The following is a 144179-nucleotide window of genomic DNA, read 5'->3' on the forward strand; positions in this document are numbered from 1 at the left end:
CCACAGTGCCAGCACTGGCTCCAGGCCCCTCTGCCAACTGTTCATGTAATGTAACCTAAATGTATGATTTTACAATGTTAGCATTTGGGGCACCACTTTAAACTTTTGCCTAGGGCCCCACTTTGTCTAAAACTGGCCCTGAGTACAGGTGCAATTTCTGCATGGCCATTCTGAATTATTTTCTCCATGAAGGCAAAGAAGTGGTCTCTCATTTCAGGTGCCTTCTGAAATTTGTATTTGAGGGAGACAAATCGACCGTAGACAGGTTCTCTGTTGTTGGGTAAGCGTTGGCTCTGGGGTTTAAATGGTAGAGGGGCCATCCAACTCTTTGACTCATCTCTTACCATCTCTCGATCTATGATGTCCAAAAACAGTCTGTTGTCCATGGACATTGCTACCTTGTTGTCCTCTCTTGTTCTGTGGAAAACTGTGCACTCTATGTGATCTTTGTCGCCGTCACATTTGTGGTCTTCACAGGAAGGATCAGCTAACAGACAAGGTAGAGGAGCATTGCGTGGCAACTCTTTTACCAGGAAGCTACTCTTACATGGCTGGAAGAGAGACGGATGTCTATTTTCAAGAGTATTGATAAGCATGCTGTCGACTAAGGCCGGCTTGTGTGCTCCTCCTAGGCAAACGTCTCCTATGATGACCCATCCAAGGTCGTGCCTCTGTGCGTACGGAGCATTGCTGGAGCTGTTTATACATTCTCTAGCCTTGTGGACTTGTAGTATATCTCTTCCCAGAAGTAGAGCAATTGGGGTTCCTTGATCCATCTCAGGTATCAGGTGAGCTATATGCTTCAGCTGGGGGTGATGTGTCGCCACTTCCCGTGAAGGTATTTCTTACCTGTTGTCAGGAATCTGGTTGCACTCCAGGATGGTCGGCAGTGATAGGCAGGTTTGGCCATCTATGGACTCCACCTTGTATCTGGTTGCTTTTCTCCCCGTCATCTCAACGGTACCTGAACACGTCCTCAGGGTGTAGGGAGAACCAGGGCCTACAATGCTGAAGTTGTCAAAGAAGATGGACCTGGCTAGGGACCTGTTGCTTTGGTCATCCAGGATTGCGTATATCTTGAGGGCTTTGTCCTTGCGGCCTGTAGGATAGACTTGGACAAGGCAGATTTTTGAACAGGACGTTCCTCCTGTGAGTCCCTTACAGATCTCTGTTCATTTAGAGCTGACCCCAGGGGTGTCTTTGTCGGTGTCTTTCTGCTTCTCATCGTGCTCCTCTGCTTGTGACAACACTCATGGAGTTTATCCAGGGTGCATGGCTGTATTGTGATCCGTGCTGCTGCATTCTGCACATTTCACGCTAGCTTCACAGTTCCTGGCGAAGTAAGAGGTTGTGGCACAACATTTGAAGCAGATGTTGTTCTCCTTGAGGAAACCTTTGCGATCCCCTAAAGACTTCTCCATGAAGACTCTGCATTTTAGTAGTGGTTTCTTGTGTAGAGGACAATGTTTACTGACATCCTGAGGCTTGCTCTCGTCTGGAGGAGGTTTATTCACATTGTGAGGAGGGCCTGTGGAAACAATGTTAGTTTTGTGGACTGCCACGGGTGTCCTACTGGATTTGACACCAAGGGCAGTGGAACACGACAGAGTAAAGTCAAAACTTGGGTCATTTCTAATCCTAGATTGCCGGGTGACAAAATCAACAAATGCAATGAAAGGAGGGAATGATACATTATGATTTTGTTTATATCGAGAACCACATGTAATCCACCTTTCTTGTAGGTTATAAAGAAGTTTCTGTACCATCGGATTGACGCCCTTAGCAGTGTCTAAGAATGCCAATCCGGGCAAATCTCCTTCCTCCTGGGCAACCTGTAACTCAATCAATAAATCACTCAATTCTCTAAGCCTTTGATAACCTTTAGGTCCTAGCTTAGGAAAAGCATCAATTCTTTTAGATAAAGCATTCTCTATGACTTCTACTGTCCCATAGCATTCATCAAGTCTTTCCCACACTTTGCGTAGACCTGTGTGGGGATGCTTTACATTAATGTCTCTCAGTCTTTTGGCATGTTCGACCGACTCACTTCCGAGCCACTTTACTAGGAGATCTAACTCCTCAATGCAAGAAAGGTCCAGACCATGAATGGCGTTCAGCAACGAGGCTCTCCATGACCTATAGTTCTCGGGTTTGTCAGTGAACTTTACAAGTCCTTTTGTAACCAGTTCTTGGCGGGCAAAGAACTTTGCAAAGTCCATGGTGGCTCCATCAGTGCTGGTACGAGCCGGTGTTTATAGTCATGTCTAGTGTGCGGTGTATCATCGTACCTGTAAGACGCTTCTGACTCAGGATAGTCTGTGCAGTACCTTCTTGGTGAAGAAGGTGGCTCTTTAAGGTGGGATGGGAGCTGTACCTTCTCAGTGAAACGGTAGCTGCGGTCGACTTCTCCGTGCTGGACGTCCCCTCGTCTATGGTAGTGAAGTTCGGGGCTGGATCGCTAGTAATCGGCATAGGCTGATTGATATGATGCGTCAGGGCTGTCATTCACGCCGGAATGTTGACGGATGTACTCTGCGACGCGCTGCACTGGATCTTGCTGCTCTAGATCTGTTCCGAGAATGCTGCTGCACCTCTCAGAATCAGGATTCTTCATAGCTTCCAAATACTCTGCCTTAGCTATTGCAGCTGCTGTCTCGTCTGCCGCAAGTTTTTCTAGCTCTGCTTGCAAACATGCAGATTCCGCTTCTTTCTCTGCCTGCAAATGTGCGGTTTTGGTTTGCAGATGTGCGGTTTTGGCCTCTCTCTCTGCTTGCAGACGTGCGGCTTTCGGCTCTCTCACTGCCTGCAAACGTGCAGTTTCTGCATTTTGCTCTGCCTGTCTCAGCTTTAAATGCATCTCTCGCACGGCAAAGGAGGATCTTGCTTTGGCTGCTTTGGCCTCGGCACAAGCGACAGCAGCGAGCTTTCCTATTGACGACCTGCCAGAACTTACTCGTGACCTCGTTTTGAGTAAGAATGTGTTGTTTCAAGACATTGTGCGCCTAGCAGTGTACTGCTGAGTATACTAGCGGGAAACAGTTTATGCATGGCGGGTTTCCACGTGGTGGGAATGATGAAGCACTTGATGGCGGGTTGCACTCTCGGTACTTGTGACTGTATGGCGACCGCTGCAGTATCTGCAGGCAGTGCGGTGTGGGTACAAGTGGCTCCTTAAGTCGTATTCGCTATAGCAGGTATCTAGCATCTGTTTTACTGTTCTGCCTTCATATACGTTGACATGGTGTGCAATCTATCATACAGCATAAACCACCTTCTATCTTCCAAAATAAGCAGACCGTTCTCTGTAGTCTAACTTGTTTATTGGTGAAGAGTATAGAACATGCAGTAAAACTATAAAGAATACAAACAACATGGGTAAGTATTGGGCAGATGATCATACAGCTAGCACAAATACAGGAAGTATACAGCGTGATGCAAACTTTACATGGAATACACAGGTGTCTAATTACATCTACTGAGCACTAGCTGCTATACAGTTAAAAACATTTCTGTACAACACTGCATTGCAAGAAAGATATTAATCTCCTTAAGCCGGTCATCTTTGGACGCCACTTCCGGAATCCTGGTACCCTTCCTTCTCCTGTCTCTGCAGGCGATGTCTTTGAGGTCAAGGCCATACTTGACATGAAACGGAGAGGGAACAAGATGCTGTTTTTGGTAGACTGAAAGGGTTTTGGTCCAGAGGAGAGGTCCTGGGAACCGAGAGAGAATATTCATGCTCCCCCATCTCATGCATAGGTTTTTGGCTGGTTGAAAAAGAGGGGGCATAAGGGGTACTGTTACGCTTCAGCTGGCAGGTACCATCTCTAAGGTGCAGGGAGGGGGCGGGGCCTAGCTCATGATGTGAGAAGTCGGGTGTCTGTGCTTCTCTGCCACCATTAGCCTCAATTATCCTGCACAGAGCCCGAACCAGCTAATTCCTTTACCAGGATCAGATGTCTGAAGGTCCCAGGAGTCAGGGGTGAGCTTCTGCCAGACTCAGAGAGACAGACATGGGCCGCAAAAGGCAGAAAGATGTCAGAGCCTGCAGCAGTGCCTCAGTCCAAGATGGTGCTGAGAGAGAGGAGGAGGCGGGAAGAAGAAACACAGCCTTTGCACAGAGGCTGGAAGTCTCAGCCCGGCTGAACAGGTATGTGAGGGGCATAGAGACAGATGAAGAAGGAAATGGAGGGAGTGAGAAGCACCAAGATGAGGAGGAAGATGATGAGGAGATGCCTGTGCTGAATGCAGAGCTGGAGCAGGAGGAAGAGGGGGATGGTGACACTGTGCAGTTAGCTGAAAGTGTAGATGTAGCAGAGCCCACCCTGCGGGATGTATTCCAAGCTGTCTTATACTGCAAGACTGCCTTAACTGCTCTAACAAAGCAAGTGAATTGCTTGAAAGAAGAAATGGGAGGCATAAAAACATCTATGCAGAAAGTTACAGCCAGATTAACTGAGGTGGAGGACAGAGTTGGTGTAACAGATCACTTAACCTCAGTGCAAAAGACACAACAACAGCACACTCAGAGGTTCATGGTAGTAGCCAATAAAAATGATGACCTGGAAAACCGGTCACGTAGGAACAATTTGCGCATTGTGGGCATCCCTGAGAGAGCTGAGGGTGCTGACCCCACAGCCTTTATTGAAACCTGGCTGCTGGACAAGTTTGGTGCTGATAACTTGTCGAGAGTGTTTGCGGTGGAGCATGCCCGTCGCGTACCCATGAGACCCCCAGTGCCGGGAGATGGACCTCGCACGATGCTAGCCAGAATCCTGAATTGCAGAGACAGGGACACTATCTTACGAAAGGCTGCAAAGTTGACAGATCTTAACTTGGAGGGCAAACGAATCGAAATATACCCGATTACTCAGCAGAGGTGCAAAAGTTGCGACTGCGGTATGGCGAAGTGAAGAAACAGCTCCGCTCTTTGCATTTGAAATACTCTACAATTTATCCTGCTAAATTAAGAGTGGAAGCTTTTGGAAAGGTCATTTTTTTCCCGTCACCGGTTGAGGCTGCTTCGTGGTTGGAGCGCAACCGGAGCAAATTGAGAGAAGATAATGGCAATATGACCACATGACCCTGCTAGACTGATCACTGGACAGGGTTGTGGCGCTGCTTTACTCTGCGAAATAGGAGCGCAGAGGAGGGGGAGAACTCCCCACTGGGATCTACGTATTATGGTTAATTGTTTGACTAATGGTTCGGGACTATGCGTACTGTTGACAATATGGCGGAGAGGCTGCCAATGATGGAGGAGGACACGACGCATGTTGAAGTGCGGAATACTGAGAAGTTGCTCAGGTTCTTTGAGCTCCCACTCTCACGTTGGGGAGAGAGTGACAACTGCAAAAGGGGAAGGGTGGGGGGAGGTGGGTGGGGCGGATTTGTAGGGAGATGGGGGTTTTCATGCTGTTTGACAGGGTATGATTGGGACCACAATGTAATGATGTTACTTGATGATGATGGATTGTTCTTTCTAATGCACAATGAGTAACCGTACTGTTCGGATGTTAAGTTGGAATGTACGTGGTATATCTGATAAGGTTAAGAGGGCGGCTGTTCTGAATCATATCAAATCCTGTGAACCTGTGATCGCGTGCTTGCAGGAGACACATCTCACTAGAGAAACTATGCACTGGTTGTCAAGAGCCTGGATGCTAAAGACATATCATTCTACTTATTCCTCGTACTCCAGGGGGTGTCAGTCCTAATACACAAAAACACACATTATGAAGAGCTGGAAGTGCATGTAGACAGTGAAGGGCAGTATGTATGGATTGCTTGCAGATTGTTCGGACACAAAATGATTTTAGTGGCTTTATATATCCCTCCACCTTACTCTAAAAAGAAACTACAAGCAGTACTGGAACTGACGGGCAGATGGGGGGAGACTCCGTTGTTGATTATGGGAGATGTTAACAACACTATGAATGATTATGGGGATAAAGTAAGACCGGCAGGTACGGAAGCTGGACAGGACAGGATGACTGCCTTTGGCAAGTATGTAGGGGAACTTGGGCTGGTAGATCTGTGGAGAGTACGAAATGAGGGTAAGAGGACTTTTTCATGTCATTCGGCAACACATGGAACACTGTCGAGGATAGACCTGGCTTTGGGGGATACCGCTATGGACAGGATGGTGGGGGAGGTGGAATACCTACAGAGGACTCTCTCGGATCATGGTCCTATGGTGGTCATGGTCATGCTTCTGGTGAGATCTGCTCAGGGTCAGAGGGGAGGTTGGCGTCTTCACCCGACGTGGCTTAAAGTGGTGGACATGGGTGGCATAACCAAAGAGCTAGAGCACTTCTTCCAAATGAACGAAGGGAGTACTGAGGCCACAACGGTATGGGATGCCATGAAGGCGTTTACGAGGGGACTTTTTATAAGTGAGATTGCGAGGTGTAAGACCAAAACTAAATTGGCAGATCAACAAATAAAGGATGACCTGACAAGAGCGGAGGCAGACATGATTTTGGCGCCAACGAGTGAAGCTCACAATAGACTAAAATTGGCTCAGGAGGCAGTTGATAAACTGCACATGATGCAAGCTGAGAGGAAAAGGGCATTTCAGCAAGCTCAATTCTTTGAAGAAGGAGAGAGAGTAGGTCACTTGTTGGCGGTGATATCTGCGGCACAAAGGGAGTCTTCTAGGGTGTATAAACTGAGAGATCAAACAGGGGCGACTCTGACAGACACAAAGGACATACTGGAGGTCTTCAAGGCATATTACATGGCACTGTACACTTCGAGAGCACAGGACACAGAGGGGGATGTGGAGAAATTTTTGGAAGGCATTTCACTACCTAAATTGTCTGAGGAAGATAGGTTGAGGTTGGAAGAACCTGTGAGTGTGGAGGAGGTGGAATGTGCAATACTGTCTATGCCCAATAACAAATCACCGGGAGCTGATGGTCTACCTGGGGAGGTGTACAGGGAGTTAGTGGAACTGCTGGCTCCGAAATTGAAATCTGTGCTTGATGAGGCTTTAGTGACGGGGGCACTGCCGAGATCAATGGAGGAAGCGGTGATAGTAGTTCTGCCGAAGGAGGGAAAAGATCTCATGGATGCGGAGTCGTACAGGCCCATTTCATTGTTGACAACGGATGTCAAAATACTCGCTAAGATCCTGGCCACCCGGCTCACCGGGGTTGCGCATACCATTATACACGAGGACCAGTCGGGCTTTATGCCTAACCGCTCCACGGCTATTAACTTAAGAAGATTATTTCTTAATATGCAACTGCCTGCTGATAATGGTGGCAGGAGAATAGTGATGTCATTGGACGCTAGGAAAGCATTTGATAGCGTGGAATGGCAATACTTATGGAAAATCATGGAACTGATGGGATTCGGCCCCGCGTTCATGGCCTGGGTGAAGTTATTGTACTCATCCCCAAAGGCGGTAGTTAAGGTGAATGGAGAACAGTCCGGGATGTTTGACTTGCATAGGGGCACAAGGCAGGAATGTCCGCTGTCCCCGCTATTGTTCGCGGTGGCAGTGAAGCCCCTGGCGGCCAAGATCAGAGCTGAGAGGGGAGTGGTCGGATTTAAATTTGGGAAGCTGGAAGAAAAAATATCATTGTATGCCGACGACATCCTGTTGTTTTTGGAAAGTGCAGGAGACACTGGGGTGCGCGATGGATGTAATTAAACAATTTGGGAGCATTTCGGGACTGGAGATAAATTGGCACAAGTCTTATGTCATGGCTGTGGATAGAGCAATAGAAGCGGAGGAGATAGATGAGAGGGGGAAACAACTCCAGCTAGTTTCACAGTTTAAATACCTAGGGATATGGGTAGCTCTTCCACTGTCCCGAGTCACGGGTCTGAATTTGGTTCCTCTGCTAGAGAAATTTAAAGGGAAAATAGGTGCATGGTGCAAATTGGCTTTAACGGTAACGGGTAGAACTAACCTGATTAAGATGGTCCTTATGCCACAACTAATGTACGTTTTGCACAATTCGCCGATATGGCTACCAAAAAACCGGTTTCGGGGCATTGATTCTATCTTCAGATCCTTGATATGGGGCAAGAAGCAGGCACGGATTAAATTTGGAACTCTGCAAAAAGGAAAGGAAGAGGGAGGACTGGCCGCACCAAATCCATGGGTCTATTTCTTGGCAGTACAGGGCCAGCATGTCAGGGGATGGAGAGAGCTCGATTGTGGAGGAGCAGCTCACCGGGTGCTGGTACATGTGACGGGGAGACGCCCACTTATCCAGGGTCTAGAGGATGGTACCTTTAAGAAACTGAGAGCACCATATCCTACCATAGGCATGATTCAGAAGGTATGGGACACCATTAAAAGGATCAGAGGGGTGGATGAGCTGACTAGGTACTCACCGGTGTGGGACAATGAGCATCTGCCGGAACTTAATAAGCTGCGTCAAATGGGCAATTGGAAGGCGAAAGGAGTAAGATATGTGTGCCAGCTGCAGAGTGAAACGGACCTGAAGACCTTTGAGACATTGAGAGAGGAATTTGATTTGCCTTCGGTATGGGGGTTTCAATACTATATGCTTCGACATGCTTGGAGGGCACAGTGTAGATTGGCAGCCATGACGGTTCAGGGCGACATTGTACTAGACTTTGTGTGTATGAAGCTGCCCTAGATGTGGCACAGACCAGGCCGGACTGTTACACATGCTATGGTCGTGTCCGCGGCTGGTGGCATACTGGCTGGTCGTTATCAACAAAATTGAGAGAGCTTATGCATGTACGCTCGACAGGAATCCAGTGCTGTGTGTTTTGGGGGAGGTGGATGGGATACCTGTCTCAGAACATTACAAGGTGGCAATAGCGAGGTTGCTGTATGTGGCACGCAAACTAATAGCACGAAAATGGAAGGATTCGGAACCCCCCACTAGGAGGGAATTTATTGCTCAGACACGTACGGTAATGCATTTAGAGGAAAGCATTTACAGGCGAAGGCATGGTGAAAGAACTTTCGAAAAAATATGGTCCGCCTGGATGGCGGTGATATGATTGCTAAGACTCTCAATTATACCCTGCATAAGGAGTATTGGGGGAGGGGGGAGGGGGGGATGGCTTTGATTGTATTACTACAAGATATGTTAATTGTTACATGTATATTGATATCCACTGTTTATTGTTTAAAATCTTTTGAAACCTAAATAAAAATAACTGGTTTAAAAAAAAAAAAGGTGCAGGGAGATCGGGTCCCACTGGTTCGTGGGCATTCCCTGGGTCCCCGCAGTCTGTCTCATCCTGTCCACGTTCCCGCTGCGCTCCCTCCGGCTGTTGCGTCTGCCCGGCATGTCTCCTCTGCTTCCTCGCTTCCTAGTTGCAAGGAAGCAACCATAGGGCACTCACGCGCCGCTGTTAGATGATTTAAAAGGCCAGTGCACCCTTCTTACTGAGCTCCTCACTTCCTTTAGGAGGTGCCTGGGCAATTTTGAGTCTTGTTTTCTAAATTGCCATCCCCAGGTCCCAGTCCTGCGCTTGCTCTTTTTCGTGCTGTTTGTGGTTTTTCGAGCATTTACACTCTGTGCTTTTCTCCTAGCACTGAGTACTTGCTCGTCCACCTTCTGGCAGTATATCCTCCAGTTTCCTGGACCTCTCGCTCCCTACCACCATGTGTCTCCATCCCGCCTGGGTCTGATCCTCTGTGGTTTTGGAACCGTTGCACTCGAGCCTCCTTGGCTGTCTTGGGACAATCCATGTATAGGGGTTCGCTCACCAGTGCTCCCTCAGAGTTATTCGGTGTCTCGGTCTGAGGGGTTCTCCCTGTGTGTTCTCGTGGCTGTCATCCCTAATAAAATCCTGCATTCACCTTACGTCTGTGTCCGGCTGGTTCCTAGGGTTCAGTTTCCACAAAGTCCTCTGTGGTTCAGTGGGTTCACTAACCTCCTTCCGCCTGTCTCAGTGTGACACGAACATTGAAATAATCGCTCATCTGTAATTACTACATCAGAGGCAGGACCAATCTGGAGAAAACAATCTTCTATATTTAACACTGGTAGGTGTGGACCCACTGCACCATGGGCCTGCCTTACCCTGGAGGAGCGTAACTAAGTGGCTTCTTAGTCTTTGCTTAGAGCCTCTCATGGTGAGGATAGGCTGGGCTGCTGGTAGACACCAGGTATCACTCCAGTTCAGTCTCCAGGACTACAGCAGCTGACCAGAGGTGCGGGTGTAAGGCAGCCAGGGTGGTAGTCGTGGCAACTGGCTGTTCTGTTTCCACACCCTGGCACCCCACAGATGAAATATAATGTCTTTCCCACTGCATATGCAGCGTGTGCAGCAGAACACTCACATTCATTATCAGAGTCCCCTCGGCTGCTGTCACTCCGGTTCCACATCCATGAACTCCACAGACCACTTCAGAGTCAATGTCCTTTTCCAACGGTTTAACTTTACTGAGCAGAAGGCTATCCGTTGCACGTTTAGCACAATCTACACAGATGTGGTATTTCTTCAGCTTTCCCTGTTTCTCTTGCAATCTCTTTCTCCTTCCAGCAATCACTGCCTTACTTCAGGACAATCTCTGTCCCACTCCTCGACAATCCCTGTCCCGCCCTGGACAATCCCTGTCCAATTTGTGCTCCAGGCCCACCAGCTTCCTACCATTCCCTAGTCTGGCTTCAATAGAAAAAAGTGCCAGGTTAGCCATCTCAGCTTCACCTGCCCCGGTCGTAGACCCCAGATCCTCTTCCGATTGGTTTCTATTCAAGCTGGTGCCTGCCAGCACGCCGCTCAACCTGGGGCCCCTTCCTGCCATAGCAGCCTTATCCTCATGGCCAGCAGACGATCACTTTTCACTGCTGCATCCTGACTGCACTGAGCCCTAACCAGGAAGTGCCCTCCTATATCCCACTGCTCTGTGCTGCACTGCTCTGTAGCCCCTCCCAACAGGAAAACCCCTATGCTAACTAAACCTCAGCTAGTAATCCCATTCTCTATCTATAATGTGCCCCACTATTATCCTATACTAACATCTATACTATCCCTACTTCCACCCATATTAAATACATCACAATACAGTACATAAACAATACAGCACATTACACTAACTTTAGCAAATGACAGGGTGCCGCACGTAAGACAGGTGTACAGTATCCACAGGGGGAAGACACCTGATGGACTCTGTCACCTCCTTACATGGAAAAACACAAAAATTGAGCTTGGTTTGAGTTGAAACACATGCAGCATATATGCATGTTGACATTGGCCATAAAACATAAAACCTGCAAAAGACAAAGTGAGCAAAAACCCTGCTGTAACTAAATAAGTAAAAGCAAAAGTGAATCTAAATAATACAGAGTTTTTAGTAATACTGTTTTTTATCAAAAGTAGCATGAAAGCCATTCCACCACGACACGGTAACTCTGTTCGGGATAGTCCTACACTGTTGAATATTAAAAACCTTGCTTTGTGTCAAAGTTGACGTCAATGTGTGAACAAGGGCACACAAAAGGACTGGGTCCCAAACAGTAGACACCAGTCTGGGGAAGCCTTATATACAATTTCCAGCTCAGGAGAGGGAGGCCACACCCCAGCTTGCACAGAATGCAAAAAATACAAAGAAAAAACACAAAAATTGAGCTTGGTTTGAGTTGATACACATGCAGCATACTTTATATGCATGTTGACATTGGCCATAAAACATAAAACCTGCAAAAGACAAAGTGAGCAAAAACCCTGCTGTAACTAAATAAGTAAAAGCAAAAGTGCATCTAAATAATACAGAGTTTTTAGAAATACTGTTTTTTTATATTCGACAGTGTAGGACTATCCCGAACAGAGTTACCGTGTCGTGGTGGGATGGCTTTCATGCTACTTTTGATCAAAAACAGTATTACTAAAAACGCTGTATTATTTAGATGCACTTTTGCTTTTACTTATTTAGTTACAGCAGGGTTTTTGCTCACTTTGTCTTTTGCAGGTTTTATGTTTTATGGCCAATGTCAACATGCATATATGCTGCATGTGTATCAACTCAAATCAAGCTCAATTTTTGTGTTTTTTCTTTGTATTTTTTGCATTCTGTGCAAGCTGGGGTGTGGCCTCCCTCTCCTGAGCTGGAAATGGTATATAAGGCTTCCCCAGACTGGTGTCTACTGTTTGGGACCCAGTCCTTTTGTCTGCCCTTGTTCACACATTGAGGTCAACTTTGACACAAAGCAAGGTTTTTAATATTTGACGGTGTAGGACTATCTCGAACAGAGTTACCGTGTCGTGGTGGGATGGCTTTCATGCTACTTTTGATCGAAAATAGTACTACTAAAAACTCTGTATTATTTAGATGCACGTTTGCTTTTACTTATTTAGTTACAGCAGGGTTTTTGCTCACTTTGTCTTTTGCAGGTTTTATGTTTTATGGCCAATGTCAACATGCATATATGCTGCATGTGTATCAACTCAAATCAAGCTCAATTTTTGTGTTTTTTCTTTGTATTTTTTGCATTCTGTGCAAGCTGGGGTGTGGCCTCCCTCTCCTGAGCTGGAAATGGTATATAAGGCTTCCCCAGACTGGTGTCTACTGTTTGGGACCCAGTCCTTTTGTCAGCCCTTGTTCACACATTGAGGTCAACTTTGACACAAAGCAAGGTTTTTAATATTTGACGGTGTAGGACTATCTCGAACAGAGTTACCGTGTCGTGGTGGGATGGCTTTCATGCTACTTTTGATCGAAAATAGTACTACTAAAAACTCTGTATTATTTAGATGCACGTTTGCTTTTACTTATTTAGTTACAGCAGGGTTTTTGCTCACTTTGTCTTTTGCAGGTTTTACACCTCCTTACGTGGGTACGAGGTAGAGGAGAACGAAGATGTGGCCAGACAATCCAAAGTCAGGGTAGGTAGCACAGGTTCGATACACATAGTTGAGTTCAGGAACAAAGAAATCAGAAAGGCCAGGTTGCAAGCTGGGTCAATAATGGGAGCCAAAATATAGCAGAATGAAAAAACAAAATGCTAGGAACCAACAATAAAGCAAGGAATGAAGGGTGGAGTCCCTTGATATATTACTTGCCTGCAGGTGATAGGTTAGGGAAGCAAATCTCTGCAGGACAGTGTGGATACAAATTCCTGCAGAGCTCAGCAGCGCCCCCCAATGACTCACAACTAGCACAATGCAACTCAGAGCGATATTCAGGTACTGGGTAGAGCAGAGCGAAACACACAGTGGGTAGGGCGGTACTTAGAAGGCATGCAAGTCGCTGGCGTAACACTATAAAGTAGTGGACAAATTCTTTAAAAGAGTTGTCTCAACAGGATGAACCTTTATGTGGATCAAGGGTCCCCACTGTATCAACCATTGAGGTATTAACAAATAATGGCTTTTCCTCAGATGGACCTAAACCATCCATTTACCACAGTTTTGCTAATTCTTTTAATATGTGCTGCCAGCCTTAATTTCAGAAACTGGATCTACGGTTAAAGGAGTATTCTGATCTCATCCTTATGAGAAATCCACAGAATATGTAATAAATGTCATACACACATATGGTCAAAATTGTTGGTAGCCCTCGTTTAATGACAGAAAAACCCACAATGGTCACAGAAATAACTTGAATCTGACAAAAGTAGTAATGAATCAAAAATCTATGAAAATGAACAAATGAAAGTCAGATATTGCTTTTCAACCATGCTTCCTCAGAATTTAAAAAAAAAAAATAAAACTCATGAAATAGACCTGGACAGAAATGATAGTGTCCCTGAAAATAATGTGACAAAGGGGACATGTTGAATCAAGGTGTGTCCACTAGTTAGCATCACAGGTGTCTACAAATCTTGGAATCAGTGCGTGAGCATGTATAGAGGGCTACAGATACTCACTATGCTGTTTGGTGACATGGTATGTATCACACTCAACATGGACCAGAGGAAGTGAAGGAAAGAGTTATCTCAGGAGATTAGAGAGAAAATTATAGACAAACATGTTAAAGGTAAAAGTTATAAGACCATCTACAAGCAGTTTGATGTTCCTATGACCACAGTTGCACATATTATTCAGAAATGTAAGCTCCATGGGACTGTACCCGACCTCCCTGGACGTGGCCGCAGGAGGAAAATGATGACAAATCAAAGAGACGAATAATACGAACGGTAACAAAAGAGCCCAGAAAGACTTCCAAACAGACTAAAGGTGAACTTCAAGCTCAAGGAATATCAGTGTCAGATTGCACCATCTGTCATTGTATGAGTCAAAGTGGACTTCATGGGAGACGACCAAGGAGGTTGGAAAAAATCATAAAAAGCCAGACTGGAATTTGCCAAACTACATGTTGACAAACCACAAAGCTTCTGGGAGAATGTCCTATGGACAGATGAAGCAAAAATTGAACTTTTGGCAAGGCACATCAGCTCTATGTTCACAGATGGAAAAATGAAACATATCAAGAAAAGAACACTGTCCCTACTGTGAAACATGGAGAAGGCTCTGTTATGTTCTGGGGCAGCTTTGCGCCTCTGGCACAGGGTGTCTAGAATCTGTGCAGGGTACAATGAAATCTCAAAACTATCAATGAATTCTAGAGAGAAATGTGCTGCCCAATACCAGAAAGTTTTGTTTCAGTCGCAGGTCATGAGTCTTGCAACAGGATAATGACCCAAAAGACACAGCTAAAAAGACCCAAGAATGGCTAAGAGGAAAACATTGGACTATTCTGAAGTGGCCTTCTATGAGCCCTGACCTAAATCCTATTGAGCATCTTTGGAAAGAGCTGAAACATGCCGTCTGGAAATGCAACCTTCAAACACGAGACAACTGGCGCAGTTTGCTCTTGATCAGTGGGCCAAAGTACCTGTCGAGAGGTGCAGAAGTCTCATTGACAGTCACACGAATCGTTTGATTCCCGTGATTGCCTCAAAAGGTTGTGCAACAAAATATTAAGTTAAGGGTACCATCATTTCTGTCCAGGACTATTTCATGAGTTTTATTTATTTTTTTAAATTCTGTAGAAGCATGGTTGAAAAGCAATACATCTTTCATTTGTTCATTTTCATAGATTTTTGATTTATTATTACTTTTGTCAGATTCAAGTTATTTCTGTCACCGTTGTGGGTTTTTCTGTCATTAAACGAGGGGTACCAACAATTCTGACCACGTGTGTAGATGCCAGGGCTGTGGAGTCGGTAAGCCAAACCTGCGACTCCGACTCCTCAATTTCCCTTACACCGACTCTGACTCCACGACTCCGACTCCCACATATATTGCTTATATTTAAGTGAAAAATTTATTGTAGTACAATGTGAACATCAGACATTTAATCATTTCTATGATCCAATAATCAAGATATTTAGATAGAACATAATATCTATTTATTGGAATACAACTTTAGAACAAAAACTGTAATAAATTGTAAATATGTAATACACTGTATACATGTACATGTATACAGTACAGACCAAAGTTTGGACACATCTTCTCATTCAAAGAGTTTTCTTTATTTTCATGACTATGAAAATTGTAGATTCATTCTGAAGGCATCAAAACAGCGCGGCAGCGCGGACGAAATCCATATATTCCTTTGCAAAACTCGATACACTGTCATGGAAATCATCAAGATCTGCTGCTGGCAGCTCCCTTTGCATTTGCAGCCCAACGACTTCCCAAAAGTGCTTGATCGAGTATGGAGACAAGTCCAGAGGCGCTGCAGACAATTGTAGCATGTGTAGGCCACATAGGCTGCCTGGAATGGAATCACCAAGGGAACATGGTGGTGGGAACACTGCTGCAATGGAGCATTATATAATAGGGATTTGGAATAATGTATTTTTTTTACTTATTTTATTACTATGTCCCTTGTAGGATTGGGCAGAGGGTAAGTCAGGAAATATCATCTTTCCATGTCGATAAGTCTTTTAGCTGAAAAAGTGAAATCTAATTGTGCACTAGAAACAATGTTTTTTGTGTACTCCTTTTCTCCGCTTTTTGGGTACTTTTTCCAAATAAACACAGTGTTGCATTTTTTCTGGTATATTCCCATAGCTAAAATGGTAAACCACGTTATCCACACCCCGACTCAGATGCTGTATGGATGAGCTGTATGGGATCCGATCTCTATGTGCACTAGTAGACTTGACAAGGTGAGTCTCATTCAAAATACGGAAGGAGCAAGCACAAGCTGCCATGCACTTCACGGAAACATTCGGTCTGTGAAAAAAACTACCACACATCTGAACATCCCTATTGAATATCATTGGTCTGAGTGATCTCTGTTTTTCTCTATGGACATCACTCAGATCGAAAATACGGTCGTCTGAAGGCAGCATTGGACTGGCCCACCAGAGGAGCGGAGGATCCTAGGGTGGGCCCTGGCAGGCACTACATTGCAGCAGTTCACTTCCTTTTTACACAAAATGATATGCTGCCGAGAATGATGATTTTAAAGCAATGTTAAAAAACATTGCACCCTACAAATGAGCTTTGTGATGATTTGTCAGGTGATTACTGAATTTTTTGGACTGTCAATACTTGGGAACGATTATTAGTTAGACAAGACTGGAGATAAACATAAGGACCTACTACACTGTTAGAATCACTTATTCAAGAATGTTGTCTCTGGTGGGCCCAAACTACTCCGGTCCGATGTCGTGTGAAGGTAGGCTTTGGGCAGGGGCTGTAGATTGTAGACTGTCAGCATAGTGTGATCATAATGTGATGAGAAGATGGGGGAAAAAAACTCTCCATTTCTCCATTCTGTCAGTGTTCAGAAATTGAACTGCACTTCGATATCATCCGAGTGCAGCCTGATGGTTTCCACGGTCTGATTTACTTGCATGACCGACTGTGATCCGACTATCAAATCAAACTCTGGTATGGAGCGGCTTTCCCTGGACAGTCTCCGACAGAATAAGGCTATGTGCACACGCTGCAGATTTTTTTCCGTGCGGATCCGCAGGTAAAACCGCAGGTAAAGTGACCTGCGGATTTGCCTGCGGTTTTCCACTTCGGTTTGACACCTGGACAATGGAACAGGTGCCAAACCGCTGCGGAATCCACAGAAAGAATTGACATGCTGCGGATTTAAAAGCGCAGCGTGGGCACTGCAGTTTTTAAATCACATTGGATAACAAGGTACTGTACCATGTCTGCGGATCTGCTGAGGATCCGCAGGGCCAAAAACGCAGCAGAATCCGCAGCGTGTGCACACCCCCTAACATTGGTCTGAATTAGTGATGAGCGACTATACTCGCTGCTCAGGTTTTCCTGCGCATGCTCGGGTGACCTCCGAGTATTTTGGCGTGCTCGGAGATTTAGTTTTTGTCAAAGTAGCTGCATCATTTACGAATACGATCTTACGTTTTGTCGGATCACACTGGTACCGAAAATATGATCATCTGCACCTGCCCTTACTGCAACAAATATGCCAGTCCCACTGCTAGGGCTGCATTCACATGTTGCACATTTTACACTAATCTGGCGTTCTGATTCTCATCCACAGCATGCATGTGTAAGCTCCCTTTTTCCATTGCTGAAACTTCCCATAGAGGCGCAGTAAGGCATCAGCCCCATGCAATCCTCCGAGCACCCGCAGAGTAGTGCGGCGCTGTGCAGCAGAGGAGGAGGACGGAGCAGAGCACACGGCAGGAGCAGCAGAGCACACGGCAGGAGCAGCCTCCCCATTCCCTCCCCTGGAGGAGGAGGAGCGGCCGGCAGAGCAGGAGGAGGAGGCGCCGACCTGGATGCGCACTCACACGGATACTTGCTGTAGGATTGGCCCGGCGGCTCTGGAGCACTTCCCCGCTGGGTGCTCGGGTGTTTCTCGGAGAATTCTTCCATCCGGATCTGGGATCTATCGCGGGTCACCATGCGGCTCCTCCGGGACTCTCCCTGCGCCCCGGCCGTGTCCAGGCAGCTTCTGATCGGTGCCCGGTGAGAGGAGGACAATGAGCAGCGAGCAGGAGACAGAGTGAGTGTGCCCCCTGTGTAGGCAGCGTGCCCCCTGTGTAGGCAGCGTGCCCCCTGTGCAGGCAGCGTGCCCCCTGTGCAGGCAGTGTGCCCCGATATAGATGCACCTTCTGTGCCCCCTGTGTAGGCAGCGTGCCCCCTGTGCAGGCAGTGTGCCCCCTGTGCAGGCAGCGTGCCCCCTGTGTAGGCAGCGTGCCCCCTGTGTAGGCAGCGTGCCCCCTGTGCAGGCAGTGTGCCCCGATATAGATGCACCTTCTGTGCCCCCTGTGTAGGCAGCGTGCCCCCTGTGCAGGCAGTGTGCCCCCTGTGCAGGCAGCGTGCCCCCTGTGCAGGCAGCGTGCCCCCTGTGCAGGCAGTGTGCCCCCTGTGTAGGCAGCGTGCCTCCTGTGCAGGCAGTGTGCCCCGATATAGATGCACCTTCTGTGCCCCCTGTGTAGGCAGCGTGCCCCCTGTGCAGGCAGTGTGCCCCCTGTGCAGGCAGTGTGCCCCCTGTGCAGGCAGCGTGCCCCCTGTGCAGGCAGTGTGCCCCCTGTGTAGGCAGCGTGCCCCCTGTGCAGGCAGTGTGCCCCGATATAGATGCACCTTCTGTGCCCTTGCTGTGCCACCCACCCAACCAACACTCCTGGGGATGTCTTTTCCAGCCTCATGTCTATCCATATGTGTACCTTTCCATATAGGGCTGCCTCTAGCATTGGGGCAGTTTCCCACCTGTCATGACATCACACGACACCGCCACGCCAATCTGAGCGCAAACGTTCCAGTATTGGGGGGAAAAATGCCAAAAACACATTATCGATGGCGTCACGCCAAATTCCCCCTTTACTTTGCCCTAAATGGGAAATATGATCCAGAATTCAAGCCCCAAAATCTTCCAAACCATGAAAGTTTTTTTCATAGGAGATCAAGTATTTTTTTTTTAAATCATGGCTCTGTGTTTATCATCTTAATTTTGACCTGGAACCGTGCACTGCCCCATGCTTGGTTTCCAGTCCTAGGTTTTATGTTTTTTGTTTTGATTTTTTTTTTTCTTGTAATTTTGATTGCTTTGAGATTGCAGAAACATTTTCACCCTAGACAAGGATTGGGAATGTGTGCTCCGTACAAGAACATTTTACACCATAATCGGCCCACGTACAAGGAATGGAAACAGCTCCCAAAAACTCAGATTTTCCAGGAGGCCATATGGGGATTAAGTGTCAGTGTTTGGAAAAAATCTAGTCCTGTATATATACTTAGATATGAAAATAGAGATGGAGGATTTCCTTATGTGGTGTGACCCGGGTTGTTTTCTTTGACTGTGACATTGGTTTTGTATGTGGTAGAGTTCTCTGATTTTTGGCCAAAAAAATTAAATTCCAGTCAGAAAATTAAAAAACTGCAGTTAAAGGGAATTGAAGTGAATCGGTTATGGCTTTGTGTATTAAATATGGTTTTATATGAATGTGTGTATAATATATATATATCCATATTACACGTGTATACGTGTGTCATATATATTTACGTGTGTGTGTGTGTATATATATATATATATATATACACACACGTACAAGTATATATTTTTTCATGTGTACATATACGTAAATGTGAGTACCGTATGCATTTTTACGTGTGTGTGTGTATATATATATATAAATATATATGTGTGTTTGTATGTATGTATATATATATATATATGTATTTTTTATCCATTTTTTATTTATACTTTTTTTTTTTTTTTTTATACTTATTCTCTGGTCCTTTATATCCTGCACAGTCAGGGTTTATTTTTCATAACTTGTTGAATTGTACCAGTCGATTGCTTTGACACCATCCCTGCACCCTGTCGTCCATATTTGTAAAAAATGTGTGAAAATGCCCAAAAATGCATATCTAAATCTGAATGGCAGCCCTGTTGCCAGTCACAGCTCTTCTTCTGGAGCATGGCCAGTCGTGTGTAATATATATATATTTTCCGTGTATTGTTCTGCAGCCCTCCAGCTTGTGATCACATTGTATCTCGGTGCCCTGTGACACATTTGTATCCTCCTCTGCCCTGTGAGGTTCTCCATGCGGCCATACTCCCTATGACTGTGGTGATCATGTCTGCAGTCTTCATACATGTTGCTGGGTGACTCATCCACTCCTGCTCCATTGCTTTCTCAGCCAGTCACATGCGGAGTGGTGGTGGCCCCTGGCTAACGCCAGGGGCCCATCTGGTGAATACTCTGTTGCCATTGAAGTGTATAGTGATTTTTCTAACCCATACAATGCAGGGAGACATGGCTGCCTGTGACCCCTCCAAGTGCCAGCTTGTGAGGAGATGTGTCACGTTATATAATGTGTATGATGTGAGTCATGTGTAATAATGCGTTACATGTGCTTCGAGGAGCGCGTACATTACGTTGCACAGCTATTTCTGTGTGTGTCCTCCTGTAATAATGGAGTCAGGATGTAAACACGAGTGGGGACTTTCCTGTTGCACCTCAGATTTCGAGGCGTACACTATGGCGGCGCCCTGTGTGGGTATTTCTGACTATCGTCCCACACGGCGCTGCTCCTCTGTTTGGTGCCTGTTCCCTGTGGATTCAGTCCTGTCGTCCGCCATGTTGTGCTACTGTTTTGTGAATTGCCCTCATTTGCATAGTAGGTTCCCATTCATAAAATTTTGGGTGGCAGGACTACCTATATGCTCTCCATCAGGGTGAAAGGGGCACACTGACGGATCATAGAAAGCAAATTTTAGGCCTCCTTTTAAAGTGTGTGGGGGGAAACAGGGAAGCCTACAAGGAGGGAGGAGGACATGTTCCTTCTGAACAGATGTGGGAAGGAAGGACTTCTGTGGTGGACTGCTTCTCCATGACACAACCTCTCTGCGCTGTCGTCAATGGCGACTTCGCCGTTAGGATTGGCGGAAAATAGCCTCATTTATTCATTATTTTTTATCAATCGCTCCTTCCCTCTCCCTGTTTCTTTCTTTTCACTTTTCTCCCCCTCCTCCTTCCTCTTGTCTTCTCCTCCTCCCTGGCCTCTCCCTTTGCACTCCCCTCCCTTTCTTGTTGACACAGCTATGTGGGAAATATCAGAACAGGGAGGCTCAGTCACATGCTCTCCTCCTCCTCCTCCATTCATAAATACCTGTGTCCATTCACACTGCAGTACCAGTGTCATACAGGTTGTGCTATGAAACACCAGCATGTGTTACATTTGCGCTTTCCTGGGTGTGTACAGTGCCCAATGTATTTATATTCGCTTGTGCTTGGAGGGGGTGGAGGCGGCCATGACAAACACGGCTTGTTCTCCATTTTCTTAATGAGGGCAGATGCATGTAAACACAGGCTGTGCAGCTGCCATTTTTGTGAAGATCTGACTTTTTCCTGTGTACGACTGCACAGAAAACATGCGGCCGCTCTTCTGTGGTCGCAATCAAATTTCTCCGATTGCCTCAAGAAAAAGAAAAATACCAAAAACTCAAAGGCCAGAGCAGTGCCTCACTCGCGCCATATATTCTAAGATCGTTCAGCCCTCAGTTTTTCATGTGCGACTTCTATCTGTGTTTTCACAGACTATAATAGATTTGCGTTCTGTGGGGTTATGCACATATTTTTGCGGACCAAGGGGTTCGTAGGGGGAAAAAAAAATGCAGAGCTGTGTCCAAGTTTTACAGGTCTGTGAAAAAGTCGGACTCCATTGGTGTAGTACTGTTTTTCACTGACTAATAGAAGTTTGAGAAATCTCTATCACACAGAGTCTTAAGGGCCTGTCACACTAAGCGATATCGCTAGCAATATCGCTATAACTTGTGACGTTTATAGCGATATTGCTAGCGATATCGCTGTGTGTGATACTTACCTCCGACCGGCTCCCCCCGCTGGTTATCACTGATCGCGCGAGAACGTCCCGGACCGTTTCTCGTCGTCAGCTTCCTGCGGCGCTTCCTGCTGTGACGACGAGAGACGCGTGGAGCCGGGCGGGAGGACGCAGGATCGCCTGGTGTGACAGGTAAGTAGCGACCCCCGTCCCCAGCGATGTCGCTAGTGAGATCTGCCTGTGTGGCAGCTCACTAGCGACCACTTAGCGATGCACCAGCGATCCTGACCGCGTCATATCGCTGGTCGGGATCGCTGGTACATCGCTAAGTGTGACAGTACCTTTAGGCGGGTCTGTACCAAAACTTGCCTTAAGGTACTGTCACACTAAGCGATATCGCTAGCACTTGTGACGTTATAGCGATATTGCTAGCGACATCGCTGTGTCTGATACTTACCTACGACACGCTCCCCCGCTGGTTATCGCTGATCGCGCGAGAACGTCCAGAACTGTTTCTCGTCGTCAGCTTCCTGTGGAGAGACGAGCGTGGAGCCGGGTGGGAGGACGTCAGGATCGCCTAGTGTGACAGGTAAGTAGCGACCCCCGTCCCCAGCGATGTCGCTGGTAAGATCTGCCTGTGTGGCAGCTCACTAGCGACCACTTAGCGATGTACCAGCGATCCTGACCTCGTCATATCGCTGGTCGGGATCGCTGGCACATCGCTAAGTGTGACAGTACCTTTAGAAAACGCTCAAAAGAATGGACATATGCATTTTTATGTAGAAAAAAAAAAAACATTGGTTGTCGCGTGATCGGGCTTTATGGTGTGTTTTGACTGCTTTAGATTTCAGAAAGACACAAAGAGATTAAAGGGAATCTGTCACTGGAAGTTGCAGGCCTATATAAATGGCCTGGGTCCGGTCCGATGGGCGATGTTTCTTCTTTTTTCTCCACCCCATCCATGGCCCCCGTCCGCGCTCTTCTCTGGTATTCTTCTCCATCGTTCTCAAAGCAATCTTACTTCACGCACGCGCCGTATGCTTTGCCCAATTGCAGACAAAGCCGAAAATCATTACTGCGCATGCGCCGGTACATTATATGCGCAGTAATGATTTTCGGCTTTGCCCGCAGTTGGGCAAAACATACTGCGCGTGCGCGAAGCAAGATTGCTTTGCGCACGCGCGAACGATGGAGAAGAGTACCGGAGAACAGCGTGGACAGGGACCACGGATGGGGTGGAGAAAAAAGAAACACCGCCCATCGGACCGGACCCAGGCCATTTACATAGGCCTGCATCTTCCGGTGACAGATTCCCTTTAAAAGTGTTGTCTATTACTAGGACAACCCCTTCTCATACCCCACACTTGGCCCAGATAAAAAAAAAAAAAAGCCTTTACTCCCCTCCCGTGCAGGCACTGTTCCTGCGGTGTCGGCACTTGCTCTCGTGCGGTTGTTTTGACACGCTGATTGGGCACCGGGGTCATTTATCGCACCAAGTTCAGCTCAGCTTTGATCTGGTCTCTGACTTTAAATTAGCACAGATGAGTTCTGAAAAATAAAGATAACCGTTGCAAAAATCTGATGTGAACTATTTGTTCACCTCTACATTGAGCTATGGCCAGGACCAAGCAGACCGCCCGCAAATCCACCGGAGGGAAAGCTCCTCGGAAGCAGCTGGCTACGAAGGCTGCCAGGAAGAGCGCTCCTGCCACTGGTGGAGTGAAGAAGCCGCATCGTTACCGCCCAGGAACAGTCGCTCTCCGTGAGATCCGCCGCTACCAGAAATCCACTGAGCTGCTGATCCGTAAGCTTCCCTTCCAGCGCTTGGTGAGGGAGATCGCCCAGGACTTCAAGACCGATCTGCGCTTCCAGAGCTCGGCGGTGATGGCCCTGCAGGAGGCCAGCGAGGCTTATCTGGTGGGACTGTTCGAGGACACCAACCTGTGCGCCATCCACGCCAAGAGGGTAACAATCATGCCCAAAGACATCCAGTTGGCCCGCAGGATCTGTGGGGAGAGAGCTTAGATCTTCCCGGGCTCCAACCACAACACAATGTGAACAAAATCTGATGTGAACAATTAAATCGTCATGTGTAGACTATATACTGTATCTGTCTTGTTAGATGTCACTTGTTGTATTTGTTGTTATATATTATGTTGCCTCTTTGCCACAAAGAATTCCTTGTATATATGTAATATGTACTTGGCGATAATAAATTTGATTGATTGATTGGTATGACGAAAATCACTGTCTGATTCTCAGTTATCTCATTCTGCAGCCAGCAATGTGGAGGGAAGCAGCCTATAAGAGCCAAACTTTGCGAAATTTTCAATTCAATTGCGTAAATTATTTTTTGCCTAAAATATATGCATTTAATTAGAAAAATATATTGTCCTCAAAGGTATCCATATCCTTTAAGACTGGGACGCCATTGTGATCTACATTGTGGTAAAATCACAGAATAAGCAGACTTGAGCAGGTGCAATAAAAAAAGAAATGGGTGGAAAGAGTTATATTTTTTTAATTTGAGCTGTTCTGCAGTACCTGGCAGCTGCTACTACACATAGAATGGTACTGCCGTTTTGCAGTTTTGTTTCATGCGTTTACATCTAAGGACTGCTGGAGTAAATTGCAAAGTGTAGCAAAACTTTTGTTACTGATTTTTATTTGTTGTTCTCTTAATTACCAGTAGATTGGTGGGGGTCTGAGTCCTGAGACCCTCACCGATTGCTCAAAAACTAAGAGGTGCACAACTCCTGCCTCAGCGCGCACTGCAGAAAGTCTATTCTTTATACTGCTTCCGTACTCTGATCAGTGTGCGTGCGCTCATCTAGGAGCTGTGCACTTCTGTTTCCTAAGCTGCGCATCTTTGTGGCGAGTTTTGTTTGAGCAATTGGAGAGGATCTCAGACCCACCCCCAACAATGTACTCGTATAAAAAAAATATTGCAAAAGTTTACTCCTTTTAAAGCCCCATGATGGATTTGGTTCCTATTAGCTCTTTTTCCGACGGGCCCTCTGAGCGTAAAGTGACTCTACTCCTCTACTTTCCAAGGGAACTTCATCTTTTTTCCCACCTCAATTAACTTGACTGTTAAGGAAGAGTCTAAGGCCTCTTTCACACATCAGGTTTTCGCCGTCAGGCGTGATCCGGCGCTTTTGACAGAAACCGGATCCGGCGAAATGCAATGCCGGATCCGGTTTCCCCCCCATTGACTTGCATTTGCGCCGGATCGCGCCGGATGGCCATGCGTTTCATCCGGTTTTCGCCGGATCCGGCAATGTGTCGCGATCCGGCGTCTGGAAAAAACGGCTACTGTAACGTTTTTTGTCTCCGGCGAAAAAGCCGGACACGTCGGATCCGGCGCGTCCGGCTTTTTCACACAATGAAAGCCTATGAGCGCCGCAATGCGCCTGATCCGGCGAAAGCCGGATCCGGTGGCCGGATCCGGTTTTTTTGGTCTGAGCATGCTCAGTAGCTCTGCCCACAAGACATATATAAAAGCAAGACAGTGGGACCCACAGCCACACCCAACATGCCACCCAAGAAAGCAACCAAGCGCAGCAGGAGAAGGCAGGAGACCACTGCAGCACCATCAGCACCACCACCACCACCACCCCAAATGGAGCAGCAAATGGAACATGCTGAGGAGGGGAGGCCAGCAGCAGATGAGAGACGGTAATTATCAAATCCCCCATTCCTCCAAACTAGGGCTATTGAATATCAAGATATTCATTGGCCCTTTGTTTCTCTTTATTCAACAGCCGCCCAATAGATGCAGCAGCAGCAATGGCAGCAGCTGGAACACCACCCACAGGCATGGAGTGTGGCCACCAGGAAGACAGCACATCATCTTCTGGGAGCCCTCCCTCGCATCGTCAGCGTTTGACGGTAAGTTTTTATTTCCAAAATCCATCATCTCTGTAATATATGTCTATTCATTGCCTTTTATTTCAAAACAGGATTCACAAGATGAAGAGGAGCTCCCAGAAGAAGAAGGAAGGGGTGGACAGACACTTGGAGTGGGCTCACAATTGGTAAGTTTTTTGCATCAAACGCAGAAACACAACATCACACTACACACAACACATAGAAAACAATGTTCTGCAGACCACACACAGCAAACAAATGCCTACATCCAAAGACATAACATTTTTTGTTTTCTTCTCTAGTCTTCCCAATCTGGTGCTCGGCCAAGAGGTCCTCGCAGTGCCTCCCAGGGTCATCGGCGACAGCAACACGGCGGTCACCAGTGTGTAAGTATAAATATTTTTGCTTTGTTTTTTTGCACTTTTTATTTCATTTCTTTTGTGGAGGCTAATTATGTTATTTTTGTCTTTTTCTTTAACAGCCTTCACAGCGTGCTCCCGACTCTGACGGTGAGGATGGAGGACTCGATGTGGACCACCTCATCGATCTCGTCAGAGAAAGGGAGCCGCTCTGGAATATGGATGACCGCCGCCACGCTGACCTTATCGTTACCCGACGACTCTGGGAGGAAATCTGTTCGCTCCTTGTGGGCCGCTGGGAGGACCTCGATGTTCGGGCCCAGATTAAAGAGCGTAAGTATATACAGTACCGGTTGCTTGATGTAAACCAGTGTTTCCCGAACTCCAGTCCTCGTGGTCCCCACGGATCATGTGTTCAGGATTTCTATTTACTATGGAAATCCTGAAAACATGACCCCTGGGGACCATGAGGACTGGAGTTTGTGAAACACTGATGTTGTATACTAACCACTCCTTTCTCGTTTCAGGGAACAGAATTGTGAATCGGTGGCGGTCTGTGAGGGATCGTTTCAAGAAGGAGTTCAATAAAGAGATGCGGGCCCCGAGTGGATCTGGAGGACGCAGGAGCAAGTACAAGTACGCACAAGCCCTGTCGTTCCTCCGGGAAACAATGGTCACTAGAAGGTAAATATTACACACCACATGTGAAAAAAAAGTTAGATGTAACTTTTTTTTTTCAGCCAGGGCCATACCATGTCAGTATTTTAATTGTTTTTTTTTCTCTTTATTCCACAGCACGGTGAGCAGCACTCGGGAGCCTGCACGATTGGACCCTTCTGAGGCGATCCCTGAGGAGACCGGCACCGAGGGACACTTCGACCGCCCCGGTACATCTGCACCTTCCCAGCCTTCCCACACATTCGACCCATCTGTCCCATCCACCAGCACAGGAGCATCGTGGCCGCCTACATTACATGAAGCTGCTGGTGAGGAGATCGCTTTCCCTTTACCCCACCCTTCTGCCCCTGCCACCTCTAGTACACCTGCGGGTACTGAGCGGCAGCGGCAGAGGGGTCAGGAAAAGAGTTATGCGCCAGAGTTCTTGCATCTGAATGCATCTTTCCAGAACTGTCTAAAAGTCTTGTCAGAGCAAATCTCCGCAGGCTTTCAGCAGATCAACTCCAGCATTCTGGAGGTGAAGACACTTCTGCAAACCATGCATTCAGAAGCAAGATCTTCGCCAAAGCACACCTTTTTCAGGTCTGTTGTGGAGCGCATGGCAACACTATCTCCTACCCAGCAGATGCATGTAATGCATTCGTGCCACGGTGCTCTACAGCAGGTTACCTCCCGACCTCCACCTCCCACCACTGTAGTTCCTCCACCTGCACCCCCTCCAGCCACTTTCCATCCTCCCCCTCCTATTACATCTGCACCCCCTCCAGCCACTTTCCATCCTCCCCCTCCTATTACATCTGCACCCCCTCCAGCCACTTTCCATCCTCCACCTCCTATTACATACCAGCAACCTCACCAGTACCAGCAACCTTCCCAGTACCAGCAACCTCCCCAGTACCAGACATCTCCCCACTTCCAGCAACCTTCCCCGTACCAAACTCCTTCCCCGTACCAAACTCCTTCCCCGTACCAAACTCCTTCCCCGTACCAAACTCCTTCCCCGTACCAAACTCCTTCCCCGTACCAAACTCCTTCCCCGTACCAAACTCCTTCCCCGTACCAAACTCCTTCCCCGTACCAAACTCCTTCCCCGTACCAAACTCCTTCCCCGTACCAAACTCCTTCCCCGTACCAAACTCCTTCCCCGTACCAAACTCCTTCCCCGTACCAAACTCCTTCCCCGTACCAAACTCCTTCCCCGTACCAAACTCCTTCCCCGTACCAAACTCCTTCCCCGTACCAAACTCCTTCCCCGTACCAAACTCCTTCCCCGTACCAAACTCCTTCCCCGTACCAAACTCCTTCCCCGTACCAAACTCCTTCCCCGTACCAAACTCCTTCCCCGTACCAAACTCCTTCCCCGTACCAAACTCCTTCCCCGTACCAAACTCCTTCCCCGTACCAAACTCCTTCCCCGTACCAAACTCCTTCCCCGTACCAAACTCCTTCCCCGTACCAAACTCCTTCCCCGTACCAAACTCCTTCCCCGTACCAAACTCCTTCCCCGTACCAAACTCCTTCCCCGTACCAAACTCCTTCCCCGTACCAAACTCCTTCCCCGTACCAAACTCCTTCCCCGTACCAAACTCCTTCCCCGTACCAAACTCCTTCCCCGTACCAAACTCCTTCCCCGTACCAAACTCCTTCCCCGTACCAAACTCCTTCCCCGTACCAAACTCCTTCCCCGTACCAAACTCCTTCCCCGTACCAAACTCCTTCCCCGTACCAAACTCCTTCCCCGTACCAAACTCCTTCCCCGTACCAAACTCCTTCCCCGTACCAAACTCCTTCCCCATACAACTTTCCATCAACATCATCTGCTCCTACAGTCCCTGCCCAACCCTCCACTCCACCGCCCACCACCTCTTCTGCCTCCCACATGTCCACCCATTCTGTAGCTTTTTCCACACCATCACCTCTAACTGTTCCTTCCCCACCACGATCCCAGTCCTCTCTCCACACTCCCATTGTCGAAGTGTCCCGCAGCCCCTCCAGCAGTATTTCCACCCCACACTACACCGAGTTATAATGTTTTTTTTGTAATAAAAATGCCCATTTGGTTGGTTTCAAACCTTTATTAAAAAAGTTTTTTTAACTTTAAAAACAGTTTACACAAAAAAAAATATTTTAAATAAAAGTTAAATTATTGTTTACACTGGTTGTCTGTCATTTCTTTCTGCGGCGAAATATGTTTAAAAAAAAGGTTAAATACAGGGTATTTAAAAGGTAAAAAGGTATTCAAAACCAGGTATATAACTGTGGGTAAATTTTAGCTTTTTGCCACAGTTGTGTTCCTGGTTGTGTTTGAAGCAAAGTATTTCACCTGAAAAGTTGTGTTTATTGTTGGTGATTTCCTACCAATGTACACAACTTTTGTTAAAAGGTGAAATACTTTGCATAAAACACAACCAGGTACACACCTGTGGCCTAAAGCTAAAAATAGTAAGACCATGACAAGATAGCCAACTTTGGTTGGCAAAGGTATATACTGTTGGTCCAGAAGGTACACAAGTTTGGTTAGGGCACAAATCTTTCACACTCTGTCATCCTGCCAGTGTACTCTGCCTTGAGGTGACATAAAGTATAGTGCAAAATTGTCCCTCATTACTGAAACCGTCACAGAACTTCTAGTGGTAATATTTCCAATGACAACATCCATCTTCGCCAGTAACTTTCTCTTCTCTCCAACCTGCACTTTCTTCTCTACAACCTGTCAAAGAAGGGCTGTAGGAACATGCTATATATAGTTTTCCAGTAGCCAATCCCGTTCGGAAGGCCACAAGGGTCAATTTTAAAAACCAGATCGGCGTAATCCGTCGAAAAACGGATAGAAAAACGGATGAACCGGATGAGACGGATCCGGTTTTGTCTGTCAAGAACAAGACGGATCCGGCACATCAGGTTTTACAAAACATTTGCCGGATCCGGCATTCCGGCACGACGCCGGATCGCGCCTGACGCCGAAAACCTGATGTGTGAAAGTAGCCTTAAGAAGATTTTAGGCCCGAAAGAAGAAGACGTTATTTTGGATTATTTATGGTCAAGTTGATTAGTTAGGGTTGGACTTCTCCAGTCTTTAACTTTGGAGGCTTCCAGATGCCTGGGTTTTGTAGGCCAACTGGTAGTCCACATGTATTGTCTTGTCTTCCTAGATGTTACATACTTTTGTTTGACTTGCTTTAATACTACTCAACCATACAACTACATGATGATGACACCTTTTATGAGGAAGAGTAGCTCAACTTTAAAGAGCAATGAAAGTCTAGCAATGATAAAAGTGGTGGCTGGAGGCGCTGGTTCTGCCACCACTATCGGGTCATTGTAACTTAATCTTCCCGTGTCCCAAGCATAAAACAAAAAATGAAATGGTTTTGAACACATGGGAAATGGAGCTTGATGAATTCCAGGAACTGAGTAGAGGGGCTGCCTAAATCCTAACCTTTAAAATTACAAAGTGGCTTTTGAATTTGTTTGACTGACTCCTAACTCCAAGCGTAATTGTTTCCACCCTGTTGTAAAAATGTCTGCCTGCAATCACGGGTGACCCTATAATGAGGAAAGGTGAGGCATCTGTCTTAAGCAGTGTGATCTGGAGGCTAAGAAAAATATTTGTCATTTACTTAGAGAACATTTCCCCATGAAAAGTATAATATGTGGATGTAGTAAAACCCATGTATCGGCATTGAAGATGACGCCAATAGAGCAAAAGATCTGGTTTGTTCCTCCAAAAAGCAATTACCGGTACTAGGAATCTGCAGTTTGTGTAATATCTCATTTAATATACACCCAACAGGAATTATTACTTTGTTCAATTCCTGCGTGGGGTCACCCCACTCTGATCTGAAGATTTGACCCAACCTCCGAGTCTCCCTACTTGAGTAGGGAGCCAGTGGTCTGGCTGGGTGTTTCGATCAGAGTACGGTCCATGTTTTCCGGACATGTGAAACCGACCCGTTAGGAAATAGTGGGTTTCCTTAAGAAAAACTTTAATTGTTTTTTTCAGATATTTATTATTGGAAAAAATATGTTCCCGTGTCCGTCCCACATGGATCTAGAATACGTTGTGTGCATGAGCTCCTGATTGTATCAGTTCCATGTCTAGTTACTCTGGCACGTAGCTTATTGTTTTATCCTCCACAATCCTTTTAAAAAAAAAAAAGGTACAGTAACCCTCATTTCTGTAGCTCTTGTTTGCGGTCAAACTGGTGCACAAAACCCAAGGGAAATGGGAGTTTGCTTTCTATCATTGTTTTGCAGGAAATTAGTTTTTCTCCATATTTGGTGATTCTTTCAGCTTTGGATGGAATATCATAGCACGTAGAAGACATTGACGTGAATCCATCCTAAGTGGAGCTGGACATTCCTTGCACCTTGTCTCATGTTCCATGACCAGTTCTACTATAGACTGAACGTCTGAAATTTCAGGTCTGGTGATAATTTACACCATGAGTCAATGGTTCCCCCCCAGATTTCCCAGAATTGTCATTTGGCCTTCAATCTCTGTGTAGACTTGCCATCAAAATGATGGCTAAATAGTATGTGAATGTCCTCATTTGTCATAAAACCGTTACATTTTTGTTAAAGGGAATCTGTCACCCCATTTTAGCCCTATTAGCTGCCAGCACCGTCATCAGGGGCTTATCTACAGCATTCTGTAATGCTGTAGGTAAGCCCCCGATGTAACCTGAAAGATAAAAAAAAACAAGTCAGATTATACTTACTGGGGGGGGGGGGGGGTGCGGTGGGTGTCGCGGTCTGGTCCGGCGCCTCCCATCTTCTTATGATCCTGTGCTCCTTCTTGCTTCTGCCGCGACTCCTGCGCCGGCGTACTTTATCTGCCCTGTTAAGTGCAGAGTAAAGCAGTGCGCAGACGCCGGGAAAGGTCAGAGAGGTCCAGCGCCTGCTCACTGCAGTACTTTACTCTGTACTCAACAGGGCAGAGCAGTGCGCCTGCGCAGGAGCGGCGACAGAAGTAAGAAGGAGGTCGGCATCGTATGAAGATGGGAGGCGCCGGACCAGACCGCGACACCTATCGGACCGGACGCCAGGGTGAGTATAATCTAATTTGTTTTTCTTATCTTTCAGGTTACATCGGGGGCTTATCTACAGCATTACCGAATGCTGTAGATAAGCCCCTGATGGCGGTGCCGGCAGCTGATAGGGCTAAAATTGGGTGACAGATTCTGAAGTTTCTTGCTGTCTAACTATAGGACATCTGTTTTTATATCTGCCCCATTATTTTCTTATTCGGGAAAATGAACCTGTTAGCTAAAACCTAAGTGGGACACCTTGCTGAACCAACTATGGGACCCCACAAAGAGTTTTTACGTGTCTCTAGGGGTAGAAGGGGACAAGTCGGTGACTTGTATGTACTGGTGATTGTTCGGCTCGGTGGAAAAGCTCTTTTTAGTGCGGGAGTTTAAACCATTTTAAGAATCTAGGCCTAAGATGAAGTCTGAAGAGATTTCATTTCCTGTTTTCTTTCCCGTGGGTTTGCTGGTTGCATGACTTCTAGCGTTGGGAAGTGCAGAGGGCTGAATGATGGAGCCTTGATGATGGCAGAAGGAGGAGGCAGCGAGCTTGGTGACTCAATACTCAGCCTATGATACATACAGTTCCTGAAAACATAGCAGCTGCTGTGAGAGCTATGAGCGGCCTGGCTACACGTGTGGGTGGATGTTCCCCCATCTCATTACTGCTTCATATGTTTCTGCTTGTGGGTCAGTCTTCAGGATTTGCTCAGTTAACTCTACCGATTCCAGATTGTGAGTCTCAAAAGCAAAATGCTTGTGATTGCTGGAGATGATTGTTTTCCCAAAGGTAATCCCTGGTTGGTAGTCTACCATACCCGATAAAGGTTGTGTTGCTAAGAGAGTGTGCACACGACGTTTTTTTCAGAGGGGGAACGCTCTTAAACTCGACTGAAAAAATAGAGAATAAGGGTGTGTGCACACGCTGCGGATTCTGCTGCCGATTTTTTTTGTGTGGATTTTACAAAATCTGCCGGTAATTCCGCAGGTCAAAAGACCTGCGGTTTATCTCCGGATTAGCCTGCGGTTTTCCCCTGCAGTTTGACACCTGTACAATGGAGCAGGTGTGAAACCGCTGCGGATTCCGCACAAAGAAGTGACATGCTGCGGATTGAAAATAAAGGTGCTGTACACCGCAGCAAAACCTGCTGCGGAAGGGCCAAATCAGCTGCGGATCCGCAGCAGAATCCGCAGCGTGTCAACGAGTGTTCAATTATTCCATTTTCCATAGTTTTGTTGTCCATTTTTACCATTGTGTCTGCCGTGAGAACCCTAGGATACTTGATGTGACTATTTTATCCTTGGTGGCAGAGATTATATTCCAGCCGAGTTGAGTAAGGATTTGCGGTTTTTATTGTTTTGCTGACTTTGGTCTACACAGGATTTCAGGCTCTGGTTAGTCCTCACAGCTTCCCCCACACAGATCTGCTCATTCTGCTTCCTAACTTGGCAGGGCATTTGCAAATGTTATCTGCTTGATAAATTTCTGCAAGAAAGGATGAATGATTAACCATTGGACGGAGGGAGCGGCCTGGACAGGAAATGTCTGATAAGCGGTTCATTGAGTGCTGCTGCAAATTAACTCGCTCTTTGCCATAAATAGAGTTCACTTTCCAGAGCTTCGATAATTTTTTTTTTTATTTTTTTTTTACTGTCAACTGGCAATAAATGTGTGTACTCACCATCTGCCCATCTTTGGTGACCAAGGCTGGAATTGTTAGGGGTAAGAATCAAAACCTACTGAGCGGTTGCAATTTCCTAGTATTGCTTTTAAGCAGGGGATAAGCAATTGCTATCGAGGCACATCAGCAAGTGTTCTAGAGGGAAAATGTAGAGCGACCTTGCCCAAATAAGTGACGTACACATGAATCGGACATATTAGATTCACTGACAAGTCAAGTGCATTTTTGATCCTAAATAGCAGGCATTTACTGTAAGAATCGAATTTTAAATTATTACCTTACTGCAAAGCGCTCGTTTGTCGGGTAATCAGATTGTTTGGTAGAAAAAAACATCTTAGCAATTGTTCTGGGACTGTGCACTTGTATATGGTCCATCATCGCTCGTTAATGTGTATTGATTAGCCAAAATAGACATGATTAAGGGTTCCGTTACATTTAGCGATGCATCAGCGATCCCGACAACGATGCGACCCGGTCAGGATCGCTGGTGCATCGCTAAATTGTCGCTAGTGAGCTGTCACACAGGCAGATCTCACCAGCGACGTAGCAGCGAAAAGCGATCCGTCGAGGGTCGCACTTACCTGTCACACCTCAGTGATTCTGACGACTTCCGCTTGCGTCCATGCGTCGCTAGTCAGCGCCAGCGGGATGCCAGTGAGCAAAAAATGGCCCAGGACATTCCAGCACAATCAGCGATATCCAGTTGGGGGGCCGGTCGCAGGTACGTGTCACACAAAGCGAGATCGCTAGCAATATCACTGTTGCGTCACAAAATCAATGACGCTTTAGCGATATCTCTAGCGATCTTGCTATGTGTGAACATTGATTACCTTGTTGTAACCAATCAAGCACAGGACTATGGAGTTGTTATAAAATTGACCGACTCCCAATTCCTGAAATATATAATAAATTGGGAGCAGTAGTTCAGTGCACGATGTACTGTCAATGTTCTCATAATTTGGGAGAGTTATAAAATGTCCTATAAATGTCTGTTCTGTTCCTGATCTAAGGATCTTAGCTTTTAGTTGAGATGAATCTGTGCTCCCTTTATGTACATGCTCAGTAGTGACCAGTGCTATGGAGTCATAGATGAGATGAATCTGTGCTGCCCTTTATGTACATGCTCAGTAGTGACCAGTGATGTGGAGTCCTAGATGAGATGAATCTGTGCTGCCCTTTATGTACATGCTCAGTAGTGACCAGTGCTGAGGAGATGTAGATGAGATGAATCTGTGCTGCACTTTATGTACATGCTCAGTAGTGACCAGTGCTGTGTAGATGAGATGAATCTGTGCTGCCCTTTATGTACATGCTCTGTAGTGACCAGTGCTGTGGAGATATAGATGAGATGAATCTGTGCTGCACTTTATGTACATGCTCAGTAGTGACCAGTGCTGTGGAGATGTAGATGAGATGAATCTGTGCTGCCCTTTATGTACATGCTCAGTAGTGACCAGTGCTGTGGAGATGTAGATGAGATGAATCTGTGCTGCCCTTTATGTACATGCTCAGTAGTGACCAGTGCTGTGGAGATGTAGATGAGATGAATCTGTGCTGCACTTTATGTACATGCTCAGTAGTGACCAGTGCTGTGGAGATATAGATGAGATGAATCTGTGCTGCACTTTATGTACATGCTCAGTAGTGACCAGTGCTGTGGAGATGTAGATGAGATGAATCTGTGCTGCACTTTATGTACATGCTCAGTAGTGACCAGTGCTGTGGAGATGTAGATGAGATGAATCTGTGCTGCACTTTATGTACATGCTCAGTAGTGACCAGTGCTGTGGAGATGTAGATGAGATGGATCTGTGCTGCCCTTTATGTACATGCTCAGTAGTGACCAGTGCTGTGGAGATGTAGATGAGATGAATCTGTGCTGCCCTTTATGTACATGCTCAGTAGTGACCAGTGCTGTGGAGATGTAGATGAGATGAATCTGTGCTGCCCTTTATGTACATGCTCAGTAGTGACCAGTGCTGTGGAGATGTAGATGAGATGAATCTGTGCTGCACTTTATGTACATGCTCAGTAGTGACCAGTGCTGTGGAGATGTAGATGAGATGAATCTGTGCTGCACTTTATGTACATGCTCAGTAGTGACTAGTGGTGTGGAGATGTAGATGAGATGAATCTGTGCTGCACTTTATGTACATGCTCAGTAGTGACCAGTGCTGTGGAGTTGTAGTTGAGATGAATCTGTGCTGCCCTTTATGTACATGCTCAGTAGTGACCAGTGCTGTGGAGATGTAGATGAGATGAATCTGTGCTGCACTTTATGTACATGCTCAGTAGTGACCAGTGCTGTGGAGATGTAGATGAGATGAATCTGTGCTGCACTTTATGTTCATGCTCAGTAGGGACCAGTGCTGTGGAGATGTAGATGAGATGAATCTGTGCTGCCCGTTATGTACATGCTCAGTAGTGACCAGTGCTGTGGAGATGTAGATGAGATGATTCTGTGATGCACTTTATGTACATGCTCAGTAGTGACCAGTGCTGTGGAGATGTAGATGAGATGAATCTGTGCTGCACTTTATGCACATGCTCAGTAGTGACCAGTGCTGTGGAGATGTAGATGAGATGAATCTGTGCTGCACTTTATGTACATGCTCAGTAGTGATCAGTGCTGTGGAGCCATAGATGACATGAATCTGTGCTGCACTTTATGTACATGCTCAGTGGTGACCAGTGCTGTGGAGTTGTAGATGAGATGAATCTGTGCTGCCCTTTATGTACATGCTCAGTAGTGACCAGTGCTGTGGAGATGTAGATGAGATGAATCTGTGCTGCCCTTTATGTACATGCTCAGTAGTGACCAGTGTTGTGGAGATGTAGATGAGATGAATCTGTGCTGCACTTTATGTACATGCTCAGTAGTGACCAATGCTGTGGAGTCCTAGATGAGATGAATCTGTGCTGCCCTTTATGTACATGCTCAGTAGTGACTAGTGGTGTGGAGATGTAGATGAGATGAATCTGTGCTGCCCTTTATGTACATGCTCAGTAGTGACCAGTGCTGTAGAGATATAGATGAGATGAATCTGTGCTGCACTTTATGTACATGCTCAGTAGTGACCAGTGCTGTGGGGTCACAGATGAGATGAATCTGTGCTGCCCTTTATGTACATGCTCAGTAGTGACCAGTGCTGTGGAGATGTAGATGAGATGAATCTGTGCTGCCCTTTATGTACATGCTCAGTAGTGACCAGTGCTGTGGAGATGTAGATGAGATGAATCTGTGCTGCCCTTTATGCACATGCTCAGTAGTGACCAGTGCTGTGGAGTTGTAGATGAGATGAATCTGTGCTGCACTTTATGTACATGCTCAGTAGTGATCAGTGCTGTGGACATGTAGATGAGATGAGTCTGTGCTGTCCTTTATGTACATGCTCAGTAGTGACCAGTGCTGTGGAGTCGTAAATGAGATGAATCTGTGCTGTACTTTATGTACATGCTCAGTAGTGATCATTGCTGTGGAGCCATAGATGACATGAATCTGTGCTGCACTTTATGTACATGCTCAGTAGTGATCAGTGCTGTGGAGCCATAGATGACATGAATCTGTGCTGCACTTTATGTACATGCTCAGTAGTGACCAGTGCTGTGGAGATGTAGATGAGATGAATCTGTGCTGCACTTTATGCACATGCTCAGTAGTGACCAGTGCTGTGGAGATGTAGATGAGATGAATCTGTGCTGCACTTTATGTACATGCTCAGTGGTGACCAGTGCTGTGGAGTTGTAGATGAGATGAATCTGTGCTGCCCTTTATGTACATGCTCAGTAGTGACTAGTGGTGTGGAGATGTAGATGAGATGAATCTGTGCTACCCTTTATGTACATGCTCAGTAGTGACCAGTGCTGTGGAGATGTAGATGAGATGAATCTGTGCTGCACTTTATGTACATGCTCAGTAGTGACCAGTGCTGTGGAGTTGTAGATGAGATGAATCTGTGCTGCCCTTTATGTACATGCTCAGTAGTGACTAGTGGTGTGGAGTTGTAGATGAGATGAATCTGTGCTGCACTTTATGTACATGCTCAGTAGTGACCAGTGCTGTGGAGTTGTAGATGAGATGAATCTGTGCTGCACTTTATGTACATACTCAGTAGTGACCAGTGCTGTGGAGATGTAGATGAGATGAATCTGTGCTGCCCTTTATGTACATGCTCAGTAGTGACCAGTGCTGTGGAGTTGTAGATGAGATGAATCTGTGCTGCCCTTTATGTACATGCTCAGTAGTGACCAGTGCTGTGGAGATGTAGATGAGATGAATCTGTACTGCAGTTTATGTACATGCTCAGTAGTGACCAGTGCTGTGGAGATGTAGATGAGATGAATCTGTGCTGCACTTTATGTACATGCTCAGTAGTGACCAGTGCTCTGGAGTCAGTCGGAGGTTTAGCTTACTAATTCCTCAGCCTTGCAATCAAGGAGTGAGATATATTGGGCAGCAGTCATTCAAGTTATTCCCGCAGGGTCAGTGTTGTGACACGCCCAATTAGCGCTGGTGTCAATTCCCTGCCTTCGGACAAATCGATCATGACGAGGAAGTCCAGGCTGCAGCTCATCTCCATCTTCTTCTTCATGTTCAATTTGTCTGAAGGTGGGGACAGTGCTGACACCACGGGAACATTGCAGGCACGGGAAGGGAGTATAGGTTTTATTATTTTATTGGGGCCAAGCGAGGGGTGTGATTATAAGTTGCCCAATTATTGGACAACTTCTTTAGGCTGTGTGTGGGTCGCCCTCCCAGGGCTGTGGGGTACTCGGTACCGGGCCGGTATCAGAGGGATGTGTCACAGCAGCAGTGACCCGGTCCTTGGCCCTGGGCTCCCAAGTAATAGGGGAAATTGAATGGTGGAAAGGCAATGGTTTAGATGAATAGTTTGTGACGCCACCTGTGGTGTTAGGCCGATGCTGCATGCAGATCCTCTGGGACCGGTGGTGTGGTGCAGCAAAGATGTTAAAGCTCCCCACAGGTGGAGCTGTAGTCCCAGGGCAGTGTGGTTGTGGTTGGCACGGGGATGTAGCGGTGCCGGAAGGATAGGAAGCAGACAACACTCAGCAGGGTGCAATTTCTTTTCCTTTACTTGATAAATGCAGTCCAGGATCCTAGTTACAGATGGTACCGGAGCAGGCTAGCCTGGAAGAAACTCAGGGGTTCTCTCTCAGCAGATGGACTGTGCAGTCTCCTTCCTAGTGCTTACTTGAGGGATCTCCAGTACCGAGTTACACTGGAGTTCCTCCTGACGTATGTTCCCAAGAACTTTACTTGTACCACAGACAAAAACCTACAAAAGACAAAGTAAAAAAAAAACCCCTGCTATAATTAAAAAAAAGTCAAAGTTGACGTCTGTGTGAATAAGGGCAGGCAAGGACCGGGTCCCAACCACTAGGACACCAGTCAGGGGAAGCCTTTCAATACAATTTCCAGCTCAGGAGAGGGAGGCCACACCCCAGCTTGCACAGAATGCAAAAATACAAAGCAAAAAAACAAAAATTGAGCTTGGTTTGAGTTGGTACACATGCAGCATATAAATGCATGTTCACATGGCCAAAAAGCATACAAAAACCTACAAAAGACAAAATAAAAAAAACTGCTATAATTAAATAAGTAAAAAGCAAAAGTGCATTTAAATCATACAGAGTTCTTAGTAATACTGCATTTGATCAAACATAGCATAAAAGCCGTCCCACCATCGACAAGGTGACTCTGTGGTCGGGGAGGTCCTACACTGTCTAGTATTTGTAACCTTATCATGTGTCAAAGTTGACATCTGTGTGAATAAGGGCAGACAAGGACCGGGTCCCAACCACTAGGACACCAGTCAGGGGAAGCCTTTAAATACAATTTCCAGCTCAGGAGAGGGAGGCCACACCCCAGCTTGCGCAGAATGCAAAAATACAAAGAAAAAACTCTACTTGTACGGCAGTCAGCTGTAGCCTGCTTCGGGGACTCCTTGCTCCTAAGTCCCGGCTCGCTATCACTGTTGCTGTTGTGCCCGCAAGTCTTAGATGGGAGTAGTACTTTTACAGCCTCCTACTTCTCTGGTGTCTGTTGCAGGACCATTAGTATCCATACAACCATGGAGACCAGGCTCCAGATTATGCGCTCTTGATGGAGATGAGCCTTCCCTGTTTGCTCGAACTCCCTGCTTCATCCTCATACTAACTACCCACTCCTTCCTCTTGGCCCTCAGAGAGCACTCCTCCCCTGAATCCCGGTTCAGAGTCCCCCCTGCTGGCCTGGAGTGGAACTGTGTTGCATGTATAGGTTAACTGCGAGAGAGACCCTTTACTGCTTCCAAGCCTGGCATTACCCTCCCTTGAGGAAGGCAGAGCCACTGTGGCGGCCATACTCCTGGGGGCGCCACATTCCCCCCAGTGCAAGTCAGCACTCCTGGGCTGATGAAAAACATATAAAACAAGTAAACAATATGAACAATTATAAGGCTGTGTGCCCACGTTGCGTTTTTTTAAGCGTTTCCGCAGCTTTTGTGCCGGCTCAGACGCTGCTGAAACGCTTAAAAGATGCTTCAAATTAATTTGCATGCTTTTTTGGCTTTTTGTGCCAATGCATGCGTTTTTAACCACTCAGGAATCGTTTAGCGGCTAAAAACGCAGCATGCTCATTAATTTCCGCATAGCTCTGCATTTTTAGCCTTCCCCAGAAAGTGCGTGTCAAAAAGTGTCAAAAACGCGCGGCTTTTTTGCACAAAACGCGCAAGAATCGCGCGGAAAAAAGATGCACGTTTTCTGGGAAGGGGATCAGTTTCCTGAGCGTTTAAAAACGCTAGCGTGGGCACATAGCCTTAAGGTTACAAGATTTGAAAGGGAAAAATTTACAAAAACCAAAAGCTCCAAAAATAGGCCTGTGATAAGTTCATGCATCAGCGTCCATGGTCCATTCCTGGGCAAATGGTGAACTATTTACAAGGAAAGTTTTTGACCACATACAGTCCTGTGGTTCAGTGTCCATGAAACAAGGTAAAATACTGGAAAATTCAAAGGAAACTCTTACAGATTACCTGTAGGCACAAAACTTAAACAGTTACTTTTATTTACATACATTTTAACAGTTATATTACTTTATATGCGGAATTTACTTGGTGGTATACCTTGGGTGGTACGGGTGGATCTGCGTAATACTGGTGTTGTGATAGCCTGAACTGGTTGTCCGCGTCTAACTACTGATGTTGCGTGTAAACTGGGTAGTAAGCATCTGCTAGTTTTTAGAGTCACTGTGGGCATGACAGATTCACTACTGGCAGGGCGAGGGTTCTCTGACTCCACTGCTGGTGTATCATCTGCTGCTTGAACTCCCTGATTTTCAGAGTTCTCTGGACTCACTTCTTGTACTACCAGTTGGGGCAATGTTAACACTGGCACCACTATGGCATCATTTACTTTAGTCCAATTTGCAAGGAATTCTCCAAGTATAGTGCTGACCCTTTCTTCTTCCTCTAAGGGTTGGATGTTGCCTTGTTCTTCCATTCCTTCCTTCAACAGGTCGGGGCATAATTTCAGGTAATCTCTTGATATTGCTGCTGAGGTCTCTCCTCCATCTTTACTATTAAGGCATACTTTGATGTTGTCAAAGTTTGAGGGCAGAATGGTGTAAGATTCAGCTTCCCATTGGTCATCCAATTTATGCAACCTTCTTTTCCTTTTTAAGACTTGTTCTCCTGGGGACAAGGGAACTGCAGGGGCATGTTGGTTGTAAAGCGTCTCCTGCTTTTGTCTTGCCTGAGCTAGACTCTTCTCCACACATTCTTGTACTCTACGGTACTGTTGTTGTCTTTCTGTATCCCAGTCAGCATCTGGTGACGTTACTTCAGGTGTCAGGACTCCCATGTCCAAATCAATAGGCAACTTGCCAGGTCTTGCTCTCATTAGATAGGCTGGGGTACAGTTGGTGGAATTCACCGGAATATGGTTGTAGAGGTCTACCAGGTCTGGCAACTTTTCTGGCCACAGATTTCTCTCCTCTAACGGCAAAGTCTTCAGTAGATCAATCACTACCTGGTTCATCTTTTCACACATGCCATTGGTCTGTGGATGGTAGGGGGTTGTCCGGATTTTCTTGGAACCATACAAGTTACAGAATTCTTGGAACACTTCTGCCTCAAAAGCAGGACCTTGATCTGTAAGTACTCTTTTGGGATATCCATGTGGTCTACAGAAGTGCTGTTGTAATGCTCTGGCTGCTGTCCTGGCTGTTTGATCTTTAACAGGCACAACTACCAGGAACCTTGAGTAGTGGTCCACGATGGTGAGAGGATAGAGGTAGCCTGACCGGCTTGGGACCAGCTTAACATGGTCCAGGGCGACCAACTCGAGTGGCTGTCTGGTTATTATTGGCTGCAGAGGAGCTCTCTGGCTGTTTCGATCCTTTCTGCGCAGGTTACATTGTCCACACTCCCGGCACCACTTTTCAATGGCTTTCCTCATACCAGCCCAATAGAATCTCTCCCGGAGCAATGCTTCCAACTTCTTCCATCCGAAGTATCCAGCTCCATTGTGGTATGCTTCCAAGACCATTGATGCCTCTCTCTTTGGGACTACCACCTGCCAGACCAGCTCATGAGTGCGGGCGTTGATACTTCGACACAGGTTTCCTTCATAGATGAACAGCCGGCCTCTTTCCTTTCACAACTGCTGGGTTTCCTCAGGAGCATCCGACTCTGGGCGTGAGTCAGCTTGTGACAGTAGCTCCTTCACCAGACGGACTGCGGGGTCACTATCTTGCGTTTCTGCCTAGTCATGATGGGGCAATGGATTCAGGGTGACCTCCTTCAAGCCAGACCGTCTGTTTCTCACTCCTTGAGCACGTTGGGCTGCAGTTGGCCGGTGGAAGGGAGGTAGCCCTATTTCTTCAACAGCCTCAGGGCCTTCTCCCCCATCTGGCAGATTAGGCATCCTGGACAGCGCATCAGCATTGGCATTCTTGTGCCCTGCTTGGTACTTGATGGTGAATTCATAGTTAGATAGCCGAGCCATCCATCGCTGCTCCAGTGCACCTAGCTTGGCAGTTTCCAAGTGAGTCAACGGGTTGTTGTCCGTGAAGATGGTAAACTTGGCTGAAGCTAGCTAATGCTTGAATCTTTCAGTCACAGCCCAGACTATGGCAAGGAACTGTAGTTGTCAGGGTTCCTTTCGGTAGGACGAAGCTTCCTGCTGGCGTAAGAGATTACTCTTTCTTTGCCATTCTGTACCTGAGACAGTACTGCCCCAAGTCCCACGTTGCTGGCATCAGTGTACAACACAAAGGGTTTGTCATAATCTGGGTAGGCCAGAACTTCATCACCTGTGAGAGCCATCTTTAGTCGAGTGGGGGATGTCTCCAACTCCTCAGTCCATTCAAAGGTGGAACTTTTCTGGTTGGTCTTCTTGGACTGCCCCACCAGAAGATTTTGCATAGGGGTGGCTATTTCAGTAAAGCCTTTGATGAATCTTCGGTAGTAACCTACCAGTCCAAGGAATTGGCGTACTTCATGGAGGTTGCTGGGCTTCGGCCAGTCCCGGATGACTGTGACCTTGTCAGGATCTGGTGCCACACCTTCTGCACTCACCACATGACCGAGGTACTGTACCTTGGGTTTCAGGAGGTGGCATTTGGAAGGTTTCACCTTCAGGCCAAATTTGGACAAGGCTTCAAACACTTCAGCCAGGTGTTCCAGATGATCTTCATAGGTTTTGGAGAAAACAATGACATCATCAAGGTACAACAGGACTGTCTCAAAGTTCATGTGTCCCAGGCAGCACTCCATCAGCCGTTGAAATGTTCCTGGGGCGGTGCAGAGCCCGAATGGCATATACCATATATACTCGACCATTTTTTTGGGCTGAAAGTCCCCCTCTCGGCTTATATTCGAGTCATATACACCGGGGGGTCGGAGGGGGGGCGGGTGTGTCAGGTCATACTTACCCGTCCTGACGCTGTCTCTTGAGCCCCCAGCTTCTCCGCGCTCTCTCTTCCTGCCTTCAGCGGTCACATGGTACCGCTCATTAAAACTAATGAATATGCGCATATTCATGCGTTTTAATGAGCGGTATCACATGACCGCTGAACGCAGGAAGAGAGCGCGGAGAAGCTGGGGGCTCAAGAGACAGCGTCAGGAAGGGTAAGTATAGCGATACTCACCTGTCCTGCGTCCATGGCTGCTTGCTGCTGTCTGTCATCGGTCAGTGACTTCAGACAGCAGAGGGCGCGGTGAAGTGATTAGTGTGCGCCGCGCCCCCTGCAGTCTGAACGTCACTGACCAAAGACGTGGCAGATAGCGGTGGGCAGCCATGGACGCAGGACAGGTGAGTATCTGGCACCCAGCGACTGAGAGGTGAGTATGTCATTCTTTTTATTTTTACATGCAGCAGCAGCCGCAGCACATGGGGGAATAATCTAAGGAGCTTCTTATGGGGTCAGCATAAGGGGGAATAATCTAAGGAGCTTCTTATGGGGTCAGCATATGGGGGAATAATCTAAGGAGCTTCTTATGGGGTCAGCATATGGGGTAATAATCTAAGGAGCTTCTTATAGGGCAGCATATGGGGGAATAATCTAAGGAGCTTCTTATGGGGTCAGCATATGGGGGAGTAATCTATGGAGCTTCTTCTGGGGACACTATCTGGGGGAATAATCTATGGAGCATTTCCCACCCTAGGCTTATACTCGAGTCAATAAGTTTTCCCACAGGAAAGATGTATATCTTTGTACCGTGTTAGCCAGTAGATAGAAAAATATTCAGGATTGAGAGTCCTCAGTAGTTGATACCTTTTAATGGCTAACTGAAAAGATGGTAACACATTGCAAGCTTCCGAGACTACTCAGGTCTCTTCATCAGGCTAGACTAATACAAAATCTGAAGTCACATGAAGTGCATAAATATGTGACATCAGATTTTGTATTAGTCTAGCCTGATGAAGAGACCTGAGTAGTCTCGAAAGCTTGCAATGTGTTACCGTCTTTTCAGTTAGCCATTAAAAGGTATCAACTACTGAGGACTCTCAATCCTAAATATATTTTTCTAAGTTTTCCCAGTTTTTTGTGGCAAAATTAGGGGGGTCGGCTTATACTCGAGTATATACGGAAGTTGAACTCACAGACCCATTGTCTGCCTCTGCCACGGGAACCTGCCAATACCCACTAATGAGATCCAAGGTGGAAAAGTAGTTAGCAGTTTTAAGTGCAGCTAATGATTCCTTAATTCTAGGTAATGGGTAGGCATCTTTATGTGTAATGCTGTTAATTTTCCTGTAATCAACACACATTCTCATGGTACCATCCTTTTTCTGTACAAAAACTATGGGAGCTGCCCATGGGCTACAACTGTCTCTGATAACCCCAGCTTCCTTCATCTCTCTCAACATACCTATAGTATATTGGTATTGTGTTGGGGGTATAGGCTGGTACCTTTCTTTTATGGTTGGATGATCTCCAGTGGGGATATGGTGTTGAACCCCTTTTGCCTTGCCAAAATCTAGTGGGTGTTTGCTGATTACCCGCTCATATTCCTGTGTTACTCTGTAAACTCCATTCTTTTGGTAGGTAGGGGTGGAATCGGTTCCTACCTGCAGTTGCTGACACCACTCCTCCAGCTGCTTTACAGAGCCATTGTTCTCCGCCTGGTTAGATGAGACCAAGGGCTCTGCTGCCTGCAAGGAATTGTTATTAACAGTGAGCAGCTTAGCAAATGTGGCATACCGAGGTATGGTGGCCTCCTCCTCCCCACAGTTCAAAAGGCGTACAGGCACTCTCCCTTTACGTACATCAACTACCCCCCCGGGCTGTCAGGACGGTGGGCCGGCTGTCAGAGTACACTGGTTCTACCAATGCCTGGTAATATTTACCTCTGAGGCCCATGGCTGCCCGACACCAAATCAACATTTCACATCTGGGAGGTATTGCAATGGGGAAAGGATCACTCCCTCTGACACTGCCAATTTCTCCACCAGAGAGTTCTACCTGTTGTCTTTGCATCAGGGCCTTGATCTCCTTCTGCAGGACTCATTGTTCACCGGAACCAGCAGTCTCAGCCACCTGTTGCAACAAGACAATAACCTCGGAAAGACAGTTTTCAATTACATTTGTACCAAGAGTCATCATTGGGTTACATTCACGTCGATCATTATCCACAACTATCAGACATTGAGCTTTTAATTCCACTCTACCCACTTTAACAGTAATTTCTTTACATCCCACTTGGGGTAAAGACTGACCATTACTGGCAACTACTGTCAGTTCATCAGTTGGGCCATGGGTAAGTTCAGAGTCGGCCCAGTACCTCTTGTAAAGAATGTACAACATAGTGGTCACCTGGGATCCAGTGTCCAGCAAAGCGTTCAGGGGGATGCCATCAATCACCACTGGAAGGATCGGTCTCCCTCCAACATACTTGGCTCTCCAGTTCTTTGGGCCTGGGGATCCTATTCCTGGGGGTTGGCCCTCTGCCCCAGGGGTTGCTCGTTTAAATGACAGAACCTGGCAATGTGGCCTGTCCTGCGACAGTTACGACAGATGGGACGTCCGTCCTGGTCATAGTGATCGTTGGTTCTCCCTTGGAGTGGCGGAATCCTCTTCTACCGGAGCCACAGGACATCCTCTGGACTGGAGGCAAGCTGGATTCTCTCCTTGGAGGACACTTGCAGAGACTGCACAGTTTTAGTAAGTGCAGCCATTCCTTTGTCAACTCTTGGACCTGAAGACGTAGATCTGCAGCTGGGTCTTTGTCCAGAGTCTGAGCATCAGCCTCCACAGGGATGGAAGGGAAAGGTGTTGCTTCCTGGTGGTAGGTGATCGCTGGGCACCTGGGAAGTGCTGGACGACTGACAGTGGGCTCCTGCAGTACCCGAATAGCCCTGTCCTTGAAATCAGCAAAGTCCAGATCAGGGTTTTGCAGGGTTATAATGCGAAGCTGTCCCCGGTGGGTACTGGATAGGAGTACTTCAATGAACTGCTCCTTTAACAGCTTGTCTTCCTCTTTCTCACTGTCAGGATCAATTTGCTTAACAGCTCGCAGCGCCTCCTGCAGGTTAAGAGCATAGTCCCTTATACTGTCCTGCACTTTCTGTTTACATCCAAAGAATCGCATCTTGATTTCAGCTGCAGGGCGTGTGTCGAAGGTGCTTCTTAGTTTGGCCAGAATCTTTGCAACAGTCTCTTTATCAGTGTCCTGCCAGGCTTTCACTTCTCTGTGCTGCACCTGTTAGCTGCCCAATAAGATTGTTCACTTTCTGACTTTCAGACAGAGGGTATACTTCAAACAAACTAGACAGTCTCTCTTTGAATTCACGCAGGGTATGTGACTCCCCTGAATACTGCGGTAGCCATGCTACTCCCGGAAGGTAGAGCATAGACAGCGGCATTATGGGGACCGCTGCGGCGGGTACTATTTGAGCTGCAGCCACATTGGATCCATCATCTTGCGGCGCTGAGCGGTTGGCAGAGGCGTCCGCCGCTGCATTGCTGCGTGGCGCAGACATTCTCTTCCCCACCTAGTTAACGTTACCAGGGTCGGGGGTTGAGTGAGCTTACCGGCGGCCGCTTCGTAGGCCCGATGCTCTGGGCTGTAGGCCTCAGCTCCTCCCACTTCTCGCGCGCTTTTCCTTTTCCCGCGCGGGACTTCACTGTTTCGAGCTTCTCGGCAAGTTCTGCCCACGAAGGCCCGCCTCTTTTGTTTTCCCACGTGCGCCAAGCAGCGGGACAGTGGCGGCAATGGCGCCAACAGTTCACAGTACACAATAGTCTCTGGCACACAGGACCCGGGGGTCCCGGGCTCCGTAATCCTGTTTGTGACGCCATGTTGGGTCGCCCTCCCAGGGCTGTGGGGTACTCGGTACCGGGCCGGTATCAGCGGGATGTGTCACAGCAGCAGTGACCCGGTCCGTGGCCCTGGGCGCCCAAGTAATAGGGGAAATTGAATGGTGGAAAGGCAATGGTTTAGATGAATAGTTTGTGACGCCACCTGTGGTGTTCAGCAATTGAGGTGTTAGGCCGACGCTGCATGCAGATCCTTTTGGGACCGGTGGTGTGGTGCAGCAAAGATGTTAAAGCTCCCCACAGGTGGAGCTGTAGTCCCAGGGCAGTGTGGTTGTGGTTGGCACGGGGATGTAGCGGTGCCGGAAGGATAGGAAGCAGACAAGACACAGCGGGGTGCAATTTCTTTACCTTTACTTGATAAATGCAGTCCAGGATCCTAGTTACAGATGGTACCGGAGCAGGCTAGCCTGGAAGCAACTCAGGGGTTCTCTCTCAGCAGATGGACTGTGCAGTCTCCTTCCTAGCGCTTACTTGAGGGATCTCCAGTACAGAGTTACACTGGAGTTCCTCCTGATGTATGTTCCCAAGAACTCTACTTGTACGGCAGACAGCTGTAGCCTGCTTTGGGGACTCCTTGCTCCTAAGTCCCGGCTCGCTATCACTGTTGCTGTTGTGCCCGCAAGTCTTAGATGGGAGTAGTGCATTTACAGCCTCATACTCTGGTGTCTGTTGCAGGACCATTAGTATCCACACAACCATGGAGACCAGGCTTCCGATCATGCGCTCTCGATGGAGATGAGCCTTCCCTCTTTGCTCGATCTCCCCGCTTCTTCCTCATGTCTGCACACTTCACCCTCCTCAGACTAACTACCCACTCCTTCCTCTTGGCCCTCAGAGAGCACTCCTCCACAGAATCCCAGTTCAGAGCCCCCCCCTGCTGGCCTGGAGTGGAACTGTGTTGCATGTATAGGATAACTGCGAGAGAGACCCTTTACTGCTTCCAAGCCTGGCATTACCCTCCCTGGAGGAAGTCAAAGCCACTGTGGCGGCCATACTCCTGGGGGCGCCACGTTCGCCCACGTAGCGTTTTTTAAGCGTTTCTGCAGCGCTTTCAGACAAGCGATTCTGCTGCAGAAATGCTTAAGAAAAGCATCCAATTGATTTTTAATGAAAAACGCACATGTTGTGCCAATGGTGCGTTTTTAACCGTTGCGGAAACGCTTAGCGATTAAAAATGCATGTTCATTAATTTTGCGGAATCTCCCGCGATTCCGCATACCATCAATTATATTGGCGAAAACGCTTAGAAAAACGTATGCAAAAATGCTTGACACGTCAGAAAAAGCATTTCGTTTTCCCGGGAGCAGGGTGTGCGATTCTGCTCAGGTTTATTCTGCTTCAGCATCGCTACGTGGGCACATAGCCTGAAGGCTCAGAGTGGCTGAAAATGGACAATTTGTGTTGTCCAGATGGACTGAGCTTCTATAAAATGACAGGTCTTCTTGGGTGTTCCTAGTCTGCCACGGACACATCTCTACACTGTCTGTCGCTGGTCAATCACCATTGATATGTCTTTTAAAGGGAAGCCATCAGCAGAAAACGATTGTGAAGAATATGAGGGCTTTAATTTCTTGCCAATCAACTACCATATCCAGTTCAAGATTATAGTCCTCTTACAAAGTTTGAAGCTGAGACAGTCATCCGTTCTCAGTTGGTTACCAAGCTAAATTCACGCCTCCAGCAGATAGCTGGGACCAAACTGTTCTAGGCAGGATAGATTCCTTTTGAGAGCGTAAAGGCCCCGTTACACATAACGATGTCCCAGCGATCCCACCAACGATCCGACATGGATGGGATCGCTGGGACATCGTTAGGCTGATCGCTGGTGAGCTGTCACATAGACAGCCCCTCCAGCAATCAGGACCAGCGAGCAAGCTGGTTTCTAATGTAACCATCGGGTATCCAGGAGCCGCGGCTCTTGGATACCCAATGTTTACCTTGGAAACCGGCGTACACGCTGGTTTCCAAGGTGAACATCGGGTATCTAAGAGCTGCGCGTCTCCTGGATACCCGCTGTTTACCTTGGAAACCAGCGTGTACGCCGATTTCCAAGGTAAACAGTGGGTATCCAAGAGCCGCGACTCCTGGCTACCCGATGTTTACATTAGAAACCAGCGTCGCTGATTGCTGGTCTCTCGCTGCCACATGCAGCGATGCGTGCTGGCCAGCGGGAGACCAACGATGAAAAAATGGCCCTGGCCCATCGAACATGATCAGCGATACCCGGCAGGGGGGGCGGTCGGTGATCGCCGTCATACACAGCGATCTCGCTGGCGAGATCGATGTGGCATCACAAAATCAGCGATCTCGCTAGCGAGATTGCTGTGTGTGACAGGGCCTTAAAGGGAATTTAACTGATAAACTAATTCCCCCCCAGCCAGACAGGAGCCGTAATTTCATGAGTTATGCACTTATTGTACGTCCTAGCTGTATACCGGTTACATTTTCGAGATCTGGAGAATGGGTCAAAAGCTTGCCGGGGGTAGCACCCTGTTCTAGAACCAAGGGGTTGGCAGATACGTAGAACAGCTAGTAGAAGCTGTATGTGGTCTCCAAGTCTAACGGGCGCTCATTCGGATCTGATGGCGCCAAAACTGCTGCCTTTTGACCTTCAATAGAGAAGTTATGATCCATCATAGGTTTTGGAGTTTCAGGTGCCACAGCAAATGGGAGGGGAGCCTAGGACTATCCCGGGGGAAGGAGAAAGGAGTGACTGACCAAGGGGTTAAGCCGCACGTGTGATGTGGGTCTTCATTCTCTGCCAAGGGAGGTCACGCCTGTGCATGTGTTGGAAGAAACCGGAAATAGCTGGCTCCCACACCTCCCATGTGGTTGCCAACATCCAAGGCCAAATATCAGGCCAGTAACTGACTTTGTATCATCTGCTTATGCTTTTGTACTACCACCTGTATTTGCATGTCTGACCATTCTATATCTATAAACATTGTCTATTGTGTATTGTCTAGTGTACCCTTAGGTGATTAAATATATGATTTAACATTGGGCTGCGCTTTTATCTTGATCCACAGATGCACATGTCCATGTTCTCAGTTTTAACTTTCCATGCTACCTGGGTGGGTATCTGCCCTGATATGATCCTGTTAACAGACTGGGCTTATAGCTAATGAGAAACTAGTGGCAATCCTACCGGGTTGGAAACGTTCTTTTACTGGTGCTAGTGAAAGGGTCCTCTTAGCCTGTCAGGGTTGTGGGTGAGTGTGCTGCCTTATTAGCGGTACATCTTCTCTCACTCCTGGTGCCTCCCTGAGCCCATGTGGACATGGGGTGCCTCTGTAAAACTGTGTCGAGCTGACCTAGCCAGTCCCCAGGGGGTGTGGAATGTCACCTTAGTGCAAGTGAGGAGACCGTACCGTGTTAGCCCTCTGACGTAATAGTGACGCCAGGCTGTGTGGCAAGGTGCTGGTTCATCACAACAACTTATTGTTTAAAGCAAGTTTTTGTGTACAATGTTTTTTTTTTTTTTTTTTTTTTAAATGTCGCCTTTGTTTTGTTTTTTTACCATATTACAATCTTTATTAAAAATAAAATGTATAATTTTCTCCCTGGCAACTGGGGCGTTTTTATACTTTAGCTTGCTACTTTGGGAAATCTACATTATCCACAATAAGCAGGATCTGACCCTATTGAAGCATCTAATGAGCATGTGCAGAAGTCATTGTGAACTGAGCGGGACCCTATTGTAAATGTTGAATTCTGTGTTACCAGTTGTGCATATAGGTATTACCGGTCATTGTAATCCTGCCTCTCACCAGATAAATTGCTTATGGTTATATAACAAGTCTCACATTTGGTGTGACCACATTTATACGTACCTTCGACTTTGCACTCAATTCTTCCTATAACTGTCCCTTATTCTATCTTTTTATAGACCAATAGTGGTTACCCAATCTACTACCCAAATAATAGTCAGTACATAATATACCCCACTGTCTCCATGTCAGTGCCCCTTATGCTAACGTTATCAATTTAGTCATACATTTCTTGGAGAATTAACAGTGGAATGAAACCATGTGAAGTTATAAGAAAATAGGGCATACATGTCAAACTCTGGCCCTTGGGCCAAATCTGGCCCGCAGGGTGGTTATATTTTGCCCATGACACTAGAACTGCAACCCCTATGTGGGCCAATTATTCTGTATGGAGGACTGTGTGGGGCCCCCTATACTGTGTGGAGGACTATGTGGCCATTATTCAGTATGGAGGACTATGTAGGGCCCATTATACTGTATACTGGTTGGCCTGCGACTTTGTCCAAGTTTTTCATTTTGGCCCTGTAGGTGTTTCAGTTTGACATACCTAATCTAAAGTAACACATCAGGGAGCAAATTTTCTTTTAAATTGATAAAAGTGGACAAAGATGTCTCATTAGTAACCACTAATGTGCAGGTATGGCTATTTGCTAGAAAATTTTTAAATGTTTTAATAAATTTGCAAAAATTTCTACAGTTCTGTGTTTTTCAGTCAAGATGGGGTGCAGAGTGTACATTAATGAATTAAAAATGAACTTTTTTGAATTTATCAAATGGCTGCAATGAAACATAGAGTGAAATTTTTTTAAAGCGGTCTGAATACTTTCCGCACCCCCTGTATTTACCACTTACACAGATTGTGATATAGACATTTTTTACCGTTGACGTTTATACATGCTGACTGCACATGGTGCAGGACTGTTGCTCATCCGCAAACATTAAGTGGCTGTTTGGACATTCTCCAGCTGTACAACCGGGGAATGCAGCCAAACCAAGTTTGGTGAGTCGGGGGCCTGCTGGATTGTTTGCGTGATGACTTCACAAACTGACTAAAGGCCACCAGATTTCCTCTCCCCCACCCCCTACCTTACCCACATGTACCATTATATTAGTATATATACTTCTTGTCAGTCTGGATTCCTACTATCTGCATGTAATATACAGTATGTAGCTATTGGCCGGGTCTTTAATTTAGGAAACAGTTTCTCTATCACTGGTTAAAACCTATATTTTTTTTTTTAGCTTTTTTTTTTTTTTTTTTTTTAAATCCCTAAGGATTACTTTCACACTTAGTTTGCACATTCTATTTAGAGCAGGGATGTCAAACTAAAATACACAGAGGGTCAAAAATTAAAAGCTCGGAAAAAGTCACCGACCAACCTTGATATTCATTAAAAAAGATGTATACAATTGAAGTTGTTTTTCCTTATCATCAAATATAATGATAAGCCTTTTCGTATGGAAACTAACTAAAAGGGGTTGTCCCATGTCAACCCTCTCCATGCACAGTATGATGACCCTACTGTACCTCTCCCCTCAACCACCATGGCAAAGTATGGTGACACCGACTGTAATCACCACAAAAGTGCTCCATACAGTACAATGGGCCCCCTACAAAAGTGCTCCATACTGTACAATGGCCCCCCCACAAAAGTGCTCCATACAGTGTAATGGCCCCCACGTAGTGCTCCATACAGTGTAATGGCCCCCACGTAGTGCTCCATACAGTGTAATGGCCCTCATGTAAAATAAATACTCACCTCTCCTTGTTCCCTGCTGCTCCAGTCTCTGCAGCGCATCCTCTGTACTGCTCGGCACAGCGGGCTCATTGTAATGACATAATCTTGCCCACAGCGATGAGACGTCAGACGTTGAGGGAGTGGGCCAAATTTGGCTTGTGTGGATTAGAGGAACAGACAAACGGAATTTCAGTGCAAAACAAATCTGTTGTATAATTGATGCAAACAGAAGCTAAGATATGACATTACGAGGAGTCTCTCACCCCAAAATGCCAATTAAACGGCAGAAATATTTTAATAAGGGAACATAGCCCCTATAAATATCATACCGGGCATATACCGTTTAATTGGCTCTATTATGTATGGAAGGGGCATAACCGTGCACCAAGGCATAGGTCACATGGATGGTGCAATGAAGCGCCCTCATTTGCATAGTAAATAAAAGTAGATATTTCAGAAAATATTAAGTTAAACTGTGTATGCCTGCTATAACTTTTATAGTGGCTACATCCTTTATATAAATGTTTTTGAAGTTTAGTTGGCATTTTGGGGTTGTAGACTCCCTTTAACTACTGTGTGGCCCATTAGGGTTCTGTTATCATGGGTCAGTGTTTAGAACTGAAGAAAAAGATCGGCATAGTGCGTTTTGTTTGTTTTAAAGCAGAGGTCTCCAACAAGTGGCTCGCGGGCCGCGTGCGGCCCGTGGTACACCACATGTCTCACTCCCTGAGGCAGGTGGAAGGCACACATTCAGGTGATGGCTGTTCTGTGTGCACAGGACCTGGGATAAGGTCAGAGGAGGGGAGGAGTCAGGGGTCACATGATCAGGAGCCTCCGTGTAGTATGCAGGACGCTGCTGTCTGTGCTGGTTGTCATGGTGCTGGATGAAGGTAAGTTTCTGTGTGGGGTCAGGAGGGGTTTACAGGGTGGATGTAGCAGAGCCGTGTGTGTACGAGGTGTATGGAGTGGAGCCGTGTGTGTATGAAGTGTGCGGAGCTGTGTGTGTATAAAGTGTACGGAGCGGAGCTGTGTGTGTATGAAGTGTACGGAGAGGAGACGTGTGTGTACGGAGCGGAGCCGCGTGTGTACGAGGCGTGCGGAGAGGAGCCGCGTGTGTACAATGCGTGCGGAGAGGAGCCGCATGTGTACGAGGCGGATGGAGCTGAGCCGCGTGTGTACGAGGCGGACGAGGTGTATTAAGTTTGAAAGGAACGTGGCCCGACAGCTCAAATTTTTTGTTATGTGCGGCCCATTTTCTCTGCCAAGTTTGAGACCCCTGTTTTAAAGACTGTCACAACACAACCCATAATATCAGTGGGGTTTCTCTGCTTTTGTTTGTATCAGTTATGTAACAGATCATATTTGTGTGTTCCTCTGTTGTGAACTCATTTTGTGGTTTACCTCTGGCTTTTTGTGAGGATGGTGGAGCTAGCTGTGTTGACAGAGGAGTCGTGAGTTCTCCATCCGGGCTCCCTCTGGTGGTGACAGCAGGTAATGAAGCTGATCTAAATGGCAGAGACCTGCCACCTGAGGAGGAGGACTGTGATTGGAAATCAGGAGTCTCTGACTGGATTTAAGACAGCCGACTCCCTAATTTTGTGCTGGTGATTTTTTCCTGCCCTGAGGTTCTGATTTCCAGTTCTGTTCCTGCCTTCTCAAGCTAAGTGTGCTCTGCTATTTTTTCACATGAGATTTGGTCTGGTTTACTAAGTTTTTGTGGTCAGCCAGCCCCTGCTGGGGTTGAGCTGAATTTCCATTCTTATGTCTCTGTTTGTGCCAGTTTGCTTTTTGTCCCTGATCAGATTGGTCTCTTTTTGCTCTGTCTTCAGAATATACCAGAGTGCTGATATAGGGAATTGAAGTCTAGCGACTTCAGGGTTTTTGTTATCAGAAAGTGTTGGACATTTTTTGGCAGGGTTTTGTGCGTGATTACAGACAGCATCTTTCCTTTCCTGTCCTTTCTAGTTAGTGTGGGCCCCATCGTTTGCTCAGCCTATCTTTCTATCTGTGTTTGTGTTTTCATCTTGTCTCACAGACATTACATGTTTGGGGGCTGTCTATTGCTTTGGGGTCTGCTCTGGGGCAGTTTAGATTTCCCCTTTTCTTGCTTTAGGCTTATTTAGTTCTCCGTCTGTGACGAGGCGTCTAGGATCATCGTAGGTACGCTCCACGGCTACTGCTAGTTGTGTGGATAGGATCAGGGGTCTGCAATCCGGTTAGTTACCAACCTCTGGTTTTCTGGGGCTTAGCTTGTTTTTGTTTTTCCTCCTCGGTGACTCATTCATAACATTCCTCTAAATCGAACAAACGGAAGTGTGAACTTTACCTTAAAGAACTGATATGCACCACTGATGAATCCTTTTCGGAAGTAAATTGGACCCTTTGTGTTACTGAAGCCTAGTGTTCTGCTGAATCTATATAGTGTGCAATAGATTATTATACAGTTTTATATACTATACCAAGATGGCTTACACATTGCCGGCCATACAGACATGCCATTTAAGTCCAGACTCACTGTTGCACTTGCCATTCAATGACTCTGTGCCAAAGACAAATTATCTTTTTGGGAACATTATTTTAAAGTTAGATGATTTGTGGATGAAAGTTGTTTGATACATGTAAAACTTTTCGTCCAACAATCAGCTGAAAATGTCAAGCATGGCGGACTTAATGTCACGGGGATACCGCGACAGGGGTCAGAAGATTGCAGCTTCTGGTCACACTAAATCCTGCACTGATTAGAATTGCTTCACCATCCTGTAAAACAGTGCAAGTTGTCCTTGCTCTGTCATTGCAAGGGTTAATCAGTTCAGTGGATCTCCTGGAGCTCTCCATCCTGTATTACCTCATCTGTTCAGTGATGGCCACACCCCTCTAGCATATATATACTCACCACTGGCACTTGGAAATTGCCAGTGATAGTTCCACTTCCTGGTTTGGTGTTGGAGAAATTCAGTGTTTTGGGATAGGCGGTTGGAGAGTTACTCAGGAAGTTTCTGCTTGCAGTTGGTTTGCATGATTATCCTCATCCTCCCCTATTTGGTTTCTCCTACCTATCCCGCCACTATGTTCCACTCTGTTGTTTTGTGAGTATATTTGTAGGATTGTAGATTTATTTCATCCCTGTCTGTCTAACCTTGCCTGTCTGGTTAGTGTAATCCTAGTTTGAGGGATCGGGTAGGTGCCCACCGTCCCTAGCCACTAGCGTGACACTTAAACTCAGAATATAGTGGTGTGTCGTTGGTTGGCAAAAATAATCACTTGTTAAATTTGTACCTACATATTTGCATGTTTGAAGTAGTCTATTTTCATCAACTTTGGTCTAATATGTATGGCCATATTAACCATAATTAAAAACTAAACCTCTCAGATGTCATAGACATGTTATAAGTGGCGATTTGGCTGCTGGGTAGCATTCTGGTTTGTATATCACTGGTGCTGAGTACTGTGTGACTTTGAAAGCAAAGTACGGGCCATACACAACATATTGTTTGTACTCCAAGGAAATTCATTGACCTGTGAAAATGCATAGTTTTCTTTTTGTTTGTGATTGGTTGGGTCTCGGAGGCCGAAACACCTATGATGACAACATCATTTGTCAGATGGTTTCTTCATTTGTGCCAATTATTTTTAAGCAATGCTTCAAGGGAACAAGCATCTTCCTGTCTCCAGATTACAGTTTGACCTTTGTTTTTCTGAACTTTTCTCTTAACTACCTGGCTTTTTCTCCTGGTTATCATTTCTGGTACCCTGGCTGATCCTCTTTGAGTCTGACTTTGAATCCTGACTATGGTTGCAGATGGATATTGACTTGTCCTTTGCTATGGTATTACAACTACTGTTTTTATCTTTCAGTTATGTCCTGGCTGGAACTACCAATAGAATGATTAATCAACTTGAGAGTTAACTTTTTATAGGGTTGTCTTGTAAAGACATATAAATGACAGATGACGACTAGTGATGAATGAAGGTGCCTAACAGGCAATCCCCGCATGTGTTGAGGCTGTCTTAACAGTCTCGAATCATGCAGCCGTGGGGACTTGAACATAGTATTCGAGCACACCCAAGCATGCTCGGATAACATGTCGCTGATCACTAATGATGCCCCCAAAATTTGCCAGCCTAAATGCTTGTCTGTTTAGTGACCTGGACATAGGTAATTCATCATTTCAACTCAATTCAGACTGGTATAAGTGTTAGTGGGTCATCGGTCTCTTCTTTCTTGAACCTTTTGATCTATGGTGGAGTTTTGAAGGATTTTTTCTCCAAGCTATGATCTACTCCACAAATACTTTTACTATTTGGAATTTTGCTCATAAATATTTTAAGCAGGATATTTAAACAGTTTTTATTTTATTTTTTGTTTGGGTTTCTGTTTTGGTGCTTTTGTAAGTAGGTTTTCTCCAATGTATATTTTTAAAACCCCTTTCATACGCCTTATAATTGCATGTGGACACGTACTTGGCAACAGTCCTGCAAAACTGACCTAAGGGTATGTTTCCACTGAGTTTAAGGACTTTTTGGAGCAGAAAGTCCATGGAAACTCTCCAAATCCTCCTCAAAATGCTTCAAAACCTTGAGAGTTTCTGCTCAGTTTTTGCTTTGAAAACTCAGTGTGAACAGGCGCTTAGAGGGTCTGGGGCTAATCGAAGTCACACCTAAAAGTGGGGGTTTTGAAAGAATTCTCGGAGGCATTGCTTAAATGTTCCAGACTTTTCCTTGTAAACTTTGGTTAGTATGTGATTATCGTAGAGCGCAACACATTGCCCACACTGCCTAGCTATATATTTAATGTGGTGACAAATACATGGAAAATGAATAGCTGGACCTTGATTTTATCAGTAAATTACTAGGAGAGAGGCCAACTTCTGTTTAGGGGCTGGCTGGACTGGCTAGCGCTCATTTTTATAGATAGCGTAATTTCTATGTATTGGCTCTTGGAGACAGGGGCTGGCTTAGCATTTGAGTTGAGTCAGCCAGCCCCATTGATAGTATCCTCCCCCCCGTATGTGACAACCCTTTTAATGGAGAAACTTGGGGCCAAACTACAGAAAATAGGTATAATGTACTATTAAGAAAAACCCTGAAAAACGTGTGGGTTTCACAGGAACAATGTGAATGGTCTCCTAGATGATATATGTGAATGTTGTGTCGTATCATATGTGATCTTGGAAAGGAGAATCAGGATTTCGTTCCTCATTTGCTCACTGATGGCGTAAGTTAACCTTGGGGTTCTCCACCATTTCTGAGACACACTGTTGGTATTTTTCTATAGTAATTCCATCCGGTGTAAAATGGAAATGCTCATTCTGCAGTTCAGCAGCAGATATGATTTAGGTGACACAGTGTCTCCTATAAAGTCATTACAGGAATATTTTGGAAGAAGATAGTTTAGTGTTTGTTCTTCCCGGATGTGTCTCCCGCACGTTACACGTCGCTTAGAGCTCATAGTTAACATATTTTTGACGTGTTATGGCTCCCAGTGGATTTTCTTTATCATTTCTCTTTCTTCTTCTACTGCTCTAGCCCTCTCTCTTTTTCTCCACCATCCGGTTTGTACCCTCCACCCCAGCTTTTTTTTTTACGCTCCTTTGCCATAAGAGAAATCTCTGGTGTTGATAGAAGGCTGGTGGTAGGCGGGAGCTGGTTATGAAGAAATAGGTTAACCATTTGCCTGAGGGGTTTGAAAACAGACTGAGGAAAGTAAATGGGAGAAAAAACTTCCTGTTTGTTTTTATGTAATAGAAGAGAGACAAGCAATTTTTCTTAAAAGGCGGGAACACTGTTTTAACCTCTTGGTTGCTACATGTCTCAACATTACTGCGTTTTCTACTTATCCGTATATTTTTTTTTTGTCTTGTTTTAATCATAACTAGCAAATCAGTTGCTTTCTATAATTTTTAGAGTTTTTCAATCAATCAATCAATCAAATTTATTATCGCCAAGTACATATTACATATATACAAGGAATTCTTTGTGGCAAAGAGGCAACATAATATATAACAACAGATACAACAAGTAACATCTAACAAGACAGATACAGTATATAGTCTACACATGACGATTTAATTGTTGAACAGAGAGTAGATAGAAGCTGTTCATATGGCGGTTGGTACTGCATTTGGGGACTCTGAAGCGACGTCCTGAAGGGAGTAGTTGGAATGAGGAGTGTCCCGGGTGAGAGGGATCGGATGAAATTTTCAATGCGTGGGATCGAATACTCTTATCATAAAGATCCTGGATTTTAGGCAGGGGGGAGCCTATAATTCTCTCTGCTGTTCTGAAAGTCCTTTGTAAGCGGAGTTTGTCATGCGCAGTGGCTCCCCCATACCAGACTATCAGAGAGGAACAAGTCACAGATCTGATGACAGCATTAAAGAATAAGATCAGCAGATTCTTAGACAAACCATATCTTTTCAGCTGGCGCAGGAAGAACATCCTCTGTTGTTGCTTTTCTTATAACAGCATCCACGTTTTTCCCCCATTTAAGATCATGAGAGATGATAACACCAAGGAATTTGGTCTCTGTGACCCTAAGAACCACTTCGTCATGGATGTAGATTGGAAGTATCTCATGTTGATCTTTCCTAAAATGCACAACCATCTCAGCAGTTTTTTTAGTGTTGAGTACAAGATTATTGGCTTTACACCAGTCACATATTCTTTCCACCTCACTCCGATACAAGTCTTCAGCATTTCCCCTGATGAGACCAATCAGTGTCATATGATCGGCAAATTTCAAGATTTTTACTGAGTCTGCTGAAGAGATGCAATCATTCGTATAGAGAGAAAACAGTAACGGGGACAAAACACACCCCTGAGGTGCCCCGATGTTTGTGACCAAGGTGTCCGAAGTGAATGGTCCAACTTTTACACTCTGTATCCTGGCTGTCAGGAAGTTATAAATCCACAAGCATAAGTTGAGAGGGACTCCAAGAGCTACCATTTTCTTATGAAGTAAATTCAGATCAATGGTATTGAACGCTGAGCTAAAGTCCATGAAAAGAATCCGGACATATGAGTGCCGTTCATCTGTATGATCCAAAATGTACTTCAGTGCCAGATTGACAGTGTCGTTTGCCGAACGATTCTCCTTATAGGCAAACTGAAGCGGGTCCCATAGCTTGTGCGTGAATTTTATCAGGTGGGACATCATAATTCTTTCGAAGACTTTCATAGCTACAGATGTGAGTGCTACTGGTCTATAGTCGTTCAACTCAAAGGATCCCACTTTCTTGGGGACAGGGATAATTGTGGAATTTTTCCAACACTGAGGTACAACGCACTCTTTCAGTGACACATTGTATATATTTGTCAGTATAGGGGCAAGCTGGGTAGCACATACTTTCAGACACATTGGAGATACACCATCAGGGCCAGGTGCCTTTTTGACCTTAAGTCCCTTCAGGATGCGTATCACCTCTGCCTCGGAGATCACTACTTGGGTGTTGCACAATGAATGATCTTTATATGAACAGACTGAGGAGCTTAGAGATGAATAGCCACTGTGTGTAGAGCTTGCCTCAAATCTGCAGTAGAATTCATTTAACTCTGCTGCCAGACTTCTGCTGGGGTTCACTATAGTGGGGTGGCTTTTATAATTGGTGACCTCTCTTAATCCTCTCCATGCAGATCTAGTATCTTTTGATGAGAACCTTTCCTCCAGAATCTTTGCATACTCGTGTTTGGCTAACTTGATCTCTTTAGATAGCGAGTTCCTAAGTTTCTTGAATTCAGTAATATCGCCTGCTTTATAAGCCTCCTCTTTTCTCTTACGGATCAACCTGACTTTATTTGTAAACCACGGCTTGTTGTTTCCCCGAAAGTGGACAGATTTGGATGGAATAAACGTGTCTTCACAAAAATGGATATATGAGGACACTGCATCAACCCATTCATCCAGACCCGAGCATGTTTCCTGGAATACCTCCCAGTCCGTGCATTCAAAGCATGCTTGCAGTTGCAATTTTGCCTCCTCAGACCATGTCTTCTTTGTATAAACTGTAGGTTTGGATGTTTTCAACCTTTGCCTGTAGGCTGGAATTAAATGAATTAGACAATGATCTGAAAAGCCCACTGCTGTTATTGTTCACGCAATATAAGCCATCAAGGGTTAAAGACTAGTGATGAGCGCGTATACTCGTTGCTCGGGTTTTCCGGGCATGCTCGGGTGGCCTCCGAGTATTTTAGTGTGCTCAGAGATTTAGTTTTCGTCATCTCAGCTGCATGATTTGCGACTTGCAGACAGGCTGAATACATGTGGGGATTCCCTAACAAACAGGCATTCCTCGCATGTATTCAGCCTGTCTGCAAGTCGCAGATCATGCAGCTGAGATGACGAAAACTAAATCTCCGAGCACAACAAACTACTCGGGAGGAAACCTGAGCATGCTGGGGAAAACCCGAGCAACGAGTATACTCGCTCATCAGTAGTAAAGACATAAGCCAATTCTAAAAGTTAGGAGCCAGTAAAGACACAATATTGAGCCAGGTTTACAGTGCAAATTGGGTTGTGTGAATCTAGCCTTATATGTAATTGTAACCAATGCTGTATCTTCCTGTATAAATCTCTGGTAATATTAGCTCTTGGGCTGAGGTGTATATTTCTGACCACTCCAGGCAGGAGAGGAAGCGGCTCGCCCCATGCCGGAGGGGAAGCGGCTCGCCCCAGGCGGGAGGGGAAGCGGCTCGCCCCAGGCGGGAGGGGAAGCGGCTCGCCCCAGGCGGGAGGGGAAGCGGCTCGCCCCAGGCGGGAGGGGAAGCGGCTCGCCCCAGGCGGGAGGGGAAGCGGCTCGCCCCAGGCGGGAGGGGAAGCGGCTCGCCCCAGGCGGGAGGGGAAGCGGCTCGCCCCAGGCGGGAGGGGAAGCGGCTCGCCCCAGGCGGGAGGGGAAGCGGCTCGCCCCAGGCGGGAGGGGAAGCGGCTCGCCCCAGGCGGGAGGGGAAGCGGCTCGCCCCAGGCGGGAGGGGAAGCGGCTCGCCCCAGGCGGGAGGGGCAGCGGCGCGCCCCAGGCGGGAAGGGAAGCGGCGCGCCCCAGGCGGGAAAGGAAGCGGCTCGCCCCAGGCGGGAGGGGAAGCGGCTCGCCCCAGGCGGGAGAGTCAGCAACACGCTACACCAAGACTGCTACCAAAAGTACAGATATCATTCTGAGATTGTATGAAGACTTTCCAGTAAAATCCTGCTATAGATCCTCATTTGTAGTCTGATTATAGACCTGATGGTAAGATCAGCTACATTAAAGCACCAAAAATCTAAGAAAAAATGTGTTTCTGTATGACCTACAGAGAAATGTAGTATTTTCGTAGCTTATTGATTGTATCATGTCCTATGTTGTTCCTTGTTATTTATGCCATACATTCTGTAATTTTACTCTCCACTAGAAAGTGGGGTTAGTGACCTGAATTAGGATTAGTCAGGATTGGCCTAGACGACACTGGCCATGGTATAACTTTCCCAGCGTTAGGCTAAGGCTATGTGCACACGCTGCGGTTTTGGCCGCTGCGGATCTGCAGCAGTTCTGCAGACACTGTACAGTAGCATGTTATCCTATGTGATTTGCAATCTGCTGTGCACATGCTGCAGATTTTTAATTGCGGAAAAGCTGCGGTTTTCAATCCGCAGAAAGAAATGACATGTCACTTCTTTTCTGCGGATTCTGCTGCGGTTTCCCATCTCCTCCATTGTAGAGGTGATAAACCGCAGGCCAATCCGCAGTGTGTGCATTTGAGGTCCGGCTGCACTTTGAGCAGTAGTGGAGATTACACAACGGTTGGAAGGTGGCGACTTCATGGATTCATGTGGAAAAAAAATCTGTTTGTCTTGTACTTATTTACTTACGTGTAATTTTATGGGCCAACGCATCCAGCAGAGCTGTGTACATGGAGTAGTTGCAGGTCCTTTTAGCACTCTGTAATAGTTATTTATTTTTCCTTGAAGCATGACATGTTCTATTAGATGTGATATTTTTCTGGATTGTGTATGAAATCAGAAAGGTACGGATGTACCGTATGGTCCCATAAACTTACTCGTACTGTGTTTGGCGCTATACTTATTTTCTTGTATGGAAACGTGATATAACTGTGTGTAGGCCCAAATTGCATTTATATTGAAAGATTATTGTGAAGAAATGTTCCTTTCATTTCACCATGATCTTTCAGTGTAAATAGGCAGCCAATCAAAGAATGAGCAAAATGCTAGTTCGTTGGGCGAAATGATTTCTAAGCAGGCTTAAAGGGCATCTGTCTGTAAACTCTACCCTCCTAAGCCATCTATATGAGCATGTAGGTCATAGAAAGATGAATAAAATGATACCTTCATATCTGCAATCTGACTTCTTATTCCAGAGAAATTCACATTTTTCTTAATATGTAAATGAGCTATTAAGATCTATGGGTGGGACGCAGATCTCTGTGAGACGCCGCCTCCAGAGATTATTTTAAATGAAAAGTGGCCTTACCAGTGTGAGTCATGTAGATCAGAAGAGCAGATTGTCACTCATTACATGTCTCACACTAGTAACTCCTTTCATTTACAATAATCTCTGGAGGCAGATTCTTGGAGATTTGTGTCCGGACTATAGATCTTAACAGCTCTTTTAGATGCTAAAAAAATATGTGGATTTATCTGGCATAAGACATCTAGAGGAAGTCAGGGCTGCAGCTGATCTTGGATTTCCTCTTCATACTCAATTCGACAGAAGGTGGGGACAGCAACGTCGGTGCTGATTGGGGGCCGGCGAAACAACAACAGCACGGGAGCCCTGGGAAAGCGAGTGCCAACACCGCGGGAACGGCTCCAACACAGGAGGTGAGTAAAAGCTTTATTTAATGAGGGGCATGACAAGAAGTTGTCCACGTAATGGCCAATTGGTGGTGGCTTAGTGCCACGGTGGGGGCGGTACATGTACATGCACTTTTAGGGTACATTCCCACTGGCTGGATACACAGTGGAAATGTCATTGAAACTGGAGAGAAGATCCACAGTGGAAATTAATCGAATCTCGTGGTTTGAAATTTGCAGCAATCTCCATTTATGCGCTCTCAGTTTCAAAGACTGTTGCATTTTCTCAACAAAATCCACAGCTATTTGTGCCACTGAGAATTTTCCATTATTGGGAGTTTATAGTTCCTGGGTCTTGTGGGATCATATCCTGATTTTCCCTTTTGTACTTTTTGTCACCAGAAATGTAACCGGATCTCCTTTTTTAGGCATATTTCCCTGTAACTCCACTACAGCATCTGTTCCTGTTCTTGATGGAGGAAAGAACAGAACGGAGAATTAACCATGCTTCCTGAGCCTTATTTAGAGACTGAATAAATCATTTGCCTCTATGGGGGTTGTTGACTGTCTCTCTTCCAGGCGGGTCCATTCCAAAAAAAGTGAACATATGCAATTTCATCTAATAAAGACTTGCTGTTCATATGGCTTTTCACCGTCTTTCCGGTTTCCGTAGACCCCGAGCAGCTAAAAGAAGTGAGCTGACCATTCTTTAGGCATTTTTTGCTCTGAAGACGCTCGATACTTCGAAATACAAGTCAATGAAAAGGCTCAAAAGATGCTCCGAAGAGCAGGAAAATGCCAGTACAAAAGATAATCCAAAAGGCATAGAGAAACGGTAAAAAAAAAAACTGTCTAAGCTATGAACAATTGCAGAAAAATACAAAAAAAAAGATGCTTCAGGACCACAAAATCACCAATGTGTCCAAAATCTTTGTAAAGAAATGCTTAAAACAATCTCCATACGAAGATGCCCTAAATACTAAGAATCTGGAAAAAATCAAGCCCATAAAAAAACTGCTTTGATAACGCCAATGTATACATTAGTAATGTTCATACTCGGATTGTTCTTGTTCTGTTGAGGTATCGGTGGCCCTTTGCGTGTGCATCTGACACGGTTATGTAACTATTTCCTAGCTCCCGGCTGTAAGTGAATGAGACGAGGATGCACAGAGCTTGCCATTCAGCCTTCCTGTGAGAAAAGTGCACGCAGCATAATTGAAGGAAATAGACTGTCAAACACTGGCACCTTTCAAAATATTACTGCAAAGCCACGGGCATAAACAAGAGTATGGGATAACCCTTCTGTCGGATGCCAGCAGACAGCCACCACAATCGACGCTACATGTTTTACACGCATGTCGCTGAGGTTCACTTTCTGTGCGATCGTCCATTCAGAAAACATTATGTTGCCATTTTAATTTTTTTTCTTCTTTGGTGAATTGACTGGTTTTTTTTTCTATCACTTGGATTAAACTTGTTGAGTGCATAGATGGAAGAGCTTTTAAAGGAATATGTCACAATATCCTCATTAGACAAGGTCCAGGAGCAAAGACCATTATTGTTTAAACCATTGATTTATATTCCCTCTGAGAGTAGTCAGCTCTTCAAACTCCATCTTTATATTTTAAGCTGCCCATACACCTTAGATGGCCTGTTCGGCTGATAACTACAGTATGTCTCTTGACCGTCTCTGACACTATATGTACATGGACGCCTGGTTGGAGGAGGGTGGAGAAAGTCTTTGCTGGACACCAGTTTACTCCAGACACCTTTGCCATTGTTTATCTTAAACGGATTCAAAAGAAGCAGGCGTTTTGAATTTGAACTGCCAATTGAACGTTGACAATCTGTAAGGTTCTGGATGGAAGGTATGTGCCACAGAGGTGGCTGGGGTCAGTGATGTACAGTACAGACCAAAAGTTTGGACACACCTCATTCAAAGAGTTTTCTTTATTTTCATGACTATGAAAATTGTAGATTCACTCTGAAGGCATCAAAACTATGAATTAACACATGTGGAATTATATTATTAACAAAAAAGTGTGAAACAACTGAAAATATGTCTTATATTCTAGGTTCTTCAAAGTAGCCACCTTTTGCTTTGATTACTGCTTTGCACACTCTTGGCATTCTCTTGATGAGCTTCAAGAGGTAGGCACCGGAAATGGTTTTCACTTCACAGGTGTGCCTTGTCAGGTTTAATAAGTGGGATTTCTTGCCTTATAAATGGGGTTGGGACCATCACTTGTGTTGTACAGAAGTCTGGTGGATAGACAGCTGATAGTCCTACTGAATAGACTGTTAGAATTTGTATTATGGCAAGAAAAAAGCAGCTAAGTAAAGAAAAACGAGTGGCCATCATTACTTTAAGAAATGAAGGTCAGTCCGAGAAATTGGGAAAACTTTGAAAGTGTCCCCAAGTGCAGTGGCAGAAACCATCAAGCGCTACAAAAAAACTGGCTCACATGAGGACCACGCCAGGAAAGGAAGACCAAGAGTCACCTTTGCTGCGGAGGATAAGTTCATCCGAGTCACCAGCCTCAGAAATCGCAGGTTAGCAGCAGCTCAGATTAGAGACCAGGTCAATGCCACACAGAGTTCAACTGTTAAGAGGAGACTTTGAACAGCAGGCCTTCATAGTATAATAGCTGCTAGGAAACCACTGCTAAGGACAGGCAACAAGCAGAAGAGACTTGTTTGGGCTAAAGAACACAAGGAATGGACATTAGACCAGTGGAAATCTGTGCTTTGGTCTGATGAGTCCTAATTTGAGATCTTTGATTCCAATCACCGTGTCTTTGTGCGACGCAGAAAAGGTGAGCGGATGGAGTCTACATGCCTGGTTCCCACCGTGAAGCATGGAGGAGGAGGTGTGATGGTGTGGGGGTGCTTTGCTGGTGACACTGTTGTGAATTTATTAAAAATTGAAGGCATACTGAACCAGCATGGCTACCACAGCATCTTGTAGCGGCATGCTATTCCATCCGGTTTGCATTTAGTTGGACCACATTTATTTTTCAACAGGACAATGACCCCAAACACACCTCCAGACTGTGTAAGGGCTATTTGACCAAGAACGAGAGTGATGGGGTGCTACGCCAGATGACCTGGCCTCCACAGTCACCAGACCTGAACCCAATCGAGATGGTTTGGGGTGAGCTGGACCGCAGAGTGAAGGCAAAAAGGCCAACAAGTGCTAAGCATTTCTGGGAACTCCTTCAAGACTGTTGGAAGACCATTTCCGGTGACTACCTCTTAAAGCTCATCAAGAGAATGCCAGAGTGTGCAAAGCAGTAATCAAAGCAAAAGGTGGCTACTTTGAAGATGTTTTAATTCATAGTTTTGATGCCTTCAGAGTGAATCTACAATTTTCATAGTCATGAAAATAAAGAAAACTCTTTGAATGAGAAGGTGTGTCCAAACTTTTGGTCTGTACTGTAAGTCCCAGGAGCGGTGCACCAGTAACAGTAAGTTACTCAGATGGTTTTAGTTTGACTTGATTTTGGGTCCAGGATATAGTAGCGACCAAAAGAGCTTGGGTGGGAAAGGTTACTCCCATTCTCCAGTCTTGTTCTTACAGTCATAATTAAAGGCAGCTGGACTTGCTTGGGGGGGGGGGGGGTAGTTGTGCTGAGGTTGGAGACAGACTGAGCAGTTTGTTAGCCTTTGTTATAGTCTAAAAGGTTCCTGTGATACCGAGTTGGTGACACTGATTTATTTTTGCCTTACGTGAAAAGGGACTGTTTTCCTATTCATTTGTGTTGAAGAAGCCTGTTTTCATTTTGGAGTTTGGAGATGAAGAAGCACCATAAACTTTATATAAGTGGTCTGTTTTTGCTCTTATTTTATTCCCTCTGCTCCCCTTAATAATATTAAGGGGAGGTGTTTACATAATAACAATGCAGAGCAGCGTAAAGACATGCCCCAGAGGATCTTGGGAGACGCGCCTTATTGGTACAGACCATAAAAATTAGCACTTTAAAGGGGTTCACTACTAGGACAACCCCTTCTTGATCTAAATGTTTGGCCCGATAAAATAAAATGGCCTATACTTTCCTCCTGTGCTGGCGCTGTTCTCTTGATGTCAGCACTGACGTTCCCAAAGCTCTTGTGACACGTGAGTCCGGCGCCCAATCAGCTCTGGCATCACTGTCCCCCGCCTTTTGTCGAATTGAACATGAACAACATGTCCAGCCTGCAGCTGATCTGTGACTTTCTCTTCATGTTCAATTTGACAGGAGGGTGGGGACAGTGATGACAGCGCTGATCGAACTCCTCCCAGGGAATAGAGGAGGAGACAATAGGTCAGGGTGTAGATGCCACTGATATGGCAGCTTAGTGGCAGCAGGCTTATTGTACATTGTACCTTTATGAAGAGATGGGTTTTCAGGTTTGGCTTGAAGCTTTCAAAGGTGTCTGATCTTTTTGGGGTAATGAAATCTTAAGTATTGGGGGATTGCACAGGAGAAATCTTGGACATGATTGAGGAGCAGATAAAGGTCTAGGGAGGACCGGAGATTGTTTGGAGAGGCAGCCGGAGATTCAGCCAGAGATGAATTGATGGGACAGTTACAGGCCTAATATCAAGTCAGTTCCCACCAAATTTAGTATAATTTGTATGGCCAGCTTAAACTTAAACGTTATCAACCACTTATTACTGGGAGATATCACACTACATGCTCACGTATGTATTTTTGGATTCTCATAGCCATGAACTTGAATGGTATCATAGAGGTCTTGGCCCCAAAGTGCTTTATTGTTCATATAAATAGTATTCTTCGTAGAAGCGTATCTGTTTCATCGGAGGTGGCATATTTATTTTAGATGAGTTCTTGTATTTCTGGGAAATGTTGGGAGTGACTAGAACTTGATTTCCTTTGTTTCGGAAGCCTGATTGTGGAATAAAATATTTATCTGAAATGTCTTCATGGTAAAATGTTCCAACGCCAATGTCCAGTTTTGGCAAGGTTTTTCACCTTTTTGTAAATGGGGATTACTAGGTTTTCACCAATGCATTTTAAAAAAAAGTTTTTTATTTCTTTTGTGGGACATTTTGGCCAGTCGTACAATATCAAAATGGAAAGACTGTTTTATGGTTTTTTTTTTTGTTTTTTTTTGTTTAGTGGCATTATATTGGAAAGGACAAAAAAAATTCAGACTTGCAACATTTTCTCCGTCTCATTGGGGGACACAGAGACTGTGGGTGTGTGCTTCTGCCGTCTGGAGGCTGACACTAAGTATACAAAAAAAGAGTTAGCTCCTCCTCCGCATACACCCTCGCCCCCAGACCGGGCGTAACTCAGTTTTTGCTTAGTGTCTGATGGAGGCACACGCAGTCTGGAGCTCCAGACTAGATTTTTTTTTTTTTTTTTTGGTCTCTTTCTATGAAGATAAGATAGGGGCGACGGATCCTATAGAGAGGGTCCGATCTCCCCAAATCATCAACGGGCGACCAGGTGTGAGTAGCCCTCCACGTGTTTTCTCTCCCGCACCGAGGGACACATCTGGGACTTTTCCCCAGACAACCATTTTTCTTTGTTATTTTTCTAAAGAGGTGGCAACGCATCCTGATAAAAGGATTCGGTTCCCCATGAACCCCAGCGGGCGAGCACGTGTGAGTGATCCTCCACGTTGTTACTCTCCTGCAACGTGGGAATGCATTAATGCCCCGACCACCCCTAGGTAGGACACCAGGGGTGGTCCTGGAGGCGCAGGTGAGCCAAGGGAGTGAAGCGTCGAAGACTGGTGCAGTAGCCTCCCCCTCCCGGCCCAGGGATGGGGTTGAGAGCACCACAAGCCCACGGCGCAGAAGCCACAGGGGGGAGGCCCGGCTCACCTCTCTTGTTGATGGGCGTGGAGTGTAGCCAGAGCCCCGTCGGCGGCCGCGCTGTATGGTGAGGCCCGAGCCGCCCGCCGGCCGACTTCCGGGGGTAGCCGGAAGCCCCGCCCACTAACTTCCGGGGGCGGAGAGCGGCAGGCGCGCTCAGTTACCGGGGAGCTCCCGCCCTCCTCCCTCGAACGCCGCACGTGTAGTGCGGCCAGCGGCGGCCGCGGTCCCCGCTGTATGGGGAGGTCCGGAGTTCCGCGCGCCCGCCCGCCGACTTCCGGGGGTAGCCGGAAGTCCCGCCCACTAACTTCCGGGGGCGGAGAACGGCGGGCGCACACAGACACCGGGGAGCTCCGCCCCCTCCCTCTCCTCATTTCCTCGCAAAGTGCGGCCGGAAGCCGCCGCCTATCTCCCGGAGTGCGCCGCAAGTGCCCCGGCGAGTAACGCCGCACGCCCCGTGGAAGAGACGCAAGGTGGACATTACCGGTGGGTGAGTGCAACCCCGTTTCGAGTGCCGCACTAGTGGTCAAGGAAGGGGTTATCCTCCTCCTCCTACCCTACCCTGCAATATGTCTGGCAAAGGGAAAGCTCATTCTTTCCTATATGCTGTTTGCGTTTCCTGTGGGGTCAGGCTGCCTAAGGCGCAGCCAGATAAATTTTGTGAAGCCTGCGAGTCGGAGCGAGCCCAGGAGCCCCCCATTGTTGCAGAGCCCAGAAGTCAGGACCCCCCAGAATGGGTGGTGTCTTTATCACACTCTATGATGTCCCTTACAAGGGCAATTGAGTCTCTTCGAGGCCCGGGCAGGGACAAGGATGGTGGTCTGCCAGCGGAAGACAGCTCGTCCACGTCTCAGGACCCTCCGACCGTTAGAGGCCGCTCCAGCACCAGACAAGCTCTTAGCAAAAGAGCTCGTTCCCCGTCGGCCGGACCCTCTGGGGTTGCGGCGGCGGGTATTAGGGCATCTCGTTCCCCGTCGCCGAGCTCGGGAAGCGAGCAGGATGAGGGCGAGGAGGAGGGAGAGGAGGCCTGAAATCCAGAAAGCCTGGGATACCAAGACTCGGTGGACAGCCTCATTGAGGCAGTCAACCAGACTTTAGAGATCGAGGACGATGTGTCCACGGCCTCAGGTCACAAGGTCTCCTTCAAGAAGACCAGGCGACCGCATAGAAGGTTTGCCACACATCCGGAGTTCGAGGAGCTAGTCCAGAAACATAGGGAACACCCGGATAAGCGTTTTGCAATGCAAAAAGCGCTGCAAGCGAAGTATCCGTTTCCTCCTGAACTCCATAAAGGATGGGTGGAGTCGCCAGTAGTGGACCCACCGGTATCACGTTTGGCGTCAAGATCACTATTGTCGATACCCAGCGGTTCTTCTATCAAGGACCCAACTGATCGCCTTATAGAGGGGCTTGCCCGCTCAGTGTATGAGGCAGCGGGGTCGGCCCTGGCCCCCTCCTTTGCGGCTACTTGGGTGGCTAAGGCCATGGTTTCATGGGCAGACGCTCTGCATAATGCCCTCCAGGACAGAGATCTGCCTGCGGAGGTCTTGGAGGTTACAAATCAGATATCAGGGGCAAGTGATTTTCTCGTCAGCGCCTCTCTGGACGCGGCCGAGTGTTCTGCTGTGGCAGCAGCAAATGCAATCGCCGTTAGGCGAGCATTATGGCTGAGATTATGGAAAGCGGATTCTATCTCCAAAAAATCCTTGACCTCATTGCCTTTTCAGGGCAATCGGTTGTTCGGTGAGAAGCTTGATAAGCTTATCTCAGAAGCCACGGGGGGGAGGAGTAGTTTCCTCCCGCAGCAGAGGACTTGGCCAGCATTCAGGCAGACACAGAGGCGTTTTCGGCCCTTTCGTAACCCCTGGAGGGGGACTTCGGCCAGAGCATCCACCTCCGCAAATGATGGTCAGATTAGGGAAAGGCAAATCTCTTACAGAGCCAATCCGCTGGGCAGAGGCCGAGGCCGTTTGCCCAGAACGAGGGGGGCCAGATCCCAAAAGCCTCCAGCAAAATGACTCGAGGCGCTTCGTACCTACGGACGACAGGGTGGGCGGACGCCTACTAAAGTTCAGCCACGTTTGGGTCGCAGTGACACGCGACGCCTGGGTGGCAGAACTGATATCGTCCGGGTACAAGATAGAGTTTGTCGGACTCCCGCCACGGCGATTCTTTCATTCCCGGTTTTCCGGAACAGGGTCGCAGGCAGAGGGTTTGTTACAGGCCATAATGACGCTACAGCGCAACGGGGTCATTGTCCCAGTGCCGAAAAGCGAAGAGGCACAAGGTTTTTACTCCAACCTGTTTTCGGTCCCCAAAAGAGACGGGCCAGTAAGGCCAGTACTAGATCTAAAAATCCTGAACAAATTCATCAGAGTCAGGCGGTTCCGGATGGAATCCCTCCGTTCGGTCATTGCAGCCATGGATCCAGGGGAGTTCCTGGCCTCGATCGATGTGCAGGATGCATATCTGCACATTCCGATTTTTCCTCCACACCAGAGGTTCCTGCGTTTTGCGATCGGAGGGCGACATTTTCAATTTGTTGCTCTGCCTTTCGGTCTGGCCACTGCTCCCAGAGTCTTTACGAAGATAATGGCGGTGGTTATGGCCATCCTGCATGCTCGGGGCATAACGGTACTACCTTACCTGGACGACCTGTTGGTAAAGGGGCCGTCGTTTCAGGCGTGCCAGGAGAATGTCCGTATCACGCTGGATACTCTGGCCCGTCTAGGCTGGTTAATCAATCAGAGCAAGTCGTCCTTGGTTCCAGCCCAAAGAATTGTGTTCCTAGGCATGATTTTCGATACCTCCCGGGGGCTGGTGATCCTCCCTCAGGACAAGGCGCAAAAAATCAAGCAAGGAGTACGCAACCTTCTGCAGCCGGGCACCAGACCCATCCGGTACGGCATGAGTGTGTTGGGCAGAATGGTGGCGGCGATGGAGGCAATCCCGTTTGCCCAGTTCCATCTCCGTCCGCTTCAGCATGCGCTCTTGTCTGCATGGGACCGGAGGCTGCTTTCTCTCAGTCATCGGTGCAAGTTGTCTCCGCTGGTCCGACATTCACTCCGGTGGTGGACTCGCGACTCGTCCCTGGTCCAGGGGAAACCTTTTCCCCCGGAGCAGTGGTTGGTGGTGACGACCGATGCAAGCCTGCATGGTTGGGGAGCAGTTTTCCAGAGTCACACAGCCCAGGGGCGGTGGTCCATTCAGGAGATAATTCTCCCGATCAACATTCTGGAGATACGGGCAATACGATTGGCCCTGCAACATTTCCAGTGTTTTCTGAGACACCGGCCGGTGCGCATTCAGTCGGACAATGCTACAGCAGTAGCATATGTCAACCATCAAGGGGGCACGCGCAGCCAGGCAGCCATGCGCGAGGTCGGGCTGGTACTGCGTTGGGCAGAGAAGAACCGCGTGGTAATTTCAGCGGTGCACATTCCGGGAGTCGAAAACTGGGCGGCAGATTTTCTCAGCCGACAGAGGGTCGCGGCAGGGGAATGGTCCCTGCACCCCGAGGTTTTTCAACAGATCTGCCAACGGTGGGGGACACCGGACGTGGACCTTATGGCATCCAGAGAGAACGCCAAAGTACAAAGGTTCGTCGCTCGATCCCTCGACCCGCAGGCAATCGCAGCAGACGCTCTGGTGCTTCCGTGGAGCCAGTTTCGTCTCCCGTACTTGTTCCCCCCGCTACCTCTCCTTCCAAGAGTCATCAGGAAGTTAAGGAGAGAGAAGGTTCCAGCAATTCTGCTGGCCCCAGACTGGCCTCGGCGGGCCTGGTATGCAGATCTGGTTCAGCTAGTGGTGGACGTACCCTGGCGTCTCCCAGATCGGCCGGACTTGCTGTCCCAGGGGCCGATCTACCATCCGAACTTAGGGGCCCTGTGTTTGACGGCGTGGCCATTGAATCTTGGCTGTTAACACAGGCAGGATTCAGGCGCGATGTGGTAGCCACGATGGTGAGTGCCCGAAAGCCTTCCTCGGCGAGAGTATATCATCGGACTTGGGAAGTTTTTCCGTTGGTGTAGGGATCGCGGAGTGGCTCCTCTGGTTTTTTCGATCCCCAACGTACTGGCTTTTCTGCAGGCAGGGCTGGACGCAGGATTGGCTCCGAGTTCGCTCAGAACGCAGATCTCGGCTCTGTCGGTGCTTTTCCAACGAAAGGTCGCTTCGGTCTGGCAGGTTAGGACGTTTATGCAGGGGGTCGCACATGTAGTACCCCCCTATAAGGCGCCGACGGAATCATGGGACCTGAACTTGGTGCTCAGGGCCCTTCAAGAGGCTCCTTTCGAACCGTTACAAGAGGTTTCCTTACCTTACCTGTCCAGGAAGGTCGTTTTTCTGGTAGCTATTACGTCTATTAGGCGGGTTTCGGAATTGGCGGCTTTATCTTGTAAACCGCCGTTCCTGACCTTTTATAAGGATAAGGTAGTTTTAAGGCCAGCTCCTCCCTTCTTGCCGAAGGTTGTCTCTGCATTCCATATCAACGAAGACATTGTCTTACCCTCGTTTTGCCCGGCACCGGTGCACAGGGTAGAAAAGGCATTGCACACCTTGGATCTGGTAAGAGCTCTTAGGAGGTATGTGACAAGGACAGCTCCTTTCCGCCGGACAGACTCTCTATTCGTGATCCCAGAAGGGCGGCGGAAGGGGCTCGCTGCGTCCAAAGCGACTTTGGCCAGATGGGTTCGCCTGACGATCCAAGAATCTTATGAAATTAGTGGCACGCCGGTTCCGGCAGGGATCAAGGCACACTCGGCTCGAGCAGTGGGTGCCTCATGGGCACTGCGACACCAAGCTTCAGCGGAACAGGTGTGCAAAGCAGCTACCTGGTCCAGCTTGCATACGTTTGTCAAACATTATAACGTACATACCCAGGCATCCTCGGATGCATGCCTGGGAAGAAAGATTCTCCAGGCAGCAGTTGCGCACCTCTAATCAGGGGCGCAAAATAGCATGGATTGGGTGAGCTAAGATCCCGCCCAGGGACTGCTTTAGAACGTCCCACAGTCTCTGTGTCCCCCAATGAGACGAAGGAGAAACATGGATTTTTGTGAGTACTCACCGTAAAATCCTTTTCTCCGAGACGCTCATTGGGGGACACAGCACCCACCCTACTAGCCAGTTGGCTTTTTGCTTATTTTGAGTTATACAAATCCTTATGTAAGGATCAGGGTGGTCCCTTTTCCAGACGTATAATTTCTTGCCTGAATTTAAGGCGCGTTCTCCTACTGCTTATGCACTAAACTGAGTTACGCCCGGTCTGGGGGCGAGGGTGTATGCGGCGGAGGAGGAGCTAACTCTTTTTTTGTATACTTAGTGTCAGCCTCCAGACGGCAGAAGCACACACCCACAGTCTCTGTGTCCCCCAATGAGCGTCTCGGAGAAAAGGATTTTACGGTGAGTACTCACAAAAATCCATGTTTTTCTTTTCTCTAATGTAGCAATATAGCCACCTGAATGTATCACTTTAATGAAGTCTCTAATTCTGAGTTTAATTATATTAAACATGTACAGATTTATAATGACCTAATGTAATTATTATTATTGCCCAAACTTGACTCCTTTAGACTGTCCAACCTCACACTTGGCATTTATTAGGTATCTGTACATGTGTAATGGTAATGTAGGAATATTTTCTGGTCAAGTGAAAGAGGAAATGAGAACAAAGCAGGAAGAGCAAAAATGGGGGACAGTTTTTTTTCTTTTCTGTGGGTTCGGGAAACTTCTCTTGTGTCTCACTATCCATGTGCCAATCATGCTATCGTCACTGCAGAGGTTACTAATTACCTACTCTGCTCTTGCGCCAATACGGCGTGTTGTTGCTTCAGGAAAATAATCACAGACCAACTCGGCCAACTGAAGTCGTGCGGCATTGAAGACGTGAATAATTTGGCACAGTATGTGTCTTCCTTCTAGATAACTTGTCTTCTTCCTGTTGGCAAGTTTTATCAATTTCCCAACAGCATACACAATGAGATGGACTACAGTAAATGGAGGTATTTTCCTCTCTGCTCCTGCTCTCCTGTCTGCTCTCCTGTCTGCTCTCCTGTCTGCTCTCCTGTCTGCTCTCCTGTCTGCTCGCTTGTCTGCTCGCCTGTCTGCTCGCCTGTCTGCTCGCCTGTCTGCTCCTGTCTGCTCTCCTATCCGTCAAACTGCGTAAGGCATTATTCAATTTATAGTAGCCAACTGTTAGACAATGGCAGGTGCTGTGTATGCTAGGAAGGGAGTATTAGGAAATTTCAGCACTTATCATCCTGTCAGTATACTTTTGAAAAGGAACTGTTGACTTAAAAATAAAGGAAGGCAAGTTGTAACACAGGAGAATAGAGACTGTTTCTGGACTTATTAGTTTTAACTTGTTAGAGGGGATGAGGGCAGGAAGACCATGTCTCTACTCCGGGATTGGGTAAAAATGACAGATACATTTTAAACTCTCACATAACTCCATTGTGCTATATTGGGGGTATAATTGGGTTCATGTAACGTGGAAGTACAATCGTCTGATTACCCTACATTTTCCATACATTGATGTCATAATATAATGGGACTCGTATTCCATGATCAGTTTAGCTTAGCAAATCTAAGGTGGAGTTGATGATTAGATCACTTTGTTCTTTAGGGCAAGTTCTTGAGTACAGCTTTTCGTGTGTCCACACACTTTCCGCCACAAATTAATGAATTGCCAAGAGTAAGACTCACAACCCCAATTCCAGGTATAGTGGAAATATGTCAAAGGGGTTTTGCAATCTCCATTCACATGTATTGTACTGTAAAGTGGCATATTGATATCTGATGACGACACCGCACCTATTCCACAACATGTCAATCTACCGTGAAGTATACATCAGAAATTTGGGACGTTCTATCGTGTGATGGTGCATAATATTCATCAGTTTTTTCCAGTCCAGGTTGCCCTTTTTACCAGCCTCCAGCTCTAATCTTCTCTTTTCTGTTTCTGTCTCTTGCAGTGACAGTTATGCACGCGTGCGAGCTGTGGTGATGACACGAGATGACTCAAGTGGCGGGTGGTTGCCGCTTGCAGGAGGGGGACTCAGCTGTGTCACCGTGTACAAAACTTCCCACCCCGAGGATAACGGTAGTGCAGACTTTCTTGTCCATGGAGAGAGACTCCGAGATAAAACGGTGAGAGAAATTGCACAAGGTGCTGCACCTATTGCATGAGTGGATGTCTTCTAATATAACATTTTGTTTGGTAACTGGGTGTAATCCTTTGAGTAGGAATGACCAAACGTGCTCGGATAAGGTGTTATCATGCTCGGGAGCTAACAGAGTGACTTCGGCGTGCTTGAATAATATGTTTGAGTCATTACGGCTGCATGTCTCGCCGCTGTTCGTCAGCCGCAACACAAGCAGGGATGGCATAACAAACAGGTAATCCCTGCATGTGCGAGACATACAGCCGCGGGGCTAGAACATAGTATTCGAGCATGACGAAGACACTCGGTTAGCACTCTAGTATGCTCAGATAACACCTTATTCAAGCATGTTCGCTCACCACTAATTAGAAGTAGAATTTCGAGTCCCATGCACTGCCCTTCAGACCTCTTGGCCGAAACCAGACTGCTGTCTGTCAGCCCCGATCCCCAACATTGACTGTAGAGTATAGACTGTACACATTGATGGGTTTACTGAATTTAAAATTGTCAGCAGTCCAGTATAAAGGGATTGTCCACAATTTTAAAAAAGGGTCAGCTTTTGTACCAAAACACGATCATTCTTGTCCATCTTCATCGACTGTGTTTGGTATTGCCTATCGGCACCATCCAGCCAATGGCAATGAGTTGCAAATACCAGACCAAACCATTGGTAAATGTGGCGATCCCTCAGGGAAACCAAGCAGATCTTTTTTTTTTTTTTTTTTTTTTTTTTTTTTATAAATCCTGGAAGAATTCATATAATATAAAGAGAATTTAAAGACTGGAGATTTGTTTTGAGATACAGATCATAGTGCTCTGGCACTCATGCGCCATACATCTACGTGACTACTGCAGCCAATCACTGGCCTTAGACATTATGCCTGTATGTACAGCATAAGACCGTTGATGCCAGTGAGTGGCTGTGCGGTTTGAGGGTTTTTTTTGTTTGGTTTTAGAGCGAGTTTCTTGTTTAATTCCTTTTTTTTTTTTGTGCCTTTTTTCGTGATCAATTGCTTAGCCAATTGCAGGGATTTCACCTAATTCATCATTTGTGACTTTTATTTATTTTTTTGCTCAAATGTACTCCATTACCCCATTTAACCATGGATATTTATCTTAATGCAATGCCCTTCACAAAGGGTAAGCAACATAGCAAATCAGAAGAAGTATACTACATTTCTAATTGGAGGTATTTGCTAATATTATTATTATTACACCTACAACATATTGGGATGGGATCTTGGATATGGGAACACCCCTTTAATGTCTGAGATTAGAATACTCTTTTAAGGCATATGTTCCCCCTCCATGAGCCAAAGGCTACAGCAGACTTGGCCTTCATTTTACTACCTAAAAGGCCATTCATCTGAAAAACCACCATGTTATGCTTATTTCTCTTGCAGTTGACACTATAGAGGAAATGACTGGCCATTGCAACCTTTCCTGGCAAAATCATCTGTTTGCCAGAGGTTTCAGGAGCCAGATTTTCTGATAAATTTGGTAGAAGTTGGTGTGAATCAATTTGTAAACCCCCAATCCATTGGCCATGACAGTGTTCAGTGGCTATGGGACGGGAGCAGGAAAACCGCCTCTTACCTAACTGCGACAAGCCTATAACCTGCAGTAACCACCGATCGACCAAACCGCTGCACGACCAGCTCTACCCTCGCCTACTGTATTATCACCCATCCCTTGAAGATTGTGAGCCCTCGCGGGCAGGGTCCTCTCTCCTCCTGTACCAGTTATGACTTGTATTGTTTAAGATTATTGTACTTGTTTTTATGTATACCCCCCTCACATGTAAAGCGCCATGGAATAAATGGCGCTATAACAATAAATAATAATAATAATAATAACTGCATTTTAAGTTCATCCACAGCTTTTCCTTTGATTAGTCAGCCTGAGTCATTGAGCCATGACAATCCAGGCCAGCTAATCAAAAGAAGAGCTGTGGCTGGCTTCAGGTGAGGGCCAGTTCTCCTCTCATGTCCAGCGGCCACTGACCATTGTCATGGTTGATGGATTGGGATCTTCAAATCGATTTGCACAAATTTTAGCAATTGGGCATAGTTATTGCTGCTAATGATGCAACCATGTCTGGCATCATGGGGGCAGCTACTTTTTCACATGGATGATCTTCATGCTGGATAACCTTCTTTAGCTGTTGGAGTAGTCATTTTTAATTTTAGCACGGTACATGGCTTCTGGTGTCATGGATCTCACTTCAAGAAAATGTGCTTGTAGTCCTTGGTCACCATGCCTGTTGCGGAGTACTTAGTCTCCATGGCAACAGTGCACTGTCTCCGACAGAGGATAATGAGTCTGTAGGAGACGGGCTGGTAGTGGATGAATGCTACAAGTTCCTGCATGTCTGATCCCGTGTGCTCTGACATCTAAAGGGCTTTGTTGGTCACATTTAGGATATGGGGTTAGTTCAGCAGGAATATCCTAAACTGCAGGGGTGAAAAGCCCTTAAACTTGGTCTGTATGGGTCCATGACAGAGCGCTTTCCACCTTGTGCATAATGTGTACTGGCAGAAGACCACAAAAAATAATGACATTCTGATAGGTTGTAGATACATATGAGAAGATCATTGGTCAAGACTGTGACCTCGTACCACCATTAATTTCCTGGATGAATTGCTGTAGACGACATGTAACCCCCTTTAGCTCAACTTGGAAGATTTTAGTGTCTTTTAATACCCATGTGAGTAAGGCAGATTGATAATTTATCATATAAAAATCAATGTCTGACTGATATTTGCAAAACCAGATACTTTGTAAAAAAAAAAGTCAATACCCATCTACCAACAGCTTTTTTGGGGGGGTTGTTGCCCCTTGTCAGTGCAAAGTAGAGCACTGGGCTGGCCAGGTGAGACCTTTGACTGAGGTCTAGGTGCTGCTTTATCTCCTTGTGGAGCTGTATAGGAAAAGCAATGCCCCATGAAGGTATGCAAATAAGCTCTCCTCCAAAAGGTAAAAGCTGTCTTTTAAGTGCCACCCTGTACAGCTGTTGCAGGGGTTATCTCCCCGGCATCATGAAAGGGGTTAAACATTGAATTATAGGCTAGCTACAATAGTTGCTGCTAATTTATTCTGATGTCTCGTTCCATCCGTCAAGGCTTTGTGACCGCTGCAGAGAGCGGATGTACCTTCTTTTACCTGCCGGCATCCTTGACTCTTCTTTTGATTAGCCCTTTTGATTAGCCATTTTGACGCAATGTCAGCGTCACAGAGTGACGCTCACTAGGTTGGTCAATCATAAGACGAGCCACGAATATTGGCAGGTATGAGGCGGCATTCCCGTTTCCATGCAGCGGCCACAGACCAATGTGTAAATCGATTGGTACCAGCTCTAGTAGTACCTCCTTTGAGCATTATAGAGCCAAGTGTCCTCCTCTAGAAGGAGAGCTAGTTCTCCCTACTCCAGTTTGGCAATCTCCATAATTGTAGAGATTAGTCATACAGGAAAGATCCCAGTTGGTGATCAACAGTAAAACAGACCTCCTTTTGTGGACCTGTTGAGCTTGTAGTACTTGAACGACCGTTTACTTGAAGGGTTATTCCAATCTGCTAAAGTGACGCATATTGCTTCACTAAAAGATTTCTACGTTTCTGTAGGGGAAGATGATACTTTTTGCACTCCATTAACTTCTACTTTGCTCTTGAGGTTATGGGTATAAGTTTTGTTTGCCAATAAGCTTTCAATACTTGGAGCTCTGGAGCTGATGGGCTGTTTTAGTGCATATTTTCAGTAGGTTACATGACTACCAGGAGACGTCTGCACAGTTCTGCTCTTTGCAGATTTACAGTGGATATATTGATTATCAGCATAGTCTGTGGAAGAGCTGGATTTTATGAGCCTGGCTGGAGAGGTGGCTTTTACCAGCTGAGTCCCGCTGTGGATTTCCCATCAGTAAATGTAATGATCTGGTTAATCAAACAAGCAGATTTCACTTTGGCCTCTTCTGAAAGTCTATCCCCAACCCCCTACACTCCCAAGGCACCCATCAGTCCTTGAAAGCTTTAGCCCTTTTCCAGTTATTTGTCCCATCAGGTGAAGTAATGCTCTTAGATTTTTGTAGTAATTATTGATTTTAGCACTTGTGAACAGAAGTTGTTAAATGACTGTTTTGTTAATTCCACACACTTGAAAGCACATTAATTTATTAAAGATCTCATCTATTTGTTGGCTTACAGGTTTGTAAGGTAGGGAGGGACCTTTGGGGGAAATGGTTATCGGGCATGTCGGATCTCGACATGCCCCATTTTTTATTCACCCCTGCAGTCAAGCTGAAGCTGATGCAAAGGCATGCCGTGTGTGTAGACGTTATTTAGTATGTGCTTTGTATAGATAGATTCTTGTACAGCATTGAGCGATATGATGGAAATATATAAATAACTAGATTTGTGCCCGATATCGCATCGGGAGGGCAGTAACATCACGATGGGGGCAGCTTTGTGGCGCTGGGGGTGGCGGCCCACCCACTTCCGTGCAGTCACAACCGGCAGGAAAGACGGTGTTTTGTGGCCTGTGCTGGAGATGTTGTGCGGCGCCCCAATCTCCAGCGCAGGCCTCAAGCCGCGGTCTTTCCTGCCGGCTGTGACAGCACGGAGGTGGGTGGGCAGGCAGCGGCGGGATCCGGCGCGTGTAGTCAGGCAGTGGGTCCTGGCGGGGGTCCGGCGGCGGCATCCCTCTCATTACTCCCCCCTCATTACACCCTCTCGTTACACCCCTCTCACAGCCGGCAGGAAAGACGGTGTTTTGCAGCCTGTGCTGGAGATGGTGTGCGGCACCACCAGAGGGTGGCCGCACCCAATCTCCTCCACAGGCCTCAAGCCGCGGTCTTTCCTGCCGGCTGTGACAGCACGGAGGTGGGTGGGCAGGCAGCGGCGGGATCCGGCGCGTGTAGTCAGGCGGTGGGTCCTGGCGGGGGTCCGGCGGCGGCATCCCTCTCATTACTCCCCCCTCATTACACCCTCTCGTTACACCCCTCTCACAGCCGGCAGGAAAGACGGTGTTTTGCAGCCTGTGCTGGAGATGGTGTGCGGCACCACCAGAGGGTGGCCGCACCCAATCTCCACCACAGGCCTCAAGCCGCGGTCTTTCCTGCCGGCTGTGACTGCACGGAGGTGGGTGGGCAGGCAGCGGCGGGATCCGGCGCGTGTAGTCAGGCGGTGGGTCCTGGCGGGGGTCCGGCGGCGGCATCCCTCTCATTACTCCCCCCTCATTACACACTCGTTACACCCCTCTCACAGCCGGCAGGAAAGACGGTGTTTTGCAGCCTGTGCTGGAGATGGTGTGCGGCACCACCAGAGGGTGGCCGCACCCAATCTCCAGCACAGGCCTCAAGCCGCGGTCTTTCCTGCCGGCTGTGACTGCACAGAGGTGGGTGGGCAGGCAGCGGCGGGATCCATGTAGTCAGGCGGTGGCTCCTGTCGGGGGTCCGGCGGCATCCCTCTCATTACTCCCCCTTCATTACACCTCTCTCGTTATATCCCCTCGTTAACCCCTTTCACAGCCTTGTGATCGCAGCGGCAGCTGGGATCGCAGCTGCAGCCTGGATCCAAGAGGTCGGGATCGCAGCTGCGTCGGGGATCTGAGCGGCATCACTTGAGTGTTCCAAAATGGCGGTTGGCGTACTTCCGGTGCAGCGCAGTGGATTGTGGGATTCGGGGACATCCAGATGGAAGTGGATGACAGACAATTTAAGGCAATTATATATAGATGGTTGATAATAAGTAAAGTTGGACATTGCTTGGATATATGAACTAGTAATTCAGTTGGAAATTTACTTGGCTAAATGCACCAGAATTCTAACTGTCATCAAAATTATGTGATATGATGGCAAGAGGAGCTGACCAGACTGATATACAGTTTCGTGGGAAAAGTTTCAGCAAAACTTTGTCTGCATATGAGTCCGGTGGGCGGTCTTTTTCTGTGATTGGCTGTCTTCCCTGTAGGACCGCCCACTGGACTCATAAGCGTACAGGGATTTCAATGTGCTAAATACAAGTTCTACAAAATCTTCTCCAACAAACAGGCATATGGTTGTGCTCAGCTTCTGCCCTATAACTTGCTGTCCACAGATCAGACTGCATGTATAACGCACCAAAATACTCTGTTTAAAATGCATAATAAATATGGAGCATGGGCATTTTCAACACGTTTTCCTGACCTCTTGAGTAAGCATATGACTGCTAAAACACAACAAAACTACCAACTAATAGACTGTGTACAGTTAGAAAAAGTGTTGTAAAGATGCATGAAATGTATCATCCAGCATGAGGCGCTGTGTGTTTGGGGCGTTATAGGACTGTCTTGTCAAAACTTGCACCGTCTAAAAATTACATAGTCCAAAAATTAGCCAATTTTAGTAATTTTTCTCTCGTTTTATGATGAGTTGATTAGAAAGCAATGTCCCCGTCATCCTTCTGATAATTTTCTAAAGGACTTCAATTTCTTTAGATACAAACTTGATATATTTTCATGCAAGCACACATAACATAAAAAAAAATAATTAGCCCTGGTCATCTTGTGCAATATGTCTCAGGAGGATATCTCAAGCTGAAATGTAGTGATGGTCGCTAGTAGGATAAAACTACATATCAAGCACAAATGGGATGACGAGCCGATAAAATAATGCAGGATCTAAACTATAATGCTGAGAGACAGCATCTTTTCTCCAGCAATACAGAAGCATAGGAGAGGAATGTGACCTCCAGAGGCAGCAAGGGTATCGATTTTTTTTTTTTTTTTTTTTTTTTTTTTGAGAGCAGCAAAGAGGCCTCCTCCTGGGACCAGCTGCAGCCTCCTGTATGCAGGAGGCCAGCGAGAGTCAGGTCAGACCTCATGTTGCTTCCACACATCCTGCATTACTACTGTCACCTTCCTGCTCTGGGCTCCAGCCAGTCTACAGGAAGCCATCGCAGTGCCTCCATCTGATCTCTGTATCACCTAGGAATAAATCCACATGGCATCCTGCTGATGCAGCTCTGAGTCTCCAAATATACCCGGACTACCTATTAGTGTGAATTGTATGTCTGCCTGGTGAAATCATCTTGTTGCAGTATGTTACTGTCTGACTCTCTATTTAGATCAGTCTTTTCCCATACATCCTGAAGTTAACGACCCCCTCCCCCTCTTCTTTTTTTTTTTTCTTTTTTTTTTTGTAGTCCTTTTTTTTCCAAACATGGATATAGTTATAGGAGCAGAAGGAAGGGATCATGTTATGGGACTTCCCTGCAAGACTGATGGGATTAGTAGCATTATAATTATCATTTCAGGGTATTTAAATGGTTTTCCATGTAACTGAGACAATACAGTGCTTGGGCTTCATTTATTTCCATATGTTTTTTGGCCATTTATACATAAATGACTATGGAAAAAAAATGCTGTAAAACATCACTTCTGCCTTACAAAGTTCCACATGTTGTTAATGACCCACCGTGCAAAGTTCCTTGTATTATTATTGACCCACCGTTCAAAGTTCCACATACTGGTACTAACTTGCCATGCAAGTTCCACGTATTATTACTGACCCGTCGTACAAAGTTCCACCTATTGGTATTGACCCGCCGTGCAACGTTCCTTGTATTATTATTGACCCACAGTGCAAAGTTCCACATATTGGTATTTACTTGCCATGAAAAGTTCCACGTATTGGTATTTACTTGCCATGAAAAGTTCCACGTATTGGTATTTACTTGCCGTGAAAAGTTCCACGTATTGGTATTTACTTGCCGTGAAAAGTTCCACGTATTATCACTGACCTGCCGTGCAAAGTTCCGCCTATTAGTATTGACCCACCGTTCAAAGTTCCTCGTATTATTGACCCGCCGTCCAAAGTTCCTTGTGTTGGTATTTAGTTGCCATGCAAAGTTCCACATATTATTACTGACCCGCCGTGCAAAGTTCCACCTATTGGTATTGACCCGCCGTGGAAAGTTCCTCATATTTTTATTGACCCTTCGTGCAAAGTTTCACGTATTAGTATTGACCCGCTGCGCAAAGATCCACGTATTTGTATTGACCCGCCTCGCAAAGTTCCACGTATTTGTATTGACCCGCCGTGCAAAGTTCCACGTATTTGTATTGACCCTCCACACAAAGTTCCTTGTATTATTGACCCGCCGTGCAAAGTTCCTTGTATAATTATTGACCCGCTGTGCAAAGTTCCACGTGTTATTGACTCACCGTGCAAAGTTCCACGTATTAGTATTGACCCACTGCAAAGTTCCACGTATTATTGACCCGCCGTACAAAGCTCCGTGTATTATTGACCCACCGTGCAAAGATCCACATACTAGTATTGACCCACTGCGCAAAGTTCCACGTATTAGTATTGACCCAACATGCAATGTTCCATGTATTATTGACCCACCTTGCAAAGTTCCACGTATTATCGACCCGCCGTGTAAAGTTCCGCATATTATTGACCCGCCGTGCAAAGTTCCACGTATTAGTATTGACCCACCATGCAAAGTTCCGCGTATTATTGACCCGCCGTGCAAAGTTGCTCATATTAGTATTGTCCCACCGTGCAAAGTTATACGTATTATTTACCCACCATGCAAAGTTCCGCGTATTAGTATTGACCCACCATGCAAAGTTCCGCGTATTATTGACCCGCCGTGCAAAGTTCCTCATATTAATATTGACCCACCGTGCAAAGTTATACGTATTATTGACCCACCATGCAAAGTTCCGCGTATTATTCTTGACCCGCTGTGCAAAGTTCTGCATATTATTATTGACCCGCTGTGCAAAGTTCCACGTATTATTGACCCGCCGTGCAAAGCTCTACGTATTGGTATTGACCCGCCGTGCAAATTATTCAGTCCGGAATATAAATGCAGTAACCCATGGAGTGCCTCTGTTGGGAGCAAAGTAAGTGTGAATATGAGCCGATGCTGCATTTGGGGAGCTTCCCCCTTTCTCCATCATGCACCCCCATAACCAACACACATAGATATCCACATGATGAAATATCCAAGTTACAAAAAGACTTTAAAATCCTAATCCGAAGATGTGTACACATAGGTAAGACCCCCTACATAAGTTACGTGGATTTGTTATGGAACAATAGCTATCCATATTTTGTAGTTATACAGGAATGGAGTAAATGACACCTTGTATTTCCTAGTGTGTGCCGACACAAACTGTGGTCCCGAGAGCTAATGTTTTATACTGTAGAATCTAGAATGTGTGTAGTTTATCATCGTACATAATTCATAAAGCCATATATGCAGATACATAACTAATATTCCCACCCCCACAACGGGAGTGCCTGAGGTCAGCGGGGAGGCTACATTTTATCACTGAGGAAATTAGAGTATGTGCTCTGTTAAATGGCCTCTATGTATAACGAGCTGTAGAAGATCTGTTCTCCGGAAGCCAAACAGTTGGATTGACCAAACATTCAACGTGGCCACTTAATTATTCGTCTGTCATCCATCAAGCACATTAGATCTTCAGCAAAGGCCACCATTTTACATAATTCCAATTTGTACCAAATACTAATGCAAAACTATTTTCATCCTGCCTATGAGCATTTGCATAGAAATGTTGTATTAAACACTTATTTTTTCATTAATCAGAGGTGATGTATATGTGCGGGGTCTTGAGGACCCTTTCTTCCCATCAGCATGACCATGTTGAGGAGGAGATGTTCTGAAACAAAGATCAAACCTACATGCTGCCGTCCTTAAAATGATACAGTGTAAACGGTTGAGTGAGATTACTCCCAAGATCGCTCTTGGAAACCCTGTACTAGTGACCGGTGGTAGGGATGAGCGGACCTGTGGAAGGTCGGGTTCTTCCAGTTCAACCGAACTTTAGTCCAAAGTTCGATTCTGGTACCAGAGCTTTACCCAAACTTGAACCTGAACTCAAACCCTATAGAAATCAAGGGTAAACCGAATTTTAAAGATGGAAAATGTCTGTCTCTCTCTCTCTGGCTCTCTCTCGCTCTCTGTCTCTTTCGCTCGCTCTATTTCTGTTTTGCTCGCTCTATTTCTCTTTTGCTCGCTCTTTTTCTCTTTTGCTTTCTCTTTCGCTGATTTTGCTCTTTTTCTCTCTTTTTTTCTATTTTTCGCTCTTTTGCTCTGTTTTTTTCTCTCTCTCTCTTTCGCTCTTTCTCTCTCTTTGTATCTTTCTCTCTCTTTGTATCTTTCTCTCTCTTTCGCTCACTCTCTCTCTTTCGCTCTTTCTTTGTCTCTCGCTCTCTTCCTTTTCCCAAACGGTCAAACAGAGTTCCAGGAGAAGTCAGTGCTCGGAGTTCACCACTGGACACCTATACGAACCTCTCATCGGTGGGAGTCCTGCAATTTAACATTTGTCAACCTTCTGAGGAATAAATGTTCTTTGTGGAACCAGTCAGTGAAGGAGATTTACTTAAATAGACTAATTCTCATTCATGCAGTTAGTGCAGCTTTACGTATATAGAAAGCCCTACTTTTAGGACCTCCAAAAATTGCCAACGCTGATCTTTAAATCCTGTCAGCAAATTGAGACCCTAAAAACACCCATAGATTTTTTTGATTGCTTCCATAGCCCTTTTGTAGAGCATGACTAGTTATATATGATAAACTTAAAGAAGATTTCTCACCACCCAGCACATATGGTCTGTCAGTTGTGTATAGCAGATGTTTTGGTGGAATAACCCCTTGTGAAATGATCAGTTTTAGTCTTGAGTCATCAGCTGATGAACTTTGTCTCTTTTGTTCATGGAACAAGCTTTTAAAGAAACATGTTGTATGTCACCCTACTTTCTAGCTGTAGTCTATAGTTGTGTGGTTTTTTTTCAGGTGGTCTTGGAGTGTGTTCTGAAGAGGGAATTGGTCTACAATAAAGTCACCCCTACTTTCCACCACTGGAAGATCGACGACAAGAAATTTGGCCTCACGTTCCAGAGTCCAGCAGATGCTAGAGCTTTTGATAGGGGAATACGCCGTGCCATTGAAGACCTCACACAAGGTATCTCCATATGAATTTTACTCCTCTTTGATATACAGGTGGACAAATAATACAACACCTTTTCTGTCCGCCGTCCGATCACTTAGGACTCTGGATTTTATTTTTTTATACCCATTGACTACACTTTTTTCAGCTAAGCGTATCAACAGCAAACTTTGTCTTTGCTTTTGTTTTCTTCTGTTATATTTTGCCCAGTGTAGTAAGTGGCCTTCATTACCTATGTGTAGGTCAAGGTCTAGACTTTCATTATGCTTATCACAATTTTACCTGGTCCATTCTTTACAGTTATGATGGCGGTGAACTTGAGCTAGCGGTTGACCAAACTCATTTGGCAGGCAGCTTCTACCCACCTCCCACCCCATGATTCACATGCACGCTTGGCTCTTGTATGTGTTCTCAAAACACTTTCAGACCTCTTTAACGGTAATGATAAACAAAAGAATCAAACCTGTTAAAATCCAACCTGCCCAATCATTGTTTTCTTCCAATGTCTACCATCAGGGTATGGTACGGATACTACCATGTTTATTGTGTACTCATGTGGCACTATCATATTCTGCTCGCTTTACATGCATTATCATCACTGTCCCCAATGGAGAATTATACAATGGAGATCTATGATTACATCTTTGGAGTTTGGGAGGAAACTAGAGTACCTGGAGGAAACCCATGCAAACACTAGAGACCATAGAAACTCCTTGCAGATGTTGTCCTTGGTGGGATCTGATCCCAGGACCCCAGTTCTACAAAGCAACAGTGCTAACCACTGAGGCACCCTGCTGCCCCATACACATTAGATGGTTGGATGGTACAAGGAATATTGACAGATTTGGCTGACATTATTATTAAGTTTATGGCCTCCCAACTTAGCAAATACTGTGAATTTTACAAGGGCGGAATAGCATAAAATCATAAAAGACATAAAAAGCATGGTTTCTGGTGTTTTCTAACCAATTTAAGACTAGGACTTGTTTTGCGTTCCTTCAACTATACTATTGGAATGTATATTTCCAGTGTGTAAATATAGATATTCTTTTTCTTCCTGGCATATGCAGGTTTTCCTACATCCCATGTGGAATCAGATGTTGGATCAGAAGAAGGATCTCAGGTATGTAATACATCTAATTGTTGCTGCCAGAAATAAAAGTAAGGGGTTCTGGCTATAATCTCCAAAAAAGATAAACGGGCAATTCACATCAGCGTTTGAAGTTAGGGCTCGGCCTTGTCTGGAGTCCTTTATGAGTGATTGGACTTCATTTATTGCAATTATATAATTGCTTCGTGAGCTCTTCAAAATCCCAACTCTTCTTGCTTTTGTTTGGAAGCAAATGAACCATTGACTTGTGTCTTGCTTGGGAAAAAAAAAATACAAAATGGAAAAAAAAAAAAAAACACCCAAAACCTTTAAAGAATCTATCCGAACAATACTGCAGTATATATGACAGACATAACAAGTCGTTTCAAAGAGATTCCAGGCTAATATTTGGTGCCTGGGATGTAATTTGCGTCTTGTGATGGAGTCGCTGATGTTTCTGGCGTGACGAATACCAAGTGAATGTTGTAAAAAGTGACTGATGTACTGAAAAGTCGTCTGTCTGACACCAGCAGATTTCCTTCCCTAATTTTTGGCAAAAACAAAAAGCCCCTGATAAAAAGGAAAATAGAATATGCAACACGCAAACCAGATCCTAAAATGTCCCCTTATTTTAAGGTTTCTGAACTTCCATTTGTTTATTTTCTCCAGTTTGCAACTTTGTTTCCTATAGTTGTATTGTTTACTCTTTTGTTTCCGCTCTTCCTTCCTGGGTTGTTTTTCCGCCTTCTATTTTTTTTTTTTTTCTTTCCTTTCCAGTTAATGGTTTCTAGTGTCCCAGGATTGGTATTTTGTGAGCAGAGATTAGGTTTTAAAGCCTGGGCAATATACTATAATCTCCCAATCTCCCACATCCTGCTGGCCCCAGAGCAGTCACTGTAAATTTAGCTTCCTGGCTGCCTGGAGGATGCTCCAGAATGACAGGAGAAAAGTTCTGTGCGCTGTGAGTGGGCGGCTGGGGGAGGGGATGCTTCTAATATCCTTTCCTCCCCCCACTCCAGCTTTCTTGCTCATCTGGCTGCCATTTTTGCAGCTGGAGACACTTATATAGCTTGCCTGCCCCCCCCCCTCCCTTGTACAGAACTGCAGCTTCAGAAAAGGGGGCTGGGGAGAAATCAAACAAATCTCATAGCAACCACAGTACCGTAATTGTTCTACCAGCAGCTGGGAGAAAGCAGGTTTCCGAATGGCATTAAAAGCCCGCAGTAAGCAAAGGTGCAGACTCTTCCCTTTATTAATATTCCAAACTTTGTGAAGTTGGAGAAGTGGCTGAACGAATGAGTGTGCATGCAATCAAAGAAAATTTCCTTTAGCTGTATTTACAGCTACAGTATATACTTCCATTAAAGAATGCCATTTCCCAGATCCTATCCCAATATGTAGTCAGTGTAACAATAATAATATTAGCAAATACCTCCAATTAGACATGTGGTATAGTTCTTCTGGTTAGCTATTTCACTTACCCCATGAGTAGAGCATTGCAGTAGCTTAGGTATCCATAGCTACGACCACTAACAACTAACTGTCTCTATATGAGTGGTCTTAACCATGGATACCTAAGCTACTGCAATGTCTGCACATGAGGAAAGGGACATGGCGGATTAGAAAAACTATACTACGTTTCTAATTGTCAATATTAGCAAATTCCTCCAATCAGTGTTGGGGTGGGGCTATGCAGAGCTCATGAATATGGAGGACTACATGGCAAGTTTACTAGTCCTCTAGCGATAATCAACTACAGCAAGCAGCCCACAAAGCGACACATTAGTGAAATCAAGATCCGTGCCTCCATAGTGTGCTTCTCTCAGATTAGGGGCAAAAATCTGGTGACAGATTCCCTTCAGAGTCATCTGTTTGGGATAGCAATGTACAGTATCTACTTTCTTCTGTCAGTAAAGGTGGCCATAAGATTTTGCAGCTTTGTTCTAAAAGGACCTAATCCAAATAACGTGTATGTGTTTGTAGGAGCTTTTATGGCCTCCCATGCTAAATCCTTAGCCATTAATATGGAGTCCATTCCTTTGCAGCAATAACAGCTTCCATTCTTCTTGGAAGCCTTTCTACTAGATTTTGAAGGGGTCTATGGGAATTTTTGAACCAATCATCAAAATAAGCAATGGTGAGGTCTTACACTGATGTTGGAGGAGAGGACCGTTCTCACAATCTCCATTCTAGCTTATTCCAATGGTTTTGGATAGGTGTGGGTTCACGCCTTTGTGCGACCAGACAAGTTCTTCCACACCAGACTCCTCCAACCATGTTTTTATGGACCTTGCCTTGTGCGCTGGGCTCAGTCATGGAGAAAAGAAAAGGATCTTCCCCCAAACTATTTCCACTAATTTGAAAGCTACAATTGTCCAAAATGTCTTGTATGCTGAAATGTTAAGATATCCCTTCACTGTAACAAAAAACACAACCGCATACCATTAGGGTACGTGCACACGCTGCAGATTGGGGTGCGGATTTGGCCGCGCGGATTTTGTAAAATCCGCAGGTCAAAAGACCTGCGGATTGCTCTGCGGTTTTGTCCTGCAGTTTTTCATCTCCACAATGGAGGAGATGGTAAACCGCAGCGGAATCCACAGAAAGAATTGACATGTCAATTCTTTCTGCGGTTTCAAAACCGCAGGAAAACCGCGCGGAAAAATCTGCACCGTCTGCACAGCGGTTTTTTATTCCCATAGAGAATAATGGTACTGTACACCGCAGCCAAAACCGCAGCAGAATCCGCAGCGTGTGCACACACCCTTAGCCCCTGCCATCAAACTTTACAGGTGGCATTTTGCAATCAGCTGCTTGGCCATGAAAACCTATGACCGGAAGCTCCAGGTCACAGTATGTTCTGCATCAGGATCGAAGGGTATATCTAATATATAAAGCTCAATGTGTGCGTGTGCATCCGCACCATCGCAGCTACAGCCACAAAATTTTGCACAGTCACACGTCTGGACCCCGAGAGCGTCATAGGCTATGTTGTGAAGCAAAATTTTAACCCCGCGCGTTCCAATTCACCAAACAATTTTGCCCCTATCTACATAATGGGGAAAAAGTGAAAGGAAAAGTGTTGGAGGCAAATTGACAGCTGCCAGATGTGAACAAGGGGGACTTAAAGAATGAGAGCGATGGCGCCAAAGAGTATATACCGTACAGTTGCTATGGTGGGGCCCTGACATGGGATACTCACCACACACGGGGATATGAACACACACAAAATGCGCCACACACTACCACGTGCTTCAACACATATACCACCCTCGGCACACATTTCACCACACATACACCACCTCGCCACATAAAAGTCGAAACACAAAAGTCGCCACTCAAAACTCGCCACGCTGTCCCAGAGCTGTTTAAAAGATGAAAAATGAGCTGTGATTGGTTGCTATCAGCAACAGTTTTCTTTGTAGACAGTTGTGGTGACTGAGGCCTATTATTCTTATCATTTCTATGGTGTTATCGTCCTTCTGTAAAGCTGGAAATAACACAATTTATTACCGTGCCAACACAGACCACCCTCTGACACAGACTGCAGGGGGAGCCCAGTATCACACAGGATAGGATTAGATACACGGCTCAGCAGTCAGTATCACACAGGATAGGAATAGATACACAGCTCAGCAGTCAGTATCACACAGGATAGGGTTAGATACACGGCTCAGCAGTCAGTATCACACAGGATAGGGTTAGATACATGGCTCAGCAGACAGTATCACACAGTATAGGATTAGATACACGGCTCAGCAGTCAGTATCACACAGGATAAAAATAGATACACGGCTCAGCAGTCAGTATCACACAGGATAGGATTAGATACTCAGCTCAGCAGTCAGTATCACACAGGATAGGGTTAGATACACGGCTCAGCAGTCAGTATCACACAGGATAGGATTAGATACACAGCTCAGCAGTCAGTATCACACAGGATAGGATTAGATACTCAGCTCAGCAGTCAGTATCACACAGGATAGGGTTAGATACACGGCTCAGCAGTCAGTATCACACAGGATAGGGTTAGATACACGGCTCAGCAGTCAGTATCACACAGGATAAAAATAGATACACGGCTCAGCAGTCAGTATCACACAGGATAGGATTAGCTACTCAGCTCAGCAGTCAGTATCACAGGATAGGATTAGACACATGGCTCAGCAGGCAGTATCACACGATAGGATTAGATACACAGCTCAGCAGTCAGTATCACACAAGAGAGGATTAGATACACGGTTCAGCAGACTATCACACAGTATAGGATTAGATACACAGCTCAGCAGTCAGTATCACACAAGATAGGATTAGATACATAGCTCAGCAGACAGTATCACACAGGAGAGGATTAGACACACGGCTCAGCAGTCAGTATCACACAGGATAGGGTTAGATACACAGCTCATCAGTTAGTATCACACAGGATAGGATTAGATACACAGCTCAGCAGTCAGTATCACACAGGATAGGAATAGATACACGGCTCAGCAGACAGTATCACACAGAAGAGGATTAGATACGCAGCTCAGCAGTCAGTATCACACAGGATAGGAATAGATACACGGCTCAGCACACAGAATAGGATTAGATACACGGCTCAGCAATCAGTATCACACAGGATAGGATTAGATGCACGGTTTTTATATGCAATATAATCATTATAATTTGTTATAACTAACCACAGTTTGTTACTATGCCCAGGCAACGCCTGTGTGTGTATGTATGTATGTGCATATATACAGTTGTGGCCAAAAGTATTGACACCCCTGCAATTCTGTCACATAATACTCAGTTTCTTCCTGAAAATGATTGCAAACACAAATTCTTTGAAATTATTATCTTCATTTAATTTGTCTTAAATGAAAGAACACAAAAAGAATTGTCCTAAAGCCAAATTGGATATAATTCCACACCAAACATAAAAAAGAGGGTGGACAAAAGTATTGGCACTGTTCGAAAAATCATGTGATGCTTCTCTAATTTGTGTAATTAGCAGCACCTGTAACTTACCTGTGGCACCTAACAGGTGTTGGCAATAACTAAATCACACTTGCAGCCAGTTGACATGGATTAAAGTTGACTCAACCTCTGTCCTGTGTCCTTGTGTGTACAGTCATATGTAAAAGTTTGGGCACCCCTATTAATGTTAACCTTTTTTCTTTATAACAATTTTGGTTTTTGCAACAGCTATTTCAGTTTCATATATCTAATAACTGATGGACTCAGTTATATTTCTGGATTCAAATGAGGTTTATTGTGCTAACAGAAAATATGCAATCTGCATTTAAACAAAATTTGACCGGTGCAAAAGTATGGGCACCCTTATCATTTTCTTGATTTTAACACTCCTAACTACTTTTTACTGACTTCCTGAAGCACTAAATTGGTTTTGTAACCTCATTGAGCTTTGAACTTCATAGCCAGGTGTATCAAATCATGAGAAAAGGTATTTAAGGTGGCCACTTGCAAGTAGTTCTCCTATTTGATTCTCCTATGAAGAGTGGCATCATGGGCTCCTCAAAACAACTCTCAAATGATCTGAAAACAAAGATTATTCAACATAGCTTTTCAGGGGAAGGATACAAAAAGTTGTCTCAGAGATTTAACCTGTCAGTTTCCACTGTGAGGAACATAGTAAGGAAATGGAAGAACACAGGTACAGTTCTTGTTAAGCCCAGAAGTGGCAGGCCAAGAAAAATATCAGAAAGGCAGAGAAGAAGAATGGTGAGAACAGTCAAGGACAATCCACAGACCACCTCCAAAGACCTGCAGCATCATCTTGCTGCAGATGGTGTCACTGTGAATCGGTCAACAATACTGCGCATGCATAACGCCTTTTTGTATTACCAAAGAACTCAATCTTTGTTTCATCAGTCCACAGGACCTTCTTCCAAAATGTAACTGGCTTGTCCTAATGTGCTTTTGCATACCTCAGGCGACTCTGTTTGTGGCGTGCTTGCAGAAACTGCTTCTTTCGCATCACTCTCCCATACAGCTTCTCCTTGTGCAAAGTGCGCTGTATTGTTGACCGATGCACAGTGACACCATCTGCAGCAAGATGATGCTGCAGGTCTTTGGAGGTGGTCTGTGGATTGTCCTTGACTGTTCTCACCATTCTTCTTCTCTGCCTTTCTGATATTTTTCTTGGCCTGCCACTTCTGGGCTTAACAAGAACTGTACCTGTGTTCTTCCATTTCCTTACTATGTTCCTCACAGTGGAAACTGACAGGTTAAATCTCTGAGACAACTTTTTGTATCCTTCCCCTGAAAAGCTATGTTGAATAATCTTTGTTTTCAGATCATTTGAGAGTTGTTTTGAGGAGCCCATGATGCCACTCTTCATAGGAGAATCAAATAGGAGAACTACTTGCAAGTGGCCACCTTAAATACCTTTTCTCATGATTTGATACACCTGGCTATGAAGTTCAAAGCTCAATGAGGTTACAAAACCAATTTAGTGCTTCAGGAAGTCAGTAAAAAGTAGTTAGGAGTGTTCAAATCAAGAAAATGATAAGGGTGCCCATACTTTTGCACCGGTCAAATTTTGTTTAAATGCAGATTGCATATTTTCTGTTAGCACAATAAACCTCATTTGAATCCAGAAATATAACTGAGTCCATCAGTTATTAGATATATGAAACTGAAATAGCTGTTGCAAAAACCAAAATTGTTATAAAGAAAAAAGGTTAACATTAATAGGGGTGCCCAAACTTTTACATATGACTGTACCACATTGAGCATGGAGAAAAGAAAGAAGACCAAAGAACTGTCTGAGGACTTGAGAAACCAAATTGTGAGGAAGCATGAGCAATCTCAAGGCTACAAGTCCATCTCCAAAGACCTGAATGTTCCTGTGTCTACCGTGCGCAGTGTCATCAAGAAGCTTAAAGCCCATGGCACTGTGGCTAACCTCCCTAGATGTGAACGGAAAAGAAAAATTGACAAGAGATTTCAACGCAAGATTGTGCGAATGTTGGATAAAGAACCTCGACTAACATCCAAACAAGTTCAAGCTGCCCTGCAGTCCGAGGGTACCACAGTGTCAACCCGTACTATCCGTCGGCGTCTGAATGAAAAGGGACTGTATGGTAGAAGACCCAGAAAGACCCCACTTCTTACCCCAAGACATAAATAAGCCAGGCTGGAGTTTGCCAAAACTTACCTGAAAAAGCCTAAAGCGTTTTGGAAGAATGTTCTCTGGTCAGATGAGACAAAAGTAGAGCTTTTTGGGCAAAGGCATCAACATAGAGTTTACAGGAGAAAAAAAAGAGGCATTCAAAGAAAAGAACACGGTCCCTACAGGCAAACATGGTGGAGGTTCCCTGATGTTTTGGGGTTGCTTTGCTGCCTCTGGCACTGGACTGCTTGACCGTGTGCATGGCATTATGAAGTCTGAAGACTACCAACAAATTTTGCAGCATAATATAGGGCCCAGTGTGAGAAAGCTGGGTCTCCCTCAGAGGTCATGGGTCTTCCAGCAGGACAATAACCCAAAACACACTTCAAAAAGCACTAGAAAATTGTTTGAGAGAAAGCACTGGAGACTTGTAAGGTGGCCAGCAATGAGTCCAGACCTGAATCCCATAGAACACCTGTGGAGAGATCTAAAAATGGCAGTTTGGAGAACTCACCCTTCAAATATCAGGGACCTGGAGCAGTTTGCCAAAGAAGAATGGTCTAAAATTCCAGCAGAGCATTGTAAGAAACTCATTGATGGTTACTGGAAGCGGTTGGTCGCAGTTATTTTGGCTAAAGGTTGTGCAACCAAGTATTAGGCTGAGGGTGCCAATACTTTTCTCTGGCCCATTTTTGGAGTTTTGTGTGAAATGATCAATGTTTTGCTTCATTCTCTTTTGTGTTTTTTTCATTTAAGACCAATTAAATGCCGATAATAATACCAAAGAATTTGTGCTTGCAATCATTTTCAGGAAGAAACTGAGTATTATCTGACAGAATTGCAGGGGTGTCAATACTTTTGGCTACAACTGTAATATATATATATATATATATATATATATATATATATATATATATATATATATATATATACATACATATACACGTGTGTGTGTGTGTGTGTGTGTATATATATATATATAAGTGTGTGTGTATACGTATATCTGTCGTATCTGGAGGACGGTAATGTCACGATGGGGGCGGTGTTGAGAATCCCTCCCCCCCGCATGTGCTCACCCACCTATCCACTCTCTCTTTCCCCATGTGCTGACTTCGCCTGTCTGTGCTCTCTTCTTTGACCTGTCTACCCCATGTGCTATCCCCCTTGTCTGCTGTATCTCTCCTTCCTGTGCTGTTTTCTCCTGTGTCTGACCATGTACAATACTGACATTACAGCAGGATATCGCAGAAGATACATTTTGTTAGATAAAGTATTGTTTAAAAGCAGTCAGTGAAATATTATACCTCACAAAATGAATCCTCTGTGATCCCCTGCTGTAATATCAGTATTGTCTTTTGCTTCCTCCCCTGCCCAGGAGATGTGGTATGCTCCGTACACAGTCAGGCAGACAATTTTTAAAACGAACTTTCGTTCGTGGGAAAACCCCTTTAATGTGACCAGCTTCCTCTGCCTGTAGACACGTCGCACATCTGCCGCCGGGATCAGCTGAATAGATTCACTGCGCCTGTGCGGAATTCGTGCAGGCGCAGTAAATCAAACCGCCGCCATCTTTGTGCAGACAGATAGCGGCAGTCACATTAAAACTGTGCATGCGCTCCTCCTATACAAAGATGTTCTGCGGTCAGTGAATCGTTCAGCTGATCCCGGCGGCGGCATGTTCACGATGGTGTTCCGCTGGTGGTAAACAGGCAAGAGGCTGCGTACAGTGTGTGTGTGTGGTGTGTATGGCGTATACAGTGTGTGTGTGTGTGTGTGTGTGTGTGTGTATATATATATATATATATATATATATATATATATATATATATATATATATATATATATGAAAGTATTGGCACCCTTGAAATTGTTCCAGAAAAAAGGCAAATTAAACATAATTTCACACATAACCCCAAAAATGTGCCAGACAAAATTGTTGGCACCCTCAACTCACTTCCTATAACCATCAACAAGCTTTGTACACCTTTTGGCTGTAATTTTTGACCATTCTTACCAAGTGAGCTTTCCTGGGGCTGGCGGTGGTAGAGCGGGATCACAGGAGGCAGGGAAGCTGCTTCAGGAGGATGGCGGCAGGAGCGGGGCGATGTTGCAGTGCAGGGAATCTCAGAAGATCTCAGAGTCCATTTTCCTTATGATATCTCTGTGGTGGGCTATGGGAACATGGCAGCTGGTGACAGCGCATTGGCAGATTGAGATCTCGGGAGACGAGATCTATCCAGATGTATCAGTTATCAAGCGAGTGCTTCTCCCCTGAGTAACCCTTTAATATAATTATAACTTAAAGTCTGTGACAGGGAGTATTAATTTTACCAGTAACGTATCCCAAATATCTAGGCTCTCCATAGAGTAACTGGTCTTCGCCCATTTTACATTTCATCCTATCCCAGGCCACAGCTTAATGAAAACAGTTGAGCACTTTCCTGTCTCATTCTTTCTCATGTGGTTTTTTTTCCTCCTTTTCTTGCCTTTTTTTGTGTCGCCATGGAGTGTTTCCATGGTAACGTCACCTTGTTTATAAAGTGTGTCTTCATTGGCATGCTGCTGCCCACTCACTTGCAGCTCCATACTTTGCCTGTGACTACATAGAAGTCTACCTCTTCGTCTGCCACAGACCATATTTGGTGGATGGGACTTGAGGCATTAATGTCCCTCATCAGTCCTTCAATTCTGCAGAAGAAGTCAGTTTTTTTTCCAAATCGGACAACCGTTTCCTATAAACTTCTGAGCACAGATGTCGAAAATTCAGAATCCTCAAGCGACAGTGAACCTAGTTGGTGTTTTTGTGCATTTATGGAGATGTGAAAATCTCCGCTATGATTAAGTTTTGTCTTCAGACAGATGTTGATGTTGGAGGCAGAAGCCACCATTAACAGGTTGTTTCTGATCTCTCGCCCAAGTGTCTACATTGTGCTTCTAGTCACATTTAGCAACAGGTTTAGACCAATTTTTTTTTCTGCAAAATTTGTCAGGGAATGTTTATGGCAGACCATCATATTCACAGTATATTGGTGCAAGTTCACCGACAATGAGCCATAAGCCCAGAGATGGAGTGCCATATCTTGTCTGGAAACTACTTCTATCCCACAAAAAAAAAAACACGTTATTCTCACTTTTTGGAATGGTGACTTACCAACAATACCACGTGATATTGTCATGTCATGTGAGCATTGTATTCTACCAGTGGGCGGTGATTGGCTGCAGCGCTGATGGAACATAACAATGAAACATGAATGCCGGGCGTTAGAGCACCAACATTGCTAGAACGCCTCCAGTCCCAGAGGTGAGTATACTACTTTTTTTATTTTATGCGGAGCCCACTATGTAGCAGACAGCACTTTTAGTTTGCATTTCCAGTTTATGCATTAAAATATACTGTTTATTTTATTTCTTGCTCTTACTGTAAAGCAGAAGTCTCTACTTCAGACACGAATGAAAAAGGAAAAAAAACATAAAAGCCAAGTGGTAATGATACTGTGCCCATGTGCGCATTCTGCAGTCCTTCTCAAATTGAGAGCCACCCCTAGTTGTTGTTGAGGTGCTGCTGGGGAGATGACTTCTTTGGTCTGCCTTGTGAGCCTTGGTTTCATCTTTGGTCTGCTTGGTGAGGCCCATGCATCATCTGTGGTCTGCTTGGTGAGGCCCATGCATCAACTGTGGTCTGCCTGGTGAGACCAAGTGTCATCTTTGGTCCGCTTGGTGAGGCCAGGTGTCATCTTTGATCTGCCTGGTGAGGCCCGGGTCTCGTCCTTGGTCTGCTTGGTGAGGACCTGGGTATCATCTTTGGTCTGCTTGGTGAAGCCCAGGTGTCTTCTTTCGTCTGCCTTATAAGGCCTTAGTAACAAAAGTTTAAGAATCTCTCATCTGGACACTGTCTGTGATATGTGTTAAAGGAAGTTGTCTTGACCTAGTTAGTTTTTATTTTGGACATACACAAAAGCTGTTGTTGAACAGGCAAAAGCAATCTTTCCGGACTCCCCCATAAAAATCTTCTTTTGTAGACACCTTTGCTTTAAAAGAGTAGATGCGTTTAAAATTCAGCCTGTTTTATTACCAAGGGAAGATGTCAAGAGTGTTTAGTTGGTTCCATGAAATTGGTTTTCGTGGAATTTCACAAACATTGGGTTTACAAAGGCGAGAAAAATACACGTACTGACTGCGGGTCTCTCAACTGTTTCTTACAGCCTCATAGACACATATGAGGCAGTAAATTCAGGTTGGGAAACCTGTGGTCAGGTCAGGCATTGCACTACGTTTATGGACCGTGAAATATGCCCATGTGAACCTGGCCTAAGCATTGCAATCTTAGAAATCTCAAGGGAAGTTTAGTCTGGTTTAATCTTTACCAAAGGCCACATGTCATGCCCAAGACACTATTTCAACAATAAGTATTATTTTTTTTAAATCTACAAGTATTATTTTAATATTCTACCGTAACCTACAAATTCTGGAACTACAGTCTGCCATGAACCAATACTGAAACACATGCAACAGATTTGTAATGGTTTTAGTATAGAATTCCTTTAACCAAATTGTAAGACACCAAAGCAGAACGATTCTCTGAAAAACTGCTTAATGAATAATTACAAATATCTGTAAATTGCTATGTCTCCCAACTTTGAACGATCCGAAATAGGGCCACACACTGTAGTGTGCAAATGTTTTTATGCTAAGCCAGTATCCTACTCTTGCGCAGTCCTTTGTGCCCAAACAGAAATTATGCTCTTAGTGAAGCACACACTATCGTGCCTCTTATACAGTATTATGACCCCACAGTACATTCACCCCACACAGTATAATGCCCCACAGTTCATTTCCCTCCACACAGTATGATACCCCCACAATACATTCCTCCCCACATAATTTATTATGCATTTACAGCAGACCTGGGGAAAAGGCAGCCTGTGGGCCTCTGGCTGTCTCAGTCCGGCCCCTTGTTCAGCCCCATAGAATCGCCTTGTTCAGCCCCACAGAATCCCCGTGTTCACCCCCATATTCATTCACATGAGAAAAAAAACACTACATACTTACCTTGGTCCCGTTCCCAGGCGCCCTGCTTCTGCCTCCGGTGCGCTGACTCTCCGGCGGCACACAGCTGACATGATGAGATAACGTCATCGTGTCAGCTGTTTTACACGCTGATTGGTGGAGGAAGTGGCCGGAGGCCCCTCCTCCACCAATGCTGACTGCGGGAGACAGCGAGCACCATGCCTGCGTGCTCGCTCGCTGTCAACTGTGTACCGCCGGAGAGTCAGCGCACCGGAGGCAGAAGCAGGGCTTCTCACAGCAGTATGGCTTACCGAACACATATGTATATTACACTGCAGATCTCCTCACAGTGGGAAAGTTATCACTACTCACGTAACATTTATAAAACTCGTGCAATGAGAGATCTGCAGTATACATCGCATAGGAGACACCAAGACTTCTGTTTATACATCACATGGGACGCTCTGAAACTACTGTGTATACATCACATAGGAGATACAGATAGAGCTGTATACATTACATTGGAGACACCAAGACTTCTATATACACGACATAGGAGACATCGCTGTTTACAGCACATGAGATCGCTGTATATACATCTCATAGGAGATACCAAGACTGCCTTGTACACATCACATAGGAGAAACAAAGTCCGCTGTACATAGTAGACACCGAAACTATTATGTATACATCACATAGGAGACACTGGGGCGGCTGGAGTATATACATCATGTAGTATACATTTTGGCTGGAGTACATACATCAGACAGGATATACTGGGGCTGAAATATATACTTCACAGGAGACATGGGGATGTGGTATATACCTTACAAGAGGCATGGGACTGGGGCATATATGTCACAATAGCCATGGGGCTGCGGTATATAGATCACAGGAGACATGGGGCTGGAGCATATACAGTGAAGAAAAAAGTATTTAGTCAGCCACCAATTGTGCAAGTTCTCCCACCATAATTTGAAAAATAAATCTTGCCAAATCAGGCAAGGCGATTTTCTGGTCTTGTTTTCTCATTTTGACTCATAGTTGTGGTCTACCTATGATGTCAATTACAGGCTTCTCTCATCTTTTTAGGTAGGAGAACTTGCACAATTGGTGGCTGACTAAATACTCTTTTTTTCCCACTGTATGTCACAGGAGGAGACATGGAGCTGCAGATTATACATCACAGGAGGAGTCGTGGGTTGTGGATTATACAGCGTAGGAGGCGACATGGAGACTGCTGCTGTGATTTTCCATGGGATGGGAGTGCATTGTGCTAAATCCACTCATGAACGCTATTGACGCTAGCACTGGCCAAGACATACTCTTAAATTGTATGTGCTGTAGCGTTCAGTAGGTCCACCTTGACCTGGTATAGGGAGACTCATCTGAGGGTAGCATGAAGTAGTGATGGACACCTTGGTCTGAATCTGTGTGTATGCCGTAGTTGTAGTGCAGTGCCATCACTGTGATGTAGGAGTCTGAGATATCGGGGAGATACGGGCTCACGTTGCCCTCCAGCTACTGATTGACATCTGTCTTTCTATGGACAGCATAGGGAAGACGGCTGCTAATCAGCACCTGTAGGGCAGTGGAGGCTGCACCACAATATGAAGACATTTCTACATCTTCCAAAAGTTATAATAATGAGAAATTACAGCCATTCTTCTCCAACAAAATGAAATATTATGCAAAGAAAAAATAATCATATAATTTTGCAGCACTTATCAAAGTGACTATTTTTCAACAGCAATAGCCTTACAACGTGAAATTGAGCTACTCGCTTGAGTCTTGGGCATGCGTCACTGTAGTCATGGCGTAGACCACACATGGCACACGTGATGTGGCATCAGGGACTGCTTATCCAGGAATCTATGGATTCTTTTTAGCATTTTTTTCATGTAGTGTCTTATTTTTTTCCTTTACCACAGACCTTATATGGATGTCATGATTTTTCTTATGTCTGTTCTCTTTAGATGAGTAAAGAAGATAATTGCAGCACTCAGAACAATGACTCGTTTTTCCATTGTGACTCGATTCCAACGGATGAACTCTACCGCAGCTCCGCCATCAGGCCTTCTCCCTTTGAAAACCTTAATCCCAGAAGAGCCTATATGCACACCCAGGTGAGACAGCGAAGTGTTTGTATTGCTTCACTGACTCCTCTCCAGGATCAATGGGTTCGTAAATTTTATATTTTAGGTGTATGTTTACACGTTGCGTTTTTCCTGCGGTTTTTTTTTCTGCAGGCAAAACCTGCTCTCTTAGCTTTAAAGAAGCTGCTTACAAAAAGCGTGTTTTGCTTGCTCGGTACATTTGTCTCTTGTACATGCTGACAAAGTTTAGCACCCCCCCCCCCCCCAAAAAAAAAAAAAAAAAAAAACATGATACAACCTCCTAAGTTTTTTGCACTATAACCACTATGTGGTTTTTTGCTGCGTTTTAGCACTTATTCATTGCTTTCTATTTTTTAGGGTTTTACACACCCAAAATAAGAGCATATTTGAATGTCCACGCGCACAGGGTTATGGTTTGGCTCATTTAAAGTTGTGGTGGGTTTTGTTTTTTTGGCCCCAGGGACCAAAAAGCAGAGAGGAGGAAGTGATCAGTCACCCGTTGTGAATGGCAGGATTGTGACCTTTTAATTGTGCATGTGATTTCTACTGGAAAGGGGTCTCTACAGTCCAAGAATTGTCAGACTAAGTATGAAAACTGAAAGATCTAAGAATTAATTTAAAACTTCAATAACTTGCAAAATTAGAAAAACTTTAAACATTTTCCAATATCTATTTAACATAATCGTGATTTAAAAAAAAAAAAAAGTATTTTTCGAACTACCGTATACATTCACATTTATATTTAAAACGTAATCCCATAATTTTAACAATTATTCTAAATGGGCCCAGCATAGCATAATAAAAAAGATATTTATAATATATATATAATGTGTGTGTGCTGGAGAACATTCCCTTTGAACCATGGAGAGTAAAGAAACACTCATTGCCGGCTTCCTACATAGATTACACTTGATCTCTGGAGCTCCTAACAGCTGTCAGGGTTTTTGTCGGGACGAAGGACAGTGTCACCCATAGAAAACTATTTTATATGCAAAATTTTAGGAAGCATCGGGGTACCTGGAATGGACATTACTATTTCAGATTTTCATGCTTTTATGCTTATTTGATAGTGAACACATGATCTAAGATAGTGAAGCATGTGGCCTCATGGCCAAGTCAAGTTTTTTAAGTAAATAGTCATGTCTCTTGAAAGTCCCAGCAAGGGCAGGTGCAGATTACCATTTTCTCCACACCCAAGAAAATAGGTCTGACTTACGCGTATCATGGGCCAGACCCATTTTTTTCGAGGTGGAGAGAAAGAAAAAAAGTTTCTCCACCTGCTCTACAATGTCAGTCAGTGAAAATCATACTGCACTCTGATGTCATCTAAGGCTGGTTTCACACTGGCGTTTTTTTGTGCTGTGTATTTGCGCAAAAAAAGCATGCGTTTTTTTTTCCCTATACTTTACATGGGTGCGCATAGACATGCGTTTGTACGCGTTTGTATGCACATGCGTTTTTTTGTAGTGCATCCTGTTGCATTTTTTGCGCGTCCGACCTGGCTCAAAAAAAAAACGCGTGCGCACGCAATGCGCACAAAATTCACCCAAAAACACATTACAGTCTATGGGAGTGCTGACGATTCGCATGGGTTTTTTTTTAAAAAAACCATGCACAAAAAACACAAAAATGCATAAAAACGCAAGTGTGAAAGTAGCCTAAGTGCAGTCCAATTTTTTTTTTTCCACTAACCCATAGATTTGAATGAGCGAGTGCCATCCGACTCTTGGATGGAAATTGTGCATTCTGAGATTTTTATTTTTCCTTGGACCATCTCTTTCTGAGAAAAATCAGACATTTGCACAGCCCCATAGAATAATAAAACGACAGTTGGCACTCATCCGAGTTCTACGGTCATCTGCACCTGCCCTATTTTATGCCAGTAAGCTGTCCATTTCATATGATCACTTACTCAAGCCACCATTTCTTCCAGGTCCCTCTCAAGCCCCTCCGTCACGTCAGCTTCCAGGATGAAGATGAGATTGTGCGTATCAACCCTCGGGACATCATCATTCAACGCTACGCCGACTACCGCCATCCCGAAATCTGGAGGAACGACACTGAGCGCGAGGAACATGAGATAAGCGCGCCTTTCACCAAGACGGACTGTAAACAGAACAACTATCTTTACTCTCCAGCTAACGGCAAAAACTCGCTCAAGGAGCAAAAAACATCTGGAGTTTTTAAGACTCAGCCGACATCCTCTCTAAAAAAGCGAAGGAAAGAGGATGGAGAACGCTCGCGGTGCGTGTACTGCCAGGAGCGCTTCAACCACGAAGAGAATGGAAGGGGAAAGTGTCAGGATGCTCCAGATCCCATCCGCAGGTGCATCTATCAGGTCAGCTGCATGCTGTGTGCTGAGAGTATGCTCTACCACTGCATGTCAGATTCGGAAGGAGACTTCTCTGACCCCTGTTCTTGCGACGCTTCCGATGAAAACTTGTGCTTGCGCTGGCTGGCTCTAGTCACTCTCTCCTTCATTGCCCCCTGTATGTGCTGCTACCTCCCTCTACGAGCCTGTCACCACTGTGGGGAGATATGTGGCTGCTGTGGGGGGAAGCACAAAGCCGCTGGATGACACCGTGACTCTGCAAGCACAGGAAGAATTTCTTAATTTGCCAGGTGGTGGCTGCTGGAACCGACACGGGCAGTTTTAAGGTGACGCCTATGAAAGTGGATCCACACGTGGCGGACTGTACCGGAGCTATCTCCGTCAAATAGGACCAGCGAGAATATGTAACAGTGCCAGTCTTGCATTAGATATATATATATAAATATATATAAATATTATTTTATTTTTTTCCTTTTTGTAATTAATATTTTATTTTTTATTTGCCATTCCGGAATGAATGCCGATTATTCAATCATCTTGTAACATATGAACTACAGGACATCCCACCAGATGAGAATGTTTGATGAATGGGTCAAAAGTGAATGTTTTCTCAGTAGAGAGAGGTCGGTGAGGGAACCATAGAACAAATATATAGAAATATATATATATATATGTGTGTGTGTGTATGTATACTTTTTCCATGTCCCATCTTCTCTCTTTGCAGTTTAATTATAACTCTGGTACTTCCAGAACGTGAACTAATAACCTTGTATAGAAAAACGAGCGATTGGCTGACCTACAAATACACAATATCCGAATGAATTTTTAGTGGAACTAAATAATTTCTAGTTTTATTCAAGTGATTTTTCTGTATAAATAACAAATGTCTATATTTAACTAAATGTACGGTACAAGAAAATTTTATGACTTTTGGGAGAAAGTTTCTTACAGTACGCTCCTCACCCAGCTTCCCTTGTTTTCCTGATGATATTTGGGACATTCCGGTGTAGGGCCGAGTCCTGCTGCCGTGTTGGGTGACCATGTGTCTCCGGCAGCTGAATGGTTAAAACAAAGCTGATTAATCAATGTATTGTTTTTATTTTTGTGTTTTTTTGTTTTGTTTTTCTGATGGTTTACTGTTTATTCAGCTTTTATCTGTTTCTCAAATCTACCTGTGTTATGTCATATTATTTATACACTCTGGTACATAGAATATAACACAAGTGTCAGATCCTTGTTTGTGCCTCTTTTTTTCTTGTGTGATGGACCGATACGACAGATGCCAGAATTTTCGTTATTTTTGATTTGCAGATAAAATTGCTATTCTAGCCCTATTAGTTCTTCCACTCACATGGTGATCAGGAGCTACATGGCCGTTTATAGGGTATCACAAAAACCAGGGAGACTATCCCTTTACTTTGCATTTCTGATATCAGAAGTCTTCTGGTTTGTACACACAGTGTATTTTTGTTGCCAAGAAAAATGCTTTTATGCTTTTTTTTTTTTTTACTGCAGCTCAAAAACACAAAGCAAAAAAACATACCATGTGAATGAGATTTAGAAATTTCATATATTTTCCTGCGAAAGAAAAAAGCTAGGACCAATGAATATTCCTATAATCAACAAGTGTCTTGCTGAATAAGAGAGATGCGCCTAAGTATCACGAGAAAAAGAATGGTGCTACAAAATGTTTCACAAATTTATCAACTTTATTAAATATAATATGTAACGGAGTTTTGTTAAAGGGAATCTGTCACCTACTTTTGGCGGGCTATTTAAATGAGGTCTGTCTGGTCTGATGGGCGACTGCGGGCAAAGCCAAAAAGCCTGACTGCCCATGCGCCGGTTAACTAAACCCCGGAAGTATTTTGCTGTGTTCCGGGGCCTAGTTAACCGGCGCATGCACAGTAAAGCTTTTCAGCTATGCCCGCAGTTGGGCAAAGCATACTGCGCGTGCGTGATCCAAGAATGCTTAGCGCACGCGCAAAAGATGGCGGACACCTACTCCTATTTATGAAAAAACTGCGGACGGTGGCCAAGGATGGGGAGGCGGCAAAGATCGGAAACACCGCTCATCGGACCGGATAGACCTCATTTAAATAGCCCACCAAAAGTAGGTGACAGATTCCCTTTAAGAAAAAGAAAAGCTTCATCAGAGGGCATGTCCCCTGAGGAAGTTAGGTGAAACGCTTGTTGGGGAACAGGGCTACACAACTACCAGGGCTCAACAATTGAGCTACTCTGTTTGTTTTTACAAAATCTTATGAAATATAAAATATAACATGTGTTTCACCAATCTTCATCAGGGGGACACACCCTCTGATGAAACTTTTTTTTTTTTAACAAAAATTGGTTATATATTATATTTAATAAAGTTAATATATTTGTGAAATATTTTGTAGCACCATTTTTCTTGTGTTTATCTAAGGAAAAAAAAGATGCTTTTTTTTTTTTCCTGCACCAAAAAAACCCCCACGATGCAAGCAAACCTTTAGACTATGTCCCCATGGGATAAATACATAAGGGATTTTCCAATGGAAATTAATATTCAGACATTTCAGCAGTAAAAACTGCGTAGGGAGTTTGCAACAGTGGTAACAGCACATGAGAATGTACCCTCATTGAGGGTATGTTCACCCATTGTTTTATTTATTTTTTACACTTTTTTTTTTATTAGTTTGACTCTGAAATATGCCTGGAAAAAAATGTTTGAAAAGCTTTCTGTATTTATTTTTATTGAAAAACAACTTTGCCATTCAAACGTTCAGGCTTTTAATTGCATCTTGAAGAAACTTGCGGATCATTCATTTTGCATTTTCCACTATGAAGCCAGTTTATAATAGAATCCAATGAAAAGTCTTGAAAAACTGGGTGTCTTTTGAGCATTTTTGTAAGCAGTTTTGACTCATTTGTGCCAAAAAAAATGCTTTTTTAATTATTGCTTAATGATTTTCAAAAATGTCAGAAAATCATCAAAAAAAATTCAAGCTTTCACAGAAAACATACAAGAACATACCAAGAAAACTCCAGTGTTTCTGGTTAAAAAAAACTTGTCATTTTTTTGACCACCTGAAAAAAAAATGGTTGTGAGAGTTCAGCCTGGAGCTAGTATTAGGGCTTGTGAATATGGAGTTTTTTTGAGTAGGAACTGTAACTTTCCAAATTATCCTCAAAAACTGGGAGTTTCCGATTAAAAAGACTCAGGCCCCAATTCATCAAAGTGTTGGTTCCACAAATATCACTAAGTTATTCTTTTTCTTTTTTTTTTTAACTAAAGGAATTATCTGAAATCAGAACATTTTCAACCTGCAGAAATGGAGCCGATTTTTTTTCACGGGCTTTGTTTGACTGAAACGTGCCCAGATTTAAAGGATCACTCCCATCTAAGACCGTTATGGCAGAACCATTTCTGCTCTCTTCAGCACTCTAATAGATGTGATTGGAAAAAGTCTCATATCCTCAGCTACTTCTCCAAACAGAAGTTATGAGATGGGTGTTGGGGGACATGCATGATAACCTAATTTGCATGAGCAGAGTCATCGCCGCTCATGAAAATCTCGCGCATGCGCGCCACTCATTCCTGCAGCGTCACTTCGTCTCTGAAGCCTAGTGTAAGCTTCCAGGCTTCAGAGGCGCTCCGGAAGCTATCTTCTAAACTTCCGGATATGGGGCACCTGACAGGTTACCTTTAACCCCTCCAGGCTTCAAAAGCCATGACACCCCTAAAGAAGTAACCAATCCATACGTCATATATGGCCAATATTTTGCATGTAGAGTAAAAAAAAAAAGCTCTGTGGCAAAGTCACCACAAAAAATGGCTGAGAAGAAAATAAAGCTGACACTTCAGGAAAAACATGGCCAGTGTTTTCTGCTTCAAAAATTATTCAGGAATGCCGACGTCTATAAGGTTTCGCATGCACATATCCTAAGAGAGATGTGTTCTGAGGATGTCCCCATAAATATCTCGCATGAAAATTGGCTGCCACACATAGCCCAGAGTCGCACTGTTTTCTGGTCTTGAACAACTGTTTTTAAATCTTGTTAAAGGGGTTGTCCAGACTTGGGGCTCAAGTGTTACTATGTGACTTGTGACATCTCACAGTGCACGCTATCAGGATTCTCCGGCAGCAGGAGCATATGACCGTAAGTACTCGATTTGCATACTTCTGACCACATTCTGACTAGACATGTGCAGCCTTGCTCAATACACTCGTACTGACTGAGGCCACGCATGTCTAGTCTGCACCTGATCTGTCTGCTCTCGGCACCGGAGAATCCTGACCGTGTGCTCTGGGAAGACTCTGCTGTTACATAGAGTGACGGACTTGAGCCCCAAGGCCGGACAGCCATCTTTAGTGTTTAAAAACCTTTGTCCAAGACCAGAACATGAAACCAAGTTTGTCCACCAAGACCAGAACAGGGCAGACTTGATCCCCTAACCTGGACAACCCATTTGACAACTTATCCTTATGCAATTTCTTGTTCAGTAAATGACTTTTTGGTGAAATTGTGTAAAAGTCAAAGCCTCTAGCATCCATGCAACTAGGTTTTGTTTTTTTTTCTTGTACCAGAGGGGTTGGCTTTCCACCCCTGATACAAACTGCTCATATGGAGGAATCTGAAGTCACATTGGTCAAACCTCTTCCTAACCCCATCTCAAAAACCAGAAGAGTGAAAATGCCATGCTGCATTTATAGAAAATCACCACTCTGAATATTTAGTGTTTGTTTTAAATCATGAATGAATAAAATGTCTGTAACCGTCGGTGCGGACGTGCTGATCATGTCTAATTTTTAGACTAAAATTGGAACAGGTTGATGAATGAGTCTCGGCCAGGATGACCAATTTGGTACAGGTTCAGAGACCATTCTGATTTCGACACCAGTGGGTTGGTTGACTTTGCCAGTTTTAAAGGGAAATTGGCCCTTTGAATAACACTATTGATCTGCAGATATGGGGTAAATCTTTAGGTTATAGCGTTAGGAAGGTGCCCGGACGCCGTACTGATGCACTGCAGAACCAGCTGTCAGTAAAAGTGCCAAGGCCAGTGCTATGAGCGGCATAAAGTTAATTTTCTCCTGGGTGCTGCCAATATCTGCAGGTTTAGCGGGATGACTGGTTCCCTTTAATCTTTGCGCATTATCGTTACCTAATTTGTTTAACCTATGCTTGGCAAAGTTCCGTGGCTCAGTGGGCAGCGCTACAGAGTAAACTGAGACCTACAGGAGTCAAGGAAATATCCACTTATTGTGAGTTCTCCATGCCTTTCTACACTTAGGCCTCACTCAGAAGTCCATTTTTCACATATTTGTTGTGTCTGTAATTTTTACAGATAGAACAGATACACATTGCAGTTTATGGACTACGTGACCACTAAGAAAAAATTCACGGAGACGTTTCTGTTTTTGATCTGCATTGCGACAAAAAATAGCCTATACAAATCTATGGGTCCGTGAAAATTATGGATGAGATCAGTGAGCAATTTGTGTGCGATCTGTGATTTAACATTGTGATGTATAGTAGAGGTTTTGTAATGTATTTACCAATACTCATAAAAAAAACTGATGGTAAAATCCAAACACTAATGAAACTGATCCAAAATACTGATGACGTTCGGACCATGTTCTGCATATGTGAAGTCACTGATGTCTGAATGTGGCTTTACACCTAATCACATATTGGTGATGGACGCTGTTATGCCGTGGTGCAGCCTGAAAATGCATTACAATAATCAATTTGGAATTTAAACATGAAAGGATATTCCAGTTTAACAAAAAAACTGGGAAGTCCTTCACATAAAAGAAGCTATGCTCCAGCACTGCTACTTCACTAGTCTCTATTGGACCATCAATAGCCACAGACTGCACACGGCTGGTGGTCTTGACTGCGCATGCAGTCCGAAGTGGCAGCGCTGCAATGGTGAGTGGATGTCCCTGGTGAATATAGCTTCTCTTATTAGAATGGCTCTCCACCGGGAATTTTTAATTAAGACCAGGAAATTCCTTTAGGATATTTCCATCTTGTCTATTAGAACGTTAAAGGAGCGGAGTTGTCAGATCGCAGCCTATTTTTACATCTTTTAAGTCCTGTAGGGATGGTGATATATGCTGGAATTTGGTGTTTTTACAATTACAAAACACTACTAGGGCTTGAAGAAACCTGATATCTGCATCTGCCACCTACCCCAGGTAAACCAACACTTACGGTATTAAAAATGATGATTCTCTTGTAAAAGTTTTAATTCCTTCATACCCAAAATAGTATTCCTCTACAAGCTACTTTATACTTAGAAACACTCAATAACAAAAGGGATTTGGGCATTGTTTACTTGGTCCTCTCTGCACTTCTTTCAGCAGAAAATAACTGTTGAAACTAAGCACAGACTCTAAGTGCACCCTCGGTGTGGCCAAATAGCTGAGTGCACCCTAGGTGTGGCCAAATCATTCAGTGCACCTTCCCATCTTCTTATTTATCCATCTACCTCTTCCCTGATTGACAGTTCTGACTTTACGTGAGTCAGGGAAGGGCATAGATAGGTGGGAACTGAGCTATTTGGCCACACCAAGGGTGCACTGAGCGTCTGACAGACTTTCTTTAACTGCATGTGATTCCCTTCATGGTATTTTTGATTTTGCATATTGATCAGTCTAAATGAATCTTATCCTGGTACATAAAATAATTCTATTTTTGTCATATTTTTGTTATTCTGTTTATATTTACATTGTAATAAAGAACCAATTTACAAAGAAATGGTATTTAATATAGTACATGTTCATATCGGTCAATGATTCTTACCTTTATGGTCTGACTGTTGCAGTGTAAGGCAGTATAATCTTTCAATAAAGTAATTGGCAGATTTCCTAATTGGAACATTAGCAAATGAGACCAAGTTGTATAAAAGCACGTGGATGACTTTATTTTCCAAGATTAGACCCCGTTGTCCTGTAGTGTGAGCCACTGATTCCGTATCTACCAGCATTTCTACTATGGAGCTACTATGGAGAATACCTATCTCGTTCAGCATGGCCTGTATTGTGCCCGGATTATTCATGATCAATTCTCACTACGTCTGTTACAATAAAACTTTGTATCTCTTAACTAAATCATGAGTAATGTTAGATAGACTCAGAATTCTGTAGGCTCCATACCATAGATCCATATCACATGGAGGTAATACAGCCAAATATCCAACATTTTGATTCAACACCAAGTGATTCGAATGTGCATCTTACGCAAACAATGCCTATAGACCCTGGTCAGTGCTGTCTTCTGCTGCCATGATTGAATCAAGGACGGTATCTTTTTGATTTGCAAAAATAGTGTCCAAAAGGACCCTCCAAACTATAGACCACTGGATTTCGTAACCCTCTTCTCGCTGGTGGCAACAGAAGGCAGCGTTGATCCTGATCTCCATTTTTTGATTGTTCCACTGTGGGAAACTCCTGGAAGCGGTTTCTCCCGTCTCTCCGGGAATAGCTGCAGTCTATCACTTTTGAATCCAAACCAAAACGAGAGTTGTGCCTGAGGCAGCACAATAATATCAGGTGAGCAGGTTTCCTTATACAACATAAACTTACTACTACGCTTAGATAGCACCACGTCTTTTTTTTCTCTCTTAGGATATTCCATACATATTTAATATATATAAAATCTGGCCATTGATGACAATCCGATATTAGAGCATGATTTCAAGGGGCCAGATCTCACAGACCTCTCTGCAGTTCCTCCAACCTTTCCAAAGGATCTTCTGAAGTTCAAGAACTGAGTGAAAAACTCCTTCAGACCTCCGTTTCTACAGTCAATGGGGCCTAAGCTTGAGAAAGACTCATTGCTTAGCCGAAACGGTGCACACTATGTTTTTGGTAAAAAATAAAACCACCCTTTATGAATTTTTCAAAGACCCTGGAACTGTTGTCTTTTTCACATTTTTTGGTTTACCTTCTAGGAGTTTTTCCATTCTTATAGCAAAGTGCACAGTGCGTTCTGGTTGACATCGGATGACCGGGAGTGCGGTCTCCATTATATGCGTGCATTGTAGTCTATGGGGTTGTGCACATGTTTTTGTATTTTTACGGGCCGAGCTGTCCGCACCAAGGCACGGAGACATCTGAGTCACGGATCAAACGCGCCAATGCAAGTCTATGGGCCGATGAAAAATTTGGATGCCATTTGTGCGATGTCTGTTCATCGCAGACGGGAGAAGTTTGAGAAACTAACATCAGTTTTATTTTTTGTTTGCGTAGTAGAAAAAAAATAAGGCTTTTTTTTGCTGCGAATTTGGTGCTTAAAATATACAGCGCCACCTGAATAAGATTTCTGAAATCTCATGCATATGCTCATCCTTTTCGCTCGGTTGTGTTTTTGCCAAGACGCAGCTTGTCAATTTCAGCGGTTCTTGCAGCGCTTATCGCCCATTAAAATAAAAGGAGTAAAAACGCAACGTTTGAACATACCCAAGCTCTGATGGTAAAAACTGACCAAACTGATGAAAATCTGATCCAAAACACAGATAAAAATTGTTCAGTTTTTTTTTTTGTTTTTTTTTGCATGCGAGAAAAAAAATTACTGATGTCTGAATGAGCCCTGATATTTCCTTTTCCACATCCAATGTACTTGCTAATTTGAAGATGGGGGGGAGGGTGTCAAGGTTTTCGAAAATTGCAGTAAAAATGCTGGGTTTTTTTCCCTCATAATTTTGGAAAATTGTGGTAAAAAAATTGCAACCTAGTTTCTTATTTTTCTTTCTTTGTGTTTGAATACTGAAGATGAATCACACTTGGGAACAATTCGTACTCCTGACATTTTACAAGATAAAGATGCAAAATGCTCTTCGAATATGGACCTTGAAGGAAAACTCTGCTCTAATACTTTTTCAACACTATGATGCCACATAAAATAACTTTGCACACAGTTTCATTCAATAATCTTGCACTGATTTTGAATTTTAAAGGTACTGTCACACTTAGCGATGTACCAGCGATCCCGACCAGCGATATGACGCGGTCAGGATCGCTGGTACATCGCTAAGTGGTCGCTAGTGAGCTGCCACACAGGCAGATCTCACCAGCGACATCGCAGGGGTCGGGGGTCGCTACTTACCTGTCACACTAGGCAATCCTGACGTCCTCCCGCCCGGCTCCACGCTCATCGCTCGTCTCTCCACAGGAAGCGCCGCAGGAAGCTGACGACGAGAAGCGGTCCAGGACGTTCTTGCGCGATCAGCGATAACCAGTGGGGGAGCGGGTCGTAGGTAAGTATCACACACAGCGATATCGCTAGCAATATCGCTATAACGTCACAAGTTATAGCGATATTGCTAGCGATATCGCTTAGTGTGACAGGCCCTTAAGTTTATAAGTAGTGATGAGCCCAAGAGCTCGTTACTGGAGTTTGCTTGGGTATGCACAGAGTATTGCGGGTGCTTGTATATTATATTCGAATTCCCACGGTTGCATATTACGTGGCTGTTAGGGCTCATACTCACTTGCGACAGACTCGCACGATTCTTGTGCGAGTCTCTCGCCTGAAAACCTGGCACAGCTGCCGGCACTGGGACCGGAGCGTGCAGCTACATGTATTTCTATGTAGCCGCACGCTCTGGTCCCAGTGCCGGCAGCTGTGCCGTGTTCTCGTGCGAGTCTCTCGCAAATGAGTATGAGCCCTTAGCCACAAAACGTGGGGATTGCCCGTGTTTGTCGGACAATCCCCCATGTTTTGTGGCTGTCTGTTATGCGGCCACGCGGACTCGAACATGTCACTCAAGCTCCCGCGATCTTCGGTGCATACCTGAGCACCCTCGGCAAACTCGAGTAACGAGCACTTGTACTCATCACTAATTATAAGAAGTGACATCTTGCAGATTTGCTGTTGAAAAGCGACGGAGCTCTCCTTCATACACATAAGTACTAAGCTCATTCTCCCGCCATGAGCCGAGCATTGTGATGCATTAGTAGAGCTGGAATTTCATATAGCAAGGTTTATGCGCCGATAAGACTAGTCGTGGTAACTACATGCCATTGCTGATCCTCCCTGTCAGTCACACCTGCTAATGTCACAAAGCAGGTTCTTCTTCTCCAGGTTAGCAGGGTCCAAGTTACACATTTCACAGGAGAACAATGCTTCTACTGACCCCTCCAGCAGCCAAGAATGGAGGCGGCAGAGCCAGTTGGCTCACATTCAGGCTTGTTAACTATTAGTTTTGTGGATAGAAACAAGCCCAGGGATAATTTTCCGTCTTCTGTGACAATACATTCAGCAGCTTCACCTTTGCTCATGTTCTTCTGAGTACAATGGCTTCCTATGTGTTTGTAGCCACATCCTCAATTTTCCTGCAAAACACATAGAGCCCGATTCATCATTTGTCTTTTTTAAGTCAATTTTCTTTTTTTTTTTTTGTCTTGCAATATTTTCCAACAGTTTTTTGCACCAAAATCATCAAAACGGTACACGCGGATCATGCACAAAATAATAAAAATGCTCTTTTGCCTTGAGCCTTTCTTGCAACTTTTTAAGGGCAAAAAAAGAAAATAACAGTTCATGAAATAGTGCAAACATTTCCAGTCAAATATCTGGCATTTATGAAAAAAAATCATCAAGGGGAGACCAATTAGGAAAAAAAATGTTGCTACTTTTGAAAAAGTCACAATTGAGAAATCAGCCAAAAACATTTGGAAACCACAAACCCAGCTTACAATGGCGAAACAATTTAACATATTTTTCAGCACTAAAATTACACACCTCAGTTTCTACCAATGAAGCTGTTATTGGATGTCTGATCAATGTTCTGCCGCACTAAATACACTTGGAGAAATCATCAAGATCCGCTGCTGGCAGCTCCCTGACCAATTTCTGACCAATGACATCCCAGATGTGCTCGATGGGAGACAAGTTCAGTGACGCTGCAGGCCGTGGTAGCATGTTTTCAGTACAGAATGATTCAATATTATAACCAGTGGTTTGTCCATTTCTGCAAAGTGTCCTAAGGGCCATTTTCAAAGATGACAACACTGAGCCAAATTTTTCTTGTGCTACTATGAGCAGCTTGCATGGCCAAAATGTTGCTTCCTTGGCCTGCAGCGTCTCCAGATTTGTCTCCCATCAAGCACATCTGGGATGTAATTTCTCAGTAATTGCACAGGGAGCTGCCAGCAGTGGCTCTTGATGATTTGCCCAAGTGCATTCTTTTTTTTTTTAATCTGCCGGTGTGAACTTAGATCTAAAATACTGGGAGAATGTCTCCTCATTAGTCTCTATTGTTCTGATAAACTCCTGAAACATGTAGGGTTTGTTCACATTTATGCAGTCAGACTGCTTCCCACCCACATGAAATTCTATACCGCTTACACACAGTGACTAGACCCAGTATTCACATGGAGGATGGTGACAACAGATGGATTCTTCTAAACACTGCTGTAATGATGAGTAGTACACATTCATGTGAGCAGATTTCTGGAAATATGTGCAATTCATTGCAGAGGAACAGAACTAAGCAGGGAAAGTTCAGCTGAATTGTAGGGCGGTGAGTGGCTTTCTCTTGACTGATCCCTTTCCGGATTACACATTGATCCACATCGACATCCCATTATAGTTCGTGATGTCAGCTGGTAACCATGTGCCGGATTTATAAAGGAGTTAGTGTAAAAAGAAATACGTATAAATGGACTTTTCCTACAATAGTATATGCTGAAGAGTGGGATATACAGTGACTTGAAAAGTATCCATACCCCATGAACTTTTCAACATTTTTTCATATTGCACAAAGAAAATTGAATGTACTTTATTGAGATTTTATGTGAGACCAACGCAAAGTAGCAAGAATTTGTCAATGGTCATGATTCTCAATGGAGATTTAGGTCTGGACTGTGACTGGGCCATTCACACACACGAATATGCTTCAATCTAAACCATCATGCTGTAGATCTGGCAGACTGTTTAGAGCAGGGTTCCCCAACTCCAGTCCTCAAGGCCCACCAACAGATCATGTTTTCAGGACTTCCTCTGTATTGCTCAGGTGATAATTGCTTCACCTGTTCAATACAAAGGAAATCCTGAAAACATGACCTGTTGGTGGGCCTTGAGGACTGGAGTTGGGGAACCCTGGTTTAGAGTCATTGCCCTAGTGGAAGGTGAACAAACAACCTATAAGACCACTTGCACATGAGTATGTGGTGAGGTTTTCCTCAGTCTTTGTAAGCCAAAACCAGGAGTGGGTAAAACACAAGCCAGAGGAATTCATGCTGCTCCGTCTTAATTTAGCAGAGGCTCAAAAGCAGTAGCAACATGGAGGACATTATACAGCAATACTGAGCAGTGCAGATGTGAATCCAGCTTGCTAGAAAGCTGTAGCACGATCTGTGCGTTTCTCTGCCTGAGTCTTACTGTACTTTACCCTCTCCTTTTTCCATCTCTATATACTTTAACAGGCAATTTTAACCTGATCCTTTAGCGAGCTGGCTGTTTATTTTGATTTAACGAAGACAGATTTGTGCTGTTTTTCCAGAGTGATTGATGAGTTGAGAAGGAAGTGGGGAGTAGAGATGTGTCATAAGTGACGAAAAAAAAGCGTATTTCTGTGATAATATAAATTACAAAGTATCTTGTGTTTGCTTGAACTATTTATTTTTGCTAAATTTTTTGTAAGGATGGTAAAATATAAAGGACCTGCTGCTACCGCTGCAGATATATAGTGTAGTGGTTCTTGCTGCGAAGGCCATAGAATTGGTAGAAATGACAATGGCCAGAAGGATTAATGTTCTGGACCTCATAGAAAAAGTAAAATATTTCAAGATTATTGGAATAGTATTTATTAAACATGTCCAGACTGGGTAATGTGCAAAAGAAAAGAGCCGGACACGCCAAGAAGAAATCGGCAATGAGTGAAGAGTGTGGGTGTTCAAGTTGGGGGCATGTGGGAAGGTCATCTACTATAAAGGCAGAGGGGGGAGAGTTGTCGAGACCGTACCCCATAAAAGAACTTTCTGTGCGGTGAAAGCCCATAATCTGCGTTTCCTATTCTGCTGCTTGATCAGAAGGAATGAGAAATTATGGCTGGATATAAATAGAAAGACTCCTTATTTCAGACAGCTTGAGCCGAGAAACAAGAGAGGCATTATCCTCTTCTACTTTCTGATACATGAATTGAGTAGAGAAGAAAGAATAATTACTAAGATTTGTGACAAAGTCTCTGATGGGAATCTGCAGCAAACTGATGTCGTGCAAGATGGTTATTTATAGTGCTGCCATCGCTGGATGGGATTTCATTCTGGCTATAGTCGCACAAAGTTTTGATATGGCGAAACTTCTTCTTTGTACTAATGTCTGTGATAACTGGTGATTTTCATGAATGACTCTAGAATATAGCAAAATAGCTCAGCAGCGCCCTTCTGTGGCAACACATAGAACTGCCTCAGGGTGTATGGTAAGCTGAAGTACATTATAGCTACAGATATGTTTAGGCTCTTATGAACAAAAATACAGATATGTAGTGTAGCTTCCTCAACGAAAAGACTCCATGGGAGCCAATATACAACTTGTGCTGTATGTAAGGTTTCAAAATAAATCACCTGACAGGATCCAAATAATTTTTAATATATAGGAATCCTGGTGTCATGAAGCCCTGCTTGGTATCTAGAGATACTTTGCTGCTTTAATGGCTGCTAGAAAAGCAGCAGCTGTGACTACACAGGAGGCAGGTGTGGGCTTCTGGGACCTGTGGCAAAGACAAATGGGGCCCTGCTTGGACTAGTGGGGAAGATAGGAAGGGGTGCTGCTATAACCAGGGGTAAATAAAAAAGGAGTTTTTCTGTGATTAATGGGGAAGTAGGAAGGGGTGCTTCTGTGAGTAGTGGGGAAGAAGGAAGAGGCACTTCTGTGGATAGTGGGGAAAAAAGGAAGGGGCGCTTCTGTGACTAGTGGGGAAGAAGGAAGGGGAGCTTCTGTGAGTAGTGGGGAAGAAAGAAGGGGAGCTTCTGTGACTAGTGGGGAAGAAGGAAGGGGAGCTTCTGTGAGTAGTTGGGAAATAGGAAGGAGCGCTTCCGTGAGTAGTGGGGAGGTAGGAAGAGGCGCTTCTGTGACTAGTAGGGAAGAAGGAAGGGGCGCTTCTGTGACTAGTGGGGAAGAAGGAAGGGGCGCTTCTGTGAGTAGTGGGGAAGAAAGAAGGGTCACTTGTGTGAGTAGTGGGGAAGAAGGAAGGGGCGCTTCTTTGAGTAGTGGGGAAGAAGGAAGGGGCGCTTCTGTGAGTAGTGGGGAAGAAGGAAGAGGCGTTTCTGTGACTAGTCGGGAAGAAAGAAGGAGCACTTTTATGAGTAGTGGGGAATAAAGAAGGGGCGTTTCTGTGACTAGTGGGGAAGAAAGAAGGAGCACTTCTATGAGTAGTGGGGAAGAAAGAAGGGGCGCTGCTGTAACCAGGGGTAAATAAAAAAGGCGTTTTACAGTGACTAATGGGGAAGAAGGAAGGGGCGCTTCTGTGACTAGTGGGGAAGAAAGAAGGGGAGCTTCTGTGACTAGTGGGGAAGAAAGAAGGGGAGCTTCTGTGAGTAGTGGGAAAGAAGGAAGGGGCGCTTCTGTGACTAGTGGGGAAGAAAGAAGGGGAGCTTCTGTGACTAGTGGGGAAGAAAGAAGGGGAGCTTCTGTGAGTAGTGGGAAAGAAGGAAGGGGCGCTTCTGTGACTAGTGGGGAAGAAGGAAGGGGCACTTCTATGACTAGCGGGGAAGAAAGGAGCACTTCTGTGAGTAGTGGAGAAGGAAGGGGCGCTTCTGTGAGTAGTGGGGAAGAAAGAAGGGTCACTTCTGTGAGTAGTGGGGAAGGATGGGGAGCGTCTGTGAGTAGTGGGGAAGAAGGAAGGGGCGCTTCTGTGAGTAATGGAGAAGGAAGGGGCGCTTCTGTGAGTAATGGGGAAGAAGGAAGGGGTGCTTCTTTGAGTAGTTGGGAAGAAAGAAGGAGCACTTCTATGAGTAGTGGGGAAGAAAGAAGGGGCGGTGCTGTAACCAGGGGTAAATAAAAAAGGGGTTTTACTGTGACTAGTGGGGAAGAAGGAAGGGGCGCTTCTGTGACTAGTGGGGGAGAAAGAAGGGGAGCTTCTTTGACTAGTGGGGATGAAAGAAGAGGAGCTTCTATGAGTAGTGGGGAAGAAGGAAGGGGCGCTTCTGTGACTAGTGGAGAAGAAGGAAGGGGCACTTCTGTGAGTAGTGGGGAAGAAGGAAGGGGCACTTCTGTGAGTAGTGGGGAAAAGGGGAAGAAAGAAGGGGCGCTGCTGTAATCAGGGATAAATAAAAAAGGAGTTTTACTGTGACTAATGGGGAAGAAGGAAGGGGTGCTTCTGTGACTAGGGGGGAAGAAGGATGGGGCGCTTCTGTGACTAGTGGGGAAGAAAGAAGGGGAGCTTCTGCGACTAGTGGGGAAGAAAGAAGGGGAGCTTCTGTGAGTAGTGGGGAAGAAGGAAGGTGCGCTTCTGTGAGCAGTGGGGAGGTAGGAAGGGGCGCTTCTGTGACTAGTGGGGAAGAAGGAAGGGGCGCTTCTGTGACTAGTGGGGAAGAAGGAAGGGGTGCTTCTGTGAGAAGTAGGGAAGTAGGAAGGGGCGCTTCTGTGAGTAGTGGGGAGGTAGGAAGGGGCGCTTCTGTGACTAGTGGGGAAGAAGGAAGGGGTGCTTCTGTGAGTAGTGGGGAAGAAGGAAGGGGCGCTTCTGTGACTATTGGGGAAGAAGGAAGGGGAGCTACTGTGAGTAGTGGGGAAGAAAGAAGGGTCACTTCTGTGAGTAGTGGGGAAGAAGGAAGGGGAGCTTCTGTGAGTAGTAGGGAAGAAGGAAGGGGCGCTTGTGTGACTAGTGGGGAAGAAGGAAGGGGAGCTTCTGTAATCAGGGGTAAATAAAAAAGGGGTTTTACTGTGACTAATGGGGAAGAAGGAAGGGGCACTTCTGTGAGTAGTGGGGAAGAAGGAAGGGGCACTTCTGTGAGTAGTGGGGAAAAGGGGAAGAAAGAAGGGGCGCTGCTGTAATCAGGGATAAATAAAAAAGGAGTTTTACTGTGACTAATGGGGAAGAAGGAAGGGGTGCTTCTGTGACTAGGGGGAAGAAGGATGGGGCGCTTCTGTGACTAGTGGGGAAGAAAGAAGGGGAGCTTCTGCGACTAGTGGGGAAGAAAGAAGGGGAGCTTCTGTGAGTAGTGGGGAAGAAGGAAGGTGCGCTTCTGTGAGCAGTGGGGAGGTAGGAAGGGGCGCTTCTGTGACTAGTGGGGAAGAAGGAAGGGGCGCTTCTGTGACTAGTGGGGAAGAAGGAAGGGGTGCTTCTGTGAGAAGTAGGGAAGTAGGAAGGGGCGCTTCTGTGAGTAGTGGGGAGGTAGGAAGGGGCGCTTCTGTGACTAGTGGGGAAGAAGGAAGGGGTGCTTCTGTGAGTAGTGGGGAAGAAGGAAGGGGCGCTTCTGTGACTATTGGGGAAGAAGGAAGGGGAGCTACTGTGAGTAGTGGGGAAGAAAGAAGGGTCACTTCTGTGAGTAGTGGGGAAGAAGGAAGGGGAGCTTCTGTGAGTAGTAGGGAAGAAGGAAGGGGCGCTTGTGTGACTAGTGGGGAAGAAGGAAGGGGCGCTTCTGTAATCAGGGGTAAATAAAAAAGGGGTTTTACTGTGACTAATGGGGAAGAAGGAAGGGGCGCTTCTGTGACTAGTGGTAAAGAAAGAAGGAGCACTTCTGTGAGTAGTGGAGAAGAAGGAAGGGGCGCTTCTGTGAGTAGTGGTGAAGAAGGAAAGGGCGCTTCTGTGACTAGTGGGGAAGGAAGGGGCGCTTCTGTGAATAGTGGGCAAGGAAGGGGCGCTTCTGTGAGTAGTGGGGAAGAAGGAAGGGGTGCTTCTGTGACTAGTGGGGAAGAAGGAAGGGGCACTTCTATGACTAGTGGGGAAGAAAGAAGGAGCACTTCTGTGAGTAGTGGAGAAGGAAGGAGCGCTTCTGTGAGTAGTGGGGAAGAAGGAAGGGGCGCTTCTGTGAGTAGTGGGGAAGGAAGGGGCGCTTCTGTGACTAGTGGGGAAGAAGGAAGGGCGCTTCTGTGACTAGTGGGGAAGAAGGAGCGCTTCTGTGAGCAGTGGAGAAGGAAGGGGTGCTTGTGTGAGTATTGGGGAAGAAGGAAGGGGTGCTTCTGTGACTAGTGGGGTAGAAGGAAGGGGCACTTCTATGACTAGTGGGGAAGAAAGAAGGAGCACTTCTGTGAGTAGTGGAGAAGGAAGGGGTGCTTCTGTGAGTAGTGGGGAAGAAGGAAGGGGAGCGTCTGTGACTAGTGGGGAAGAAGAAAGGGGAGCTTCTGTGAGTAGTGGGGAAGAAAGAAGGGTCACTTCTGTGAGTAGTGGGGAAGAAGGATGGGGAGCATCTGTGAGTAGTGGGAAAGAAAGAAGAGGCGCTTCTGTGAGTAATGGGGAAGAAGGAAGGGGCGTTTCTGTGAGTAATGGGGAAGAAGGAAGAGGTGTTTCTGTGACTAGTGGGGAAGAAAGAAGGAGCACTTCTATGAGTAGTGGGGAAGAAAGAAGGGGCGTTTCTGTGACTAGTGGGGAAGAAAGAAGGAGCACTTCTATGAGTAGTGGGGAAGAAAGAAGGGGCGCTGCTGTAACCAGGGATAAATAAAAAAGTGGTTTTCCTGTGACTAATGGGGAAGAAGGAAGGGGCGCTTCTGTGACTAGTGGGGAAGAAAGAAAGGGAGCTTCTTTGACTAGTGGGGAAGAAAGAAGGGGAGCTTCTATGAGTAGTGGGTAAGAAGGAAGGGGTGCTTCTGTGACTAGTGGGGAAGAAGGAAGGGGCGCTTCTGTGAGTAGTGTGGAAGAAGGGGCACTTCTGTGAGTAGTGGGAAAAACGGGAAGAAAGAAGGGGCGCTTCTGTAATCAGGGGTAAATAAAAAAGGGGTTTTACTGTGACTAATGGGGAAGAAGGAAGGGGCACTTCTGTGACTAGTGGTAAAGAAAGAAGGAGCACTTCTGTGAGTAGTGGAGAAGAAGGAAGGGGCGCTTCTGTGAGTAGTGGTGAAGAAGGAAAGGGCGCTTCTGTGACTAGTGGGGAAGGAAGGGGCGCTTCTGTGAATAGTGGGGAAGGAAGGGGCGCTTCTGTGAGTAGTGGGGAAGAAGGAAGGGGAGCTTTTGTGACTAGTGGGGAAGAAGGAAGGGGCACTTCTGTGAGTAGTGGGGAAAAGGGGAAGAAAGAAGGGGCGCTGCTGTAATCAGGGATAAATAAAAAAGGAGTTTTACTGTGACTAATGGGGAAGAAGGAAGGGGTGCTTCTGTGACTAGGGGGGAAGAAGGATGGGGCGCTTCTGTGACTAGTGGGGAAGAAAGAAGGGGAGCTTCTGCGACTAGTGGGGAAGAAAGAAGGGGAGCTTCTGTGAGTAGTGGGGAAGAAGGAAGGTGCGCTTCTGTGAGCAGTGGGGAGGTAGGAAGGGGCGCTTCTGTGACTAGTGGGGAAGAAGGAAGGGGCGCTTCTGTGACTAGTGGGGAAGAAGGAAGGGGTGCTTCTGTGAGAAGTAGGGAAGTAGGAAGGGGCGCTTCTGTGAGTAGTGGGGAGGTAGGAAGGGGCGCTTCTGTGACTAGTGGGGAAGAAGGAAGGGGTGCTTCTGTGAGTAGTGGGGAAGAAGGAAGGGGCGCTTCTGTGACTATTGGGGAAGAAGGAAGGGGAGCTACTGTGAGTAGTGGGGAAGAAAGAAGGGTCACTTCTGTGAGTAGTGGGGAAGAAGGAAGGGGAGCTTCTGTGAGTAGTAGGGAAGAAGGAAGGGGCGCTTGTGTGACTAGTGGGGAAGAAGGAAGGGGCGCTTCTGTAATCAGGGGTAAATAAAAAAGGGGTTTTACTGTGACTAATGGGGAAGAAGGAAGGGGCGCTTCTGTGACTAGTGGTAAAGAAAGAAGGAGCACTTCTGTGAGTAGTGGAGAAGAAGGAAGGGGCGCTTCTGTGAGTAGTGGTGAAGAAGGAAAGGGCGCTTCTGTGACTAGTGGTAAAGAAAGAAGGAGCACTTCTGTGAGTAGTGGAGAAGGAAGGGGCGCTTCTGTGAGTAGTGGTGAAGAAGGAAAGGGCGCTTCTGTCACTAGTGGGGAAGGAAGGGTCGCTTCTGTGAATAGTGGGGAAGGAAGGGGCGCTTCTGTGAGTAGTGGGGAAGAAGGAAGGGGTGCTTCTGTGACTAGTGGGGAAGAAGGAAGGGGTGCTTCTGTGACTAGTGGGGAAGAAAGAAGGAGCACTTCTGTGAATAGTGGAGAAGGAAGGGGTGCTTCTGTGAGTAGTGGGGAAGAAGGAAGGGGTGCTTCTGTGAGCAGTGGAGAAGAAGGAAGGGGCGCTTCTGTGAGTAGTGGGGAAGAAGGAAGGGGCGCTTCTGTGAGTAGTGGGGAAGAAGGAAAGGGTGCTTCTGTGGGTAGTGGGGAAGAAGGAAGGGGCGCTTCTGTGAGTAGTGGTGGGGTAGGAAGGAGCACTGCTGTGACTATTGGTAAAGTAAAAGGGGATCTACTGTGACTAGTGGGGAAGTAGGAATGGGTGCTGCGGTAACCAGTGCTGAAGTAAAAAGGGCCTCTGCTCCTTTGCTGTGACTAGTGTGGAAGTAGGGAGGGCAATGCCATGGCCCCTACCCATTTACTTTTCATACTGTCTTCATCTGTATATACAGGTGCTTCTCACAAAATTAGAATATCATCAAAAAGATAATTTATTTCAGTTCTTCAATACAAAAAGTGAAACTCATATATTATATAGAGTCATTACACAGTGATCTATTTCAAGTATTTATTTCTGTTACTGTTGATGATTATGGCTTACAACCAATGAAAACCCAAAAGTCATTATCTTAGTAAATTAGAATAATTAACAAAAAACACCTGCAAAGGCTTCCTAAGAGTTTGAAAAGGTCCCTTAGTCTGTTTCAGTAGGCTCCACAATCGTGGGGAAGACTGCTGACTTGACAGATGTCCATAAGGCAGTCACTTACGCACTCCACAAGGAGGATAAGCCACTAACGGTCATTGCTAAAGAAGCTGGCTGTTCACAGAGTGCTGTATCCAAGCAGATTAATGGAATGTTGAGTGGAAGAAAAAATGTGGTAAAAAAAGATGCACAAGCAATCGGGATAGCCGCAGCCTAGAAAGGATTGTTAAGAAAAGGTCATTCAAAAATTTGAGGGAGATTCTCAAGGAGTGGACTGCTGCTGGAGTCATTGCTTCAAGAGCCCCCACACACAGATGTATCCAGGACATGGGCTACAAGTGTCTTATTCATTGTGTCAAGCCACTCATGACCAATTGACAACGCCAGAAGCATCTTACCTGGGCCAAGGAGAAAAAGAACTGGACTGTTGCTCAGTGGTGTTGTTTTCAGATGAAAGTAAATGTTGCATTTCATTTGGAAATCAAGGTCCCAGAGTCTGGAGGAAGAATGGAAAGTCACACAATCCAAACTGCTTGAGGTCTAGTGTGAAGTTTCCACAATCAGTGATGGTTTGGGGAGCCATGTCATCTGCTGATGTAGGTCCACTGTGTTTTATCAAGACCAAAGTCAGCGCAGCTGTCTATCAGGAAATTTTAGAGCACTTCATGCTTCCCTCTGCTGACAAGCTTTTTGGAGATGGAAATTTCATTCTCCAGCAGGACTTTGCACCTGTCCACACTGCCAAAAGTGCCAATACCTGGTTTAAAAACAACAGTATCACTGTGCTTGATTGGCCAGCAAACTCGCCTGATCTTAACCCTATAGAGTATCTCTGGGGTATTGGGTATTGTCAAGAGGAAGATGAGAGTCACCAGGCACAACAATGCAGACGAGCTGAAGGCTGCTATCAAAGCAACCTGGGCTTCCATAACACCTCAGCAGTGCCACAGGCTGATCGCCTCCATGCCACACCGCATTCATGCAGTAATTGATGCAAAAGGAGCCCCGACCATGTATTGAGTGCATTTACTGAACATACATTTCAGTAGACCAATATTTCAGATTTTAAAATCATTTTTCAAGCTGGTGTTATAAAGTATTCTAATTTACTGAGATAATGACTTTTGGGTTTTTATTGGCTGTAAGCCATAATTAACATTAACAGAAATAAACACTTGAAATAAATCACTCTGTTTGTAATGACTCTCTATCAGGGGTGGGCAATTAATTTTTCAGAGGGGCCACATGAGAGACCATGAAGGTTGTGGAGGCCGAACCAATAGCTTGAAATTAATTATACTCATTATTAACTTATTAATATTAATTGTATGAATTATTAAGCAGAATTATGTATGCTGACACCCCCCTATATATCTTTACCCCCCCACAGCCCCTTATATACAGCATGAGTCCCACACAGCCTCCCCCATATGCAGCATGAGCCTTACACAGCCTACTACATATGCGGCATAAGCCCCACACAGCCTCCCTATACAGTTGTGGCCAAAAGTATTGACACCCCTGCAATTCTGTCAGATAATACTCAGTTTCTTCCTGAAAATGATTGCAACCACAAATTCTTTGGTATTATTATCTTCATTTAATTTGTCTTAAATGAAAAAACACAAAAGAGAATGAATCAAAAAGCAAAACATTGATCATTTCACACAAAACTCCAAAAATGGGCCAGACAAAAGTATTGGCACCCTCAGCCTAACACTTGGTTGCACAACCTTTAGCCAAAATAACTGCGACCAACCGCTTCCGGTAACCATCAATGAGTTTTTTACAATGCTCTGCTGGAATTTTAGACCATTCTACTTTGGTAAACTGCTCCAGGTCCCTGATATTTGAAGGGTGCCTTCTCCAAACTGCCATTTTTAGATCTCTCCACAGGTGTTCTATGGGATTCAGGTCTGGACTCATTGCTGGCCACCTTAGAAGTCTCCAGTGCTTTCTCTCAAACCATTTTCTAGTGCTTTTTGAAGTGTGTGTTTGGGTCATTGTCCTGCTGGAAAACCCATGACCTCTGAGGGAGACCCAGCTTTCTCACACTGGGCCCTACATTATGTCTTCAGACTTCATAATGCCATGCACACGGTCAAGCAGTCCAGTGCCAGAGGCAGCAAAGCAACCCCAAAACATCAGGGAACCTCCGCCATGTTTGACTGTAGGGACCGTGTTCTTTTCTTTGAATGCCTCTTTTTTTCTCCTGTAAACTCTATGTTGATGCCTTTGCCCAAAAAGCTCTACTTTTGTCTCATCTGACCAGAGAACAGTCTCCCAAAATGTTTTAGGCTTTTTCAGGTAAGTTTTGGCAAACTCCAGCCTGGCTTTTGTATGTCTCGGGGTAAGAAGTGGGGTCTTCCTGGATCTCCTACCATACAGTCCCTTTTCATTCAGACGCCGACGGATAGTATGGGTTGACACTGTTGTAACCTCGGACTGCAGGGCAGCTTGAACTTGTTTGGATGTTAGTCGAGGTTCTTTATCCAATATCAGCACAATCTTGCATTGAAATCTCTTGTCAATTTTTCTTTTCCGTCCACATCTAGGGAGGTTAGCCACAGTGCCATGGGCTTTAAACTTCTTGATGACACTGCGCACGGTAGACACAGGAACATTCAGGTCTTTGGAGATGGACTTGTAGCCTTGAGATTGCTCATGCTTCCTCACAATTTGGTTTCTCAAGTCCTCAGACAGTTCTTTGGTCTTCTTTCTTTTCTCCATGCTCAATGTGGTACACACAAGGACCCAGGACAGAGGTTGAGTCAACTTTAATCCAGGTCAACTGGCTGCAAGTGTGATTTAGTTATTGCCAACACCTGGTAGGTGCCACAGGTAAGTTACAGGTGCTGTTAATTACACAAATTAGAGAAGCATCACATGATTTTTCGAACAGTGCCAATACTTTTGTCCACCCTCTTTTTTATGTTTGGTGTGGAATTATATCCAATTTGGCTTTAGGACAATTCTTTTTGTGTTTTTTCATTTAAGACAAATTAAATGAAGATAATAATACCAAAGAATTTGTGTTTGCAATCATTTTCAGGAAGAAACTGAGTATTATCTGACAGAATTGCAGGGGTGTCAATACTTTTGGCCACAACTGTATATTGCATGACAGTATACAGCCTTCCCATAGCCTCCCCATGTGCAGAATGTCACCCCCATAGAATCCCCATGTGCAGCATGTCACCCCCCCATAGAATCCCCATGTGCTGTCACTCCCATAGAATCCCCATGTGCTGTCACCCCCATAGAATCCCCATGTCCACCCCCATAGAATCCCCATGTGCTGTCACCCCATAGAATCCTCATATGCTGTCACCCCCATGTGCTGTCACCCAATAGAATCCCCATGTCCACCCCCCATAGAATCCCCATGGGCTGTCACCCCCACAGAATCACCATGTTCATCCCCATAGAATCACCATGTGCTGTCACCCCCATAGAATCCCCATGTGCTGTCACCCTCATAGAATCCCCATGTGCAGTCATCTCCACAGAATCCCCATGTGCTGTCACCCCCATAGAATCCCCATGTACTGTCACCCCCATAGACTCCCCATGTTCACCCCCATCTTCACCCCCAAATTCCTACACATTAAAAGAAAACAAAAAAACATCACATTCTCACCTCGGTCCCGTTCTCAGGCGCCCTGCTTCAGCCTCTGCCTCCGGAGCGCTTTCTGGCGGTACACAGCTGACGCGATGACATGACATGTTTTGGCACCTCAGCAAATGTCACCTGCAAATTATTCCAGCAAAACTATTCCAAATAGAGCTTGTTCTATTCTGAGATCTGCCATGGGCACAGTAGTTTCCACCCACCTCTGAGAAAATTGTGTAACAAATTTTGGGGTCTATTTTCTCCTATTATCACTTGCTAAAATGAAAATTTTGGGACTAAATCAGCATGTTACTGGAAAATGTAATTTTTTTTCATTACTTTAAGGGGCGCACCTATTAAAAAGACATCACTTTGGGGGCTTTATATTCCCCTCAAAGTCACTTCAAAAGTGAATTTATCTCTAACAAGATCCTTGAAAATCTAAAAAAGTGCCACCAAACTTTTAAGTTTTCTAACATTCATAAAAATATAAAACAAAAGAATGTTTAAAAAAATGCCAGTAGAAGGTAGATATATGGTACATGTTTGAAATGTTAATAGTTAACGATTTTTTTGTGGTATTTGTAGACACAAACTTTAGAAAATATAAATTCAAATTTTAAAAATTGTAATTTTTCCAGCAAATTTCAAATAGTTTTTGAAACAAATGCAAAATATTTCAGCCCAAATTGACTAACATAAAGTGCAATGTGTCATGAAAAAAAATCTAATATTTATAAAAGTTATTAGCATATAAAGTGACACATTTACGTGCATTTTTTTTTTTATCTATGACTTATTTTCAGTTGTTTGCTACAGACATCAACATTGAAATATGAAATTATCATTGTGCAACTAGCGCACTGTGTGACTGACTCTAGACCCTAGGGATCCACAGTAACTTTGGCTCATTCGATGTTCATTGTGAATTCTTTGTTATCACGAACACATAGCAATCTCAAAATTTGCTTGTAAGTAAAATGCTACGATAGTACTAAGCAATGGTAGCAATTTTTTAATTTATTTTCCTTTAACTTGTTCAATAGTTCATATTGCATGTCGGTTCATAAACTCTGATTTTACTGTGAATGTTGTTCAACTAAAAGTCATTGTCATGTTGCCAGTACAACATAATGTCCATTTTTTAGGTATGTGTGATGTCCGTGATTTATGATGGTCTATGGGGCCATTCACATGTCCAAGCTTTTCCTCCCGCCAAATGGTCTGCGGAAAATATCGGCGACATGTTTTTGATCTGAGAGTTGGATCAGAATAGACAATGCAAGTCAATGGGTCCATGAAAAAAATCGGACTGCGCTCAGATCAAACTCGGATGAGTGTGGTCTGATTTTCACGGACTGTCAGAATGGAGAAGTTGGAGAAATGTATGTATTTTATTCATTTTCTATACTCATGAGAAAACCGCATGACACTCGTACCACACTCTGATCAGTCTGATCAGAATAATCAAAACGATTTTCTCGTATACAGAAAAATCTGACATCTGAATGAGGCATAAACGTCTTTGGAAGTAATGAGAGCTAGCTGACTTCCATAGTAATTACGGTTCACCATATTCCAGAAGAACAATTTCTGCAAAAAATAATTAGACTGTTTTGGTCTACAGTATGATGGGATTGAGAAAACTAATATAAAAACTACTAGTGCCATATGGTACAGAGTGGCATGTATATGCTCATCTTTATATATATTTTGATCTTTTACATTTTACAAATTGGAAAATGGGCCCATGCTAAAGTATTGGGACCCTGCATAGTTAGTACCTAGTAGCACCCACTTTTGAACGTATCACAGCTTGTAAACGCTTTTTGTAGCCAGACAAGGGTCTTTCAATTTTTGTTTCCATCCATTCTTCCTTGGATAATTCTTCCAGTTCTGTGAGATCCCTGGGCCTTCTTGCATGCACTGCTATTTTGAGGTCTATCCACAGATTTTCAATGATGTTCAGATCAGGGGACTGTGACGGCCATTGTAAACCCTTCGGCTTTTGCCTTTTGAGGTAGTGTATTGTGGATTTTGACCTTTGTTTAGGATCATTATCCATTTGTAGAAGCCATCCTCTTTTCAACTTCAGCTTTTTAAAGATGTTGTTGTTTGCATCAAGAATTTGTTGAAATTTCATTGGCTCCATTCTTCTCTGTACCCGTTCAATGTCACCCATGCCATTCCCTAGAACACAAACCAAAGCATGATTGATCCACTGCAATGCTTAATGGTTGGTGAGATGTTCTTTTCCTGAAATTCTGTGCCCCTTTTTTCTCCACACATACCTTTGATCATTGTGACCAAAGAGGAGTTCTATTTTAGCCTCATCGGTTCACAGGACTTGTTTCCAAAACTCACTGAGTTTTTGGAATAAAAAGAAAGTTATAATCACTGCTTGGTCCTTGGATTAACTCCTTGTGAACTTTGGACTGGAACAGCGCGATCCTGAAAGCCGGACTTCTCTCCTTCCTATATATGGGGTGTCAGTGTAATAATAAATAGAATTCTCAGGTTCCTGTGCAGCTGAGGGTCTGGTCCAGTGGTTAAAGTTCAACACCCAGCATCAATAGTCTAATACCATGCAGAGTTGGTGTTTGTTGGGAGGGAATTTTTCTCAGAGACCAGATGATTTCTTTCACATCATATGCTGATTTTTTTTTTAAAATTGCCACTTGTTCTCGATTTTTCATTATTTTTTTTCTATATTTTCACTGATTGTTTTGGATTTTCACTGAATTCAACTGATTCAAATCAATGTGACAAAAATGTTGCTGATTTCACTGATTTTAGGAGAAAACTTGAAAAAGTGAAATTACTGAAAGTCACTAATTACAAATATCTGTAAAAATCTTGAAAATTAAGAAAAATCAGTAGAAATATTTAAAAAAAAACAGATTGATGGGACCTAAATCATCTGGACTCTGAGGATTTCCCCAGCAACAATAGGGAAATGGGAGGAATTTCATAATATATAGAATACACAGGTTATTCCAGAGCTCAGGGTCTGGTCCAGTGGGTAACATTCTACTCCCAGCATCAATAGACCAAGACAAACAAAAGTTTTTGTTTGTGTCCGGACAAGTTCTCTCCGAGACCAAATGATTTCTTTCACATCATATGCTGATTTTTTTTTGTCATTGATTGTTCAGATTTTTTTTAATTGATTTTCACTGATTTTTGTGCACTCTGCTGATTTTCACTGAATTCAACTGATTCATCGTGACAAAAATGATGCTGATTTCATTGATTTTGGGGGAAAATATGAAAATTTAGAAAGTGACTCGTGAAAAATTACTGAAAATCACCAGGATGCACAAATATCTGAGTCAAATGTAGAAAAATAGTGAAAATCTAGAAAAATAGTGTAAATGTAGAAAAACAAAAAGGTAAAAAAAAAATGTTTGTGACGAAAAATCAGAGATAGATGTGAACTAAATCTGGGCTCTCATGTTATCCCTAAAAACAATAATTAATTCTGCATATATCTACTCTCCTAATAGCAGGAGTTGAACCTATGAAGCGAGGACCATTGGTAGAACTGCTGCCCACCAGGCCAGTTACTCAGTCATTACTAAAGAGCACATTCTAACTACTGTCATATACACCCAATAGTCATTAATTTGACAGTCATGGGGGTCAGTGTAGTAATAAATAGAATTTGCCGGCTCCCACACAGCTGAGGGACTGGTCCAGTGGTTAAAATTCTACTCCCAACATCAATAGAGCTGGACACAAATTTGGTGCCGATTGAGCTTGCTCAGAGTCCAAATCATTTATTCTACATCATTTGCTGATTTTTTTAGAGTGTCATTGATTTTTTTTTACTGACTTGTCTAGATTTTAATAGATTTTTCCAGATTTTCACAGATTTTTTTCTGAATTCTGGGGATTTTCACTGAATTCAACTGATTCAAATCCATGTGACAAAAATGTTGCTGATTTCACTGATTTTAGGGGAAAACCTGAAAAAATAGAAAGCGACTTAAGTGAAAATACAGAAAATCACTAAGATGCACAAATATTTGTAAAAATCTTGAAAATTAGTAAAAATGTAGGAAAATCAGTGAAAATATTAAAAAAAAAACCAGAGATTGATAGGACCTAAATCATCTGGATTCTGAGGATTTCCCCAGCAACAATAGGAAAAATTGGAGGAATTTCATAATAAAAAGAATACACAGGTTATTACAGAGCTGAGGGTCTGGTCCAGTGGGTAACGATCACCTCTCAGGATCACAAGAACAAGAGTTGGTGTTTGTTGCTGGAAAAGTTCTCTCAGAGACCAGATGATTTCTGTCACATCACACGCTGGGTTTTTTTAGATTGTCACTGATTTTTCAGACTTTTCATTGATTTTTGCGCACTCTGCTGAATTTCACTGAATTCAACTGATTCAATTCATCGTGACAAAAATGTTGCTGATTTCACTGATTTTAGGGGAAAACATGAAAATTTAGAAAGCGACTTGTGCAAAATTACTGAAAATCACCAGGATGCACAAACATCTGAAACAAATCTAGAAAAATAGTGAAAATCTAGAAAGATTAGTGGAAAAACTGTTCAATTGAAGAAAAATCTGAGATTGATGTTAAAATTAATATTCTGGGCTCTCAGGAAACAATAATTAACTCTTCAAACATTTACTCTTTCATTGCTGGGAATTGAGCCTATGAAGTACAGAGCATTTGTAGACCTGCTGCCCACCTGACCAGTTAATCAGTAGCAACCTAACCAATAAATTGTATTTAATATTATAATCACCCCAATAGAGTCTTTACTTTGACAGTCATGGGGGGGTCAGCGTGACAAGAATTAGGATTCGCAGACTACTGGGCTGCCGAGGGTCTGGTCCAGTGGTTAAAGTTCTACTCACAGTATTAGGACAAGACCATGCAGAGTTGGTGTTTGTTGCCAGAGATGTTCTCTCTGAAATATTTATTTCACATCATATGCTGTTTGGTTTTTATATAGATTTTCACAGATTTTTGTGCACTCTAGTAATTTTCATTGAATTCAGCTGATTCAAATAAATGTGACAACAATGTTGCAATTTTCACTGATTTTAGGGGAAAACATGACAAAATAGAAATCGACTCGTGAAATTACTGAAAATAACCAGGATGTACAAATATCATTGAAAATCTAGAAAAAAAAATCAGTGAGAACTTAAAAAAAACTAGGATATTGATGTGAAATAAACCATCTGGACTCTGAGGATTTTCTCAGCAACAATAGGGGCAATGGGAGGAATTTCATAATATGTAGAATTCTCAGGTTATTGCAGTGCTGAGGTTCTGGTCCAGTGGTTAATGATCTACTCCCAGTGTCAACAGAACATGCAGAGTTGGGGTTTGTTGCTGGTGGAAGATCTCGCTGAGATGAGATGATTTATTTCGCAGGTTTTTTTTTTTTTAAGATTGTCACTGATTTTTCTAGATTTTCACGCACTGTGTTGATTTTCACTGAATTCAAAGCAAGTGACAACAATGTTGCTGATTTCATGATAAACCTGAAAAAATAGGAAGTGACTGGTGTGAAATTACCAGGATGCACAAAAATCTGCAAAAACCTAGAAAATTTGTGAAAATCTAAAAAAATTTAATGGAACTCTAGAAAAAAAAAGTTAAAATTAGGAAAAATCAGACTTTGACATCAGGATATCCCTAGAAACAACAATTAACTCCAAATATTAATTCTCTTAATGGTGGGAGTCAAACCTATGAAGCCTAGACCATTTGTGGAACTGCTGCCCACTAGACCAGTTACTCAGCAGTGCCCTAGCCAGAGCATCTATTTATTATAATCACGCTAGTCATGGGGGGTCAGCATGACAATAAAAAGAATTTTCAGGTTGCTGTGCATGAAACTACTTTTCTGTAATTTTCCGGTGGCAGGGAGCAAAACAATATAAGCAAAATAGTTCTGGTCTGGTTATCAGGAGCCAAAAAGATGTGAGCATGTGCAGTTAGGTTTTAGGCTCTGCCAATAGTAGGGCAGAGTAAAGAGCAGGAGCGCCTGCCGACGATGTCCCTGCACAGGCAAGAGATTTTGTTTCTGCCATATTATGATGCAGGTTGCATTAAAGTGGGAAGAAAGAGTGTAGCAGGCGAGAGAAGGGACTGCAATGACACCCATCGAACCGAAGATCCGAATTTGCTCGCTGGACCACTTTGAGTTTTTCTTGGTGATATACAGGGAGAGTCAAGACATAATACGGAGAAAATAAGTATTCGATACACTGCCAATTTTGCACGTTTTCATACGTACAAAGAATGGAGAGGTCTGTAATTTTTATTGTAGGTGCACTTCACCTGTGAGAGACGGAATGTGAAATCAAACACCAGAAATTCACATTGTATGAATGTTAAATAATAATTTGCATTTTATTGCATGAAATAAATATTTGATACAATAGAAAACCAGAACTTGATATTTGGTACAGAAACCTTTGTTTGCAATTACAGAGGTCAGACGTTTCCGGTAGTTTTTGACCAAGTTTACACACAATGCAGCAGGGATTTTGGCTCACTCCTCCATACAGATATTCTCTAGATCTTTCAGGTTTTGGGGCTGTTGCTGGGTAACACTGAGTTTCAGCTCCCACCAAAGATTTTCTGTTGGGTTCCAGTCTTCTATGTTCTTACTGCGGGAAGGAGGTTGTTGGCCACAATGACCCAAGTTCATCCTTCCTTCAATACAGTGCAGTTGTCCTGCCCCTGCTGAAGAATATGTGAGCCTGGATCACTGTAGGATGCACTACCTGAAGTGATGGTCAGTGTGCTGCAGGTGCTGTGACAAGTGCTCTGAATCAGAGCAGTGGTTTAGCATATTGATTTAGTATTGTGATTAAAAATTAGGCCTTAAAATTTAGATCTCAAATTATTTTTCATGCTACATTCCCACGGTGTGTTTTTGGTGAGTCTTTTACACTTAGTGTTTTCTAAAACATAAAAAAAATGCAAGTAAACTGTTTTTCTTCATGGGTGTAAAAAGTCTGCAACATCAAAAACTCACCAAAAAGTTAATTGTGGGAACATAACCTTAAGGCTACGTTCACACGTAGCTGAACTCTCGCGGAAGTTACCACAAGAATTCCGGAATTCCATTCCGCGGGAAAAAAAAATCACATTTTAAATTCCCGCGATTTTCCCTCGGAAAAACTAGCGATCTGCAAGCATAATTAGCTTGCAGAATGCTAGCGTTTTCCAAGTGATCTGGAGCATGGTCACACGCAAACAGTGTTTGACAAGTGTGACCAACATTTTACTACTGAGGATGCCTATGCAGCATCAGTAGTAAGAGAAAATGTAAAAAATAAAAAAATAAAAAGTAAAAAATATTGTTATTCTCACCTTCCGGCGTCCCGCGCAGCCTTTCCGCCTCTCTCCACGCTCCCGTTCCCAGTAATCCTTTGCGCGAATGACCGCGAGACGTCGCGCTCCCGCGACATCATCGCGAATGACCCCGAGACGTCGCGCTCCCGCGAGAACGCGACGTCATCGCTGTCATTCTCGCAAAGCATTACTGGGACTAGGAGCGTGGAGAGAGGTGGGAAGGCTGCGTGGGACGCTGGAAGGTGAGAATATTTTTTATTTTAATTCTATTTTTTTACAGGGATATGGTACCCAGAGCCCGGAGGACAGTCTCCTCTCCTCCGGACCGAGGGTACCAACCGCAAATGTTCTGCTTACTTTTCGCATGGTGGGTGGAATCGCCACGATTCCGCTAAATTAATGAGCATGCTGCGTTTACCGCAATGCGATTCCTCCGCAGAAAAAAAACGCAGCATTAGCACAGCATTGCGGAATCTCATAGGATGCTTATTTTTCGCGGCAAAATCGTGCGTTTAAAAGCGCCGCGAAAACGTGACGTGTGAACTCAGCCTAAAAGGGATATTCCCATCTCCAATCCCAATATGTAGTAGGTGTAATAAAATTACTAAATACCTCTAATTAGAAATGTAGTATAGCTCTTCTGATTCGCTATATCTCTTTCCTCGTGTGCAGGACCTTCGGTCTCCATTTTTTGGCCACTAGTAACTATACAACTGTTACTATAACCATGGATACCTAAGGTCCTGCAATGCCTACACGAGGAAAGAGACATAGCGAATCAGAAGAACTATACTACTCTAACTGGAGGTACAGTATTTAGTAATTTTATTATTACACCTAATACACATTGGGATAGGACCTTGGAGATGGGAATAACCCCTCTTAAGGACTTTCAATTTTAATCATAATTTTTATTTTTTGTTAAACAAGCTAAAAATACTAATACACTATTTTTCAAAAGGGAATTGACAAGTTTAGCCTACAATAATCTAGTGTGCATGGGGGCCTTATAGTTATACAAAGAACTTTTCCAGCTACTAATAAGATTTTTTTTTTTTTTTTAATTATTTAACTGAGGGCTCATTCAGACATCAGTGAGTTTTCTTATATGAGAAAGTCAGGCCCAGTTTTATCTGTGGGTTTTTTTGGGGGGCGCGAGTTAGTTTTATCAGTGTAGGGAAAAAAAAAAAAAGTGATTAAGGTTTCTCAATCTGATCTCAAATGATCCAAAACGCTGATGAAAATCAGACATCTTCTTGGAGTTGTGCTGACCATTTGGTCCTTGAAAATACATGAACTTGTGACCAGCCCCATATACTATACAAAATACAAGTGCTATCTGTGAGAAACACGGATAGAACCTGTACGAGAAAAACAGACATCTGAATGAGCCCCTACTAAGACAATGATTGGCCACCACCAACCCACAGCGAAGAGCATGGCCAGGTAGACTACTCGCAAGGCAATTTTTTTTTTTTTTTTTTTTTAAAAGACAACGAAGAGAGATGTTTAGAAACCTAATCCCCTGCGCCTTAAGCACCTTTAGTGGAAAGAAAAAAAAAAAAAAAATAATACACATAACTACAGATTACCATTGACGTTTATTAAGCTTATAAAATGGCAGCAAGCAGTATGAAAAGCAAACACGAAACCTATGAAAATGTACCAATATTTATTCATTTTAATTTTACTCACATATATGGCACCAATAATTACACAGTGCTTTACATACATCATCATCACTGTCCCAGATGGGGCTCAATCTAAATTCCCTATTAATGCTCATTCACACGTCAGTATTTTGCATCAGTGTTTGTATGCCAAAGCCAGGAATGGAACTTACCAAGAAAAAAATATAATTGAAAGACTGATGTCTGTTCTTTGTTTTGAAGACACTCCTGGTTTTGGCATACAAATACTGATGTGTGAAAGAGGCCTTAGTATGTGTTTGGAGTGTGGGAGGAAATTGGAGAACCCGGAGGAAACCCACACAAACATGAAGAGAAGGTACAAACTCCTTGCAGCTGTTGTCCTTGGTGAGATTTGAACCCAGGACCCTAGCACTGCAAAGCAACAGTGCTAACCACTGAGCTACTGTCCCCTGCTCTGCAAAAATGGAAGCATTGCTCCAACTGGATGCTATTGGCAACAAAGACCGTTTTGTTTTTAGCCAGTTGCGATAAATGAGGCATAACATATTCATGAAACCGTATAAGTGCCATGTTCACCAGACAACACTTGTAACAAATATATTATAGAAAAAAGGGCTGGGAGGGATGAGTGTTCAAATCCAGTCATTATATCTTGGGCAAAGCTTAAACGTCCCAAACTTTGCAATAAAAATGTTGGCAAAATATTGACATGGCCAACTCAGTCTCTAGAATAATAATCTTTATTTTTATATAGCGCTAACATATTCCGCAGCGCTTTACAGTTTGCACACATCATCACCACTGTCCCCGATGGCTGGAATCTAAATTCCTTATCAGTACGTCTTTAGAATGTGGGAGGAAACCGGAGTACCCGGAGGAAACCCACGCAAACACGGGGAGAACATACAAACTCCTTGTAGATGTTGTCCTTGGTGGTATTCGAACCCAGGACCCCACTGAAGAACCCACTGAGCCACCGTGCCGCCACTCTAGAAATTTATTAAATTCCATGGATGAGTTACAATGTATAGGACACGTAGGAAACCGTTCTTCATCCACCTGGATGAAGGCGTACAAAACATCGGCGGAATACCCCTTCCAAGATGGCATCTAGCACAGCAAAATAACATCTGGAGCTGCGCCAATGCAAAGCCCCTTCAATGAGAAGATGCAAGTCGCCTTCATCGGTGTCATGCAAACTCCACGATGGAGAAAATGGTTAAGAGTCCAGACATGCCTAAAAACAGCAAACCGCACACAGCCACCAGACCGACTAATCAACACTGGGATGAAGGCCGAGGGACCACAACACCAGACCACTGCACCAAACTCCAGACTTTGCTGTAGACAGAGAAGAAACAGGTCATATGGCAGAAAAGCCGGATTACTTACCGGTAATGCTCTTTTAATGAGTCCACGACAGCACCCACTGGAGGTATCGGATCCGCCCCATTTGGAACAGGAAACCCTACAGGAAAGATAAAAGGGGGCGATCCGCCTTTCCTCCTCAGTTTTGTATTTCAGAGTACCAGGAGGACCGCCAAGGATTAGGCAATGTCTTTGTATATCTAACTTTACTTATTCATCTTTAGCAGATACACTTTATTATCGATATCTTTAGCAGGGAGGGAAGTGAGCGGGTGCTGTCGTGGACTCATTAAAAGAGTATTACCGGTAAGTAATCCGGCTTTTTACCCTTCGCCACGACAGCACCCACTGGAGAGATTCCAGAGACCATCACCTGGGTGGGACCACCGTGCTAAGGATAGTCCTGCCAAAGCTTAGGTCAGCAGTTGATGAAAGGTCAAGTCTATAGTGATTATAGAAGGTAGAAGGGGATGACCAAATTGCCGCCTTACATATGGTTTCAATTGGAACGTCTCCCCTCTCGGCCCAGGAGGTCGCCATTGCTCTAGTGGAATGCGCTCTGATGCCTTCTGGAGGATTTTCATTTTTTGCGGAGTAGGCTAACCAAATGGCTTCCCTGATCCATCGGGAAATGGTGCTCTTCGTGACTCCGTACCCTTTTTTATGGCCCTGAAAAGAAAGGAACAGAGCCCTACACTGCCTCCAGCTCCTAGACCTCTCAATATACTTTAGGACAGTTCTTCTGACATCTAAAGTGTGGAATTTCTGCTCCTCTGGAGTGGAGGGATCCTCAAAGAAGGTTGGGAGGAGTATCTCTTGAGATCTATGGTATTTTGTTGATACCTTAGGCAGGTATGAGGGGACTGGCTTTAATAATAACCTATCTTGGTATACCTGAAAAAAGGGTGGATTTATGGACAGGGCCTGGATATCACCTACTCTTCTAGCAGATGTCAGTGCTACCAAGAGGGCCGTCTTGAACGATAAGTATTTGAGGGATATCGTGTCTATCGGTTCAAAGGGTTCCCCCGAAAGGGCGTCTAAGACCAGATTTAAGTCCCATGTGGGGATTGTAGGTATGTGGACTGGTGTTATGCGTTCGCAGGCTGCAATAAATCGTGATATCCACTTATTTCCTGCTATATTATGGCCGTACAGTGCCCCTAATGCAGACACCTGTACTTTCAGTGTGTTTACTGCCAGACCCAAGTCCTTTCCTCTCTGTAGAAATTCTAAAATAGGAACTATCGGGACTTCTGCTGTATGGGGTGCTATATGAAACTGTAGGAACTTCTTCCATATTCTAGTATAAATCTGGGTCGTGGACTGCTTCCTGCTCTGCAGGAGAGTAGCAATCAGTGTTTCAGAAAACCCTCTTGATCTTAGTAGCTGCCTTTCAAATTCCACGCCGTCAAGTGTAAGCTGTCCACTTGGGGGTGGAAGAAAGGGCCTTGGGAGAGTAGGTTGGGAATCGAAGGGAGGACCCAAGGATCTGTCACTGACATAATTCGTAGCCATGAGAACCACGGTCTCTTGGACCAGAATGGTGCTATCAAGATTACTCTCGCTTTGTCCTCTCTGATCTTCCGAATCACCTGTGGCAGGAGAATCAACGGAGGGAAGGCGTATGCCAGTTTGAACTTCCATGAGGCTTGGAGGGCATCCAGTATGTCTGGGTGATCTGACGGAGACAGGGAAGCAAATGTTTTTGTCTGTCTGTTCGCCCTCGTGGCAAAGAGATCCACCTGAGGTTGTCCCCATAAGGCTACTATGTCCTTGAAGATCCGGCGGCTGAGGCCCCACTCCCCTTGCCGAAGTGTGTGTCGGCTTAAAAAGTCCGCCTCTTGGTTGTTCTCTCCTCTGATATGAAGTGCCGAGAGGGACAACAAATAGCTTTCGGCTAAGTTTAAGATTCTTGCCGCAGAAGACATCAGAGTCTCTGATCGTGTACCTCCCTGTCTGTTTATGTAGGCCACTGTAGTGGTGTTGTCCGACAAGATCCTGACATGTTTCTGTTGGAGGTGTGGAAGAAAATGGTGTAGAGCATAGTATACCGCTGTCAGCTCTTTTAAATTAGACGAGTATTCCCCTTCCTCTCTATTCCACCTTCCGTGACAAAAGCTATTCCCCATATGGGCTCCCCAGCCATGGGGGCTAGCATCAGTGGTTAGGATACAAGATGGTACTATGACCCATGGGACTCCGGAGGATAGATGGTCATCCTCTAGCCACCATTCTAGAGAAGCCAAGACCTCCTGAGTTAAGGTTATCTTGCTCTCGAGGTGACCACCATGTCGCCTGTCCTCTTGGAGGATCTGGTGTTGAAGTGTGCGGACATGATAATGGGCCCACCGGACTGCTGGGGCACAGGAATTTAGCGACCCCAATAGCGACATCGCTTCTCTTAGAGACATGCGTGGTCTATCTATGGCTGCCTCTACTTTTCCTTTTGTGAGTGCAATCTTTACCTGAGGAAGTAGACATCTCTGGGTTGTGGATTCTAACTGGAAACCTAAAAACATCTGGAGGGATTGTGGAACGAGTCTGGACTTCTGTATATTGATGATCCAGCCTAGATCCTGCAAAGATGAGATTGCGTCAGCCACACGTTTGGTACATTGGGTGACCGAGTTCCCGATTATTAGGAAGTCGTCTAGGTAAGGTACAATTAGAGTGTCTTTTTGGCGAAGATAGGCCATCACCTCTGCCATCACCTTGGTGAAGATTCTTGGCGCTGTAGAGAGACCGAAAGGCATAGCTGTATACTGAAAATGATGGATCCTGCCTTCGAACACCACTGCGACCCTTAGGTATTTTTGGTATCTATCATGGATAGGAATATGATAGTAAGCATCCTTCAAGTCAATCCCCGCCATTACACAGTTTGGAAAGAGAAGCTTTATGGTGGATCTGATTGATTCCATCTTAAACTTAAAATTTTTTATAAACGTATTAAGCTTCCTTAAATTAATAATTGTTCTAAACGTGCCATCTGGTTTAGAAATTAAAAATAAAGGAGAGTAGAAACCTCTACTTTCCTGTCCCTCTGGGACCTCCACTAAAACCCCCTTGGATAATAGGCTCCGAATTTCTTCTTCGAGGGCCTTTTGTTGAACTATGGAGTTAAGGCGGGTTATGAAAAAGAAATCATAAGGGGTTTGAAGGAATTCTATCTTCATTCCCTCTTTAATTATACCTAAGATCCATGGGCTCGAAGTTATTTGTTCCCATTTTGAATAAAAAAAATTTAATCTACCCCCTACTGGTGGGTCTGATTTTTTACTTTTTATTTTCCCTCCGGAATGCTGAACCCTTGAACATGCTACCCTTTTGCTTTTCTTCCTTCGTGGGCCATCTATTTGACCTATCCGTTTGTCTCCCTCTTCCAAACGGTCGTCTTTTAAAGGTTTTCCTATAGAAAGGAATAGAAGAGTCAGGGAACGCCTTCTTCCTCTCCTTTGCTTTGGCGAGTATGTCGTCTAGGGCTTTCCCGAAGAGAAACTCACCCTCGCACGGGGTTGCACAAATCTTAGATTTTGATTGCGCGTCCCCCTTCCAGCTTTTCATCCACAATGCCCGCCTGGCGTTGTTCACATCGCTGCCAACCGCAGAGTATCCGCCGACGCATCGGCCATAAAGGCTGCTGCCCCTCTGATCAATGGAATAGCGGCCCGTAGCATTTCTCTTGACGCCTTCTGCTCGATCTGTTGATCCAATTGGTCCAACCATACAAGCATAGATCTGGCGGTGCATGTGCTGGCTACTGCTGGTTTAAATATACCCGTAGTAGATTCCCAAGACCTTTTTAATGCTGACTCTGCCTTACGATCTAGCGGGTCTGCCAATAAGCCTGCGTCCTCTACCGGAATGGTAGATTGTTTAGAGGTAGAGGCTACAAAGGCATCAACCTTTGGCACCTTGGTCCATTTTAATAGCTCGTCATCGCTAAATGGATATTTTCTTTTAGAGGCTGATGGGAGAAAACTTCTCTGATCGTGTTTTTCCCACTCTCTTTCTATTAGGGCCTTAACTGCCGGTATCACTGGGAACGCTCTCCTTTTCTTCTCTGCCAACCCCGCAAACATTATGTCTTGTGCGGTTTGGGCACCCCTTGGTTCCTCACACCCCATAGTGCTCCTCACAGATTTGACCAGGTTATCCACACTATCCAGGGGAAAACATGACCGTCCCTCCAAGTATGATGACGATGACGAGGATGTGAGTGAGGAATCGGAGATTAACCCCTGTTCTTCCTCTGACTCTGAGCTAAGGGTCATCTGTTTCTTGCTCCTAGTCTCTGAGGGAGTACTGGCGCGGTTGATAGCCTGTATTTCCTCCCTGATTATGGCCCGGATGTCTTTTGAAGACATTGCGGACCCCTGCCTAGTCTCTCTGGTGCACTGCTTGCAGAGCTTTTTGGGGTAGGAGTCAGGGAGAGGTTCAGAACATAATGCGCATTCCTTATGCTTAGATTTTTCTTTTTTCTTTGTCTAGAAAGGGAGACCGAGAGGAGAGGGGGGGGGGGGTAGGAGGTGAGCTTAATAGACAGAGTATATACTTTGCACACTCACCCAGTGAAGCCTTATTACCGGATCGGATGGCTGAGATCCCGTCCTAGGTCTTGACTCTCCCGTCTCGCTCCTGCGACCGGTGTCTGTCCTAGCGTTGCGGTCCCTGCTGGAGCGTGCGCTTCCGTTGGGGACGACATGGCTCACCACCGCTCAGCTGCAGCGCTGTTTAAATAGATTGCGCGCTCTTTTTTTTTCGTCTTGTGTCCGCCCCCGGAAGTCGCTCCTCCTCCCCGAGATCACCGCGCATGCGCCGTCGCGCTCTCAGCCATCCTGCCCCGGAAGTTCAACCATTACTTCCGGGGGTCAGGAGCCTCTGCGCCGGCCGGCTACCGCGCCCCCGCTGGTACATGCGGCCCGCGCTTTTTATGTCACCGCCAGCGCTGCTCCCTTCTTCGCGCCACTGGCGCACTTACCGCTAGCAGCAGCGGAGCCCTGGTGCCACCCGGCACGCTCCTGGGTGAGACCGGGCAGCCCACCCCGGACCCGGTCATCACCTTCCATACACCAGACGAGGGGGGAGCCGTCAAACGGAGTCTCCCCCGACGCTGCCTCCAGACCGCAGCCCCTGCCGTTCACATGGAGACTGCACAGGCGGCGTGCATGGCCCAGGTATGTTTCCTGAAGGATCGTGGCTCCGTTTGGAACAGGAAACCAAAACTGAGGAGGAAAGGCGGACCGCCCCCTTTTATCTTTCCTGTAGGGTTTCTTGTTCCAAATGGGGCGGATCCGATACCTCCAGTGGGTGCTGTCGT

At 45.0% G+C, this 144179-nt stretch overlaps 1 protein-coding gene across 1 annotated transcript; it reads left to right on the forward strand.

Moving 5' to 3' along the window:
- Positions 1-17500: 17500 nt before the first annotated feature.
- SPRED1 (sprouty related EVH1 domain containing 1) lies at positions 17501-106257 on the forward strand. Its single transcript, XM_073577889.1, has 6 exons — positions 17501-17890; positions 76204-76378; positions 87202-87370; positions 88426-88478; positions 102549-102698; positions 104623-106257. The coding sequence occupies exons 1-6, from the start codon at positions 17868-17870 to the stop codon at positions 105265-105267; spliced, it is 1215 nt and encodes a 404-aa protein (XP_073433990.1). The 5' UTR covers positions 17501-17867; the 3' UTR covers positions 105268-106257.
- The last annotated feature ends 37922 nt before the right edge of the window (positions 106258-144179 follow it).

Source organism: Dendrobates tinctorius, unplaced genomic scaffold (genome assembly GCF_039654945.1).
Source record: "Dendrobates tinctorius isolate UK_male_01 unplaced genomic scaffold, ASM3965494v1 ptg000057l, whole genome shotgun sequence".
In the NCBI taxonomy this organism is placed as follows: domain Eukaryota; kingdom Metazoa; phylum Chordata; class Amphibia; order Anura; family Dendrobatidae; genus Dendrobates; species Dendrobates tinctorius.

Excerpts from the sequence above, each read along its gene's own strand:
- SPRED1 (XM_073577889.1), top strand. The coding sequence starts at position 17,868 with ATGAGCAGCGAGCAGGAGACAGA. Across the intron at positions 76,379-87,201 it reads AGAGACTCCGAGATAAAACG|GTGGTCTTGGAGTGTGTTCT; the intron begins GTGAGAGAAATT and ends GTTTTTTTTCAG. Across the intron at positions 87,371-88,425 it reads CATTGAAGACCTCACACAAG|GTTTTCCTACATCCCATGTG; the intron begins GTATCTCCATAT and ends TGGCATATGCAG.